The sequence below is a fragment of the Nycticebus coucang genome, chromosome 2 (assembly GCF_027406575.1).
Source record: "Nycticebus coucang isolate mNycCou1 chromosome 2, mNycCou1.pri, whole genome shotgun sequence".
Classification (NCBI taxonomy): Eukaryota; Metazoa; Chordata; class Mammalia; order Primates; family Lorisidae; genus Nycticebus; species Nycticebus coucang.
In genome coordinates, this window is record NC_069781.1 from 41386415 (window position 1) to 41490652 (window position 104238).

A 104238-nucleotide genomic window follows, 5' to 3' on the forward strand; every position below is an offset into this window, starting at 1 on the left:
ACTCTGGCAGATCAAGGTGGGTGGATTGCCTGAGCCACGGGTTCAAGACCAGCCTGAACAAGAGCGAGACACCCACGGGTTCAAGACCAGCCTGAACAAGAGCGAGACCCCCGGTAGGGCACCGGTCCCATATGCCAGAGGTGGTGGGTTCAAACCCAGCCCCGACCAAAAACTGCAAAAAAAAAAAAAAAAAAAAACGAGACCCCCCCATCTCTAAAAAATAGCCGGGTGTTGTGGTGGGCACCTATAGTCCCAGCTACTTGGGAGGCTAAGGCAAGAGGATCACTTGAGCCCAATAGTTTGAGATTGCTGTGAACTGTGATGCCACGGCACTCTACCCAAGGCAACAGCTTGAGGCTCTGTCTCAAAAAAAAAAAAGATATGAGTTTTATATAATTATATTGCTATAAATAAATGAACACAAATAAATTTTAACTTTTAACTTTAACTCTTTGACTTTGCCTATAAGACACTAACATTTAAAATAATTTTTATTTAATCAAACATAATTAAGCTATACAAAAACAGAGAGAAAAGAGGTAACTATATAAAAATATTATGTAGAATTGGGGGTAAATTTCTTTGGGGGCAATTTCCTTTCAACCTAATAAAGCCATCAATTTTTAAATTCTAAACATTAGTAGACATGAAAGTCATTCATTCACTCCGGGGATACTTACTGAGTTTTCACCACATATACACACCTGTCGTCAGTTTTTTTGAGGATTAAAGAAGGAGTGATGACATGTTCATTGTACTTAAGTGCTTCTAGTCCACTTGTCAAGACAGCAAATATTCACGAATCATCCAGACAACAAAGTCCTAAAAATTAGAACAGAGAACAGGGTATTATAGAAAGCGAATGCCAGTGAGGTGAAGATTATCAAAATTCTACCCCTCCTTTAATGTTCTAAAGTCCCTTCTTCCTGAAGATAGCTGTTGCTGGCTAGTAATTTCTAAAACTAAGTTATCCTCTCTGCTAAGTGAGTGGTCTGGTTAGCATCTATCACAGAACAACGTTTATTGAGAGTCCAGTGTCCCTTCTTTGCCCAGAACTTTATTTCATTCATCTTGGGTCCTGAATAGACTTCAAAGTCAAGCTTACTTTAGGAATTCCAGGCCACATTCATCTCCTGAAGGAACGAGGAAGAAGAGGTGTAAAGCTGGATAATAACACAGTCTAGATTAATTACTGGTGATGAGTGTGGAAATGTGGAAAGGACTGCCCTCAGCCTACTGCTGAACCGTAGCCAACCCTTATCCCATCCCTCCCAAATTGAATTTTAACAACATCCTATTCTTCCAATTTCCTTACCTTTGAGAGGAGGATTGTCCATGAGAATATTCACAGTTGAAGTAGCAAAAGCAGCAAGGTATGATGGGGAAAGGTGCTAAACTGGGAGGCCAGGGACTTACCCTGGTCCCAGCTAGCTCTGTACCTAACTAGCTTCCCTCTGGGCCTCAGTTTCCTCATTTGTCAAATGAAGGGGTTGAACAATACTCAAAGCCCATGGCTCCCTATGAATTAGGAATCATAAAATTCCCATGATTTTATGCTGGGTTTATTCCTCAGTCATGAGTCATTAGTCACTTTCTGACCTTGCAATTATAAATTCCTCCCTAGTGATGGAAATTAAAGCACTTAATTCTCTTATGGGTCTGTTGTACTCTCTGAATGATTATGTACAGTACTATCTGGGTATCTGGGAAGTCGAGGCAAAGGAAATGGCTCCTTAATCCCTCTTGGGACCTGAATGGAAAACAAGATAGGCTATGACATCAGCTGCCATTTTCTCTGTGTTCAGACTAAATAATACAAATATCAATATTAAATTATATGTGCATACTTTTTGCCTTTCATGGCAAATCACAGTAAATACATTGCTCTTAGTCTTTAGTTCAAGGTTATATAGGAAAACAGAAAAGATGAACACGGAATCATGACACTTTAGAACTGTAGGCAACTTTAAAGATTAGACCCTGCCTTCTCATCATCCCATTGAGAGGTCCAGGATGTGAAACAGCTCCATCCAGTGTGGACTTCCTGAAGTATGTTCTCTCCATTTGCCTCGGCTAAACTCAGTGTAATTGGACAATACCATCACCTACACACCAAACAAATAAGCATTTGTTAAAGCCCTCCAACAGGAACTTACTTTTAATGAGTTTCCTCTATTATAACTAGAAGAACCATGCAAGGGGATGAGAGAATCTACAGAAATGAACATTCCTGAGACAGGAATGGTTCTCCTTTCTAGACTGTATCCAAAACCAATTCCTCCCCCAAGACATAGCTCCTCACTACCTTCCTCTATCTCCATAGTGAGGCAAGCACCAGACCCTTCTAAGAGAATTGTTATGAGAACAATGAGAATAATGTTGCCATTTAATAGGCCAGCCATTTGCTATGACATCATCTGCCAGGTAAAAAAGGTCCACTTTTAATTTAGCATTGGTCGAATAAAATTCAAAGGCTGAAAATCTGTTCTTTTCACTAAGAAACATGATTTTTAGCTAATTCATCCCCTCTTTGTTTCCTATGAATCCAGGACAGTTACTCAAAAGCATCTCAGTAAAGAAATGAAATTGATAATTCCACATGCACTGTTTAACTTTAGGGGGCCTAAGTTACTAGAATCACATAGTAAGAATTCATTTTTTCCTGGGACAGTGTCTGTGGCTCAAAGGGTAGGGCTCCTGTCCCATATGCCAGAGGTGGCGGGTTCAAACCCAGCCCTGGCCAAAAAAAAAAAAAAATAAGAATTCATTTCTTCCTAATGTGTTTTGCCTCACTATTCAGAAAGATGAGATGTGCCTTATTGTTAGATTCTTCCCATCATGGAAAACACACACACTGGCTGTGTTAATGTCTGACCACATCTGATGATGTGATATTTTGATAGCCATACATTCTAGGACAGAATGTTTTAGGTCAGTGGTTCTCAACCTTCCTAATGCCACGGCCCTTTAATACAGTTCCTGTGGGTTGCGACAGGAACCCTTGAGAACCGCTGTTTTAGATGATACAATTTGAATTAAAAACACACAGACTGTTTTTAAAAACATATTGACTGTGAGAAATGAAAGAGACTTTCAAGAGCATCTAAGCATGCCCTCCCTTTACAACAGAGTAAATCATGTACCCTCCATTTACAGAGAAATGGAGTTGCAGTGAAATCAGAGATTTGTCCTTTAACACATGGCTAGTTATTGGAACTGCCAGATCTAGAGATCATGTCTCCAGTCTTTCTGTTCAGATTCTTTCCACAGCCCCTGCTGCTTTCCAAAATAGGATATGGTTTCTAAATAGTCTAGAAGGATTGGTTGGAGGCTATTTCCTTGGGAATCAGTTCCTCCTATTCCAGAGCTGCCTCTGCTATTCCACTATAGGAATTATAGAAGTAAGAGGTTATTAAAGGTTGACTGAACGTGATTTCCCTTTCTTGCCCTAGTGTCTTACATTTTGTCAATCAGGAAGGTGGGTGACAATGCTTAATATTATTATCAGTTACTACCATAGGAAGTTACTGTTTTAAATTATCCAAGTCTATTGTTGTTATGCAATGTGCAGTCAAGAAAGAACATTCTGATTTCAAATATGTGAGCAAACATGTGATTCATGTGCGAGAATTATATATGGCTTGTTGGCATGTGTAACTTGGGGCAGTGGCCTACTAACCTTGTTTTGATGATTCTGTGATAGGAAATCCGGTTGCATAAAACTGCTATCTTCTGACTGCAGGGATATCTATCCATGCAGGCACTGTTAAAGGCTAACAGAGGAGCAGTAGGGTGCAGGGGAAAGAGAATTCAATTGACATTGTAATTATCTACTAGAACTCTACCCATGCACAGCACTAACAGAATGACTTTAGATTTTAGGGCACTCAGCTTCTGTAAAATGTTGATCAGATTTAAACTCATTTTATACATCTGTATCCCTCGGCCAATATAATAATTTGTAAGGATACGTTAACTCCAGAAATGACAATGCAGCAAAAAGATGGAAAATGTTAAAAAAAAAAAAAAAAAAACAACAACAACAACAAAAAAAACTGTCTCTGGGGTTCCACAGGCCCAACTAGTTACAAAACCCTACTCAACCATTTACCAGTTAACTTGGGCAAGTTTTATCACCTTCGTCTTTTTAATTTATCACATAACATTTCAGATTTACTTTTTCTTTTTTTGATACAAAGTCTTACTTTGTTGCCCTCAGTTGAGTGCTGTAGCATCACAGCTCACAGTAACCTCCAGCTCTTGGGCTTAGCCGATTCTCTTGCCTCCGCCTCCCGACTAGCTGGGACTACAGGCACCTGCCACAACGCCCGGCTATTTTTTGTTTGCAGTTTGGCTGGGGCCGGGTTTGAACCCGCCACCCTAGGTTTATGGGGCTGGCGCCCTACTCTCTGAGCCACAGGCGCCGCCCCATCACGTAAAATTTCAAAATTTCAAGATAGAAAAATGATGTACTCATGACTAGATAAGTTCTTAATATCATTTTATCACTTTTACTCCATACTTTTTTACACCTGAGACGTTTTAAAGCACATTTGGGCAAATTGTGGTTTTAAAAATCTCTGCGCTTCAATTTTCTAAGCTAGGAAATGAAGATTATAATATCTAATTCATGGAGTACAACTGTACGGAGTATTTAATAAATGTTAGTTATCATTATTTACGGTGGTAGCCATGCGTACAGTCCCCTCCAGAGCACTTGGCAGCGTAGCGGTCCTGGCAAGCCAGAGATTACAGAAACTAGGAGGAACGTGAGTCTGCGTCGCTAAGATTGCTGCTGCCCCCTTCAGGCCGCCCTTCTCCAGATCGCCCCGGTCAGGACGCGGATTGTCTCTCGCAGGCTTCCGTTGCAGAGGGTGGAAGCCAGACGTGGGAACAGGAAGTGAGCTTGGGCAGAGTTCCGGGCGCGAGGCGGCCACTGAGAAGAGCTGAGGGCGGCAGCTGAAACCTAAGGAGTTAAAGCTGCGATGTTCCGCATCGAGGGCCTTGCGCCGAAGCTGGATCCGGAGGAGATGAAAAGGAAGATGCGTGAGGATGTGATTTCTTCCATACGGAACTTCCTCATCTATGTGGCCTTGCTGCGAGTTAGTGAGTGTCCTGGGCTGTAACCCTGAGACCAGGAGGGAGCTAGCCAATACCGCCCACCCGACTCTATCCCGTGGGCCCTTGGGGCCTTTGAGGAACTGAGCCGAGCGGTCGCGGGAAAACAAGGGGCGTGCACATCGAAAGCGACCGGCCTATGTGCGATTTGGGGTCTGCGGGTAGGGGTTACCCAGGGCCACGTGGTGGCCTGGCGAGCGTAGTTAATCATTTTAGCTTTCCGCGCAGTAAGTTCGCTTGAATTTAAAGAGCTTCAAGGGATAGCTCCCAAAGCAAGTCCTCGTTTTGCAGTCAATGAAACAATACCAGAGTAGGGAAATGGGTGGCCCAAGGTCATTCACCCCTTCACTGAATGTTGACCTAGAATCCAGAGCTCTTAACTCATTATCCGGTTCCATTTTTTCAGGGCTGACATTTGAAATCCAAAATGTTATGTTTCATTTCTTTTTCTGTGTATAGAAGGTGAAGTAAAAATTGCTTTTTTTTTTTGCAGTTTTTGGCCAGGGCTGGGTTTGAACCCGCCACCTACGGCATATGGGGCCAGCGCCTCACTCAGGGAATGGAAAGTATCAGTCTATAGGATTAATGCAAATGTCTGAGATTTTATTTGATTTTACAGCTAGCAGAAAGTTACTTAGATTACTTGTTCTTGACAGGCAGAGCCTAACATTCTTAATATCTCTTTTGCAAATGAGAACTCACCTTTCGAGGGTACTTACGCAAGGTCTCACAGTTACACGCACACTGAATGTAGGAGCTGGAAGTACCTTTATAAATCACTTTCGTAATTTTACTTATGTGAATCTCAGAAGTGATTTACCCCTGCCTCATTCCCGGTTCAGTATCCTTTTCGTTGTTCTATGCTGTATATTGTTGGTTGGTCTGGAGTTAAAGTAGGGATGATTCAGGTAAATGAAGGCTATACCAACATCATCCTATAGAAGGCTCATGTCGGATGATGAGCCTTCCTACATGAGCCAGAGCCAGAGCCACCCATGCCACACATACTCTTATTCAGTGCCTCTTTCACTGTGGTATTACTCTGTTTCCCCAGGAGAGGGAGCCTTGGAGAACAGAAAAACCCAAATCATCATCATTCCACAGCTTCTTGTAACTTCCACATTTTGGGAAGTTTTTCCACAGAGTCTTACTGTGTCTCCCTCAAGAGAGTGCTGTGCTGTCACAGCTCACAGCAATCTCAAACTCTTGGGCTTAAGCAATTCTCTTGCCTCATCCTCCCAAGTAGCTGGGACTACAGGCACCTGCCAGAAAGCCTGGGTATTTTTTGTTCCTTTGTTTAGCAGGCCTGGCCAGGTTCCAACCAGCCAGCCTCCGTGCATGTGGCCAGTGCCCTAACCACTGAGCTACGAGCACTGAGCCAAGGGTCTCTCTTTCTGTTGCCCAGAATAGAGTGCAGTAGTGTCCTTGTAGCTCACAGCAAACTCAAGCTCTTGGGCTCAAGTGATTCTCCTATCGCAGCCTCCTGAGTAGCTGGGAATACAGGTGTGCACCACCACACTGGCTAATTTTTCTATTTTTTGGTAGAAACTGGGGTCTCGCTCTTGCTCAGGCTGGTCTCAAACTCCTGGCCTCAATCAGTCCTCCCACCTCAGCCTTCCAAAGTGGTAGGGTTATAGGCATGAGCCACTGAACCCAGCTTGATTTGGTTTATTATTGCTTTTGAATTGAGTTATGTATGTTATACAATTGCAAGCCCATTTAAGGTGTACTTGTGGCTTTTAGCATAGTCAGCATTGTGCAGTCATAACCATAGTCAATTCTATATACAACACCATACCCATTAGCTGTCACCCCACTTCCCCCTTTCTCCAGCCCTTGGCAACTATTTATTTATTTTTTCTTCATGGATTTGCCTATTCTGGATGTTTCATTTGAATGGAATTGTAAAACATGTGGCCTTTTGTATCTGGCCTATTTCACTTGGCATAATGTTCTCAACATTCATCTATGTTGTAGCATATGTTAGAATTTCATTCCTTTTTATGGCTAAATAAGATTTAATTGTATGGCTATACTGCATTTTGTTTACCCATTCATAATTTGATGGATGTTATTCTCTTGATTAACAGCTATAAAAGAGTAGATGTACTGCTGACTTTATCAGCTTCTGACAGATCTCAGTATCTTCAGTTTAATATTAAAATATTCTCTTAGCATGACTGTTGAGAAAGAAGGTCATTCTGACAGCTTTTCTGGCCACAGCAATTTTACCCAGGACAATATCATTCTTTAGATCTATATGACAGCACTTCTTAGTTTTCCATACATTTGTATGAATACCATCTTATCAGAATCTCATAATAACTTTATCAGATGTGATCTGGAGTGTATAACTGATACATCGCTAATCAGTGAGAAAACCAAAATAGATGTTCTGTTATTCTGGTTCACTACCCTCTACCTTTCAGATGAGTCTGTAAAGGTAAAAAAAATGCCTATTTGTTTCCTTTAGAATTTCATTCCTTTTACAATTAAAATAAATTACCAGGGTAGAGGGTCGTCATTTGAAAGAAAATCAGATTTATATTTTATGGCACCAAGAGGAGAACTACCTGGAGAAAAGATTTTACACAGTCCATGAATGAAATTTATAACAATCATAGCTGATTGAAAGTGGAATGGAGTGCCTCGGAAGGCAATGTGTCCTTCATGCTGGATTGTACAGTCAGAGAATTGGCTATCGCTTGAATTTGTTTTTAAAAAAATGTGTTGAGCTAAACCTGTTTTCCCCCCAGTCATATAATAGTGTAGCTTGTGGCCCGATAGATCTGAAAACTAATTTTAGGTTTATTTGTTTTTCAGCTCCTTTTATCTTAAAGAAATTGGACAGCATATGAAGATTGGATATCACATGTGAATGTGTGATATGAAGAACCTGGTTACAGTTTCTACTCCTGTTTGCAAATGAATAGGCCCAGAAAGGTGTGAGAGACTTTGATTGAGGGGACATAAAAATTCTGCTTGTTAAGAGCAAGTTTGGCTCTGGTAACTGACCTTCATAGCTAAAATATAAAACTATATGGGAATTATAAAAAGATGTCTTGTGGTCATGGTGTGCCTTTATGCCTGTGATATTTGGCCTCTGTGAATGTTGCTGTGATTGTAAATAATGTCAAACTCCGTTTTCAAGCAAGTACTAATTATAAGGGAACTGTGTCTGAAATGGCACTGTCTTGTCATTTCTGCTGACCTTTTTACTTCTGTTTGGAGTGTATTTGGGAGGAGTCCCTTATAATTAGTTATGTATGTTTTACAGATGTTAACACATAACCACAAGGACATTTAAGCACAGGACCGTTAGTTTTTAATAAACATACAAGTTTTGTAAAATTTGGTTTCTTTCTTTTTTTTTTTCTTCATTTTTTGTAGAGACAGGGTCTGGCTTTGCTGCCCAAGCTGGTCTTGAACTCCTGGCCTCGAGTAGTCCTCTTACCTCACCCTCCCAAAGTGATGGGATTATAAGCATGAGCCACCATGCCTGAACTGGTTTCTATTTTTCTTATCCTGTTTTTTGCTGCAAACCATCAATCACCCATGAGACCCTTAGGATATTATTACAAGCTACAATTAAGTTGAGTTTTAGACTTGAGAATTTGTTATCCTGATAAAGTGGATATGTGTTGTTGTTGGTTTTGTTTGTTTGTTTGTTTTTGAGACAGAATCTCACTTTGTTGCCCTTGGTAGAGTAGCCATGGCATCATAGCTCACAGCAACCTCAAACTCCTGGGCTTAAGCGATTCTCTTGCCTCAGCCTCCCAAGTAGCTGGTACTATAGGTGTCCGCCACAACACCCGGCTATTTTTTGGTTGTAGTTGTCATTGTTGTTGAGCAGGCCCAGGCTGGATTTGAACCCGCCACCTCCCATGTATGTGGCTGGATCCCTAGCTGCTGAGCCACAGGTATGTGTCTAGCCAGGTATGTGTTTTATTGACAAGCAATCTTAGTGAAAGGCAGCATTACCGCTTGATGCTGAGTATATGAAATACTGCCAAAGGAAAAAATGCTGTATTTTAAAAGGAAATAGTTCTCTGAGTTTGGTGGGGGCAAAGGGTAGTCCTTAACCTTCTCAGAGACAGCTACATTCAGTTTTTTACTTGTCATTGCTTCCTTCCAGTGTACAATCCAGTGTAAATTTGACTGGATCAATATCATTAGGATTATAAGTTCAGTTTGTGGTTTTCTTTTCTGGCATATCTTTTTGTTTTTCCTAGGCTTAGTTTTCTGTGAACTTTCTGCTATATCTGTTAAGCTACTATTTATCTAAATCACTCGTAATCACCAGCTTTCTTCCATACTCTGTTTCACCTTGAATAAAATCTTCCCTGGAGCCTTTTGAACTGCCCCAGGCTAGACTGAACATTTGATTGATATCTAGGTTGCAGATCATTTTCCTTCAGAATTTTAAGGCATTGCAGCATGGCCTCTAGTTTTCAGTACTGCTGCTAAGAAATCGGAAACCATTCTGATGTCTGATATTTTTGTGGGACTAAATTTTTTCTTCCTGAGACACAGGAATCTTTTGTTCCTAGTATTCTTATATTCCATGATGACATAATTTGGTATTTGTCTCTTTTTTTTTTTTTTTTGTAGAGACAGAGTCTCACTTTATGGCCCTCGGTAGAGTGCCGTATTCTCACACAGCTCACAGCAACCTCCAACTCCTAGGCTTAGGCGATTCTCTTGCCTCAGCCTCCCGAGTAGTTGGGACTACAGGCGCCCGCCACAACGCCCAGCTATTTTTTTGGTTGCAGTTTGGTCAGGGCCGGGTTTGAACCCGCCACCCTCGGTATATGGGGCCGGCGCCTTACCGACTGAGCCACAGGCGCCGCCCGGTATTTGTCTCTTAAAAAGAAAAAAAGAGTCTTACATTGTTGCTCTCAGTAGAATGCCGTGGCGTCACAGCTCACAACCTCCAACTCCTGGGCTTAAGACAATTCTCTTGCCTCAGCCCCCTGAGTAGCTGGGACTACAGACACTCACCACAATGCCCAGCTATTTTTTTGTTACAGTTTGGCTGGGTCCTGGTGTGAACCCGCCACCCTTGGTATATGGGGCTGGTGCCCTACTCACTGAGCCACAGGTGCAACCCTTGTTGTTTATTTTAATTCAGTGTGCTGGGCACTTGGTGAACCTGTTTGAAGTTGACACTTATGTCCTTTAATTCTCAGAAATTTTGAGGATTTTTATGATTTCTTCTTCTATTGTCTGGCTCCCCTCTTTGCAGAATGATAGTACTTTCGATGTTTTCTTTTTCCTCCAGTCTATTTTCTCTAAAATTGCTTTTGGTTGCTTTTGTTACTTTCATATTAGATGCTTTCCTAGCATATCTGGTAATTGTTGGTTGTCTGCTCGTATTTAATTATAGGAGACAGGCCAGATGCAGTAGTTCATGCCTATTATCCCAGTAATTCCAGAGGCTGAGGTGAGAGAATTGCTTGAGGTTAGGAGCTGCTCAGAGCCATCCTGGAGAATATAGCAAGACCTTATCTCTACAAGAAAAGAAAAATTAGCCAGGTGTGGTGGCATGAACTTTAGTACCAGTTACTCAGGAGGCTGAGGTAGGAGGATCTCGTGAGCCCAGGAGTTTGAGATTGCAGTGAACTGTGATCATGCTGTTGCACTCCAGCCTGGGCAACAGTGAGACCTCATCTCTAAAAAAATAGATTAAAAATGCAGAACTAACGTTGATTACAGGCCCTGAGTGGGTGGAGCATGTTAATTTTAAGCTTTGCTAAGGGGCTGTCTATTGGGCCATGTAGTTAAGAGAACTTTTATGTCAGTATCTCTAGTTTCATTTTGAACTGGTGTTTGCTTAGAGAAGACAGATTTTTTTTTTGGTCTCCCAGGTGAAGAATGAGGCCTTGCCAAGGTTCTGGGAGTTAAGTAAGGAAAGAGGTCTGTGGTAAGGCCCAAGGCAGAAAGATGTATGTACATCATTACCTATAACCAATGTTCATTTACCGAGTCTTTGTGTTGTGAGTACACTATTTCTGCCTAAATTGCCTGGTATCCCACAATCTGGATATCCTTTATTTACCCTTTTCAGAAAATAAACTTCTAATTTAGTGAGTGCATTGAGGAAGAGAGGCTGCTTGACTGTGTAGAATTGCATCTGATTACTTAAACCTTGAACCAATTCAAGTGTCTGCGCCATCAGCACCTGACTAGCTCAGTCAGTAGAGCATGAGACTCTTAATCTCAAGTGTCTACCCCTTCACTTTCTGGTTCCAGAGGCACATGAAAGCACATGTATCTGGCCTTTTTAGAGATTCTATGATGTAAATTTGGTTGTATGGTGATAGGGGAGTTGTTTGTTTTGCTCTTCCCTTTACTGGTTTAGAATTCAGTTTTCTTTAGTCTGCTACATTAGTTTACTTCTGGTCTATTTTCCAGCTTCTAGCTTTTCATGTTGCTTCTTGTTCTCTTCATCTGTACTTTTAGGTTTATACCTTAAAACAGAAACCCTTACATTCATTTAATAGGAGTTCAAAAAGGAGTTAAGTAGATATATGTGCTTATCCACCATTTTCACCTAGACCAGTGGTTCTCAACTGTCCTAATGCCTCCTAATTCTGCGACCCTTTAATACAGTTCCTAATGTTGTGGTGACCCCCAACCATAAAATTATTTTTGTTGCTACTTCATAACTATAATTTTGCTACTGTTATGAATTGTAATGTAAATATCTGATATGCAGGATGTATTTTCATTGTTACAAAGGGGTCAGGATCCATAGGTTGAGAACCGCTGACCTAGACAGAACCTGTGGTTTTGTGTAACATTATCTATTTCTTAATTAAAGAGATGTAATATATAGCACATGAATATTGGTTTTAAAGACAGGCAGACTTGATTTTGAGTCCTGGCTTCAACGCTTACAAGGTGAATGATTTTCACCAAGGGAACCTCTCTAAATCTTGTTTTCAACTGTAAAATTAGAATAATAGAAACATCTGTCTACTTGAAAGTGTTGTAAGGATTAAGTGAGAAAATACAAATAGAGCAGTTGGCACAATTGCTTGACATTTGGTAAATGTTAACTGTTAATGATTAGCCTGGTATTAGGCATTTAGGAGTGATTTGTGCTAGTATTCACTGCATGAATAGGTTTCCTTCATATTTCCAGATGCTATGAGATGGCATGCTCATCCTCTGATTGTAAACAGACTTCAAAATTACCAAACACTTAAATTTGTTATCTAAAAACATTCTCGGGCGGCGCCTGTGGCTCAGTCGGTAGGGCGCCGGCCCCATGTACCGAGGGTGGCGGGTTCAAACCCGGCCCCGGCCAAACTGCAACCAAAAAAAATAGCCAGGCGTTGTGGCAGGCGCCTGTGGTCCCAGCTGCTCGGGAGGCTGAGGCAAGAGAATTGCTTAAGCCCAGGAGTTGGAGGTTGCTGTGAGCTGTGTGAGGCCACGGCACTCTACCGAGGGCCATAAAGTGAGACTCTGTCTCTACAAAAAAAATAAATAAATAAATAAAAAATAAAAACATTCTCAGCCAATCAGTATTAATGCCATTTTACAGATGGAGAGATTGAGACTCTGAAGGTTTCAGTGGCTAATAAATAGCAGCTGGTGTAACAGCTTAGGGGACTTTTTTTTTTTGAGACAGTCTTACTCTGTCACTGCATCTAGAGTTTAGGGGACTTTTAATGTTTCTTTATTATACCCTATCCTTACCCTACCTACTTTTCTTGGAGGGAAATAGTGTAATTGTTACCCCGGATTTCAGTGTATGTTCAGGCTGAAATAATAAAATGTGATGGTTCAGTTTTTATGGCTAATTGTTTAAAATTCTGGCCATTTCACTGGGGGGTTCAGTAAACAATTCTGAAATAGTACATTAGAAAATAGTTGGAGATTGTGTATAAAGAAAAAGTTTGTTTGAATGTATAATGTGCCATCACAAATTTGAGTTTTGTAAACTCTTAACTATTTAAAGAAAGAAATGGGGAAATAGCTCGGCCTCTCCTCTCTCTCCCTCCTCCCCCCTTCCTTTCTCTCTCTTTTCTCCCCTCTCTCTTCTTTTCTCTCCTCCTCAGTGCTGCTCTGCAGCATCCCTCCCTCGCCAATAGAAACCTTTTGTACAAGCAAAAAAAAAAAAAGAAAGAAAAAGAAATGGGGAAATATGAAAGAAGTAGTGAAAAATGAAATCTCTACAAACAGTAGGAATTTTGCTCCTAATTTAATGTTGTTCTTGTTTCCAGAGCAACATTTTTTTAAAAATTGCTTTATCATTGCTCTTCACAGTTCTCCTGTAATGTAAGTTCACATTATAATTAACAGTGTGTTCAGCATTTGGCAGGCAGGCAAACTTGGGGCTGCCTTTGGAATAAAGAACAAGTACAGGAATTGGAACGTTTTTTCCCCCCTTCTTCGTTTGAGCTAAGCATATGTCTTTATCTATATGATCCAGGCATCTGACAGTGTTGTAGATAGTATAGAAAGGAAATCAACTGAACATTTTACTTTATTTTACTGTAACTTGATCACTTTATAAATCCTACATATACCCGAAGTCATCAAAGGAGCCACTAAAGCAGAGCTTGGCAAACTTTCTGTCAGGGGTGAAATAGTAAATATTTTAGGCTTTGCAGGCTCTAGGGACTCTGCCAACTCTGCAGTTGCAGTGTGAAAGCAGCCAGAGGGTAAATGGGTACCTCTGTGTCCCAATTAAACTTTATTTACAGAAAGATGGCTGGCTGAATTTGGCCTACAGGACATCTTAATAAAGCAAAAGGCAGAATTTGGCAAAGTATAAAATGGTCACCACATCATAGGACTATTTTATTATTTTAAAGATGAGGTATTTATAATATCACAGTTTATATAGGGAAAATGATTTATCCTAGAGTCTGGGCTTTAAAAAGCCTGAGAGATTATAAATTCAGTCATTAACATTATTAGGTTCCTACGATGGGAAGCACTGTGCTGAGTTGGGGACACGGACAGGCATGGGACTGCTCTTTTGAGGTCTATAATCCCACTCTTAAGATGCTGGGCGTGTGAATGTCTAAAAGACCTAATCTTGCTGGTGATTCAGAAAGAGAATCCTTGAAGAGATGACATTCAGAGAGACCTAAAGGGTTAGTTGAGATTATCTAGGGCAGTGGTTCTTAGCCTTCTTAATGCCACAAACCTTTAATACAGTCCAAAGGGGTCGTGACCCACAAATTGAGAACTGCTGATCTAGGGGGAAAAGATAGAGAAGGGCGAGTCAGGAAAGGATCATGTTGGTCAAGGTGGGAAGTTCAGAGTTGCCCACTTAAAATAACATTGGCTGCAATGTAGGAACTGGATTTCAACATTGCAATGTTGTCAAAAGGGTAAATAAGCAGACCAATATTGATTTAGGTGTGTATAATGAAGAAAGAACAGCATCAAGGAAGACTCCTTCCTGATCTTTGGCTTAAACCACTGGGTTGATGGTGCCATTTATTGACTTAGCATGTTTCCAGGGGGGAAATAATTGGTATAATTTTGGACCTGCCAAGTAGAAAGTACCTGTGAAATAGAAATGTTTAGTGGGCATTTGGATAGCCAAATACATATGACCAGCATTTCAACTTGAAGTAAACATTGGGAATCTTCTCTAGATAGGTGATAATTAAAACATGATTATGATTGAGAGAAAATAGAGAAAGAAGGTAATTCAGGATCAGAACTATTTCAGGAATGATCATGTAGGTAGTGCATAATAAAGTTCATAAAAGGTGACAGACAGTTAGCTCAAAGGAGTAGGGCACTGGCCCCATATGCTGGAGGTGGTGGGTTCAAGCCCAGCCCTGGCCAAAACCTGCAAATTAAAAAAAAAAAGAAAAAAAAAGATGACAGGCAAAGGATTCACCCTAAATACGAAGAGTAATGGTCCACAGTAATAGGAAAAGAAGGAAGAACTGCTATTATTTTCCTATTGCTACTATAACAAAATTATTAAAAACTTTTTGGCTTAAAACAATAAATTTATTATCTACAGTTCTGAAAGTCAGAAGTTTAAAATTGGTTTTATGGGATTAAAATCAAGGCTTCAGCAGGAGCTACGTTCCTTCTGGAGGTTCTTGCCTTTTTCAGCTTCTAGAGGCTACCCCCTCCAATCTCTGCTTCTGTGGTCACTGAACCTTCTTTCACCCTCTTAGAGGACCCTTGTGATCACACTGGAGTCACCCAGATAATCTAGGAAAATCTTCTACTTCAAAATCCCTGCAAATTCCTTTTGCCATATGAGGTAAAAGTCACGGGTTTGGGGATTAGGATATGGACATCTTGGACATACTTCCCTTGAGGGTGGCAATGGGGATATTCTGCCTACCACATATATGAGAAGTGTTTAGGTTTGCTGGGGAAAGTTGAAAGTGCCCTTCTACCCAAATTTGCTTCTCTGGGAAGTTATTTGCTGACCTCAGCCTGCCTCAGTCATTCAACCCTACAGTCATAACCTAGAGTTAATTTAAGGTAATCTTTTCTCTAGCACTAATATTTCTTTGGTCCTACTAAGCCCTGTAAATCTGTTTACCCTCTACCATCTAGTCTGTGTGTCTCACCTCCTATCCCCATCTCTGCTTAGACTCCATTAGCTGTCACTGTAATAATCATTTCTTATATATACCTTCAGCTCACTTTCCTCCTCCTAGCTTCCTTGTACTTTACCAGCAAGTACTTTCCCAGCCCTGGTTAAGTCCAATCTGTTCCCTGAAAAAGCTGCTGAGAATAACATGCAGGAAGTTTTGGAAAGAGAGCTTTTGGGAAAAACACTAGAGAGCAGATAAAACAAGTTTGGGTGGGATAGAATTGGAACTGTGATGCAGCTGTGACTAGAGCACCTATCCGTCCAGGACTGTCCAGTTTTAGCTCTGAAAGTCTCAAGTCCCAGACAACAGTCCTGGGCACACTGGGATGGCTCGTCAGCTTAGCTGCATCTGTAGTTGGTCCCATGAAGGAGTTCGGCGCGAGGAATGAAGAGACTTCCCACAGAATGTGTGGTAGGGGACTGAGGACCCCTTAAGCTTTTATATATTTTCCTGAGCAAACCTTGGGTCCGTATTTATTTATTTATTTATTATTATTATTTTTTTTTTGTAGAGACAGAGTCTCACTTTATGGCCCTCGGTAGAGTGCCGTGGCCTCACACAGCTCACAGCAACCTCCAACTCCTGGGCTTAAGCGATTCTCTTGCCTCAGCCTCCCGAGTAGCTGGGACTACAGGCACCTGCCACAACGCCCAGCTATTTTGGGTCCGTATTTATTATTATAAAGTAGGAAGAAATGGTTGAAAATTACTTATCAAAAAATTAGCAGTAGGTGCGGTGCCTGTAGCTCAGCAGCTAGGCTGCCGACCACATACACCGGAGCTGGTGGGTTCAAACCTAGCCCGGGCCTGCCAAATAGCAATGACAATTACAACAACAAAAATAGCTGGGTGGTGGGCGCCTGTAGTCCCAGCTACTGGGAGGCTGAGGCAAGAGAATTGCTTAAGCCTAAGAGTTTGAGGTTGCTCACAGCAACCTACAGAGAGGCACTCTACAGAGAGTGACACAGTGAGACTCTGTCTCAAAAAAAAACTTAGCAGTAAAAGGAAGGACGTGGAAAACAGCAGATAATAATGTTTCCAACTTAAAAAACCATTAAGCAAGTCCTTGCCTCTTGTCATTAAGTGACCTTTGGAGTCTAGAGAATCTTTACCATGACCTTTTGGTCTGGTATTGTCCCACATCATGAACTCATTCTCTCCTGGTGACCAGTTTTCTGGCTTCTTGCACGTACACAGCTCATATACCTTTCTCGTGACTCTTCTGGTCCCTTTAGGCAGAAAACAAGTTTATGCTAAAGGTCAGAGGACAAACTTAAGTAACATTTTAGCTACTTGGGAGGCTGAGGCAAGAGAATCGCCTCAGCCCAAGAGTTGGAGGTTTCTGCAAGCTGTGTGACGCCATGGCACTCTACCCAGGGCGATAAGTGAGACTCTGTCTCTACAAAAAAAAAAAAGACACTGAGAAAAAAGTTTTTAGAAATGTGGTAGAAGAATTAAAACAAAGGGAAAATAAATGAATGGTTCGTCTTAACATCATTAGTAAAATTAAGCTTTTATATATTTTCAGTGTACCTTTGGGTCCAGTTTAATTAGCTTACTGTTGTATCATTATCAACTGTAAAACTTTAAGTACTTTTTATAATAACCATAGGTTTCATTGGTTTCAGGAACATGAAGCAAGAAAAAAGATTCATTGAACATAAAAGTAAAATCTTAAACCTATTAAATTAAAAAGAATTATGCGTAATAAAATTATTACCTCAGTGAAGCAGTGCTGTTAATGGTTGGAGGAAAAATGTTTATTGCAACAGTTTTTCCTCTCTAACCCTCACTTTTGTTGGCAGGTACATTACCATTTAGAAGTTGTCACCGTAAAAAAGTTGTATGTATTTTTGCTCGGCACCTGTAGCTCAGCAGCTGTAGGGCGCCAGCCACATACACTGGAGCTAGTGGGTTTGAATCCAGCCCAGGCCTGCCACAATGACAACTACAACCAAAAAATAGCTGGGAGTCGTGGCAGGTGCTGGAGGCCCAGCTACTTGGGAGGCTGAGGCAAGAGAATCGCTTAAGCCCAAGATTTTGAGGTTGTTGTGAGCTGTGATGCCACAGCACTCTACCCAGGGCTACATAGTGAGACTGTCTCAAACAAACAAAAAAGTTGTATGTATTTTTTACTTTATTGTTCCTTAGATATTTATACAGTATATTCCTGCTATGACAGAAAGCATTTAATGTTTTTTTTTTCTGTCTCCCTCTCTCCTTTTCTCTCACAACCTGTTTTCTTTCTTAAGTATATTGGACTTAGATCACTCTTATTTTACTTTTTCTAAGTTTACTGAGTATAACAGAGTAAGAGTTGGAGGCAATGTAGAAACTCATGCTAGGTGATATAGACTCAAATATCCCTTTTATTTGCATCCCAATTTCTATGCATAAATAACATGGTAAAATAGCATATAGTAGAACCTCTGAAAGTTGACTACCCAAGGGACTCTAACAAACTGGTCAACATATGTAGGTGGTCAGCATAAGGAACAAGACCTACTGGACTGTTAAGTACATGTAGTGTACGTCCAGTCTGTGAAAATCAAGTCAACTTAAGGAGGTGGTTAGTGTAGGGAAGTAGTCAACAGTGGACATTCTACTGTTGTGTTTTTGTGGTAGAAAAAGGACTCTTAGATAAATGTATCTCTGTGGGGTTTTTTGGTGGTGGTGGTTTTGTTTTTGAGACAGAGTCTCACTATGTCACCCTCAGTAGAGTACCATGGTGTCATAGCTCACAGTAACCTCAAACTCTTAGGCTTAAGTGATTCTTTTGCCTCAGTCTCCTGAGTCAAAAGGAGGAACTGTAGGCGCCCATCACAACGCCCAGCTATGTTTTGTTGCAGTTGTTGTTTAGCAGGCCCAGGGCGGGTTCAAACCCACCTGCCTCGGTGTATGTGGCTGGCACCCTAACCACTGAGCTACAGGCACCAAGCTGTACCTCTTGTGTTTTATGGTTAACTGATTTTCTGTTCACATATTATTTTTAAGAGTAAATAAGGTTTGGATGAGTAAGTGAGAAGTCTGGAAAAGTGTTAAAGCAGGTATGCTGAGGAAGAAAGACCAGTTTAACTCAATTGTGTTGTGCATAGAAGTATAAGAAATTTTCAGTTCTTTCAGAAACATTCTGACATCTGCTGGCTAATGCCTATACTGCAGTACCAAATTCCACTGCATAAGGACAACCTTTAGTAATCAATTTTTTTGAAAGCTATGGTAATACTTTTGAAATAAAACACAAGGTCTTTCCCTACTCCGTATCATGGACATCACCCAGGAGAGTTTTCCCTGGTTGTTACTTGTGTGCATTTAGTATTACATAAATGCATAGGTGGTGCCAATTGCCTACTTCAGTAAAAGGTTACAAAACCATGGAAATCATATATATACAAGTAACTCTCGTTACTGAGACGTAAAAATAATACAAAATTACTTGTGCACTCGTATTTTTTTCTTTGAGACAAAGTCTCTGTTGTCCAGAGTAAAGTGCTGTTCCTGTTTCTCTATCGATGTTAAGTTGATCTAACTCTCAGCCTCCAACCACCTTGTTAAGTTGACCTAGCTCTCAGCCTCTGACTGCATTGACGTGATCGATGCTTACTGCAGCCTTAATCTGAGTTCAAGCTGTTCTGCTTCGGCCTCCCCAAAGTGCTAGTATTTCTGGTGTGAACCACTGTGTCTGGCTAATTTTTCTGTTTTTTTGTGGTGACCACCTTGTTAAGTTGACCTGGTTTTCATAGGCATGCACCACCTGTACATATTAGTCCAATAGGCCTAGTTCCTCCTAGTACCTCCGTACATTGACCACTTTGTTATAGTCCATTGGGTGGTCCACTTAACAAAGGTTCTACTGCATATAGTTAAGTATTTTTAGAATTATGAAATACTTTTTTTTTTTTTTTTAGAGACAGAGTCTCACTTTATCACCCTTGGTAAAGTGCTATGGCATCTCCGCTCACAGCAACCTCCAGCTCCTGGGTTTAGGTGATTCTCTTGCTTCAGCCTCCCAAGTAGCTGGGACTACAGGCGCCCGCCACAACGCCCGGCTATTTTTTGTTGCAGTTTGGCTGGGGCTGGGTTTGAACCCACCACCCTCGGTATATGGAGCTGGCGCCCTACTCACTGAGCCACAGGCACCGCCCAAAATTGGTTTTTAATTGTTTCTTTCAGAAATAAAATAGCTGCTTTTAGTTCAGCAATAAGTCTACCAAGGCTAAAGATCACTTTAAGCATGTGTAATGCTTACAATCTTTTTCTCAGTCACATTAGTAATTAGTAGAGTTGACTCTTGAACGAGTATTTGAACTATACATATCTACCTATACATGATTTTTTTTTTTTTTTTTTGGCAGTTTTTGGCAGGGGCTGGGTTTGAACCTGCCACCTCTGGCATATGGTGCTGGCGCCCTACCCCTTTGAGCCACAGGCGCCACCCATAAATTTTTTTTAATAAATGTATTGGGAAGTTGCCTGGAGACTTACAACAATTTGAAAAAACCTGCAGATGAACCGAGTAGCCCAGGAATACAAAAAAATTGAGAAAAAAGTATGTCATTAATGTGTAAAATATATGTAGATACTATATTATTTTATATTTACCACCATGAAGTATACATAAATCTTCTATAAAAAGTTGTAATTATCTCAGTACGTTGGCTCATGCCTGTAATCTCAGCTACTTGGGAGACTACTTAAGAAGATCCCTTGAGGCCAGGAGTTGGAGGCTTCAGTGAGCTACAATCATGTCTCTGTACTCCAGCCTAGGTGACAGAGGAAGACCCTGTCTTCATAAGTAAGTAAATAAATAAAAAGTTAAAATTAGCCAGGCACTGGCTTGGCACCTGTGGCTCAAGCGGCTAAGGCGCCAGCCACATACACCTGAGCTGGCAGGTTCGAATCCAGCCCAGGCCCACCAGACAACAATGACGGCTGCAACCAAAAAATAGCCGGGCATTGTGGCGGGTGCCTGTAGTCCCAGCTACTTGGGAGGCTGAGGCAGGAGAATCGCTTGAGCCTAGGAGTTGGAGATTGCTGTGAGCTGTGATGCCACAGCACTCTACCCAGGGTGACAGCTTGAGGCTCTGTCTCAAAAAAAAAATTAGCCAGGCACTGTGATGTATGTCTATAGTACAGCTGCTTATGAAGCTGCAGTGGGAGGATGGCTTAAGCTCAGGAATTCGAGGGCAACATAGCCAGAGGCCTATCTCTTAAAAAAAAATTAAGTTACTAAAACTTATGCACACAAACACAGACTTTATCTACCACTATTGACAGTCAAGAGAAATGCAAATAACCATAAGATGTAGTATTAAATCCTAATTGCATAAAATTCACTGCAGTACATACTGTAATACTGAACTTTCATAGCCACTTTCTCTTGCTATCGCTGTGAGCTCTGGTGTTGCAAGTATCCATCTAAAGTGCCATGTGACACTAATCTCTGAGTGAACAGTTGCTTCCTCCAGTAAATTGGATATGGCAGTAAAAAGTGAGCTCTCAATTCTCAAGTATTTTCATCACATTTAGTGCATTACCATAAACCTTGAAGGACACCACCTTCACTAACGATTCTGGAAGTGCTCCTGAGAAGCAGGGAAAGGTCACATTATAAGAAAAAGTTGAATTGCTTGGTAAGTACCATGGATTGAAGTCTATAACTGCTGGCTGCCTGATGATTCATATAGTACTGTAAATTTATTTTCCTTATGATTTTCTTAAGATTTTCTTTTCTCTAGCTTACTTTAAGAATATAGTATATAAAGGCGAGGTGTGGTGGCTCACTCCTGTAATCCCAGCACTCTGAGGCTGAGGCGGCTAGATCACCTGACCTTATGAGTTTGAGACCAGCCTAAGCTAGAGTGAGACACCATCTCTAAAATTAGCAAAAAAAAAAAAAAAAGAATACAGTATATAATACATATAACACAAAAAATAAATTTTAATCAAGTGTGTTATCCATAAGCCTTCCAGGCAACAATACACTGTTAGTTAAGTTTTGGGGAAGTTAAAGATTATATGCAGACTTTTGACAACACAAAGGTTTGGGCTTCTAACCTCCACCTTGTTAAAGTGTAAATGTATTTCCATTTCCCCCTTCAGTCTATAGAGGCCAAAAATGCAAAAAAAAATTCACTTACACAAACAGATGTGCAAAGATACTGCTACGTTTGAAACAGTGTTCCACTGGCAGCTGCCTCATGTGGTTTCCAGAAAGGTTCATTAATCAGCTAACAAAGTGTAAGTTTGGTGAACAAAAAGCAATTTAGGGACATCAACATGTAATATAAAAACTGTGGGTGGTTGAAAAGGTGGGGGTAGGGGTTGTCTATAGGGAATCAACACTACAATTAGGATTTTAAAGCCCTGGATTACAACTTCAGTTCTGCTATTACGTGACTGTATGAGTCAGATTATTTCTCTCTCTCTCTTTTTTTTATGAATCAGATTGTTTAATCGCACCAAAATACAATTTGGCAGCTTTAAGAAGAGAAGTATTTCATTAATAGGATAATAGGGAATTCAGCCTTACCAGGTGGCCTAGAAACTCAGGTTTGGAAAATAGGCAACTAGAACAGCACCCTTTGTCACTTGCACACACCACAGAACTGGTGCAGTAAGGACACTACCTCTGCCGAACATGAGGTACCTGCCACCACTTAGTTTGCCAAGGCCATTATGTGCAGGATCCTGCCACCGTCATGGCAGCCATAGTTGGTCAAAGAATGTAAATTGCTGCACTTGGAAAGATCACCAAAGACAATTATTCCGGAGATTTCATTGTGTCTCTGGCTCTCAATTGAGAATCTGAGGAGTATTTCATTTGTATCATTGGAGTCACATAGAAAAACAAGGAAAAATACCTGGAATTTCCAGTTATATAGTGAAAGACATGCTCTGTTTCCTAACAGGCTCTTAAATGGGAAATTCCCAAATGTACAAAAGGAGTTCTGATCCTGGGCGGCCAAAAAGGATGACATGTTCACTGTGTTGACCCTAGACAGATCATTCTACCTGAGCTTGGTTTTTCTATAAAGCAAAGTAATCTCACATAGCTGAGAAGTTTGTGCATATTCATTAATTCATTTGACAGGACTATGTGCCAGAGTGCAAAAAGGAGCAAGTCCATTCTCTAGTCTAATGGAAGAAAAAAATCAGCAGACAAGTGGTAGGATACAGGCATAAACAGGAGAGATGAGGGCAGAGAGAGAAGGGAGGGCTCAACTATAGTTTGCAAGTGATGTTTTCATGTTTAAGTGATTATATTTAAAATTTTTCCCACCTGGCATGTGATGCTTGCACTGCTAATAGGGAAGACAGCATGCTGTTGTATAATAGAAGGCTGCTGTTAGACACTCCTTTGAGAGTCAACTATCAATAGAAATGCCAAAACAATAATGTTGGCTGGCACAAATCCAGAAATTCAGGCTTTTGATTGTTTATTGACAATCATATCTAGACTGCCAGTTTCATAAAATAGGACACTTCCCAAAGGATTAAACATATCATAACTTTATAGTCAATAAGATAAATCACCAAGCTCTATGTGGTATAAGACTACCATGTTCTGATCTGACCTAAGTTGGTGGTCTTTCTACATTATCCGGCTATCATGCATACAGCTTTATGTCTTTTCTTACAATAAATAGTTGGCTTTAGGCTCGGCGCCGGTAACTCAGTGGTTAGGGCGCTAGGCACATGCATCAGGGCTGGTAGGTTCAAACCCCGTCCAGGTCTGCTAAACAATGACAACAAGAAAAAAATAGCTGGGCGATGTGGCAGGGGCCTGTAGTCCCAGCTACTTGGGAGGCTGAAGCAAGAGAATTGCTTAAGCCCAAAAGTTTGAGGTTGCTGTGAGCTGTGATGCAATGGCATTCTACCAAGGATGACAAAGTGAAACTGTCCCAAAAAATAGTTGGCTTTAGGTTTAGGTATTTTGTCCATTTATAAAGCAGAGCAACTACATGGTAACACCCAGCATCATACTGTATTCATATGGTAATAGATGGAATACATTTTGTAGAACCAGCAACTGACAGATCATTGAAACCTCAGGGATCAGCTATTTCAAATCTCAAACTTTTTTTCACAGTATTCTTTTTTTTTTTTTTTGGCCAGGGCTGAATTTGAACCCGCCACCTCCAGCATATGAGGCTAGCGCCCTACCCCTTTGAGCCACAGGTGCCGCCCCCACAGTATTCTTGATAAGTTAGATTCCTGATGTTCTTTTCTAAAATCCAGGGTATTAGAGGTGTGAGTTCACCTTCAGTGGACCTAGTTCAGTTCACCCAGCAGAACTAGTAAGTTCAGGTGAGTCAAAGGGAGAGCAAGAAACTGGGGTAAGGGAAAAATGAGGCAGCTGGGACTCTAATATATCAGAACAAAAAAGAAAAAAAGCAGCTTAATTGAGGAAAAAGAGTAAAAGCAGAGATAAGCATAGACTTTTCCAAAGAGTGGTAAGGGTCTCCCTCATGAGTGAGAGGAGAGGCCACACAAAGGCAATAAACCAATATAAGTACTTTGATGCCAATTCCTCCTTCATTTACCTGTAAGAATTCCCACTGACTGAGGCAAGAGAATCACTTGAACCCAAGAGTTGAAGGAGTTGGAGGTTGCTGTGAGTTATGATGATGTCATGGCACTCTACCCAGGGTGACAGCTTGACTCTCAAAAAAAAAAAAATAATTCTCATTGGTTCCCTTTAGGACTTCAGTCCTGCTATCCTGGTTTCATTGGTTGTAGATTACCTACGTTGTCATATAAATGCAATTTTCTTTAGTCTGTTTATTTTTTTATTTTTTATTTTGTAGAGACAGAGTCTCACTTTATGGCCCTCGGTAGAATGCCGTGGCCTCACACAGCTCACCGCAACCTCCAACTCCTGGGCTTAAGCGATTCTCTTGCCTCAGCCTCCCGAGTAGCTTTAGTCTGTTTATTAACTTATTTTACTAGTGATGGTATGGCATCAGTCTCGAGATGTTTGTAGCAATCAAGGTGTGCACTGCTCTATGACAAGAATCCTTATCTTTGTGGAGGGATCATTCATGGGCCAGAGGTCATGGGTCATAGGCTAGAAGTTATATTTCACTAGAATATCACATACTTGGTTAACTAGGTCACACCCACCCAAAATTCTTCATTCCACTTCAGGGCCTTTTTTTTTTTTTTTTTTTTTGAGACAGGATCTCAAGTTGTAGCCCTGGGTTGAGTACCATGGCATCATAGTTCACAGCAACCTCTAACTCAGGCTCAAGAGATCCTCTTGACTCAGTTTTTCTATTTTTAGTAAAGATAGGGTCTTGCTTTTGCTCAGGTTGATCTTGAACTCATGAGCTCAAGCAATCCACCTGCCTTAGACTCCCAGAGTGCTAGGATTACAGGTGTGAGCCACCATGCCTGGCCTCAAGGCCCTTTCTAACTTTCTTGTCTGGAAAGCCATAATTCTCTTTCACCTCCCTGTAGCCCCCTTTAATCTATTTCCATCCCTAAATAAGGGTTATGTATCCATTTGCCTTTTTTTTTTAATCACTCCACTTGGGTGACACATAGGCATGTGAATTTTTAAGTTTTTTTGATACATAAATGTACATATTGATGAGGTACATGTGACATTTTGATATATGCACACAATGTATAATGATCAAATCAGGGTATTTAGGATATCCATCACCTCAAACATTTATCATTTCTTTGTATTGGGAACATTTCAGATCTTCTAGCTATTTGAAAATATACAATTGTTAACTATGGTCATTGTGCTATGCTGTTGAACATTAGAACTTACTCCTTCAATCTGTGTTTGTACCCATTAACCAACTAGTCTTCATCCCCTTCCTTTCCCCTTCTGACCCACTGGTAACTCATTGTATTTGCTACCTCTATGAGGTCAACTGTCTTAGCTCCCACATATCAGTGAGATATTTGTCTTTTTGTACCTGGCTTATTTGATTTAACGTAATGACCTCCAGGTCTATCAATCTTGCTGCTAATGACAGAATTTCATTCTTTTTTGTGGCTGAATAGTATTCCATTGTGTATATATGCCACATAGTCTTTATCCATTCATCCATTGGTGAACACTAAGGTTGATTCCATATCTTAGCTATTGTGAATAGTGCTGCAGTAAACATGGTAGTTCATTTATCTCTAGTTTAGGACTATTAAGAAAAAAACATGATGCAGGTATCCCTTTGATACACTTCCTTTCCTTTGGATAAAATATCCAGTAATGGAGGGCGGCACCTGTGGCTCAGTGAGTAGGGCGCTGGTCCCATATGCCGGAGGTGGCGGCTTCAAACCCAGCCCCGGCCAAAAACCACAAAAAAAAAAAAAAAAAAACAGCCCCGTAAAATATCCAGTAATGGGATTACTGGATCTTATAGTAGTTCTATTTTTAGTTTTTTGAGAAACCTCCATGCTGGTTATCTATAATGGCTATATAATTTATATTCTCACCAAAAGTGTGTAAGAGTTCCTTCTCTTTTTTCCACATTTGTTAGTTTTTGTCTTTGATAAGAGCCATTCTAACTCAGGTGTCAAATTTAACAAGTCCAAAATTGAGTTCTTGATCTCTCCCCACCTTCAAATGTGTTCCCCTTAAAACAGATACCATTCCAATAAATAGCATTTCAGGGGCCCAGTCAATAGTTAATCTAGAAGACTGGAAATCCCTGTAATTCCCCCACATCAAGCCTAGCTTGACTCCACTTCGAAAATGTCTTTCAAATCCATTTCTCTGCATCTTTACTACCATTATTCCAGTCCAAGTCTTACTAACCAATCTTTGCTTCCACTCTTACCTCTCATCTACAACTTCACTGTTTTAAAAGGTATTGAATCTCCCCCCACCCTTCAACATTCCTTTTAGGTACAATTTTAAAAATCTTCATCATGGCCTAAGAGCTACCTGATCTCGCCCCTACCTACCTGACTTCATACATAGTTCTCCCTTTAACTCAAAAAGCCTCATACAAATTGGACATTTCCCATCTGCCCAGCCACTTAGGCCCAGCGGTTTTCACAGGGGCTTTCCCTACCCCTCTTTCATTTGGCTCTTTACCTTCCTCTGTAAAGTCTTCCCTGAGCACCCTCCTATGTAGCCTAATTTTAAATGCACAGTGATTTTAATGATGTTTGATTAATGTCTACTTTCTCCACTAGAGAATTAATTTTTGGAGAACAGGAAGCATATTGGTCTTGTTCACTTTGTGCTTATAATAGCAGCAGCAACAACTAACACAGCATTTACTATGTTCAAGCATGCTAAGCACTATGCATATAACTAATTTATTATTACTCCCAGTATATAGCCAGAGGTCAGTTTGTTAAGTGAATGAACCCAACCCCTAAATATAAGGAACGCGCTCCATCCGGAAACGGCTCATTACGCTCTTAGATAACTCCAGTACTTGCAGAAATGTTCTTTATACTACATTGGCCCTAGCATGCCTCCCTGCAATTTCCACCCACTTGATTCTATTTCTGCCTCTCTGGGGCCACGCATCGCATCGCAAGCCTGAATCGCTCTGCCAAGAGCTCGCCTTTGCAGTACCCGAAGACCTACCCGCCCCCTTTGCGTTTCCCTCCCTGCAGAAATTCCTTTTCCGCGCGGTGGTCTGGAAGCTGAGCCCGAGCCCGCCCGCCGCTCCCGGCATCCCCCGCCTCGCGAGTCACGTGACAGCGGCGGCGCTGCACGAGCCCCCGGCAGCTGTCCGCCCCCGGGCGGGCGCGCCACAATCCTACAGGCTGCGCTGCGGCTCCAGCGGCCGGGGCGGCGGGTGGCTCGCAGGGCGCCGGCGGCCGCGGCCGGGACACCGCGGTGAGCGAGCGTGCCTGAGAGCGTCCTGTGAGGTAAGCGGCCGGTCCGCCGACGCTGCGGCGAACTAATTCGTCCCGGGATGCCCGGGTGCCACAGCTGGGGACGGCCGCGGGATGGGGCACGGAGCCTGGGGCTGCCTCTCCAAGACCCCGGGCGCTTCACTGGGCGACTGACCCGGGCCGCCCTGGCTCCCGGTGGATCAGCCGCACGGAAAAGCTGTGTCTTGGTTTCCCCTGCCGTAAAACCACCGGGCCGGGAGGGCGCATCTTCGCGGTTTTCTCCAGCCCCGAGGTTTTGCGAGTGTGTAAGTAAAGTCGAAGAGGAAGAAGCCGACTTTTGGAGTGGGAAGAGCCTTCCCCTAGGAACGCAGGAGCAAGTCTGGGGCTTTATTTTGTGCAAATCGCAGTCCTCTGGGAGACTGGGTTTCTCCTCTCCATCTTTAACGAAAAATGGTAACCCCTGCCTTGCCTCTGTCTTAGGACTACAGGGGAAAGCCATTTGACGAGGCAGAACCCTGGAGTCGAGCAGCCCTGGGTTCAAGTCCTAGTTCTACCACTTACTCGCTGTGTGACCTTGAGCTAGGTGGATACCTCACCTATACAAAGGAGGTAATAATAGTACTTAGCTCATAGGTTGCTGTCAGAATTAAGTGTAAAAGGCTTAGCAGAGTGTTGGGGCACAGAAGGCTCTACAGCTAGTGCTGTTAATATCAGTATTATTAAGTTAGTAAGCTAAAGTACACCACCCGAGAAGTTTTTATTAGGACAGTCGCATTTCAGTTTTATTTTTAGTCCTAATAATGGCGCTGTTTGGGTTTGTAGACGCTTCCCCTCTTCTCTGGGCCCTCTTTGCCTCCTCTTTTGTAATTGGCATATGAACCTGTTGTTCCTAACAAGTGAGTCAGGCTGGATGGGAACATTAATTTACTTGAGCAGATGGATATCAGATTCCTTCTGAGGGAAAAGAAAAGTGCCAGGCATGTGCTAACACCAAAAAAAATCACAGTAGGGTGATTGATTGCGAGAGCTGGAGGATGCCTGGGAAACCATCTAATCCAGCTGTCTCCTTTTGCAAATAGAGAAACCGGACCCAGAACTGGACTTTGATTTTGATCAGGATCCAACAATGTTGCCACTGGGTACTGGAGAGAATGGACCTTTCACCAAGCACTGTGTATTTTCTAAGTTCTAATTCTTAATTTACTCAGCAAGTGTTTATGAACACCTACTCTGTACTTGTACATCTACAAGGAGCTGGAGATAGGGCTGTGAATAAGACAGACTCCATCTCCAAGGGGCTTTTTCCATTGCTAGCTATGTGAGTTTGAGGTTATATAATACATACATGTAAGTGTGTGTGTGTACACATATATATATCCCTCTACCAGTTCTCAGTACATTTTATAATCACAATAAGTTCCATCTCCCAGTGAACTTGCCTCATAGCAGCTTGCCCCAAGGGACAGAAGCACACAGGCCAGAATTGTTTCATGACCCCTCCCAGCAGTTTTCAGAGCCCTTCTTGAAACCTGGTGGTATTTTGGAGACTGGAGAAAATGCTGCTTTGTCAGGGCTTTTCGGATCCAGAAAGATTTCCTTCTGGCCCAGAGTACTTGGATTTCTTTGTCTTTCTGGTTTCAAGCCTCTTATTGTTTTTAGATTTCTAAAAAAGAACAGCCTTTACCACACAGTGCCTTCATTTTGGTTTCCATGGTTATCAGGGGATTGTATTTTTATGATCAAGTAACTTAAGCAGTATGTAGTCAAGCAGTCATCAGTTCACTGAGGGTTTCTGTTTTCTGGTTTTTTGTTTGTTTGTTTTTCCAGTTGCAGTGCAGTTTACTATCCCCTCCTTTTTCTCTTTTCCTTCAATAAACATGCACTGGCAGCAGGGTCAAGACAAGTGAGAGTAAGTAGAAACAAATAAAAACATATATAGATTCTGGCCTAAGGCACTTCAAAATCTTTGTGGGAATAAAACTAAGGGCTTTCCATATGCAAGGGGAAAATCAGTGGGGGCTCTGCTAAAGGTGTAGGTGGGGAGTCCGCAAGAGCTCATGAAGGTAGGAGGGATAATGTCCTGGGCAAAAAAGACCACATACTTTTTAAAGAAGTGAAAAAAACCAAGTTCCTTTTCTGTGCTTCAGACACATAGTAATAATAGATGGTACAAGAAGCATTTTCTTCTGTAAGTTGTACAGATTTTGTTTGAAATGTCTGCTAATTTTTCATTATCCTCTGTTAGCTTAGTGATAATTAGTTTCCCACTCGTTAAAGTATTTGATATCATATGCATAAGGTATGTACACAGAAAGGCAGTTAAGATTTTATCTATTTCATTTTAACTTGTACATCTCATTTCACAAGTTGGGTTCAAATGCAGTCACATAGTTATTTTTTCCAAGTAAACTCCTGAGCATCCTAATACCATTAGTGAAAGGATTCCAAAGTTTCCCTCTTAAGCCTTCTAGGGGCTTACACAGTACAAAGGGGTTATTTTTTATTATCATTTTCTAGAGCAGAGAGCAGTACAGTGTCTGAGCAGTCCACCCACATTGTTATTTCTGACACAGCTATATGGTATCACTATTGAAGAGCTGTCCTGCATGGTACAAGGATGTGTGGTCACTGCTGCTCAACGCCCTTATTGGACCAGATCCCTGCCAATGTGATCCCATGCTTGGATTCGAAGGTTAGACCTTTTTAGTTTATGCTCATGTGCTTAGCCATTCTCTCCAGAGCACCTCACTCTGGGGCCTTGTGTTGAGCCTGACACCGGGCTGGGTTCCCTTAGTTGCTTGGGGAGTTCCCTTTTAAGGCATATGGGGCCCTTGCCTGCTAGCAACCTTGAGATCTCCATATTTCCAAACCTTTTATCAGGACTTGGGGCTTAGTCCCTTCTCTTCCCAACCCAACTCCCTTTGGCAAGTTGATTCCACATCCTCTCTGGGGTTCTGCCTAACTAGGACTCTCAGGAATGATAGCCATCAATAAGATACTACCCTTTGGACTTTGGGTGTGGACTTGGACTTGGACTTTACTTTTCCATATGTAAGAGGGGACCTTGGGTGACTCTGGGCAAAGCATAGATCTGTTCCCAGCAGACTGTGTCCTAAGAAAAGTAGGTATTCTGTTAGGAATTCGGCAGGGGATAGGGGTGTAGGAGGTGGGACAAGATTATAACTTATAAATGAAGGATTTTAGTTCTCTCAGTTTTTCTAAGAGTCAAACAATCAGTATGTTTATTTCATTGTCTTTGTTTTAAACTTTTTCTAACATGAAATATAACAGATATAGCCATGCAGGGGAAAACCTCACAAATAATAGTTTAACAAATACAGTAGAACCTCTGTAGTTGACTCCTCCCTCCATTGAATACCTCCTTAAATTGATGTAATTTTCAGAGACTGGACATGCACAACATGTACGTTATCAGTATAGTAGTCCTGGTTCCTTATGTTGACCACCTCTGTATGTTGACTAATTTGTTACTATTCCTTGAGTGGTCAACTTACAGAAGTTCTACTGTAATTATAAGGGAAAGACACATGTCATCATTATTCTGTCAAGAAATGGAACATTGGCTGGGCACCTATAATCCTAGTACTCTCGGAGGCCAAGGTGGCTCTGGATCTCCTGAGCTCTGGAGTTTGAGACCAGCCTGAGCAAGAGCAAGACGTGGTCTCAAAAACTAGCCAGGCATTGTGGCAGGCTCCTGTAGTCCCAGCTACTCAGGAGACTGAGGCAGGAGGATTGCTTGAGCCCCCAAGTTTGAGATTGCTCTTGAGCTATGATGAAACCATGGCATTCTACCCAAGGTGACAGAGTGAGAGAGACTCTGTTCTCAAAAAAAAGAAAAGAAAAGAAATAGAACATTGCAGGTGCCAGCTCAGTGGGTGGGGTGCCGGCCACATACACCCAGGCTGGCGGGTTCGAACCCAGCCCAGGACAGCTAAACAACAATGACAACTGCAAGAAAAGAATAGCCAGGTGTTATGGCGGGTGCCTGTAATCCCAGCTACTTGGGAGGCTAAGGCAAGAGAATCGCTTAGGCCCAAGATTTTGAGGTTGCTGTGAGCTGTGATGTCATGGCACTACCAAGGGTGACACAATACTTGATACCTTCTTCCAAATCATAACCTCTTCCTTCAGAAGAAACCACTACTTGATTTTTGTTATAATCATTTATTTGTTTTTCTTTATAGTTATTTCACCTATATTTGCATCCCTAACTTGTTTTAAAAATTCATTATGTAGAGAATATATTTTGCTTCTTTTGCTCAACTTATTTTCATGGCTAACAGTATTTCATGGTACAAATATATCACAGTAGATTTATTCATCCTATAATTGATGGATACATGTTGTTTTAAAGCTTGACTGCCAAACATCCTTAGACATTTTCTGTTGTATATGTGAACAAGTTTCTTTAGGTTATATATGTTGTAGAATTGCTTTGCTAAAATAATTTCTATGTGATTGTACTAATTAACTTTCCTACCAGCAGTATATGAGAGTTCCAGTTGCTTCATATCCCTGCAGATAGTTGATTTTGTCAGTTTTAATTTTTAAACTATTCTTGTGGGTGTATCATGATGTATCTCTTGTGGTTTTATTTGCTTTCCTTGGTTACTGCTGATTCTGAGCATATTTTTATTGATTAATTGGATTGCCTCTTTTGTGAACTGCGTATTGAGGTCTTTTGCCTGTTTCTCAATTTTTCTCTTTTGCCTGTTTCTCAATTTTTCTCTTTTTTTTTTTTTGTAGTTTTTGATATATTTTGGTTAGTGCTCCCTTGGCAGTTAGACATATTAAAGTATTTTCTACTCTGTGGCTTTCTTTTTGCCCTTTTAAATGGTGATGTCTTAGATCCTATTTTGAAATAGGGCCTGAATAATAACAGGGCCCGAAATGAGGGTTCCTATTCAAGTGATATATTGGGAAAAGTGCTCAGGAAAAGGAAGATGAAGGAAGGAGGATGGGGAATGGAAGGGAACAGCCCGGTGAGGTGGCAGTTCTCTGGAGAAAGGGACATCTGTGAGTTGTTATTAGATGACAAATCTGGGGGATGAGTGTGCCAGCCAGTAAAGAGCATCTGGATGAAACACCAGTAGAATTCTCTGCAGTCCATCTCTTGGCATTGTTCAGATACACTTGCTGCTTATGTCAAGTTCACTGTCTCCAGGTATAGCTTCTGCAGGATTCTGGTTAGTCACAATTTCTGGGAAAACTTTCAAGAGGAATGTTAATGAGATGAACTGCAATCCCTGCTGCTACAATTGGTCCAGATGTCTAATTAATACCTGTTTTGTTCATCCTCCACTATCCATTTTTTTTGCCCACAGGAGATAGGGTCTCACTGTGTTGCTGTGTTTCAACAGGCTAGTCTCAAATTCCTGGGCTCCAGAGATCCCCCTGCTTTAGCCTCCCAAGTAGCTGGACCACAGGCATGCCACGCATAGCTCATTCTCCATTTTAGTTTCCCCTCCTTTATCTCTTAAGTGTTTGATAGAACTCAGTGATGAAGCCACTTTGGCTTGGAGGTTTGTTTTCTTTTGCGATGTTATTTGTGGCCACAGATTATATGCCTTTAGGACTATTTATTTTTACATTTCTTTTTAACTTAGTTTTGGTAAGGAATATTTTTCTAAAAATTGTCCTTCTAAAGTTTTCATATTTATATAAAGTTGTTTACAATAGTCTCATTCATTCATTTATTTTTGAGAGTTTCACTCTGTCACCCCAGGTAGTATGCATTGATGCAGTGGCATCATAATAGTTAACTACAACTTCAAACTCCTGGGTTCAAGTGATCCTCATGTCTCAGCCTCCTAAGTAGCTGGGACTATAGACAGCCAGCTGATTTTTCTATTTTGTTAAGGACAGGGTCTTAGTCTTGCTCAAGCAGGTCTTGAACTCCTGACCTCAAGTGATCCTCCCGCCTCAGCCTCTCAAAGTGCTAGGATTACAGGCATGAGCCACCGTGGCTCTCATCATTTTACGATCCACTCTACATCTATAGAGATACCCCGTTTTTATTACGATTTCATTTTCATGCATTCTCCTTTTTTCCCTTTAGTTTCAATAGTCTTTTTCAAAGCACCAGCTTTTATCTTTATTGATATTCTCCATAGTAAATTTTCTATTTTGTTAAGTTCGGCTCTATTATTTTTACCTTCTACTTTCCTTTGTATTATTTTGTTCATTTTTTAACTTCTTGAAATAGATGTCTAGTTCATTAATTTTTCTCTTTTTTATTTTAACTCTATTTAAGGCTATACCTTTTTCTCCAAATACTGTTTCTGCAGGAGCTCACAAGTCTTGATATATAGCATTTTTTTTTTAATTTTTTTTTTTTTAGAGACAGAGTCTTACTCTGTCACCCTGAATAGAGTGCTGTGGCGTCACAGCTCACAGCAACCTCCAGCTCTTGGGCTTACGTGATTCTCTTTGCCTCAGCCTCCCGAGCAGCTGGGACTACAGGCGCCCACCACAACGCCCGGCTATTTTTTGTTACAGTTGGGCCAGGGCTGAGTTCGAACCCGCCACCCTCAGTATATGGGGCCAGTGCCCTACACTGAGCCACAGGCGCTGCCCAATATGTAGCATTTTTAACACCCTTGAGAATAGTTAAAAAATTAAAACTAAGAGGTGGCGCCTGTGGCTCAAAGGAGTAGGGCGCCAGCTCTGGCCAAAAACTGCAAAAAAAAAATTAAAAGTAAGGCTCGGCACCTGTAGCTCAGCGGCTAGGGTCCCAGCCACATACACCGAAGCTAGCAGGTTCAAACCCAGCCTGGGCCTGCCAAACAACAATGACAACTATAACCAAAAAATAGCTGGGCATTGTGGCAGGTGCCTGTAGTCTCAGCTTCTCGGGACACTGAGGGAAGAGAATCACTTAAGCCCAAGAGTTTGAGGTTGCTGTGAACTGTGATGCCACAGCACTCTACCAAGGGTGACATAGTGAGACCCTGTCTTAAAAAAAAACAAAAACTAACAAAATTAAGTATTTACAAGAATATGAAGCAACTAGAACTCCTATATGCTGCTGGTAGGAAACGAAATTGGTGCAATCACTTAGAGTCTAAATATTTTCTAATTTCCATTGCACTTTTTCTTTTGACCAATAGGTGTCTAAGAAATGTATTTCAAAATTTTCAAACATATGAGTATTTTCTAATTATCTTTTATTAGTTGATTGTGGATAATGAGTTTGTTCCATATAATTTTAACCTTTTGGAATTTTTGATACTTCTGTTAGAGTTCTGTTTATGGTCAGTTTTTTGTTTTTTTTTTAAGTAAAGAAAAGGGTAGACTTTAATCTTTATTTACAGGACACTGCAAGATATGAAATTCCACATAGAAATAAGAAACCCTTTCAGAGGATAGGCTCCAGACAGTATGTATGTACAGTTTGGAACTGTTCAAGTATAGTTTTGTTGTAAAAAGTGCTACAATAACAAACCACGTTTAAAAAGAGTTCGTAGTAGAGAAATAGTAAGACAAACTTATACCAAACGCAGTACACGACAACTTTGTGCCTCAGCTATACAATCTAAAAGTTAAAAGTCCCAGGAGCCCCATCCTGAACTTGGAACGTATAGCCTTCAGAGGTAGCTTCTGGTACTACATTTTGATCCTCCTCTTCCTCTACAGAGAAATACTTCTCAATCAAGTTTAATGAAGCCTTGTACACAGACTCATTTTCATGGTTTTGTAGAGCTTCAATTTTGTCGAAACCTCCACATTCTTCAATCATTATACTAAGATTCTCAGTTTCACCTAGTTTTTCAGCAGCCTGAAAGATATTTGAAATGGCGTCCAGAATAACCAGAATAATTTTGGTATCTTTTGCAGTTAAGAGGTTCATCAATGGTTCTATTATGCCACAATGAACAAGGTATACGATCTGTTCAACTGTTCCACCACGTGTATAGTTGGTCACAGCCCATACAGCTTCCTTTTATGTCTTAAAGTCTGCCTTAGAGAGAACCCCAACAAGTAATGGGACTAGTCCATGATTCACAACTTGCTGTATCTGGTCCTGACGGCCAGCTGTGATGTTTGACATTGTCCACGTAGCTTCCTTTTGGATGTTAGTTTCGGGGTTGGTCAGCAGGCAGGGAAAGACAGTAAGTGCTCCTGCATCAATTACAACCTGAGTCTGTTCATCTGTCCCAGTGACAATATTCCCTATGGCTCTTAGTGCAGGAGTCACAATTGGCAATTCAGTAGCTCCCAAAAGCTTCACAAGTTGGGGCACAACTCCTGTTTTCACAACCATTTCAGTCCATTCATTTGGACCATCAGTAAGGTAAGAAATAGCCCAGCAAGTATCTGCTAATACCTCTGGATCATCATGATGCAGGAGACACACTAAAGTAGGAAGAATCTGTTCCACAGCATCTAATGGGGGTATAGGATTCTTGTTGCAACAAAGGTTTGAAAGTGTCCAGGTAAGATTACGTAAGTAACCACATGATAAAGATGACATATCAGGAATAGCTAGAAGAGGCAACAGTGGGTCAACGGCACCATACTTAACTACTAAGTCTCAGAAAACTGAACCATCACCTGCAATTCTTCCTAGAGCCCACATAGCTTGTTCACTGATATGAGCATGGGGAGACGCCAACAGAGAAATGAATGCTGGAGTAGCACCTCCATCTACCACAGCCTTAGTCTGTTCTGATGTCCCAGAAGCATGTTGGTTAGTGCCCAAGCAGATTCAAACTGAATGGGACTACAATCAGTTCTACCCAAGAAGGACACAAATTTTGGGATCAAACCAGCTCGGATTATATTGTCGATGGGAGGCTGTTTTTCTCTAGAAAGTAGTTTCCCGGCAGCCTGAGTAGCTTGGAGCTGGTTTTACATATTGGTGCTGTTTATAACTTTGACAGTGTCATCCACAGACCAATTTACAGTACCCTGGTTGTTTCGGTTTTCCTGCAGTGGAGAAGTAGCATCAGCAGGAAAAGAGCTTACACTTCTCCTTCTCAGCATCTGGTCATCTTTATTAGCTTTCCTCACTCCACATTAACGTCTATTCGGCGTTGCCTCATTTCTGTACTGTCTTTTCCCTTGTTCTTGAACCTGTTAAGTCGGGCAGCTGGTGAATTAGCATTCTCATTGGTGGACATGGTTATGAGACAAAGGGAGAAAGCTGCACAGCTAGCTCAAGCTTCCACAGGAGGTGGTGCAGGACTCAGAATATCTGGGTCGGCTGCCCTGGAAACGTCCACTGTAGCTCAGGCAGAACACGGTGTCTATGGTCAGTTTTTATTCATGTTCCATTTGTGCTCCAAAGTAATGTGTATTCTACAGTTATTGGATTCAATGTTCTACATAATGCCACTAGATTAACTTTATCAATCATGGTCAGATCTTCTTTATACTGATTTTGTTTTGTCTATTCTAGTAATTATAAAAAGTATTAAAATATCCACGTGTGATTATGAATTTGTCCATTTCATCATTTAATTTTTTGCTTTATATCATTGAGCTCATTATCAAGTGCTCATTAACAAATATAAAGTTTTATTTTATTTTTATTTATTTATTTTTATTATTATTATTTTTTTGTGTGTGTGGTTTTTGGCCAGGGCTGGGTTTGAACCCACCACCTCAGGCATATGGGACTGGTGCCCCACTTCTTGAGCCACAGGCGCCACCCCATATAAAGTTGTTATATCTTTTTGGTGACTTAATCATTATGAAGTTGTCCTTTTTATCTCTAGCAAATTGTTTTGTTTGCCTTGCACTATATTTTATTTGATAGTATAGCTATACCATGTTCTTTTTGTTAATCCATTAGTCTATGTAAGGAATTTTTTTTTTTTTTTTTTTGGAGACAGAGTCTCACTTTGTCTCCCTCTGTACAATGCTATGGTATCACACCTCACAGCAACTTCAAACTCTTGGGCTTCAGTGATTCTCTTGCCTCCTCCTCCCAAGTAGCCAGGACTATAGGCACCTGCCACAATGCATGGCTATTTTTAGAGACGGAGATCTCCCTCTGGCTCAAGCTGGTCTCGAACTCATGAGCTCAAGCAAACCACCTGCCTCAGCCTTCCAAAGTCCTAGGATTACAGGCATGTGCCACTGCACCCACCCTTACTCTTCTTAATTGGGCTTCCTCCCCAGATGAACTCTCCGAGTTACCTCCATTGCTGGCAAAAGTGCTGGGATAGTCTGACTGTCCACTTTGGGTCAAGTGTCTGTGCTGTGAGGTAGGGCACTATCAGTGGCAGCTCCACCAGGACTACGTAGAATAGGAGTGGCGTTCTCTAAGGAGCCAGGGAGGAAAGGGGTGCTGGGCAGACAAAAGTATAGCTGTCAGTCAACTACGTTGAGTAATGTCTGGAAAGCGCTGCAAAGAAAGAAGGTTAGAAAGGTTGCATTTGGAATCCACTCAAAGGAGGAGGATTCCTCCTGTTCATGATCTCGCTGACAGGGAAGGAACAGTTTGGTCAAACAATTCCATCACCCACCAACCCCTGAGCCCTTTCTTGTTGTCAGCTGAGGCCATCTTTGTTGTTCATAGCAGCAGAGGTGAGGGAGCTGTCCAGTATGTACTCAGTGTGTCAGCCCCAGTTCTTACTATTCCCGTATACCTTTCCAAGAGAAACTTCTGTATCCACAACTCCTGTTTACGTAGGGGCAGCCCTAGATAGCCATGTTTACCTTCATAAAATGTTGCTCCACTCCTACCCCATAGTCATAACTTACCAGACTGTCAGTGCCACTGTGGCACCCCATCACCATGCAAATAAAACAGCCAGGACACAGAAGTACAGATTCTTGCAAGAGGTGGACTTCCCATATGTGCCGGGAAGCCCTGAGTAACCTGTGCTGTGACTTTTTATTGAAACATTTTACAAGTGTGGGGGGCTATAGGCACTACGAGCTTAATGAGCTTAATGATCGCTAAGTGCTCTTTCCCCGTGGGCTGACTCCCACCCTCTTGCACCACACATGTTCAAGGTATAACACCTGCTTGCTGTTGAGCGACCTATCTTAACTCATTAATGCATGCAGTTGCTTGAGGGCTTGTCTCCAGGCTGCAAAACATCTCTATGCTGGCTAGGAAATTGTGCCACTCCCAGCGCCTCCCTCAAGAACCAGTGACCACTCCTATAAGCCTCGTGCTGAGTCTCCTACACCGGACCAGTAAGAACAGGTTCTGGGAGAACCTGTGATGGGACCTAGAGAAAAAAGATGCATAGTCTTTCAGAAATGTGAACTGAGGACAGCAGAAGGATGTGTAGCTACTGGGATTGAAGCTTCAATGGTTTAGGGAAGCCATGAGGTGATATTAGGCCATGAGATGAGTAGTCCTGACTTGCTGATGTTATCAGGAAGCATAAGCAATGAGGTAGAGCAAAGTTTGTGCAGATTCAGTACATGCAGAAGGAGAAGCCCATGCAGAATGGCCGAGACGTGAGGAGTGAAGACAAACAGACTCCAACTGCAGAAGGCTCAGGGCTGCTGTGGCTCCAGACTTTCTTTGCTACTAGACTCTGGGAGACCAGTCCTAATGTGCTCCTATGCTGAATTTCCTTAAGATATGTGAATCCTAGTAAATGTGGAATGTAAAGGTCTTAGCAAAATAACTAAGAAAATGCCACAAAAGCTATGTTAACTAGTGTGATGAAAATGTGTCAAACGGTCTATGAACTAAGTGTATGGTGCCCCGTGATCATACTAACGTACACAGCTATGATTTAATAAAAAATAAATAAATAAAAGATCCTGCCATCCTTGGTAGCTGGTGTTTACCTTATGATAACCCCTCCCTTGTTTGCACTTGTTATCAAGAGACTCCCTAGCTCTGAGAGGTTTAGAGCTTGGGGCGAGTGCCCACACGGGTGAATTTCTGTTGTGCTGTTCCAGTCATCCTGTTCTGAATAACAAAGCTTACTCTCTTTGCTATTGGAATGTCCGGAGCTGCAAACTGTGCTGGCTCAGTTACAGTAAAGAATCCTCTACAGCCTCTGCTTGGCCTGTAGTGAGTGTCTGCACTGTAGGCTGGAGGTGGAGGCGGGGAGAATCAGCTCTATCTACTCCCTCTCTCACCTCTATTCCCTACCTCACAATAAAAAACCCTTGCTTAGATTATTGGCTACAATCAGTCCTTTTCTAGCACGTGGAGAGGGTTGGTTTAACTGTGACAGAAAGTAAAATAAAAGGCGTTTAGGGAAAGAAAAGAGTCGTAGGAGAGAGGGACTTCATCACCATCTGTTGTGTTTGCTGTGTGCCAGGCAGTGTTAACTGCTTTCCATCCATTCTCTCATTTCGTCCTCAGAACAACTCCCTAAGGTAGTATTATCCCCATCGTTTGCTGAGACTGAGAATGGTCTGACTCCACTGAATGTGTAATTTCTTATGTAAAGTAACAATCACCTCAAGCCCAGAGTGATTAAAGAGGAATGGCTGGGAAGTAGTCTGTGGCTGAGTGGGAGGCAAGAGATAGTGGGGAGGGAGCCCGATCAGATGGTTTCCTCTATAGACCAAGCTGCCGAGGAGGCTGGAGGAGGGGCCGTCGCATCTGAGTTGGCGTGGCTCACTTCAGCTTGGTGTTTATTCCTTGTTACTGCTGCACTGCTTCTTGGTGCCTAAGAGAGGTGCCTAGATTTTCATAGATTCTGGCTTAAGGTTCTAAATCTTTGGGACAGAGTACTGCTTTGTCACATCCAACTCAGACACTTTGTGATACTCATGCATAATAATTGCAGTATTAAATTTATTCTTATTTTATGAGCTCTGCATTTATGTATGTGTGATGGTGAGAGTAGATGGTCCTATACCATCAATTTACCAATCAGGAACCCCAGTACTCTGAGAAGGGAACTAAGAGGCAGGTTGTGATGATGGAGAGACTTTGGACTTAGCCCAGGTTAGGAACCCCTGCTGTGCTGCCTACTAAATAAAAAAAAACAGTGGCTATTTATTCCTGGAGGTTGGGGATGAGAATACTTTGGGGTTGTTGTAAGTGCTCATTGAGATGACATAAAAAGCACCTGGCAAGTAGTAAGTGCTCAAAACACCCTTCCCTTCCCTTCAAAGATACACAGTGATTTTGTGTGAGAATCAGGACTAAAACTCAGGTCTTGAGATCCTTCCCCTACCCCAGTCTCTAAGGTGAACCAAAATGAACAATCAGTGCATTGAAACGGGGAGACAGGGTCTTTATGGCTCCAAACCCGCTCAGAAAGCACCATCAGAACACAGAACTCTGATTGTCATCAAATTTCAATGCTGAAAATAAGAAACAGCTGGTTATTTCTCTCTCTGAAGCAAGCTTAGGTTTGAAGAAATGCTGAAAACCCCACCTGAGATTTTTCATTTTCAAAGTTTTAAGTTTTGTCTTATTTCCAATAGTGTACGTAGATGTAGGTATGCGTATGTACAGGGCTTTTTTGTGGTTTATAGTGTTTTGCTTTCGACTGGGCACAGTGGCTCACCCCTGTAATCCTAGCACTTTGGGAGGCCAAGGATTTGCATTACCTGAGCTCAGGAGTTCGAGACCAGCCTGAACCAGAGCAAGACACACACACATACACACACTAAAAAGAAAAACTAGTCTGGCATGGTGGTGGGTGCCTATAGTCTCAGCTCCTCAGGAGGCTGAAGCAAGAGGATTGCTCAAACCCAGAAGTTTGAAGTTGCTGTGAGCTAGGACTCTACACCACTCTACCCAGGGTGACAGTGAGACAAAAATAAAAATAAATAAATAAATTTTGGGGTTAGGTAAAGTGCTCATGTCTGTAATCCCAGCACTTGGGAGACCGAGGTGGGTAGATTGCCTGAGGTCACAGGTTCGAGACCAGCCTGAGCCAGAGCAAGACCTCATCTCTAAAAAATATCTGGGCCTTGTGGTAGGCACCTGTAGTCCCAGTTACTTGGGACGCTGAGGCAAGAGGATTGCTTAAGCCCAGGAGTTAGAGGTTGCTGTGAACTGTGACACCATGGCACTCTACTGAGGGTGACAAAGTGAGACTCTATCTCAAAAATTAAATAAAATTTTGCTTTCTAGTACTTTAGAATAGTTTCAAACTAAAATCCACAAACTAGGGAAATGTACTTTGAAGAAAGACTTTAAAAAAATTTTTTTTTTCTTTTTTTGCCAGGGCTGGGTTTGAACCCGCCACCTCCGGCATATGGGACCTGCGCCCTACTCCTTGAGCCACAGGTGCCGCCCTTTAAAAATTTTTTTATTTTGAGGCAGAGTCTCGAGCTGTCGCCTGGTTAGAGTGCTGTGGTGTCACAGCTTACAGCAACCTCAAACTCTTGGGCTTAAGCAATTCTCTTGCCTCAGCCTCCCAAGTAGCTGGGACTACAGGCGTCTGCCACAGTACTCAGCTATTTTTTGGTTGCAATTGTCATTGTTGCTTAGCAGGCCGGGGCCAGGTTCGAACCCGCCACCCTAGGTGTATGTGGCTGGTACCCTGCCAACTGAGCTGTAGGTGCTGCCGAAGAAAGATTTTTAAATCATTGCCTATTATAGCTGCTCAGTGAACACAGTTTGTCATTATTGAAAACTGGTGCTTTGGCTCGGTGCCCATAGCACAGTGGTTATGGCGCTGGCCACATACACCGAGGCTGGTGAGTTCGAACCCATCAGGGCCTGCCAGACAACAGTGACAACTACAACAACAACAACAACAAAATAGCAGGGTGTTGGGGCGGGTGCGTGTGGTCCCAGCTACTTGGGAGGCTGAGGCAAGAGAAATCACTTAAGCCTAAGGGTTTGAGGTTGCTGTGACCTGTGACGTCACAACACTCTACCGAGGGCAACATAGTGAGATTCTGTCTCAAAAAACATAAAAATAAAAAAAAATAAAACCGGTGCTTTGTATGCCTCCTAATGTTGGAGAGGAGATCTTTTTTTTCCCCTCTGTCAGTAGTAAGTAGAGTTCTGAGGTGCCTTAGATACCCCCGTTAATTTTTAATTAAAAACTAAATTCCCTTGGGCGGCGCCTGTGGCTCAGTCGGTAAGGCACTGGCCCCATATACCGAGGGTGGCGGGTTCAAACCCGGCCCCGCCAAACTGCAACAAAAAAATGGCTGGGCGTTCTGGCGGACGCCTGTAGTCCCACCTACTCGGGAGGCTGAGGCAAGAGAATTGCTTAAGCTCAGGAGTTGGAGGTTGCTGTGAGCTGTGTGAAGCCACGGCACTCTACCGAGGGCCATAAAGTGAGACTCTGTCTCTACAAAAAAAAAAAAACTAAATTCCCGCCACTTTGAGTCTAATACATCCTCTCATAGGTAGAATGAAAGTGTGTTTTCTTCCTTGTACAAACATGAGACATGAAGGAGGAGTTAAGTCACCTGCCCTTGAGATTAGTCAGTCCAAGAGAGGCAGAGCCCAAACAAGAATGTGAAACCTTTTGATTCCTTTTTGTCTTTAAGTCATTTCAGCAAGGGATAGGGCCTTTAGTGCTGGAACTCTGGCAACTCTCCACTGCCTCCAAAAGAAAGTGGAAGCCTTTACCCTTGGCTAAGAATGTTCCTTGGGAACTAACCTAGGTGGCCTTTCTCAGTGACCCCTTCAGACTCCCAGAGCTGCAGCCAAACTGTATTTCTTACTGTGTCATAAGCCCAGCTGGCCATTTTGACTTTTACTGACTCTGTTTCCTCTTCCTGCAGTCCCCTTTCTTCCATCCTCTGGATGCTACGGCATATGCTTATCTTGACGTCTAGCTCAGATACCACCTCTTAAATGAAGCTTGGCTTAGTGGTTAAAAACACAGTCTTTGGCGTCAAGCTCAACTTAAGTATCTCTGCTCCTCTCCAACAGAGTGAGTTGGAGCAAGTCAGTTGTCCCTAATTCTCTCAGGCTGTAAAATTAAAACTATTACTTCCAATCAGTGCTTCTCAAACTTATGGTACACATAAGTTCCCTAGGGATCTTATTAAAAATGCTGCTTCTGATCCAGTAACTACAGGGTGGTGCTCAAGATTTGGTATTTCTAACAAGCTCTTAGGTCCTACAAACACATTTTGAGTTGCAACAACAACTTAAAAGTCTTTATTAGATATCTCTAGAGTCTCTTTGGAAAACCCTTAATACCAAGGGTTTCCCTTGCTGACTCTTCCTCACCCAGCTCCAAGTGCAGATCCTTGAGGAATATTTGATGAGATCTTGAAAGAATAAAATGAAATAATGCATAAAAAGCTCTTCAAATGGTGGTATTTAGTAAATGGTGGCTCCTGCTCTTTTGTTGCCTTCATATTACTCCTGGCAGATTTCCCTAGCTGGAGATCACTTTTTTTAAACAAAGCCTTTCCCTCTAAGACACTAAGCATTTTTCCCCTTGTATTATGGGTTTTGGTTGGGGGGTGGGAATTGGCAGATATAGCTTTGTCTCCAAACTTGAGATTAGGGTCTGTATCTGATTCCCCACCTACTCCCTCAAGGTACTTACCTACCGCCTGGTTTTTTGTTTTGTTTTGTTTTTTTTTTTTTTTCTTCAAGAGATGGGGTCTCATGGTGTTGCTCAGGCTGGACTCGAACTCTTGGGCTCAAGCAATCCTTCCACCTCAGCCTCCTAAGTAGCTGGGCCATCATGCCCAGTTACCACGTGGTTTTATAGACAGTAAGTGCTGAATACCTACTTGAGTTTTATTTACTTCTGTTTCTATTCCAGAGGGATCTGTGTGGCAGTAGGGAGCCTAGCTACTGATTCGAGTAGTCTCAGCTTTGCAGTTATACCAGGTGATAAGGGTGATTATTCACTTAGCTAGTAAATGTTTATTGAGCACCTACTATGGGCCAAGCATGGTTCTAGACATAATGCAAAGCAGTGATACAAAGTCTCTGCCCTCAGGAACTTACATTTGACTTAGGGACTTACATTTGACTTAGGGAGATGGACAGTAAATAAAGAAAAACATAAATAAAATCATAAGCTCTCCATGGGCAGAGGATTATTTAATTCATCCCAGTGAGTGGGTATTTAGGCTGTCAGCTGGCTCCTCTGGACTTACTTGTCCTGTTTCACTCTTCACGTGGTTCATCCCTGTGGTATAACTTAGTAATTCCTTGTGTTCTCATTTACCCTACAAACCCACACGCACAAAAGCATGAGTAAGCTATGTTGATGTCATTGGAGATTTTACGGGGGAGCCAAAGAAAGGGCTTCACTTTACACACCATGGTAGACAACTTAAAAGTCTTTCTTAGACATCTCCAGAGTCCCTTTTGAACACATTAATATGAAGGGTTTCCCTCGCTGAGCCTTCCTTCCATTCTCAGCTCTCAAGTGCAGATCCTTAGGAATACTTTTATTCCTGACTCCATCCTGCCCACCCTTCTAGATGCTCAGCCAACTAAACGGCCAATGGAACCCACCCCTCTCAGAAGCAATGGGAGTACAGACAGTGAACAAAACAAAGCAGCACTTTCCTTCCAGTGCCTGAGACGTGCAGGGTTCTGTACCGCTTCTATGAGTGTTCACTCCCACGTTCTCCTTTGCAAGTCCTTTTCCATTTCATGCCCTTTAGATGTTAGACTGGTCAAGGACTTATTCATCAAACCTGTTCTCTCTCTCCACTTTGCTGCTAGTGATCTCATCCCATACCATAGCTTTAAATGTCATTTAGATCTGTTCAAATGTCACTTCCTCAGACACCTTCCTTGACAATCCTGTCTAAAATAGCATGTGCGTACACAAACACCCTTATTCTGCTTTATTTATCTTTGTAGTATTTATGTTAATATCTCTTTAATTTACTGTCTGTCTCTGAAGGTAGGGACTTGGCCTTGTTTACTGCTTTTCGGTACTTGGAACAGTATCTGCCATCAATGAGTATTTTTAAAAATTGTGATTTTTTTCCCTTGGAAATTCTCAGAATCCTCATGGATTGCAGGATAGCCTCATTACTGGCCTCAGTTTAGAGGTGAGGAAATAGGCTCAGAGAAGTTGAAAGACTTGCCCAAGTCACAGAGCTAGGAAGCAGTAGAGCCTGCTTGTTTAGAACCCCGTCCTATGGGCCTCACCTCTCTAGAGGGTGGCCTGCACTGAGACCGGAGACACCAGGTGGTCCAGAGACATGGATGCCTCCAGGGTGAGGTTGGGAAGGTGCCCAAGAGAGTTCTCACACTCTTAACACATAAGAAGTGAAGCAGTTTTGAGGCCTACTGCAGGATCTGTTCTCTCCCATCTCTGACAAGTCCCTACCATTGTTTTTCTAGTTCTTTACAGGCATCACACTCCAGGTGCACAGGCCCTGGGGGACATTCGTTACTTTTAATTCCACACTCGGAGGCCCCAGTGGCAAGAAGGATGTGCAAAACTTGAATGCATTTAAAAAAAAAAAAAAGTTGTTACCTGGTTATAGAAATCCCTGTTGCTGCTTGGATCTCCACGGATTAGTGTAAAGGTATAGTAAATAAAACCAAATGGAACAGTAAGGAATGTAACATTTGAATAAAAGCAGATCCTCAGCTGAGCCCAGAGCGGTATGAGGGGAAAATTGTTGGCCTCATTCTAGAGTCAGACTCCCAGAATTGAGGACACAGACATGTTTGGGGGAAGACAAGTCCTAAAGGGTGGAAACCAACCTGCTAGGAAATCCTCCTTTCCCTGAGCCACCAGCTGCTAGACCTTTTTCTTCCTACTGCAGGTGGGCTTCTCAGAACTCCAAGAAAACTGAAGCCTCAGTAGTGTTTCTGTGTCCGGTACCTTTGCCCCAATCTCCTAAATACTCTCACATCAGCCTGAGGGAAAGAAACCAGCATACAATATTTGCAAAATTGTGAGTTTCTGCCCTAACATACACAGTCTGACAATTAAGTTCGCAAACTTGCTACCATATGCTTAGGGTGGCAGCACTGTACAGACAACTCGGTAAGGTTTCATAACCTTGGTGTATCAGTGCCTCACAGCTGTGTTCAGATCAACATGTGGTATCTTGCTGAGTGGCATTCATTGTCATTGTGTGTTTTTGTGTGCCATTGTGAGAATGTCAAAGCTTGAATTAGAGCAACATACATTAAATTTCTCGTTAAACTGGTCAAGAGTGGAAGTGAAATCAGGGACATGTTAGACCAAGTTTATGGGGGTAATGCCATGAAGAAAATTGCAGTCGATTAAACAAATGGAGTAAACAGTTTTCTGAGAGGAAAGAAAGTATCACTGAGAAAAGAAGTTAGGCACCAATAATGAGCAGAGCTGATGAAAACATTGCAAAAATTTGTCAGGTTGTTCATCAGAATCATCAGCTGACTATGAGAAGCATAGCAGACCAAGTAAACATCAATAGAGAAACAGGAAAATGTTAACTGAAAATCTTTGCCAAATAACTCATGGCTCTTGCATCATGACAATGGACCAACTCACAAGGCACTGTCTGTGAGGGAGTTTTTAGCCAGTAAACAAACTTTATTGGAACACCCTCCCTAGTCACCTGATCTGGACCCCTGTGACTTTTTTCTTTACCCAAAGATAAAGTAAATATCAAAAGAAAGACATTTTGGGCGGCGCCTGTGGCTCAGTGAGTAGGGCGCCGGCCCCAAATGCTGAGGGTGGCGGGTTCAAACCCAGCCCCGGCCAAACTGCAACAAAAAAATAGCCGGGCGTTGTGGCGGGCGCCTGTAGTCCCAGCTGCTCGGGAGGCTGAGGCAAGAGAATTGCGTAAGCCCAAGAGTTAGAGGTTGCTGTGAGCTGTGTGACGCCACGGCACTCTACCCGAGGGCGGTACAGTGAGACTCTGTCTCTACAAAAAAAAAAAAAAAGACATTTTGATAACATTCAGCACATCAAAGGTAGTATGACAGCAGCTTTGGCCATTCCAAAGCAAGAATTCCAAAATTGCCTTAAAGGATGGAGTAGGAGGCTCAGTGCCTATGGCTCAAGTGGCTAAGGCGCCAGCCACATACACCTGAGCTGGCGGGCACCGATAGTCCCAGCTATTTGGGAGGTGGAGGCAGGAGAATCACTTGAGCCCAGAAGTTCGAGGTTGCTGTGAGCTGTGATAGCATGGCACTCTACCCGGGTGACAGCTTGAGACTTTGTCTCAAAAAAAAGGATGGAATAGGAGCTGGTGTTAGTGCATAGCTTCCCAAGGGGAGTACTTCAAAGGTGACTGTAGTGATAGTCAGCTGTGAGGTATATAGCACTTTTTCTAGGATGAGTTCATGAATTTAATTGTCATATCTCATGCACAAAGAACCTAATTGGTCACTGTTGTGATTTGAATGTATCCCCCCAAATTTATGTGTTGGAAACTTAATCCCCAATGTAACAATGGTGGGAAGTGTTTAGGTCATGAGGGCTCTACTCTCATGAATGGATTAATTCCATTATAAAAAGGGCTTGTGGGGTGGGTTCTCTGTCTTCAGCTATCTGAAAACACAGAGTTTATCCCTCTTGCCCTACTGCCATTTGAAGACACAGCAACAGGGTCCTTACCAGCTGTCAGCACTTTGCTCTTGCACTTCCCAACCTCCAGAATTGTGAAGTAATACATTTCTGTATAAATTAATCTGCTTCAGGTATCCTGTTACAGCAGCACAAAATGGACTAAGACAGAAAATGGTAATGGAGAAGTGGAGTATCGCTAAGACAAATACCTAAAACTGTGGAAGCAACTGTGGGGAGCTCTGTAATGGGTAGAAGCTGGACAGTTTTGAAGTGAGTGCTAGAAAAAAGCCTATATTGCTGTAAATGGAACATTAAGGACAATTCTAGCAAGTGCTGGGGAAGAGAAGGGCTGTAGGGAATGCCTCATTCTTACAAGATTTGAGTGGTTGCAACAGTAAGATATTCTGAAGAGGTATCAGAAATGAAGAGCAAAGTATTGGAAATTAGAGGAAAAGTCATTCTTGTAAAGTGGCAGAGAACTTTGCTGAATGGTCCATGTCCTGGACTTTATGGAAAGCAGGGTGGCGCCCATCGCTCAGTGGGCAAGGGCAAGGGTGCCAGCCATATACACCCACTGGGTGGAGGGTTTGAACCCAGCCCAGGTCTGGTAAGCAACAATTACAACTGCAACCAAAAAATAGCTGGGTGTTGTGGCAGGCGCTTATAGTCCCAGCTACTTGGGAGGCTGAGGCAAGAGAATCGCTTAAGCCCAGGAGTTGGAGGTTGCTGTGAGCTATGATGCCACGGCAGTCTACCCAGGGCGACAGCTTGAGACTCCGTCTCAAAAAAGAAAAAGAAAAAAATCATGGAAGGTAGCACTTAAGTCTAGGATATTTGACAGACGATATCTTCAAACAGCAAAGCACTGGGTATGCTGTGTGGCTTCTCTTAACTGCTTACAGTAAAATGTGAGAAGAGAAATTATTTAAAGATAATTTATAACTAAAAGAGAAACAGAACATAAAGATTTGGAAATTTTTTGATTTGATCACATAAAAAAAAGAGGTTTGGGGGCGGCGCCTGTGGCTCAGTCGGTAAGGCGCCGGCCCCATATACCAAGGGTGGCGGGTTCAAACCCAGCCCCGGCCAAACTGCAAACAAAAAATAGCCGGGCGTTGTGGCGGGCGCCTGTAGTCCCAGCTGCTCGGGAAGCTGAGGTAGGAGAATCGCGTAAGCCCAACACTTAGAGGTTGCTGTGAGCCGTGTGACGCCACGGCACTCTACCAAGGGCGGTACAGTGAGACTCTGTCTCTACAAAAAAAAGAAGAAAAGAGGTTTTGGGAGAGAAAACTAAGGGTGTGGCTCATTAAGGAGATGAGTGTGGTTAGAAGGAAGCCAGGCACTACTCACTAAAATGATGAGCCAATGATTAATTTCAGAGATTTTTCTTTTTTTTTTTTTTTTTTTGTAGAGACAGAGTCTCACTTTATAGCCCTCAGTAGAGTGCCGTGGCCTCACACAGCTCACGGCAACCTCCAACTCCTGGGCTTAAGCGATTCTCTTGCCTCAGCCTCCCGAGTAGCTGGGACTACAGGCGCCCGCCACAACGCCCGGCTATTTTTTGGTTGCAGTTTGGCCGGGGCCGGGTTTGAACTCGCCACCCTCGATATATGGGGCCGGCGCCTGACCGACTGAGCCACAGGCGCCCCCCAATTTCAGAGATTTTTCAAGGCTATTCTTCCCATCACCAGTTTAGAATGCTAGGGCCACGAGGCCAGACCTGTATAAATGGACATGCCCAGGGCAATTTTGGGACTTTGGGGCTCTGCTTCCAGCTTTCTGCCACAGCACTGCTCGGCCATCCCACCTATGGCTCAGGCAGGCACAGGTGCATGGTGATGTCCATATGGTGCTGACTGTAGGCTCACTGAGTGCACAAAGTGTGGCAGTATAACTGCTTCCATCCAAATTTCAGAGGCACTCCACTTGGGCAGTTCCTAATGGAGCCTTTATGGGCAGGTGGCAGACCGATAAAGCCACCAGTGTGCAGGACTAGCCTGGGAAAACCACAGGTACTGACTACAACCCTTGGGAGCTTTGTGACTGTGCCCAGCAAAGCCATGGGGTCAGGGCTTCCCAGGGACTTGAGAACCCAACCCCACTGTGTCCAAAAGGTGGGCCATGGAGTCAAAGGAGATTATTCTCCAGCCTTAAGATTTAACGTTTCCCTGTTGGGTTTTGGACTTACTTGAAGGCTACTAACCCCTTTCTTCTTGCTTCCTTCTTTGTTCTTGACTATTTCTTCCTTTTGTAATGGGAATATCCACTCTCTCTACCTCTCCCACTGTTATATTTTGAAAGTACATAACTTGTTTGATTTCACATCCTTGCAGCTAGAGGGAAATTTGCCTCAGGATGAATCATACCCATACCTGATTTAGGTGAGACTCTGGACTGAGACTAAATTTAGTGCTCAGACTCTTTGGGCTGTTGGAATGGAATGGATACATTTTATATGTGACATGAATTTGGGGGACCAGTCACCTTCAGAGAATAACCATGAAACCAATTCATCATTTTGAAACTGGGAGATGAAAGCATCAAGCTGACCTTTTCTATGTGTCCTGTGCCACTGAGTAACCAAACAGTAGATGAAGAAAAATATCTTTTTATGCAATTATTTCAGCTAATAAATCAAAGCCAGATGAGTTTTTATTGATTTTTTTTTTTTGAGGGTTTTTTTTTTTTTTTTTTTCCAGTCAATTAGAGTATTACCATTTTGTTACCTCTGGTAAATTAATAGATCTAGAAACTGGGCATCAGCAGCCACTAACGTCAAAAAGGAAACAATCAGAAAGGTGGCTCCTGCTAAAAAAGATACAGTGCCACTGTGTTGCTAAAGAGGTCAAACCTGAGTTTCATCAAACCTCTGGACCCAGCTGCCACGGCAGGAAATACAAATGACAGGAACAAGTTCAACTCTCTATGGGTATGCGTGCAACAAACACAATTCCAATGGTGAGGCATTCTGATCAAATGGGTCAGGGTCTTCAACAAGCAAATTATAAAGAAGAATATAGAACTGGAACCAACAGATGAAATGGGTATCAAGAGACCTACCAGTGGGCCAGGTGCAGAGGCACTGGTAATCCCAGCACTCTGGGAGGCTAAGATGGGTGGATTGTCTGAGCTCACAGGTTCGAGACCAGCCTGAGCCAGAGTGAGACCTCGTCTCCAAAAATAGCCCGGTGTTGTGGTGGGTGTCTATAGTCCCAGCTACTGGGAAGGCTGAGACAAGAGAAATGCTTAAGCCCAAGAGTTTAAGGTTGCTGTGAGCTGTTGACACCACAGCACTCTACCAAGGGCCAGAAAATGAGACTCTGTCTCAAAAAAAAAAAAGAGACCTACCAACCTAAAGACAAAACTAAAACTATGTGCATGCATACTTAAGGCATAGCACAGGTGGTACTGGACCGGGGCTGGCAGGTTCAAACCTAGCCTAGGCCAGCATAAACAACAGTGACAACTGCAACAAAGAAAAATAGCCAGCGTTGTGGTGGGCACCTGTAGTCCCAGCTACTTGGGAGGCTGAGGCAAGAGAATCGCTTAAGCCTAAGAGTTTGAGGTTGCTGTGACGCCAGGGCACTCTACCAAGGGTGACATAATGAAACTCTGTCTCAAAAAAAAAAAAAAAAAAGATACATAGTTAGGTGATAAAACCATAAATAAATGCAAGGAAGTTATGACTACAGAAGTCAGGAATATACTTACTTTTTGAAGGAGAATTAGGATGGGGCTACATAGGTTTCTAGAGTGGCCAACAGTTCTGTTTTTTGGTCTAAGTGGATGTTAACAGGATGTTTGCCTTTTAAAATTATTCACTAACTCTACATTTGTTTTGTGTACTCTCTGTTTTGTTTACACTTTTAAAATGTTATAGAGCTCTACCCAGGGTGCTGTGGAAGCCCAGGGAGGCACTTGATTTCTGACTCCCTTTCTGAGGAGAGGATAAAGAAAGACTTTGAGAGAAAAGTATTTATTTGGAAGGTGGGGGTAGGGTGGGATGAATGTCAGAGATGACAGAGAACAAGATCTGCACTAGGCTTGATCCTGGAAGCCGTGGGGAGCCGCTGAGGGATTTTTAAGCCAACAGGTGGCACAATCAGATTTGTATTTTAGAAAGATCCCTGTGGCAGCTGTTTGTATGATGGGTTGGACCCAAGCATTACATTTCTGGGAAGACGAGTTAATCTGTTGTAGCACTTCAAACTAGAGATGGAAAAGCCAGAAATAATGCAGTGATGGGGTCGGGGGATAGAAAAGACTGAACTAATAGGAGAAATTGCTTAAGGAAGGACTTCAGAGAGTATCTGTAGGAGGAAGAAATCAAGAAGGTTTGTCTGTTACTGTCTTGGGCAGCTATGGTGGGAGATGATGGTGCCATTAGCCCAGGATATGGAATATAGTGCAAGTGGTGGAGCAGGGTGGGGAGAGATGATAATATATACTATTTTTAAAACCAAAATGAAGTTTATATACAATGATATGCACAGAACTGAAGCATACAAACCACTGAGGCTTTTTTTTAAAGCAGTATGTGCCCATGTAACTAACACACCAGTCAAGATGTAAAAAATTTCCTTAACCCTCAAAGTTACCTTGTAACCCCTTAAGTCAACCTTCACTCCATTAATAAGCACTGTTCTGATTTTCATCCCCATAGATCAGTTTTGTCTGTTTTTTGTTCTCAGCATGTTTTTTTCTGCCCACCCCGCGTCTTCCTCAGTATATTATTTTTGAGATCCATCCATGTTATTGTCTTATTAGTAGTTAATTCCTTTTTATTGCTGAAGAGTATTCTGTTGTATGAATACACCACAACTGGTTTATCTATCTTCTGATTCACCAATAAGACTGCTGTAAACATTGCTATGTAAGTTTGTAAACATGTGTTCTCATTTAACTTGTGTAAATATCTAAGAGTGGAGTTCCTGGGGCATAGAATGGATGTACATTTAACTGTAAAAGAAACTGCCAGTTTTCTAAAGTGACTCTAGTATTTTATGCTCCTACCAGCAACATATGAGAGTTCTGGTTGTTTCACATCTTTGTTGCTTTGACGCTTTTAGTGTTTTTAATTTTAGTCACTTTATTGTGTATGAAGTGGTTTCTCATGGTTTTTATTACAAATTGAATAATAAGCTTTGTGAACTTATTGCCCATTCATTTTTCTTCTTTTGTGAAGTTTCTGTCCAAATTTTTTTGCCTTTTTTTTTTTTTTGGCTGGGTGCAATGGCTCACACCTGTAATCCTAGCACTCTGGGGAGGCTGAGGCAGGTGGATTACCTGAGCTCAGGAGCCTGAGACTAGCCTGAGCCAGAGCGAGACCTCGTCTCTTAAAAAATAAATAAATAAAAATAGCCAAGCATTGTGGTGGGCACCTGTAGTCTCAGCTACTTGGGAGACTGAGGCAAGAGAATGGCTGAAGCCCAAGAGTTTGAGGTTGCTATGAGCTGTGTGCCGCGGCACTCTACTGAGGGCAACAAAGTGAGACTCTGTCTCAAAAAAATAAAAAGAGTTTTTGCCTGTTTTGGATTTTTTTTACTGAGTGCCAGAGTTCTCAATATTCTGGGTACAAGGCTTTTGTCCTATATATGCATCACAAACATTATCTCCTGTTCTATTACTTGTCTTTTTCTTTTCTTTTTTTTTTGTAGCTTTTGGCCAGGAGGCTGGGTTTGAACCCGCCACCTCCAGCATATGGGGCTGGCGCCCTACTCCTTTGAGCCACAGATGCCGCCAGTCTTTTTATTTTCTTAGCATTACCATTTGATGAGCAGAAAATTAATTTTTTAGACGAATTTATTGAATTTTTTTCTTTCATTGTTAGTGCTTTTGTGTTCTAAGAAGTCTTTTCCTGCCCCAAGTTTGCAAATATATTTTCCTATGTTTTCTTCCAGATGCTTCATAGATTTAGCTTTTATGTTTGGGTCTACAATCGATCTGGAGTTAATTTTTGTACATAGTGTGCGTTATGGGTCAAGGTTTTTAACATATAGGTATCAAGTTATTCCATGTAGATATGAAGCCTCTTATTGAAAGGCTTTTCTTTACTCAGTGAATTGCATTGACCTTTTGTCAGAAACGAGTACACCGATAACGTGCAAGGTTCTATTTTTGGACTCTATTTTTCTTATGCCAATGCAGTCTTATGGGTGAGGTGTTAAGGGTGCCTGCATCGTGTTGTCTTTTCTTACAGAGTGTTTTACTCTAGCAGGTGGTTAAATCACCGGGAACTTTTTGATCCTGTCAGGCTTGCTTTAATCCTTCCCATTTCAATTGAATACCTTTAATACTTTTCTGAGTTTTTGAACTGAATAGTCTTGAGTCTCAGCATGAACCCTCCATGTTGTTTGGGCCACATTCTAGTGTTTCCCAGCTCTGCGTGGTCTCAACTATCGTTCTGAGCCCATAACAGGTGTTCTTTACCAGGTCTGGTGGAGTCTGGCCCACATCAGCCCAGCCTTCAGCCAAGAAACTGCCCGCCCGCCCCCACTCTGTGCTTCTCTCTGTATTCTGGTGCCCTGCCTCACAAATGGCAGCAGCACAGAACTCGGATCTGCCTGCTCAGCGAGACTGCCACTCTGCTTGGGCTCCATTTCTCCACACCACAGTAAGGAAATGCCCCTGAATGAAAGCTAGAGCATTTGTGGAACTCACCTCCTGCGTTTCCTTTCTTTTGAAAATCGTAGTCCAGAGCGACTTGCTGCTCAGTGCCTGAAGGTGTATATTCAGTTGCCACATACATTTTTGTCCAGCTTTCTAGTTATTTATGACAAGAGGGAAAATCTAGTTCTAGTTATTCTGTCGTGGCCTGATGTGGAAGTCAGGGTTTCATTTTGGACATGATGTCGAGTTTTTTGTATCTATTTAACATCCAGGTAGAAATGCTAGACAATTGAGTGTTCACCTGTGGACCTTGAAGGAGACAATAGGGCTGGGAATTCAGGTTTTATAGTCAAACATTTCCATTGGTAGTTGAAGCCAAAGAAGATGGGATCACTCAGCTACAGCATGCATAGAGAATGGGTAAAAGAACATTTTTCCAGACTGAGAAAGCATAGCTAAAGAAGTGAGGAGCAGGAGACATCGGTGCTACAGAAACCACCATGAATAAAATGGGGTCCGTCTGAGGGAGTGGCAGATGTCAGGACTAAGCCTTTCTCTGTGATGTTTCAGAGCCTAGTTCTTCTCCAATGCTGTGGAGAAGACTCCTTGGGTGAACATTATAGAAGGATCTACACACTCAGGTTCTAGTACTAACTGTAGAATTTAAAGCCACACCAATCTTGGGGCTTAGATAACTGACAGGTATAATCAACATTTTCATAAAATGGAGAGGAAAACCAATGCCTTGGAGAGGTTAACAATTGATTAAGGAATCTACCCTGTTTCTACTTCTACTTTCTAGTTGTCTAGATATAATAGGGTTTCAGACTTGGAAGTTAATCTAACTCAGCTCCCTTGTTTTTTAGGTGGGGAAATTCACACTCATAAATTAGGGGCTTCAGGTAGGTATAAAGAATGGAAATTCAATGAAGTCAGCTTATACCAAAAGGAGAATTTATAATAAGAATGCAGAGGCATCTGATGGCATTCACAGAGCAAGGATGAAGCTGAGCTTTGAGAGTAGACTGGAGCCTTGCCCTACAGTGCTATAGAGAAACCACATGCCCTCTGCTGCCTCCTTTTTCTCTGTTTTTTTCTGTATCTCTGATTAATTCTTCTCTTAATGTAGATCAGCTTCTTCTGTCTTTCCCCTACCCCCAGCCACCTGGGGAAAATGATCACCAGCAACTATTCCTGAGTTTATAGCTTAGGAAAGAATCCATTCATCTCTGCCGTGAAAGAAGCCATCCTGGGTGTAGAATTACAACTCATATTCTCCTGGAGAAAGTCTCAGTGGCCCAGTTGTAATGATCTAGAGTCTAATGAATTGCAGCCCAGTTAGGGGTCCGTTGTTCTATACACATGTCTGCAGGGAGCACTGCCTCTGAAATCACATAGCAGGGGAAGGTTATTTTCCAGAGAAAGCAAGGAGGCAGATGGCTAGACGGCTATCCTCATAGGTGTTCAAGACACTAGGCTTATTTCAATAACTGGTGGCAGAGCCTAGACCAAAACCCACAGTATGTGACCCAGCAGCAGTCTTTGCTGGGGCTGCCTCATATGAGGAAACAGTAGTAATTACTTTATCTTGTAATGAGGATCCTATTGGCATGAAAAGCAGTGGTCTCGAGACCTCCCTGAGAGTGTAGGGGATGCAGAGTTCTAGGACCCTGACAGCCAAAAGTGGATTCCATCTGGATGATTCCAGACTTTGATTTGCTAGTCACAGAATTCCAAATGAAACCTGCTAAAGCAAAAGGAAATTTATAGGAAGGTAATTGGGTACCTCACAAAAATGAAGGAAGATCTATAGGTTCTAGGGCATCTTCAAGAATCTAGAATCAGTGCCACAAGGACACATACGTACATGCTCATCTTTTTACCTTTTTTCTTCTTTTTCAATCTTCACCTTTCATATCTACTTGTTTCTGCTTAGCTGTAATACCACAAGTTCTCCTTCAAAAGGTAGGGAACCTGGCAAGTCCAGGGTCATACATATTCTTTGGTTTCTTTTTTGATGTTGTTGTATTTGAGACAGAGTCTGTCTCTGTTACCCTGGATAGAGTGCTGTGATGTCTTAGCTCACAGCAACCTCAGAACACTTGGGCTCAAGCCATCCTCTTACCTCAGCCTCCTGAGTAGTTGGGACTATCAGTGCCTACCACAATACCTGCCTAATTCTTTTTTCTTTCTATTTTTAGGAGAATCAGGGTCTCACTTTTGCTCAGACTGGTCTTGAATTCCTGAGCTCAGGCAATCCACCTGCCTCAGCCTCCCAGAGTGCTAGGATTACAGGCATGAGCCACCGTGCCCATCTCGTCATACATATTCATTCTTTTACAGTATCTGACCAAAAAGAAAAGAGTCTTCTTTGCTAATTCCAGGTAGAAAGAGCCCATAATGGGGTTCAGATTGAGAGGATGGAACCATCCAATTGGCTGGGGCCTTTTTCGCATGTTCAACTCTTGGGCTCAGTAGATGGCAGGGGGTATTTTTAAGATTTTAAGAAGGGGAATAGTGGGCGGCACCTGTGGCTCAAAGGAATTAGCGCCGGCCCCATATGCCGGAGGTGGCGGGTTCAAACCCAGCCCTGGCCAAAAAAAAAAAACTGCAAAAAAAAAAAGAAGGGGAATAGTAAGCAAGGTAGACCAAAAAACCTTCTGTTTTATGTCTGTCTTCAGGTTACCATGGAGGCTGGTGGCCTCCCCCTGGAGCTGTGGCGCTTGATCTTAGCCTACCTGCACCTTCCTGACCTGTGCCGCTGCAGTCTGGTATGCAGGGCTTGGTATGAATTGATCCTCAGTCTCGACAGTACGCGCTGGCGGCAGCTGTGTCTGGGCTGCACTGAGTGCCGCCACCCCAACTGGCCCAACCAACCTGATGTAGAACCTGAGTCTTGGAGGGAGGCCTTTAAGCAGCATTACCTTGCCTCCAAGACATGGACCAAGAATGCCTTAGACTTGGAGTCCTCTGTCTGCTTTTCTTTATTCCGCCGTAGGAGGGAAAGACGTACCCTGAGTGTTGGACCAGGCCATGAATTTGACAGCCTGAGCAGTGCCTTGGCCATGGCCAGCCTATATGACCGAATTGTACTCTACCCGGGTGTATATGAAGAGCAGGGTGAAATCATCCTGAAGGTGCCCGTGGAGATTATAGGGCATGGGAAGTTGGGCGAAGTGGCCCTTATAGCCAGCATTGATCAGCACTGCTCAACCACACGCCTGTGTAACCTCATCTTCATGCCAGCCTGGTTCTCACCCATCATGTATAAGGTGAGTGTTCACATCGAATAGATGGCCTTTCCAGTCCTGATCCCAGGGGCTTGGCCTCGTCTCAGTGGATTTGTAATCCCTTTTTTGTTGGAATTGAGTAGCTTAGTATACACACTCCTCTGAATTCTGAACCAGTTAAAATTTTAATAGGCACAGGGATTTAAAATACTACTTTATTCATGGCAAAGCTGTATTAAAAATGAGGTTCAGGCTCGGCGCCTGTAGCATAGTGGTTATGGCGACAGCCACATACACATCCCATGCTGGTGGGTTCAAACCCAGCCCCGGTCAGTTAAACAACAATGATAACTGCAACAAAAAAATGGCCAGGCATGGGTGGTGCCTGTGGCTCAGTGAGTAGGGTGCCAGCCCCATATACCGAGGGTGGCAGGTTCAAACCTAGCCCCATCTGAGCTGCAACAACAACAAAAAAATAGCCAGGTGTTGTGGCGGGTGCCTGTAGTCCCAGCTACTTGGGAGGTTGAGACAAGAGAATCGCCTAAGCCCAGGAACTGGAGGTTGCTATGTGGTGTGTGACGACACGGCACTCTACTGAGGGCCATAAAGTGTCTCTACAAAAGAAAAAAAAAAATAGCCAGGCATTGTGGCAGGTGCCTGTGGTACCAGCTACTTGAGAGGCTGAGGCAAGAGAATTGCTTAAGCCCAAGAGTTTGAGGTTGCTGTGAGCTGTGATGCAACAGCACTCTACCAAGGGCACCATAGTGAGATTCTGTCTCAACAACAACAACAACAAAAAATGAGGCTCACCTTTTTACCTTTTTTCTTCCTCTTTTTTAATTTTCATCTTTCATTTCTGCTTGACTCTCATACCACAAGGTCTTCTTAACAAGGTAGGGAACCTGGCAAGTCTGGGGTCATACATACTCTTTTTTTTTTTGCAGTTTTGGCCTGGGCTGGGTTTGAACCCACCACCTCTGGCATATGGAGCCGGTGCCCTACTCCTTTGAGCCACAGGCACTGCACTCTTTTTTTTTTTTTTTTTTTTTTTGAGATAGAGTCTCACTTTGTTGCCCTGGATAGAGTGCTGTGACATCTTAGCTCACAGCAACCTCAGAACACTTGGGCTCAAGTGATCCTCTTGTCTCAGCCTCCTGAGTAGTTGGGACTATAGGCACCCACCACAATGCCTGCCTAATTTTTTTTTCTTTGTTTTTAGTAGAATTGTGGTCTTGCTTTTGCTCAGGCTGGTCTTGAACTCTTAAGCTCAGGCAATGCACCTGCCTCGGCCTCCCAGACGTTGCCTAGAAACTTGGATTGTGTACTTAATCAATAAAAAATTAATATTGCTACAAATTTTTTCTTTTTTTTCCAATACATTGCTATTATTACTACCAATAGTAACTTAATTCTTTTTCTTGAGTCAGAATCTCGCTCTCTTAGCCTAACTAGAGTGCAGTGGCATCATCATAGCTCACTGAAACCTCAAACTCCTGGGCTTAAGCAGTCCTCCAGTCTCAGCCTCCTTTGTAGCTAGGACTATAGATATACACCATGATGACCATCTATTTTTTGTATTTTTAGTACAGCTAGGGGTCTTTTTTTTTTTTTTTTTTTTTTTTGAGACAGTTTCACTATGTCTCCCTCTGTAGAGTCTATGGCATCATGGCTCACAGCAACCTCAAACTCTTGAGCTTAAGCGATTCTTTTGCCTCAGCCTCCCAAGTAGCTGGAACTACAGGTGCCTGCCACAACGCCCAGCTATGTTTTTGTTGTTGTTGTTGTTGTCGTTGTTGTTTAGTAAGCCCCAGGCCAGGTTCCAACCCACCAGTCCTGGTATATGTGGCTGACACCTTAATCACTGAGCTATAGGCACCGAGCCAGAGGTCTTACTTTTTCTTAGTCTGGTCTTGAACTCCTGATCTCAAGCAATCAATCCTTTTATCTCAGCTTCCCAGAGTGCTAGGGTTATAGGTATGTGCCACCGTGCCAGCCAACAACTTAAAATTGTCTCTTAATGTTTGTAATGATCTTTTTTTTTTTTGAGATAGTCTCACTCCGTTGCCCAGGCTAGAGTATTGTGCCATCAGCCTAGCACATAGCAGCCTCAAACTCCTGGGTTCAAGCAATCCTGCTGCCTCAGCCTCCCAAGTAGCTGGGACTATAGGTGCCCACCACAACACCTGGCTAATTTGTCTATTTTTAGTAGAGATGGGGTCTCACTCTTGCTCATGCTGGTCTCAAACTCCTGAGCTCAAGCTATCTTCCTGCCTTGGCCTCCAAAGGAGTACAGGCGAGAGCCAACACACTTGGCCTATACCATTTTTGATGCACTTAGTATATGCCAGGCATATGCTTTATAGCTATCATCTCATTTATTCCTCTTTGCATCCCTGTGGGATGGGTCATGTCATCTGATTTTATAGATGAGGAAACTGAGGCTCAGTAAGACTAAGTGATATACCCAGTGTCTCAGACTTAGTACAGGACAAAGCTGGGATCTAAAGCCTATATTCATAATCAAGGGAACTTCCATCTGTGACCTCGTTTCATCCCCACCACAAACATCTGTGATAGATGTCATGCTGTCCCCATTTTGCAGATGAGGAGTAATGTGGGTCAGAGATGTTGAGTAATTTTCTCAAGTGCGTAAATAGTAAGGTTAGACCTCAAATCCAGTCCTTCTAATCTAAGCATTTATAAAATTATAAGATGCTAGACTCGCTGGGAGCTTAAAAGCCTACCATTTAGCTCCAGAACGTTTCAGAAGAACTGATGAGCTTCTTTTGTGCTGGTCTATAGACCCAGAAGGACCTTTTGTTTCTAAAAAGAAGCAATGTTCCAGATACTTCACCTTTATAATAAATTTATTCTTAGAGCAATATATTAATTTCAGTCCCGATCAGAAGTACAGCCTTAGATCCTCACATGGGGGCGAGGCAGGGGGGGCCTCAGCCTTCTCTGGGGCCTGCCCTCTGGCTTAGTGTTCAGCACATGTTAGTACTCAGACCTAGGGCCTGGGATGACCTTGCCAGAAAAATGCAAAGGCCAAGGTGATTTCATAGCAGTTTTCAGTGACTTTCAAGGAGAACCATCTATAAAGAGCTGACTTTTATCCTTCGAGTGGAAATGGTTTCCTAAGGGGTTAGCAAGAAAAAATAGGTTAGCCATAAGGAAGAAGAACTTAAAGAGGTTAAGGGAGTTATGTTCTGGTACAAGCTATCAAGGGAGGTCACTGCGAGAGAATTTAAAAAATTGTGCAAGGGGTAAATGTGTCTGGATTACCAAATGGGATCATGAGACACTTCCTCGTTTTATGGTTCAGATACATCTGACAGAATTTGTATGAAATCCAGAAACAGTTCTTCTTCAGGAATATAGAGCAAATGGATCTCACCAAGTTTACTTCTCTGTCAGGCCCAGAGAGCTGAGGAGTCAGATGAACCATGGTACAGGGTCAGCACTTCCCCACCCCTACCCCCATCCCAGACTCTTGAGGACATTCTGCTTTTAGTTTTCCTGACTCCAGATGATAATAGCACCATTTTTGTGCCTGGTCCTGCACTTTGTTGATTAGTGAGCTCTGGCCTACAGAGAAGGAAACGGGCTTAAAGAGGTGAAGGCATTTGTCTAAGATAGCACACTGGAAAGAGTCAGCCCCCTCATCCCCCCATGCCCATGCTTTTAAGCAGTATTCAGTATTTTCCTGGTCATGGCAGCATACCTTGTTCCCCCTCTTAGAGACGTGACCTGGTGTCTTTTGCTGTGACCACATGATCCAAGAGCCACACAAACCTCTTTCCCAGTATCTGTGGCTGGGTCTCCCCCACTGCCTGTCCCAGTGCAGGCAGGGTTTAAGATATGAAGTTTTAGGAAAGGTCATGCTGAAGAACTTTTTTGCTATCATTCTCTTGTCCCCCTTCCTTTGAGATTAGAAAGATGGAAGGATAGGCAGCTCCCAAGCCTCCTCCCTCTCTAATGCAAGGCAGTTCTTTAGTTCCTTTTGGGGGCTACCAACACCCCTGCCCTGGTGGGGAAGGAGAGATAATCAGTAGAACAAATGGCTTTTCCATGCTCCACCCTCCTTAAAGAGCAGTTAAAGAGTGCAGATCAGCAAAACAAATTATATTCCTCTAATAGCCATTTTCTCCTTTTCATTCTTCAGACAACATCAGGTCATGTCCAGTTTGACAACTGCAACTTTGAGAATGGACACATCCAGGTCCATGGCCCAGGTACCTGCCAGGTGAAGTTTTGCACCTTCAAAAACACCCATGTCTTCTTGCACAACGTGCCCCTCTGTGTCCTGGAAAACTGTGAATTTGTAGGCAGTGAAAACAACTCTGTGACTGTTGAGGGTCACCCATCTGCAGATAAGAACTGGGCCTACAAGTATCTGCTAGCACTTATCAAGGCCTCTCCCACTTTGCTGCCCCCAGAGGACTCTGATTTTTTAATGTCCCTGGACCTAGAGAGCCGAGACCAGGCCTGGAGCCCAAAGATTTGTGACATTGTTATTGAGGGCAGCCAGAGCCCTACCAGCCCAGCTGCTAGCTCCCCAAAGCCAGGTTCCAAGGCTGGCTCACAGGAGGCAGAGGTGAACAGTGATGGGGAAAGGGTGCCCCAGACCTCAGACAGCAGCGATGGAGGCCTGAGTCCCAGTGGTGAAGATGAAGAGGAGGAACAGCTCACGTACAGACTGTCCTACCAAGTGCAGGGCCCGCGCCCAGTACTGGGGGGCTCCTTCCTGGGCCCACCCCTGCCAGGAGCATCCATTCAGCTGCCCAGCTGCCTAGTGCTGAACTCACTGCAGCAAGAGCTGCAGAAGGACAAGGAGGCCATGGCATTGGCCACCTCTGTGCAGGGCTGCCTCATCCGCAAGTGTCTCTTCCGGGATGGAAAGGGAGGCGTCTTAGTCTGCTCCTATGGCCAAGCCAAGATGGAAGGAAACATCTTCCGGAACCTGACTTATGCAGTGCGGTGTATACACAATAGCAAGGTGCTGTTAGGGCTATAGACACATGAGGCCTCATTAGGTCTCCAGAAACGTGGTTTTTGGTTGATGAGAGGGCTCCTGTGCTGCATGTGGGGAGGGTTTGATGGGACTATTTAGCATTTTTAAAGGGGGAGAGGGCAGGAACTATTTTTCTCATATCATAAGAAAGGAAACAGTCCCAGAGAGGGAAGGTGACTTACACAGGGTCAAAGACTACTGCAGTCCAGTGTGAGAGGTCTTATGGTAGAAGCAAGCCATGGATGGCATAGGAGCCCAGAAAAGGGGGCACCTGACCTAGCCTCAGGAAACCAGGACAGGTTTCCTGGAGGAACAGTGTGAGGCTGAGCTGTAAGGAAGAACAAGACTTGGCAAGGTGAAGATGAGAGGCAAAGCGAGCATGTGTGAAGCCTAGGAGTGAGAGTGGACACAGCGCTTGCAGGGAGTTATAAGTAACTGATGGCCACACTGGGAGGTGAGGGTGGTAGGAGCAGTCACAGGGAGGAGGGAGTCAGCAGCAGCTAGATCAAGGCCACAGAGGTCTAGGGAATAGTTTTCCTTGAGGGAAACAATTTTAAGCAGAGAATTGTGGACAAATCTGGGGCGGGGTGGGGGGAGGTTTTTGTTTTTGTTTTTTGAGAGAGTCTTACCTTGTTTTTGTTTTTTGTTTCTGTAGTTTTTTTGTAGAAAAACAAACCTCCAGCATATGGGACCAGCACCCTACCCCTTTGAGCCACGGGCACCGCCCCAGAGTCTCACTTTGTTACCCTCGGTAGAGTGCTGTGCTGTCACAGCTCACAGCAACCTCAAACTCTTAGGTTTAAGCAATTCTCTTGCCTCAGCCTCACAAGTAGCTGGAACTATAGGTGCCCGCCACAACACCTGGCTATTTTTTTGTTGCAGTTGTTTAGCTGGCGCGGGCTAGGTTCTAACCTGCCACTCTCAGTGTATGTGGCTGGCACCATAACCACTGTGCTACTGGCGCCGAGCTGACAAATCTGGTTTTGAAAGTTCATTCTTCGTAAAGAATGGAATGGAGGGGGGCGGCGCCTGTGGCTCAGTCGGTAGGGCGCCGGCCCCATATGCCCAGGGTGGCGTGTTCAAGCCCGGCCCCGGCCAGACTGCAACAAAAAAAAATAGCCGGGCGTTGTGCCGCGCGCCTGTAGTCCCGGCTTGGGAGGCTGAGGCCAGAGAATCGCTTAAGCCCAAGAATTAGAGGTTGCTGTGAGCCGTGTGACGCCACAGCACTCTACCCGAGGGCGGTAAAGTGAGACTCTGTCTGTACAAAAAAAAAAAAAAGAATGGAATGGAGGAGGGCAAGGCTAGAGGCAAAGAGATCAGTGAAGAACAGTGGATAAATACAGCCCAGGATGGAGAGAAGGAAGAGGGCAGCCTGGCAAGGCAGAACGGAGGACCTGAGGAGGGAATAGTCCAGGGGCTGAGGCTGAGGTTTCTGGCCCAAGATGCAGAGGCAGGAACAGGGGAGGAGTTTAGGGTAGGACTATAAAGAGTAGTCCTGTCTGGGCACATAAAATTTGGAGCATATATGGTGTCTATACTGAACCAGACATCTGGAGCATGTGGCTCCCTGGGTCTGGAGAGAGATGTACCCTGACATGCAGACTTGGGAGCTGTCATGATACAGGTCCTAGTTGGACAGATTGGTTATACAGCTTCAAGAGGCTGGATGCAGTGGCTCATGCCTGTAATCCTGTACTCTGGGAGGCCAACGCAGGTGGATTGCTTGAGCTCAGGAGTTCAACACTAGTCTAAGCAAGAACAACACCCTGTCTCTTACAAAAAAAAATCTCACCAGGCGTTGTAGCAGGTACCTATAATCCCAGTTACTTGGGAGGCTGAGGCCAGAGTATCACTTGAGCCCAACAGCTTGAGGTTGCTGGGAGCTGTGATGCCACAGCACTCTACCAAAGGCAACAAAGTGAGGCTCTGTTTAAATAAATAAATAAGCACCCTCAGCCATAGCCATGTTGAGCAATTGCCCCATGGGACTTTTGGCAGGAGTTGTGCCACCACAAATTCCTAGTGAATCTCTAGCAAGGTACCTGAAAAACTGATATTTAGGGGTTTTAACTATAAAAAGGTCCATGGTGTCTCAGCAGCTCCGCACATCAGGAATGATTACATGTTAAGTGGTATGAGTAGAAGCAGGGAGCTGTATGTGGGAGTGCAGGGCTTACTGAGCTGGTCCTGAGAACAAGGCCTTGACACAGAGGTCACAGGGCCATCACCCTGTCTGTCCTCTAGCACATCCCAGAAGGGCAAAGGCTGTCAGGAAGGGCCTGGTTGCCTTAGGTACCAAGAAGAAAAGGCGGTTGTTTGCGGTTATCCTTAGTCTAGGTGTAGGTGCTATGTCCGTGGTCTTGGGAGTAGGACTTTGCCAGGATCTTGCCTCACTTCAGCTCCAGGGGAGCTCTGATGGTCTGTGCCCAAGATGTTTTCCTCCCACTGCCCCCAGGCTAGAGTTGGGGTTTTTTTGAGGATGACAGCCCATAAGGCTTTATTCTATAGGAACATTGGGGAAAGGAATACAGCAGGGGCTTAGTGCCTCTCTCAAAGTAACTGCTTCACTTTTTACCCAAACCTGCCAGTGCGGAGGAGGGAGGCGTGGGCTGTCTTTGGTCTCTTGCTCTACTCCTGTTCCTTCTCCTTGAGCACCTGGTAAGGTCCATGGAGAAGCAAATCGATGCAGCTTCTCCCAAGTCTATACTTTCACACCGGTTCACAGTTAGCCTTTAACTGCATTAAAAATGTTAGCTGACTGTAAATTTACAGAAACAAAAATTGAAAAGATTTTTGGAAGCACTAGTACCTAAAAAACAATAGCAAAGGCATGTTAGCTGAAGGCACCTTGGTGGCTTGTGTGGCACCTGCACCTTGTTCAGCAAGTGACTGCTCAGGTCTCTCCTGGCGTTCAGGCTGGCTGGTTGTCCGCAGCCTCAGCTTTCCAGAAAGGTTGTATTTTCTTCTTTTCTTTTCTTTTTTTTTTTGAGACAGAGTCTCACTTTGTCACCCTTGGTGGAATGCCGTGGCATCATAGCTCACAGCAACCTCAAACTCTTGGGCTCAGATGATTCTCTTGCTTCAGCCTCCCTAGCAGCTGGGACTACAGGAGCCTGCCACAATGCACAGCTATTTTTTTTTTTTTTTTGCAGTTTTTAGCGGGGGCCGGGTTTGAACCCACCACTTCCGTTATATGGGGTCGGCGCCCTACTCCTTTGAGCCACAGGCACCACCCTATGCCCAGCTATTTTTAGAGACAGGGTCTCTCTCTTGCTCAGGCTGTTCTCCAACTGGTGAGCTCAGGCACCTCACCCACCTTGGCCTCCCAGGGTGCTAGGATTATAAGCATGAGCCCCAGTGCCCGGTATCTTCTCCTTTTCTTGTCATTGTGGAAGCCGGGCCCTTTCCAACTTCCTTCATCCTAAACAGAAGCTAAAAACCTCCTTTAAATTGTACATTCATTCTACTTTCTCCCAGAGTTTTATTCTACTGCAATATAATGTTTATTAGTAGTATACAGTTTGTCATTATGTAATATATTTTTACTGTTAATGTATAATTGTTTAAAACAATGTAAGTATATTCCAGATTTTTTATGTACAATCATCCTTTGATTATCCATGGGGGATTGGTTCCAGGATTCCCCACCTACCCCCAGAATACCAAAGTGCACAAATACTCAAATCCTTTAATATAAAAAGGCATATTGACAGCTAGAATGTGTAAAATAAATAAATAAATAAAATGGCATAGTAGTTGTATATAACCTGTATACAACCTTGTATATACTTTAAGTCATCTCTAGATTACTCATAATACCTAATGTGATGTGCACTATTTTTTATTATTTTTTAATATTATTATATTTTTTATTGTTGGGGATTCATTGAGGGTACAATAAGCTAGGTTATACTGAATGCATTTGTTAGGTAAAGTCTCTCTTGCAATCGTGTCTTGCCCCAAAAAGGTGTGGCACACACCAAGGCCCCACCCCCCCTCCCTCCTTCCCTCTCTCTGCTCTTCCTTTCCCCACCCTTCCCTCCTCCTTTCTCTCTCTGCTCTCCCCTTCCCCCACCCCCACCGTGACCTTAATTGTCATTAATTGTCCTCATATCAAAATTGAGTACATAGGATTCATGCTTCTCCGTTCTTGTGATGCTTTACTAAGAATAATGTCTTCCACTTCCATCCAGGTTAATACGAAGGATGTAAAGTCTCCATTTTTTTTAATGGCTGAATAGTATTCCATGGTATACATATACCACAGCTTGTTAATCCATTCCTGGGTTGGTGGGCATTTAGGCTGTTTCCACATTTTGGCGATTGTAAATTCAGCTGCAATAAACAGTCTAGTACAAGTGTCCTTATGATAAAAGGATTTTTTTCCTTCTGGGTAGATGCCCAGTAATGGGATTGCAGGATCAAATGGGAGGTCTAGCTTGAGTGCTTTGAGGTTTCTCCATACTTCCTTCCAGAAAGGTTGTACTAGTTTGCAGTCCCACCAGCAGTGTAAAAGTGTTCCCTTCTCTCCACATCCACACCAGCATCTGCAGTTTTGAGATTTTGTGATGTGGGCCATTCTTGCTGGGATTAGATGGTATCTCAGGGTGGTTTTGATTTGCATTTCTCTAATAGATAGGGATGATGAACATTTTTTCATATGTTTGTTAGCCATTCGTCTGTCTTCTTTAGAGAAGTTTCTATTCATGTCTCTTGCCCATTGATATATGGGATTGTTGGCTTTTTTCATGTGGATTAATTTCAGTTCTCTATAGATCCTAGTTATCAAGCTTTTGTCTGATTCAAAATATGCAAATATCCTTTCTCATTGTGTAGGTTGTCTCTTTGCTTTGGTTATTATCTCCTTAGCTGTACAGAAGCTTTTCAGTTTAACGAAGTCCCATTTGATTATTTTTGTTGTTGTTGCAATTGCCATGGCAGTCTTCTTCATAAAGTCTTTCCCCAGGCAAGTATCTTCCAGTGTTTTTCCTATGCTTTCTTTGAGGATTTTTATTGTTTCATGCCTTAAATTTAAGTCCTTTATCCATTTTGAATCAATTTTTGTGAGTGGAGAAAGGTGTGGGTCCAGTTTCAGTCTTTTACATGTGGATATCCAGTTCTCCCAACACCATTTATTGAATAGGAAGTCTTTCCCCCAAGGTATGTTCTTGTTTGGTTTATCAAAGATTAGGTGGTTGTAAGATGTTAGTTTCATTTCCTGGTTTTCTATTTGATTCCAAGTGTCTATGTCTATTTTTGTGCCAGTACCATACTGTCTTGACCACTATGGCTTTGTAGTACAGCGTAAAATCTGGTATGGTGATGCCCCCAGCTTTATTTTTATTACTAAGAACTGCCTTAGCTATACGGAGTTTTTTCTGGTTCCGTACAAAACACAGAATCATTTTTCCCAAATCTTGAAAGTACGATGTTGGTATTTTGATAGGAATGGCATTGAATAGGTAGATTGCTTTGGGAAGTATAGACATCTTAACAATGTTGATTCTTCTCATCCATGAGCATGGTATGTTCTTCCATTTGTTAATATCCTCTGCTATTTCCTTTCTGAGGATTTCATAATTTTCTTTATAGAGGTCCTTCACCTGCTTTGTTAGGTATATTCCTAGGTATTTCATGTTCTTTGAAACTATGGTGAAGGGAGTTGTGTCCTTAATTCTCATCTTGACTGTTATTGGCATATACAAAGGCTACTGACTTGTGGACATTGATTTTATATCCTGAAATGTTACTGTATTTTTTGATGACTTCTAGGAGTCTTGTGGTTGAGTCTTTGGAATTCTCTAAGTATAAGATCATGTCATTAGCAAAGAGGGAGAGTTTGACCTCCTCTGTTCCCATCTGGATTCCCTTTATTTCCTTGTCTTGCCTAATTGTATTGGCTAGAACGTCCAGCGCTATGTTGAATAGTAAAGGTGACAGAGGACAACCTTGTCTGGTTCCAGTTCTAAGAGGAAAAGCTTTCAGTTTTACTCCATTGAGTAAAATATTGGCTGTGGGTTTGTCATAGATAGCTTCAATCAGTTTTAGAAATGTGCCACCTGGGCGGCACCTGTGGCTCAAAGGGGTAGGGCACTGGCCCCATATGCCAGAGGTGGCGGATTCAAACCCAACCCTCGCCAAAAAAAAAAAGAAATGTGCCACCTATGCCTATACTCTTCAGTGTTCTAATTGGAAAAGGATGCTGGATTTTATCAAACGCTTTTTCTGTATCTATTGAGAGGATCATATGATCTTTATTTTTGCCTCTGTTAATATGGTGAATAACGTTTATGGACTTGCATATGTTAAACCAGCCTTGCATCCTGGGATGAAACCTACTTGATCATGATGTATGACTTTTTTGATGATAAGCTATAATCCATTGGCTAGGATTTTGTTGAGAATTTTTGCATCTTTATTCATGAGTAGAATTGGTCTGAAATTCTCCTTTTTGGTTGGGTCTTTTCCTGGTTTTGGTATCAAGGTGATATTTGCTTCATAGAACATGTTGGGGAAGATTCCTAACTCCTCAATTTTTTGAAATAATTTCTGCAGTATGGGAATAAGCTCTTCCTTGAAAGTTTGATAGAATTCTGGTGTAAAGCCATCTGGACCAGGGCATTTTTTGGTTGGAAGCTTTTTTAATGTTTCTTTAATCTCAGTGCTTGAAATTGGTCTGTTCAGGAGCTCTATTTCTTCCTGGCTAAGTCTAGGGAGAGGGTGTGATTCCAAATATTGATCCATGTTCTTCACATTGTCAAATTTCTGGGCATAGAGTTTCTGGTAGTATTCAGAGATGATCTCTTGTATCTCTGTGGGATCAGTTGTTATTTCCCCTTTATCATTTCTGATTGAGGTTACTAGAGATTTTACTTTTCTATTTCTAGTTAGTCTGGCCAATGGTTTATCTATTTTATTTATTTTTTCAAAAAACCAACTCCTTGTTTCATTAATTTTCTGAATGATTCTTTTGTTTTCAATTTCATTGATCTCTGATTTGATTTTGGATATTTCTTTTCTTCTACTGGGTTTAGGCTTAGATTGTTCTGGTTTTTCCAATTCCATAAGGTGACTTGTGAGATTGTTGATGCGCTCTCTTTCTGTTTTTTGAATGTAGGCATCTAAAGTGATAAATTTTCCCCCAAAACTGCTTTTGCAGTATCCCACAGGTTTTGGTAGCTTGTGTCTTTATTGTTCTTATGCTCAAGGAAGTTAATGATTTCCTGTTTTATTTCTTCCTCTGTTATTCAACAGAAGGTTGTTTAATTTCCATGCCTTTGTGTGGGTTTGACATTTTTGTTAGAGTTGAGTTCCACCTTTAGTGCCTTATGGTCTGTGAAGATACAAGGTAAAATTTCAATTCTTTTTATTCTGTTGATATTTGTTTTGTGTCCCAGGATATGATCAATTTTGGAGAATGTTGCATGGGGTGATGAGAAGAATGTATATTCTTTATCTTTGGGATGTTGTGTTCTATATGCATCTATCAAGCACAGTTGTTCTAGAGTCTAATTTAAATCTCTTATATCTTTGTTTAATTTCTGTTTAGAGGATCTGTCCAGCTCTGTAAGAGGAGTGTTAAAGTCCCCTGTTATTATGGTATTATCGGATATCATATTGCTCAGACTGAGTAGGGTCCATTTCAAGAATGTGGGAGCATTTAAATTGGGTGCATAAATATTTAGAATTGAAACGTCTTCTTGTTGTATTTTTCCCTTGACCAATGTAAAGTGACCATCTTTGTCTTTTTTTTTTCATCTTTGTCTTTTTTGACTTTAGTTGCTTTAAATCCACATGTATCTGAAAGTAAGATTGCCACTGCTCTTTTCTTCTGTATTCCATTTGCCTGAAAAATTGTCTCCCAACCCTTGACTCGGAGCTTTAATTTGTCTTTTGAAGCCAGGTGTGTTTCTTGCAGACAGCAAATGGATGGCTTGTGTTTTTTAATCCAGTCAGCCAGTCTATATCTCTTCAGTGGGGAATTCAAGCCTTTAACATTTATTGAGATAATTGATAAGTGTGGTAGTATTCTATTCATCTTATTTTGTGAGAGTTCATTGGTTAGTTTTATCTTTTGCATCAATGTGGAAGTTAGGTTCTGTCCTTTAATTTCTGAGTTCTTACTTTGCTGCTGATCCATTGTGATGGTCAGTGTGCAGAACAGGTTGAAGTATTTCCTGTAGAGCTGGTCTTGTTGTGGTGAATTTCCTCAATGTTTGTATGTCTGTAAATGATTTGATTTCTCCATCAGTTTTAAAGCTTAGCTTAGCAGGGTATAGTATTCTGGGCTGGAAGTTGTTCTGTTTAAGTAAGTAGATTAAAGGTAGATGACCATTGTCTTCTTGCTTGGAAAGTTTCATTAGAGAAGTCTGCAGTCACTCTGATGGATTTTCCCCTGTAGGTCAACTGGCGTTTACTCTTGGCAGCTTGGAGAATCTTTTCTTTGGTCTTGACTTTGGACAAGTTCATCACAATGTATCTTGGAGAAGCTCGGTTAGAGTTGAGGCAACCTGGGGTCTGATATCCCTCTGAAAGCAGTGTGTCAGAATCTTTGGTGATATTTGGGAAATTTTCTTTTATAATATTCTCTAGTATGGCTTCCATTCCTCTGGGGCATTCTTCTTTCCCTTCTGGGATTCCTATAACTCGTATGTTGGAACGCTTCATAAAGTCCCATAATTCTGACAATGAATGTTCTGCTTTCTCTCTCTTCTTTTCTGCCTCTTTAACTATCTGAGTTATGTCAAGAACTTCATCCTCTACCTCCGAAATTCTTTCTCCTGCATGGTCTAACCTGTTGCTGATACTTTCCATTGCATCTTTAAGTTCCCTAATTGACTGCTTCAGTTCCTTCAGCTCTGCTATATCCTTTCTATATTCTTCATATTGTTCATCTCTTATTTGATTCTGTTTTTGGATTTCCTTTTGGTTATTTTCCACTTTATTAGCAGTTTCCTTCATTGTTTCCATCATTTCCTACATTGTTTTCATCATGTGTATTCTAAATTCCCTTTCCGTCATTCCTAACATTTCTTTGTGGGTGGAATCCTCTGCAGTAGCTACCTCATGGTTCCTTGGAGGGGTTGCTTTGGACTGGTTCTTCATGTTGCCAGGAGTTTTCTTCCTCATGAGTGATTTCTTTTATCTGTTTCCTTGCCCTAATTTTCCTTTCACTTCCTTTTGGTCTTTAAGTTCCCGTGCCTGTGGACTAAGGTTTTGATGAGTCCTTTTGGTACAGGACCAGAAGGATGAGAAGGTTGAAGAGCAAGAAGGGATAAAAGAAAGAAAAAGGAAGAGAGAGAGAGAGAACGAAAAGAAAATAGAGAAAGGAGAGGGGGTGGGTAAAAGGGAATATTGACAAAAAGAAGAGAGGCACAGAAAGAGGGAGACAGCAATGTTGGTGTACAGTAGAGTACTTTGACACAACCTTAAAAAAACCCCAACCTCTTGGGGTGCCCGGTTGGGTGGTTCCCTTGAGGTCAGCAGCTCTTTGCTAACCTCTTCAGACACAGTACCCCACCTCCACCAAGTAGAGAGGAAAGACAAAAATGCTATAAATCAAACCAAAACAAGCAAACAGAAAACTTTACGGAATAAAATTGGGTGAAAAACCAAATAATAGGGGTAGAAACACTAGCAAAAATGAAGTTCTAATTATTGAAAAAAGGCAGCAATGGGAAATTGTATTTAAACTAGAAAAATGGAGAAAGAAAAAGAAAAAAAGAAAAAATCTGTACGGAAAAGGTTGAAATTAAAAAACAAAACAACGACGACAAAATAAAAAACTAACAACAAGAACAAAAACAAAAACAAAGTGTATATATATATCTTGTTGAATATTGTCTGGGCAACAGGTGGTCTTCTGGGGTGTGAGATATTAGTCACAATGCTGATACAACTGGAGGCCTCCGCTGATTTCTTAAACCCCACAGGGTGGAGACCCTAAATCTCTTCAGCCCTCTTAAAAGGCACTTTATTCTAAGCGTGGCTAAGCAGAAGCTTTCCCAGGAAAGTGCTTGTTGCTGGGATCACTGCTGAAGTGGCTATCCACTAACCCAGTGTGCCAAAACCAGTCTCACTCTGCCCCTGAGGGTTAAAGCTGTAAGGCTGCTCAGTCCCTGCCTTTAGACTGCTCAGTCACTAGGTTACTAGCTCCCGCCCGATCCTTGCTATATGACCCTGAGGGCGGAGCTTGCCTGGGCATGTCTCTCACAATGGCTCCCTGCGGCCCAGAGCCGAACACTATTAGCTCCGTCCAGCTCAGCGGCTCAGTCTGGGGCCCTAGACAACACCCATATTTCTCTGCACTCCTGCTCAAGCTCTCCCCAAGGCAGTTCAACTGAGTACCAAGTCCAAAAACACCAAAATAGTTCACAGGTTTGCAGTCTCACTGCTGCTGTACTTACAGTTCCCAACCGGATTAGACCGATCAAACACACACAACCACTTGCCAGTTTTTCACTGTTTTTGTCCTCCTCTTGGGGTCCAGATGTCTCTCGCTGACTCCCTCTATCCTCAAAGGGATGATTATAAGCAGATCCCACCAGCCAGAGATCCCCGGACTCACGGTGCTCAGTTGCAGGGAAGCTGTTACTAGGCTGCCATCTTGCTCTCACTCTATTATTATTTTTTAATATCTTCAACCTGAAGTTGGTTGAATCCACGGATGTGGAACCCATGGATACAGGAAGCCAACTGTACTTACTCAATATGAAAAGAAAATGTAATTGGAAATACATGCCCTTGATAAGCTGGTTACTGGGTATGGTACCTTGTTTAAAGAAGGCTTTCTTAGAGTATGTTTTTAATTCTCCCTTACTTTGGAGTCTCAGTAGTTTTCCCACCCTAGGATAATAAACCATGAAGGATTCAGGATGGGCGAGAAGAAGCCTTTGTTTACACTGGTGGTTCCTTACTCTCAGTCCTTCCTCAGGCAGGTGGATTTTAGTGAAGTCACATTGGAAGTGGTGGATCTGGACCTTGATTTCATTAAAAGCAGTTGTGCCCTTGACCCCTGGGGAAATCTTTATGTAACCTTAGTGTACATAGAGTTTGAGGACCACTACGTAAGCATTCTTACCCTCCCATCATCCAGCTGTGTTGCTTACAAGTTCTGAATATGCAGCACAGAGCTAAGCTTCCATCCAGGTTTTAGTAAAGAACCAAAGTGATGTTGAGAAAGACCCTTTAAGACCAAGCCAGGCAGAGCCCGGTTGGCTTGGTCTTGGTATCTTAGAAGCAGCAGCGGGAGGGCAGTGCCAGCATTCGGGCCTGTGAGCTGAGCTGCATAGACCAGATGGGGACAAAAGGACTTGGGTGTTCCCCAGGTAGTTCCTAAAAAGTCTTTGTGACAGGAAAATAAGGGGCTTTCTCTTTTCTGCTTAGATTGTTATGCTCAGGAACGACATTTACCGCTGCCGAGCAGCAGGCATCTTTCTTCGCTTGGAGGGCGGAGGCTTGATCGCTGGCAACAACATTTACCACAATGCAGAGGCTGGCGTAGACATCCGGAAAAAGTCCAACCCTCTCATACTGGTACTTTTTTGTCTTCATTCCCCGTTCAGGGTGGTTTGCAGAAACCTTTTCTGAGGCTATTTAAGTCAATGCTGACATCTTGAATTTATATGTTTCCTGTTTGCAAGGGGTTCCTATTCTTTTCTCTGTGTGTCCTTTGGACTGTGGGTCTCTCTTTCTCCATGTATTAGTACAACTTTAGACAAGTCATTTCCCTGTCATCTCCCCATCAATAAGGAAGAGGATGGATAGACAGGGAAATTTCTTTTTCATTCTTTTTTTGAGACAGAGCCTCAAGCTGTCACCCTGGGTAGAGTGCCATGGCATCTTGGCTCACAGAAACCTCCGACTCCTGGGCTTAAGCGATTCTCTTGCCTCAGCCTCCCAAGTAGCTGGGACTACAGGCTCCCGCCACAACACCTGGCTATTTTTTGGTTGTAGTCATCATTGTTGTTTGGCGGGCCCAGGCTGGATTCAAACCCACTAGCTCAGGTGTATGTGGCTGGCACCTTAGCCACTTGAGCCACAGGCGCCGAGCCTAGATATTTATTTAATTATCATTTAATCCTTTTACAACCCTGTGACGAAATATTATTATTCCCATTTTATAGGTGAAAATATTATATTAGTTAGAAAGAAGCAAAGGATCTTAACCAAAGTCAGATACATAGTGACAGAGCTAGTATTTGAATCCAGGTAGTCTGACTCAGGGTTGATGTTCTCAATCCATTGTATCTAGATGGACCTTGAAAATATAGAGGAAGGAAAGTGCCTACCTGCGTTTAAAAATACACGCCAAGACAGTGTCCTCTGCCAACTCCTTTCCCTCACTGTGTTGCTGCCCTGTAGCTGGTGATAGGTGCATGGCCATAGCCTTGGCTTAGGAAATTATTGCCCCTATTGCCAGGGAGATGAAAGGAGTTTGCCTTCCATGGTGAGAGGAGAGGGACAGAGAGGGTAGGCCAATTCAGTAGTACGTGGAGGCCAAAGGGCGTGTGGTACCTCTCTGTCCTGGCTTTGTGAAAGGGGATGGGGATGGAAATGCTGTTGTATACACCTGTCTGTGTTTCTCAACCCTGTGAAGGACTTCTGTTAGGCAGCAGTTGCTCTAGAGAATGCCAAATCCTTCAGGAGAAATCTGGAAACAGAGCTTGCAGCATGAAACGAAGTTCTAGCAAATTAGAACTTTGTTTCTGTGAAATCCTTTTGAAAGAGATACAACTAACTTCCCGGTTTGAGTATGGGATTAGATTTCAGCTGTTAAAAATTAACAATTAGAATGAGACAATTTTATTATATTTATTGTAAATATAATATAAATTTTATTATGATTTATTGTGATATAAAAATATTAAGTCACTGTGCAAAAGCAACAAACTAGAAGAGGAAATAAACATTACATTTCAGATCTGGTTCTGCACAAACGTATTATATAATCCTGGGCCTGTTTCCTCATTTGTACAAAGAAATATTAGAAATGAGTATTTCTGGGTTGGGTGTAGTGGCTTACACCTGTAATCCTAGTACCCTGGGAGGCTGAGGTGGTAGGATCACTTGAGGTCAGGAGTTTGAGACCAGCCTGAACAAGGGTAAGACCCCATCTCTCTTGAAAAAGAAAAAAGTGGGTGGTGCCTGTGGCTCAGTGAGTAGGACGCTGGCCCCATATACCAAGGGTGGTGGGTTGGAACCTGGCCCCGGCCAAACTGAAAGAAAAAATAGAAAAATCAGCTGGGCATAGTGGTGCATGTGTGTAGTCCCAGCTTCTTGTGGTGACTAAGGCAGAAGGATTGCTTGAGCCTAGGAATTTGAGGCTGCAGTGTGTTATGAGGACAATACAGTACTCTAGCTGGGGTGACAGAGTAAGACTGTCTAAAAAAAGAAAAGAAAAGAAATGAGTATCGCTAAGCATCCCGTAGCTCATACACCTTCTGTGACCTTATGCTTTGTGGGCCAACTAACACCCCAGTGTCTGCATCTTTCCATAGGCCTTCTCTTGAAGGAGGAGGGAGGACTAGAAGCCAAATGTCTCTCACTCCTCTCTGGATGTACCCCCTTAGGTCTACACATTCTGTTGTACTGGGATACAGCTCTTCCTGAAGAGGTGGGCTCCCTGGAGTCCACAGAGGTGTTTCCTGGCCAGTTGGAAACACCTGGTTTCCAGTTCCTATGTATTTGGGGAGCTCTAGAGGGTCAGAAACTTTTAGTAGCCTACCTTACAGATGAAAACCAAGAGCCCTCAGCATAACTACAGGCTGGGTGGTGAGACTCCTGTCTTCATATCACTCTTATGGGTCTCACATTCGCAGCAGTACAGGACAGCACGCCCCATTCCCTTTGTCGTGTGCTAGTGATCTTCCAGAGACAGTATGTTCTCCACTGTGTTCATACGGGTCCAATTGTGTGAGCAGCAATCGAACACTCTGCATCTGGCTAACATGTCTGATCTACCTTCTGTGATCTGATTTTCACTTGCAGTGTAACCAGATCCACCACGGCCTGCGCTCTGGCATTGTTGTCCTTGGCAATGGGAAAGGCATCATCCGGAACAATCAAATCTTTTCAAATAAGGAGGCTGGCATTTATATCCTGTACCATGGAAATCCAATCGTGAGGTATCTGCCACAGTACCCACACTGTCCCACTCATCTGTGGTCCCTTTTTCCCTGTTCACCTCTCTGTTTCATTACTCGGTATTTGTCCTCCATCTGTAAACATTGTTCTAAAACAACTGTACAGATGAAAGTAGAGACTTTACCTGTCATCCCATTCTAGTAATACAACTGCTTTTGTATTTTGTGTGCCCTTCTAGTTAACTCCATGTGGGCATTCTATTCATCAGTCATTGAACCCTTCTAACAAGGGATGATAAAGCTAAACGAGGGCCACACTCTGCTCCCTAGGAGCTTCTAGTCTGGAGTAACAGGCACAAAAATACCCTAAGAAGGATGGCATAAGAGATTTCAACTGGCTGGGCCTGGTGGCTCACTCCTGTAATCCCAGCGCTTGGGGAGGCCAAGGCAGGTGGATTGCTTGAGCTCAGGAGTTCAAGACCAGCCTGTTGAGACCCCGTCTCAACTAAAAGTAGAAAAACTAGCTAGGCATAGTGGTGGGCACCTATAGTCTCAGCTGCTTGGGAGACTGAGGCAAGAGGATTGCTCAGACTGAGCCAAGAGTTTGAGGTTGCTGTGAGCTATGTTTCCATGACACTCTATCCAGGGCGACAGAGTGAGGTTCTTCTCTGTCTCAAAAAACAAAAATTCAACTCACCTGAAAATTCTGGTGAATTGACAGTGGTGACCTGTCATGCCATGTTAAGATCCTGGTGGTACTTCTGGCCTCAGCATGAAAGTGTGCAGTGATCAGTGACTGATATGAGTGATAAGTGGGAAGGGGCTATAGCAGGACTAGTATCCTATATCTGCCATCCCAGCCATAGTGTGGAACAGAGAGTGATAAATGTTCTCAGGGTGGTACCAGGAAAAGGAGAGAATCACTCTGACCAGGATGATATGGGAAGGCCTCATTTAGAAGGTAGCATTAGGCTCGGCACCTGTAGCTCCAGTGGCTAAGGCGCCAGCCACATACACCAGAACTGGAGGGTTCAAATCCAGCCTAGGCCTGCCAAAAAACAATGACAGCTACAACCAAAAAATGGCCAGGCGTTGTGGCGGGCGCCTGTAGTCCCAGCTACTTAGGAGGCTGAGGCAAGAGAATCACTCGAGCCCAGGAGTTGGAGGTTGCTGTGAGCTGTGATGCCATGGCACTCTACCCAGGGCTACAGCTTGAGGCTCTGTCTAAAAAAGAAATATATATATATATAGAAATATATATATATATATATATATATATAGTAACATTAGAGATGGACTTTGGAAAATGGGTAGGACTTGAACTCAGGGAGATGAGGGGAGAGGTTGGTGGATTCTCTTAGTACAGGAAATAGCATGAGCAAAGCAGCAGAGCACAGCAGATCACTGGGTTAGCAAACAGTCCACTGTGCCTGAAGGAAAAATCTGACATGAAGTGTAACATTATTGTAAAATATTTTAAACTGGGACTGTCTGGGAAATTGTGGGCCCCATGGTCCCTGGAGCTGACCTATTATCCTTATTGGAGTCCCTCAGTGCCATGCAGCATAGTGGATAGGAATGATGGATGCTCTTTGCTGATGACATGATCTTATACATAGAAAACCCCAGAGACTCAACCACAAAACTCCTGGAAGTGATCAAGAAATACAATAATGAGATGGAGACTTTACCTCTTTCATGTTTACATGGATGGAGCTGGAACATATTCTTCTTAGTAAAGTATCTCAAGAATGGAAGAAAAAGTATCCAATGTACTCAGCCCTACTATGAAGCTAATTTATGGCTTTCACATGAAGGCTATAACCCAGTTATAACCTAAGAATATGAGGAAGAGGGAGAGGCAGGGGAGGGAGAAGGGAGGATGGGCGAAGGGAGGGTGATTGGTGGGATCACACCTACGGTGCATCTTACATGGGTACATGTGAAACTTAGTAAATGTAGAATATAAATGTCTTAACACAATAACTAAGAAAATGCCAGGAAGGCTATGTTAACCAGTGTGATGAAAATATGTCAAACGGTCTATAAAACCAGTGTATGGTGCCCCATGATCACATTAATGTACACAGCTATGATTTAATAATTAAAAAAAGGAAAAAATACAATAATGTCTCAGGGTATAAAATGAATGTCCACAAATCAGTAGCCTTTGTATACACCAATAACAGCCAAGTTGAGAAGCAAATCAAGGACACAATTCCCTTCATAGTAGCATCAAAGAAAATGAAATACTTAGGAATATCCACAACAAAAGAGGTGAAGGATCTTTTTTTTTTTTTTTTTTTGTAGAGACAGGGTCTCACTGTACCGCCCTCGGGTAGAGTGCCGTGGCATCACACGGCTCACAGCAACCTCTAACTCTTGGGCTTACGCGATTCTCTTGCCTCAGCCTCCCAAGCAGCTGGGACTACAGGCACGCGCCACAACGCCCGGCTATTTTTTTGTTGCAGTTTGGCCGGGGCTGGGTTTGAACCCGCCACCCTCGGCATACAGGGCTGGCGCCCTACTCACTGAGCCACAGGCGCCTCCCGAGGTGAAGGATCTTTACAAAAAGAATTATGAAACCATAAGAAAAGAAATAGCAAAAGACTTTAACAAATGGAAGAATATACCATGCTGCTGGCTGGGGAGAATCAACATTATTAAAGTATCTATTCTACCCAAAGCAATCTACTCATTCATTGTGATCCCCATTAAAATACCAACATCATACTTTGAAGAACTAAAAAAAAAAAAAATAGTACTTTGTTTTGTATGGAACCAGAAAAACCATGTAGCCAAGGCTGTTTTTTTTTTTTTTTTTGAGACAGAGCCTCAAGCTATCTCCCTGGGTAGAGTGCTATGGCATCACAGCTCACAGCAACCTCCAACTCCTGGGTCCACGAGAGTCTCCTGCCTCCGCCTCCCAAGTAGCTGGGACTACAGGCACCCACCACAACGCCCAGCTATTTTTTGGTTGAAGCCATCATTGTTGTTCGGCGGGCCTGGGCTGAATTCGAATGCGCCAGCTCAGGTGTATGTGGCTGGCACCTTAGCCGCTTGAGCCACAGGTGCTGAGCCCAAGGCTATTCTTAGTAATAAAAACAAAGCCAGAAACATCAGCTTTCCAGACTTCAGGCTATATTACAAGTCCACAGTGATCAAAACAGCATGGTATTGGCAAAAAAAAAAAAAAAAAAAATAGAGACCTATACATGTGGAACAGAATAGAAAACCAAGCAATGAAACCAGTCTCTTGGTGGCTATCTGATCTTTAATAAACCAAACAAAAGCATACACTGGGGAAAAGAATCCCTAGTCAACAAATGGTGCTGGGAGAACTGGATAACCACGTGTAAAAAACAAACTGGACCCACATGTTTCACCGCTTAGAAAAATTGACTCAAGATGGATAAAAGATAGCTGGGTGTTAGGGTTGAGCGCTTGTAGTCCCAGCTACTTGGGAGGCTGAGGCAAGTGAATTGCTTAAGTCCAGGAGTTTGAGGTTGCTGTGAGCTGTAATGCCATGGCACTCTATCCAGGGTGACATAGAGAGACTCTGTCTTAAAAAAAAAAAGGAATGGATAAAATTGAAATCTAAGACATGAAACGATAAAAATCTTAGAAGAAAGTGTGGGTAATTAAAATCTAAGGCATGAAACGATAAAAATCTTAGAAGAAAGTGTGGGTAATTGAAATCTAAGACATGAAACGATAAAAATCTTAGAAGAAAGTGTGGGAAAAACTCTTAATGATGTCAGACTGGAGGAAGATTTTATGACAAAAACGGCAGCAGAAATCACAACAAAAATAAAGAAATGGGACTTAATTAAACTTAAAATCTTCTGCATACAACAAGTAAAGCAAAAAGATAGCCTTTAAAATGAGGAAAGCTATTTTCAGGTTATGAATCTGACAAAGGTTTGATAACTAGAATCTACAGAGAACTCAAGTTAATCAACAAAAGAGAAGTAAACCTGTCTACCACTGGGCAAGAGATATGAACAGAACCTTCTCTGCTGAAGACAGACAGATGGCTAGGATTTGAAAAAATGCTCATCATCCCTGATCATCAGAGAAATGAAAATCAAAACCACCCTGAGATACCACCTAACCCTAGTGAGAGTAGCCACATCACAAGGTCTCAAAGCTACAGATGCTGGCGTGGATGCTTACACTACAGGTGAGACTACAAACTAATACACCCTTTTTTTGAAGGAAGTTCAGAGAATCTTTAAAGAATTCAAATTAGGCTCGGCACTTGTAGCTCAGTAGTTAGGGTGCCAGCCACATAACACCAGGGCTGGCGGTTCAAACCCGGCCAGGGTCTGGTAAATACAACAATGACAACTACAACAAAAAAATAGCCGGGCATTGTGGCAGGTGCCTGTAGTCCCAGCTACTTGGGAGGCTGAGGCAAGAGAATCCCTTAAGCCCAAGAGTTTGAGGTTTCTGTGAGCTGTGATGTCACGGCACTCTGGCAAGGGTACCATAGTGAGACTCCGTCTCAAAAAAAAAAAGCAAAAAAACTCAGACCTCTCATTTGATCCTGCCATCCCATTACTAGGCATCTATCCAGAAGAAAAAAAACCATTTTATCATAAGGACATTTGCACTAGATTGTTCATTGCAGCTCAACTTACAATTGCCAAAATGTGGAAATAACCTAAATGCCCACCAACCCAGGAATAGCTTAACAAACTGTGGTATATGTATATCGTGGAACACTTTTCAGCCATTAAAAACGATGGAGACTTTGTATTAACCTGGATGGAGTTAAAACACTCTTTCTTCTTAGTGAAGTATCACAGGAATGGAGAGGCAAGAATCCAGTGTACTCGATTATAATATGAAGCCAGTAGATGATCTAATACACGCCCACTCGAGAAAAACTCAAATCAATTCAAGGTAGGGGGTGAGGGAACAAGGGAGCAGGGAGAGAGGGAGAGGGATGGGTGTGCCCCTACCTAATGAGTACAATGTTAGGACAGGACACCATTATAAGAGAGACTCTGCCTAACAAATGCCAACATAGTAACCTAATTCTTTGTACTCTCAAATTAACCCGAAACAATAATTTAAACAAAAAAAAGGAATGATGGAAAGACAGACTTGGGCCAGATGAGGAAGGCCTTATGCACACCAAGCTAAGGAGTGTGGAACTTATTCTGCCTGGTTAAGAGGAAGTCAGTAAAGGTCTTTGAGTGGAAGACTCCCACAGTTCTATCTGTGCTTTAAGACGTAGCCAGTATGGGTAGATGCCTAGTAATGGGATTGATTGCAGGATCAAATCAGAGGTCTAACTTGAGTTCTTTGAAGATTCTCCAAATTAATGCATAGCAAATATACTCTGAGAGGTTTTCCCCCTACATTATTCCATATATACTTTTTCTATTTTGCATGGCCTTTGTATTCATCACTCTGGAAAGTTTGAAACATTCCATTGTTTTGATATTCCATAATTTTTGAACCAGTCCTATTACTGTTAACCAGTTATATATGTTTTGCTGTTATAGACAGCTTACTAAAAACAATTAATGTTCATAGAGTTCTTTCCCTTCTTTTGCATTATTGCCTTAACGTGAGAGTGTGTATGTTTGTATCTATGTGTGTTGTCCTTTTAACACGGGGGATAGGCATATATTACTATAAAGTAAGAACAGTCCCTTCTCCAGGAAGTTTATAGCCCATGTTGGAGATAGACAAATAAGAGAAAGAACCATGATTTCACATGAGTGTGTCAGGGAGTGGACATTTGAGTTGTGTTTGAAAGATACGTAGGATTGTGTGGTCAGGGAAAAGGTATTCTGGGCCCAGAAGCAGTGATATTCAGGTATGTCTGGGGAAATGATGAGAAATATGGTATTTCTGAGTATCAGATACCTGGGGGGTAGTGCTGAGGCAGATTGCTGCACAGGACCTTGAATGTCAAGTGTAGAAGGCAGAATAATGTGTACATCCTGATCCCTGAAACCTGTACATATTTTGCCTCACATCGCAAAAGGGACAGGATTAAATTAGGGACCTTGAAAAAGATAGGAGAGATCATTCTGGATTACCCAGCTAGACCCAGAGTAGCCAGAGAAGTTCTTGTAAGAGGAGAGTACCAGGATCAGAGTGAGAGATGAGGAGATGTGATGGTGCAGAGGCCACAGACTAAGAAATGCAGGCAGTCTTTAGAGGCTGTGAGATGAGGAGCACGTTCTCCCTTGGAGCCTCCAGAAGGAACACTGCTGACACTTTGATTTTAGACTTGTAAGACCCATTTTGGACTTATGACCTCCTGAAATGGAAGGTATAAATTTGTTGTTTTAGGCCACTCAATTGTTATAACTTCTTATAGTAGCAACAGGAAATTAATAGACCAAACTCAGAAGTTTGGAGTTTGCCAAATGAAAATTCGAAACGAAATCTCTCAGTTGCATGGTGGGAAGGACGAAGTCTCCCTCGTGAGAAAGCAGATAGGTACCCTTCCAGTGGAAAGGAGATCATAGCATTCAGATTAGTAAAAATGACGAACAGCAGCTATTTAATTCAGATTAATAAAAATGACAAACAGGGTGGTGCCTGTGGTTCAGTGAGTAGGGTGCCGGCCCCACATACCAAGGGTGGCGGGTTCAAACCTAGCCCCGACTGAACTGCAACCAAAAAATAGCCGGGCGTTGTGGCAGGCGCCTGTAGTCTCAGCTGCTCGGGAGGCTGAGGCAGGAGAATCGCAAAAGCTCAAGGGCTGGAGGTTGCTGAGTCCTGTGACGTCACGGCACTCTACCAAGGGCAGTAAAGTGAGACTCTGTCTTTACAAAAAAAAAAAAAATGACAAACAGCAAATGTGTGTTCTCCAGGGATAACCCAGTTCTGCTAACATTTATGTGATTGGCTTTTTTCTTAAAGACGGTGAAACCAAGGTGCAGTTATTAGAAATAAATGCGTGTCCTTTAACAGGCTTCGTTGTTTGGTTTTGAGGAATTTACTCTTAATGCCATTACATGGTAGAAATGGTTGTATAGATCTCTGAGCAGGACTATATTTTCATATACCTTCCATTTGGGGGTAACCAACCCATAGATGCCACATATGCATTGTCTGGTGTCCTTGAAATTCCCTTTTAAAATCTGGCCTTCTGGCTGGGCACAGTGGCTCATACTTGTAATCCTAGTACTCTCGAAGGCTGAGGTGAAAGGATTCTTTGAGCTCAGGAGTTTGAGACCAGCCTGAGCAAGACCCTGGTTCTACTAAAAATAGAAAAAAATTAGTTGGGCATTGTGGTGGGTGCCTTTAGTCCCAGCTGCTTGGGAGGCTGAGGCAGGATCACTTAAGCCCAGGAGTTTGCTGTGGGCTAGGATGATGCCATGGCACTTTAGCGTGGGGCAATAGAGTGAGACTGTCTCCAAGAGAAAAATATCTGGTTTTCTTCTTTTAAGCATGTCATTATTTTATGTTGTCACTCAATAGGTCGGTGATTAACAACAATAAAAAAAGAGTTTCCTTGGGGAAAATAAAAAAAAAGGAGTAGCTGTTGGATACAAGCAGAAGACTATAGGCTCATCAAAAGCGGAAAGTCTGATTCCAGGCTTTGGATACACATCACTCCTAAGCAAGCTTAATATAGCTCCTTTAGGCCACCAAGACCTTACCTATGACCCATGTACTGTGATGACATTATTTAAAATGTTTGTGTGTAGATGACAGTCAAGTTCAAGTGAGACCACAGTGAGTTGGATGTCACTGTGCTTATGTAGCATAGTTGTAGATTTAGTTTCTGCTCAGGCTGTCCCAGTGACAACTGAAGATTTCTATGTGCCTGGTTTATAAGACTTCAGAAAGTGCTTTGTGTCTCTGTGTATGTGAGGTATAGGGAAGCCCACAAAGAAGCCAGTTGCCTAGAAGCATGACATCAATGCCCTGGTCTCACCTCTTTGTTTTGTCGTTCTTCTACTTTAGTGGGAACCACATCTTCAAGGGCCGTGCTGCGGGCATAGCAGTGAATGAGAATGGCAAAGGCCTCATCACAGGTACCGGCTGGGAACTGCCTGGAGCTGTGGCCAGCCAAGGCACACACCAGCCAGCCAAGACAGCATCCCCGGCGTCATTCCCCCCAGCTTCAGGATCTTTACTCCCAGAGATTTTGGCCACCACCTCTGACTAGCGGGCTGGTACCCAGGGATGCAGGTTCCATGCCAGCCATGTTTCTCATGAGGAGGGTCTAGCATGGCAGGGCAGAGGGAGACAGTTCTTTCCAGGCCCAGAGCTAATAGAACCTACTGGGTGGCTCACAGAAGCAATGATGCCAAACCAGCTGCCAGCATCCCTCCTCTTGGCTTTGTGTGGGCTTCTGCCTTCTCTGGAAATCTCTGCCTGGCTAACTTTTGCTCAACCTTCAGCTCTCAGCTTAAGTGTCAATTTCCTTAAGGAAGCCAGGACCTCCCCCTTGTAATGATACGCTCACTATCTCCAGGATGCCTCCTCCATGGGACTTTTTACCTATAAAGCGGTAAATTCCACAAGACAAGGAGGAAGTCTATCTGGTACCTCAAGGCAGCCTCAACGCAGCAGAGCCAGGCTTAGCATATGAAAGAGGTTAGGCAAATATTGGTCCAGTCCATCCCCCTGGCTAAATCCACCCTTCGTTCATCAAACATTATTGATCACGCACTGTATGTAGGCCATGTTCCAGGAGCCATAGGTACAGCCATGAATGAAAGATCCCAGTTCTGGGCGGCGCCTATGGCTCAGTCGGTAAGGCGCCAGCCCCATATACCGAGGGTGGCGGGTTCAAACCCGGCCCCGGCCAAACTGCAACCAAAAAATAGCCGGGCGATGTGGCAGGTGCCTATAGTCCCAGCTACTCGGGAGGCTGAGGCAAGAGAATCGCCTTAAGCCCACGAGTTGGAGGTTGCTGTGAGCTGTGTGAGGCCACAGCACTCTACCGAGGGCCATAAAGTGAGACTGTCTCTACAAAAAAAAAAAAAAAAAATAGAAAGATCCCAGTTCTCAAGAAACAATAGTTTAGGAGAGAGAAGCAAATAAATAAATAAAAGCATACATATAAAAGCCAAAAAAAAAAAAAAGAAAGAAAAGAAATCATGTCTGAAAGTGGTGTGTGCCCTACCAATAATTAAGGTGGTAAGGGCCAGTGGCTCACGCCTATAATCCTAGCACTCCAAAAGGCTGAGGTGAGTGGATTGCTTGAGCTCATGTGTTCGAGAACAGCCTGAGCAAAAGTGAGACCCCATCTCTACTGAAAATAGAAGAACTGAGGCAAGAGGATTGCTTGAGCCCAAGAATTGGAGGTTGCTGTGAGCTATGACACCACAGCATTCTACCCAGGGTTACAGATTGAGTCTCTATCTTAAAAAAAAAAAGATAAGGTGATAAGAGCCTATGTGGGTCTCTAAGCCTGGGTGGTCAGAGCAATCTTCTGAGGTGACCAGTAAGCCAGAACTGGAGTAGGAGGGAGGAGCCTAGGAAAAGAATCTTCTAGGCAGGGCCACCTGTGGGAACTGACTTGGCCTGCCTGAGCAGAGACCACTGGGGGGCTAGAGTGTGCTAAGTGAGGGGCGAGGGGTGAGAGGCATAAGGTGGGGTCACAAAAGCAGGAAGGGTCCAGTCATGGGATCTCATGAGCCACTGCACCGTAGTCCCAGGAGGCCAACATTTTGCCCAGCTACCGTGCTGAGAGCAGCAGTGTCACAGACAACTCTTCTGACATTTAACTTTTCTGCCCAGTCTTAAGAGGTGGTGGCTCCCAGGGAGAAAGGAACTGAGGCTGAGTGAGGAGGACAGGATAGGTCTTTCTCAGGCTTGTAGGGAAATGGCTGGATTCTGGTTCTGGGGACTCTAAGGCCAATTTATTCTTCATCAGTCCTTAAGGCCATTTGGTGCAGTGGGTGCTGGGGATGTAGGAGAACACAGGACAGGCAAAAGCCTTGGCCTTGGGGAAAGCAGTTGAGTCCTTGCAATATCAAACAGCAGGCAGAGCTCAGGGCACTGACTATGGGCAGGGTAAGGCCTGGGCCTCCTGGCCTAGAGTGGCCTTGATCTTAGCTGTCCATGTCCTCACTGCTGGCACTGGACTGGTCCCTGGCTATTGATGTTCTTTTCTGCCTCTCTCCATAGAAAATGTCATCCGTGAGAATCAGTGGGGAGGTGTGGACATCCGCCGTGGAGGGATCCCCGTCCTCAGGAGTAACCTCATCTGCTTTGGCTATTCAGATGGTGTGGTCGTGGGTGATGAAGGCAAAGGGCTGATAGAAGGAAATACCATTTACGGTAAGGAGCATGTTCCGGGGGAGGGGCTCTGGGGTCCAGCCCATCCTGGGAGGCAACAAGCCCAGGTTCCGTCTCCAGCTGGAGGGTCCTGAGAAAGTAACTGCTTTTCCCAGCACCTTCAAAGACCTCATCCAAAGAACATGCACTCTCAAGGTCCCAGTCACAAGTCCCCTCAGAATGGAGAGCCTCTCTTATAAATCACCTTATAATCCAGACTGACCTGGGGGAGTCAGCAAAGCAAAGAGCTTTCTCCCCACTTAAAATAACAAACAGCAGGGGCTGTGTCATGTCTAAGGACAGGACCACTTAAGCTCTGAAGCATGTGCATCTGATTCCTCTCATCCTTCCTTTTGATCCAGACAGCTGAAAATATAATGAGAAAAACAGGATAATTATAGAAAGAAAACTACTCTCACTCTGGGACTTCAGGCAAAGCCTTAATCTCTCTGAACTGTATCTCTAATAATAAAAATAAAGATAACAGGCCAGGCATAGTGGCTCATGCCTGTAATCCCAGCACTCTGGGAGGACATGGCAGGAGGGTTGCTTGAGCTCATGACTGCAGCCTGAGCATGAGCAAGACCCTGGTCTCTACAAAATAAAAAGAAATAGAAAAATTAGCTGGACATAGTGGTATCTGCCTGTAATCCCAGCTACTCAGAGATGAGGGAGGAGAATCACTCAAGCCCAGGAGTTTGAGGCTGCAGTAAGCTGGGCTGATGCCACTGCACTCTAACCAGGGGGAACAGAGAAGGATTCTGTTTAAAAAATAAATAAAGATAACATTTATTTAGGCCCACCTCTCTGCTAGGCCCTTTATATGCATTGTCATATCTAATCATAACTGCCTTCTGAGGTAGGTACAGTTTTTAATCCCATTTTAAAGATGCAGACACTGAGGCACAGAGAGGTTTGGTCACTTGCACAAGATCACACAGCTGGGATGTCGTAGGGCTGGGATTCAAACTGAGGCTGCCTCCTTTGTAGGGAGAGGTTGGTGCCCCTTTGGCACTGTCACTTGTGCTGCTCATCAGGAAGTGGGGCCTTAACTGTTCTCAGAGCACTTGTATACCTTGTGGAATGATCCTAGTTTATGAGATTGGCCTGCTTGTTATTACCCTCCTCTTGTATGGAGAGGTCTACAGCCAAAGCTGTAAAGTGACTTGTCCAAGGCCATTAATTAGCAAATCAGGGACTTTGTCTCCCAGGCCAGTGCCTTTTTCTTTCCCTTCTTGGTGAGACACCTAACCCATCACTGGGTGTCAGTGACCAGCCCGTTTCACTGTCCCAGCTAATAAGGGCTGTGGTGTGTGGATGATGTCGTCCAGCCTGCCCCATGTCACCAGCAACCACGTCAGCTACAATGGCCTGTACGGAGTAGCAGTGTTCAGCCATAAGGACGGCTCCAATGAGTTTCCTGGAGGCCATGGGGCCCAGGAGAACTTCGGCGAGGACAGGGATGCCATCCTCTGGGAGACAGAGCTGGAGAAGGAGGAAGACCCACTGCGCCGGCCCATCACCATAGCTCTAGTTGAGTCTAACAGTATTAATCACAATGGAGGTAAGCATAACTCCCTCCGCCCCCTGGTCAAGAACACTTCATGGCTCCCCACTGTCGTAAGAGCCCCTGCAGACTGGCCCCAGCTTGCCCTTCCAGTTGATCAACTACTTCTTTCTGACACTCACCTGATATCCAAGCCCTCTAGGCGTGTTCCTTAAATTTGAATCTATTCTTTTCTGTGTCCTGTCTCACCAACTTAATGCTGTTTCTCTTGCCTGAAATTCCCTTTTTTCCATCCACACATCCCAAACCAACTTGAACTTCAAAGTTGAAGTGAATGCACCCCTTCGTCCTATTCTTTGAACTGTGCCTTTCCCACCCCTAGTGGCATTTCTTAGAGGGCCCCCTGGCTATAATTATTTCCGTGATTGTTTCATCAACTCTGATAGGCCAGCAGCTTGAAGCAAAGAACTAAAGCCCACTCTTCTCAGCGCCCTCTGCCCCTACACGGCTGCTAGACACGTTTTTAATCAGTTGTAAGACACTGATTTTTGACATTTTAACATCTCTGATGAGATATGCCTTGCAGCTAATGGCATATCATAGTTTAATTGGCAATGTTTTTTTTTCTTTGAGAAGTAGAAAAGTGTGTTTTAAATCCATACTATGTTAAACCTAATAAAAAATGGCAGTATTTGATATTTCTTGAATAGAAAAAAATATACGGCTGGGTGTGGTGGTTCACATTTGTAAACCTAGCAGTCTGGGAGGCCAAGGCAGGCAGATTGCCTGAGCTCAGGAGTTTGAGAACAGCCTGAGCAAAATGAGACCCCATCTCTACTAAAAAAACAAAAACAAACAAAAAAAACTAGCTGGGCATCGTGGTGGGCACCTGTAATCCCAGCTACTGGGGAGGCTAAGACAAGAGGATCGCTTGAGCCCAAGAGTTTGAGGTTGCTGTGAGCTAGGATGGCACGGCACTCTACCCAGGGTGACAGAGTAAGACTGTCTCAAAAATAAATAAATAAATACATAAAAAGGAAAAACTTTAGAGTTGATCTAACTGTGGGGCTCCTAAACCTGACTGCCTATCACAATCACTGTAGGGTGGAGGCTGATGGAAAGGCTTTAATAAGAATAGATTCCTCAGCCCTGGTAAGCTCTTTCCTTTGGCAATGGCAGAGGGCAGGGAGATCAATAGCCAGCAGCCCCAACCCACTTGTTCAGAAAAGGCATTCAGGGTTTCCTCCATGTGACCATGTACTGTCCCAGTAGGACAGGCAAAGCACATACATTCACAGATTCTTATTTTTGCTGTTCTAAGCAAGAGGCAAGTGCTACCAAGAGGTTCAGACTCCAGCCCAGGCTGCTCTCCTGCATGATCCCAGTGTCCTCCATGAGGCTCCTCCTAGTGCTGCCCTGTCCCTCTTGCTCTCATGGCGGGTGGGTATACCCACCGCAGAGTCTTCTTACTCCCCACTGCTTGGCCTGGCCGCCATGCTTTCTCTTCTGGACAAGTCATAAGGTCCTAATCTTGCTGATTTTGTGTATATACTTAGTGTCTCTACGTATATACAACCCCCAAACACTATTTTTCCTTTCCCAAATTTCTAACACATTTTAGCAGATTCTGGCTTACTATGGGACAGAAATCAAAGCCAAACAACCTTCTAGTAGATGTATCTGTCTGTCTAGAGGTGGACTAGGCACCCTTGAGGAGGTAAGATAGTGAGCGCCCCATCACAAAAGATGCAAGTAGTGGTAGGATGCTGATGGTGTAGGAGTTGACAAGTACAGGAATTCATGCCAGAGGGCCGTAATTTCCTTTTTTTTTTTTTTTGTTGCATTTTTGGCCGGGGCCAGGTTCGAACCCGCCACCGTCAGTATGTGGGGCCGGCGCCCTACTCACTGAGCCACAGGTGCTGCTCCATAATTTCTAAGCCATAGTAGTCTTCACACATCATGTTTCCCTGACTACATTTGATATTGACTTAGTTGAGAAGGCACAGAGTTTATTTGATGCTCCTAGGTTTCGTCCTCCTACTTGTCATCAGGTTGGAAGATGTAAACCCAAGGTCTGGCACTGAGTGTTACTGCCTCTTTTTCTCCACAACTCTCCTGGGGTGCACAATTCAGGGAAGGCTTTTCCTGACTAGTGCTATCAGGGCTGACCTTGGGAACACCCTTTGCTTTCCCCAAACCTTCTGTCCATAGCCTCGGGACTCTATGTCCAGAGCAGTGAGGCACTGCATGTCATCACCAATGTGATCCACGCTAATGGGGACAGAGGCATCACTGTGGCCCAGAGCAGCCAGCCCACCCGTGTGACCAACAACAGCATCTCCTGCAACCGGCAGAGCGGAGTCAAGGTCGAGGCCCAGTGCAAGGTGGAGCTCCGGGGCAATGGTATCTATGACAACAGAGGCCATGGCATTATCACCAAGGGCGATAGCACTGTTGTCATTGAAAATGACATCATTGGCAACCGGGGCAGTGGGCTGCAGCTACTGCCCAGGTCTGACACTAAGGTGAGTATGTATGCATGTGTGTGACATGTGGTACCAACACAAGTCACAGCTGTGGAACAGTCCTTTGGTCCTCTGCTGAGAAGCAGAAGCACAAGCACTCTGGTGCTGCAGGCGATCATCCCTCCTGCCAAAACTCACCTGGGAAATGCAAGTGGGATTTCTCACAGGAAGGGACATATGAACTGGGCCCTGAAGGATGAACAAGAGTTGAGGGGTGGGGGTGTCCCTTCCTAGATTTGTAGTGTTGGGAGCTTCCTGAGGCAGCTTTATGGTCTCCAGGTCCCAGTCAAGGTCAGGGCTATTTCAACTCTTTCTCCCTAACAAAATAATCCTTAATGAGGAGAGAAATCCTGCCTTAGGGCCTGTGCACACACTGTTCCCTCTATAGGCAGAACACCCCTTGTCCCCTTTGTACCTCAGTACTACAGCTTAGCTGTCTCTTTCTTCAAGAAGACTCCCTGACCACCACCACCCAGATTGTCTGAGCCCCTCTTTTGGATTTGTATGATGCTTAAGCCCACTCCTACCTCATAGAGCATTTTCCACAGTACTTGGGATCTGTTCCTTTACCTGTTTGTCTTTACCAGAGGACTGTGAGCTCTGAGCACTTATATGCAAAGCACTGTGCTGAGTGCTAGCATTTCAGTGTTGAGCCCAACAGAGTTGGTTCCTGCCCTGTGGAATTATAATCCCAAACGCTTCAGCTCCATGGTTTCATGAGTCATTGACTTTGACAGGCCTTACCTCAGAGGAAGGGGAGAGAGGAACATAACTTTTGCCCCAGTTGGCTTGTCAGTGGCCCTGGCTTCTGGCACCTGCTCCCCTCTCTGCCAGACCTTTGTACGTTGCTTCTTCTTCCTGAAACAACTCTCCATGCTCTGCATCTGATAAACTCCTACAGCTTACCTGTCACCTCTTTTAGGAAGCCTTCCTTGGTCTCCTAGGCTGTTCCCCATACGCTTGTTTGTTCTCTTATGGCTATATGTTGACTTACCTAGCATGTTCTTACACCTCAGTTTTATAACTAATAATTGACTTGCCTGGCTCCTCTAACAGTCTGTGACAACCTCTGGCTGCCTCTCCTAGGTAATAAAGAACCGGATCCACTCATTCCGAGCTTATGGCATTGCAGTTCGAGGTCGTGCTAAGGCCCTGGTGCAGGAAAACATCATCTTCCAGGGCAAAACCAACAAGACCATCTTTCAGCAGATCTCAAACAACCAAGAATGCATCATGCAAAACAACAAATTCTTGGTCTTCAAGAAAAAGTAAGTTCCTAGGTTGCCTGAACCAGTCTTCTGGAACTATGATCCCCAATCCCCAGGCCTCAGATGAGTACTTGTCTGTGCCCTGTTAGGAACTGGGCCACACAGCAAGAGGTGAGCAATAGGTGAGTAGGTGAAGCTTCATCTGTATTTACAACCCTTCTCTCCATTGCTTACATCACCACCTGAGCTCCACCTCCTATCAGATAAGCGGGGTCATTAGTTTCTCATAGGAGCTCAAACCTCACTGTAAAGTGTGCATGTGAGGGATTTAGGTTGTGCAGCCGTTATGAGAATCTAATGCCTGATGATCTGAAGTACATAATTGTGATACAATTGTATCATCCTGAAACAATCCCCCACCCCCATCCATGGAAAAGTTGTCTTCCATGAAACCGGTCCCAGGTGCCAAAAATGTTGGGACCACTGTTCTAGAACCACAGTAAGATCACTGGAGAAGCCAGGCCTAGGCCCATTAATTATTGTTACCCTTGCGCCTTGCAATTCTACTTTTGGCTCTGGTCAGAAAAAGGCCTATGCTTTAGCTTTGTGTCAAGTGTGGGCTGAGGACCAACTACTAGGGAGGCTGAGGCAAGAGAATGGCTTGAGCCCAGGAGTTTGGAGCTGCATTGAGCTATGATCATACCACTGTACTCCAGTGTGAATAACAGAGCAAGACTCTATCTCTGGAAAAAAAAAAAAATCCTGATCTTATCCAGATCTTTATTTAAAGATGGAGAAATTGAGGCCCATAGAGGAAACTTTGCCTTGAAGAGTTGAACTTGGAAAGTGGGACTTATGCCCTTTAGTTTCACACATTCCACCTATTTGGTTAACACCAATCAGAGAGACAAAACCTACACCTACATTTAAACACCTGGATCCATTATCTGGTATCAAAAGCTAAGATTGTGCAGGGCACTCGGGAAATGCTGTAGAGCAAAGATTTCATTGATTTTTGTTTTGTACCTCCAGATCTGATACATGGCGCCTGGTGAACCCACCAGCACGCCCTCACCTTGAAAACTCTCTCCGAGGGCCCTCTGCAGCCCACAGTGGACAGAAGATGACAGCCATGGCGACCAGAATCACAGCCCATGTAGAAGGTGGTTACCACAGCAACCGCAGCATTTTCTGCACCATCCTATGAGGACAAAGACCTGCCTCAGGCCCAGGCCCTGAAAGGGGCTCAGAGGAGCCGATACAGATAGTGCCTGAGAAACCTGCCCTTGGAGGCTGGAGAAAATGAGTTTGTTTTACTCATGGATACAATTCTCTTAGATTTGGACATGGACCTGCAAGGGAGGAAGGGGCTTGGGAATGGGAGCCCTTCTTGAAAGCCTACCCAGGGATGATGGGGCAGGGGGAGTGTATGACAGAAGGCTCCTCTCAGGCAGCCAGGGATTGCAGTCAGGTGCTGGGCCAGGATGGGCAGGCACATACTGAGCTCTACTCCGTCTTCAAATAGCTCCCAAACTCAGGAGGACATTAGCTTACTGCCTTCTGAGGAGGGTTCAAATCCCACGTGAACACACACCAGCCACCCCTCCTGGGCACAATCCTGTGGAGGTGGGAGTGCCAGGGCCCCTGGTATGTATCCATGTTCTCATGGATGGGCACTGGCCTTTACTGACCCTGCTGTGTGTCCCCACTCTGTGCCTTGGCTCATGTTCTCTCCTTCTCCTCTTCCTCCTGGCATGCCTTTTCCACCATCTCCATGTGTCCAGGCTACACTGGTTCCTCAAGGTTTAGCTCAGACACTGCTGTCCCACATAGCTCTGCCACCCCCTGCCCACCTTCTGAGCCCCAGTAGCCCTTTCTCTGTTCCCTCTCAGGGTACTGAGCACTTTCTGCCTTGTTTTGGAGCTATCCAGGTCCATTACTTGTCCTGCCCACTTGCCTGTGAGCTCCTTAAAGGTAAGACCACATCTGTCCAGATCCTAGCCCTGGGCTAGAGGAGGGACAGTGGTCTGAGTGTGGGAAGCAAGGCCAGCTCCCAAAGGGCTTTATTGAACTGTACTGTGAATGTGTCAGGGTTCCAGAGCCAGCGGCTAGTACCCATTGCTCAAGGAAGGGGGCTGGATGCAGGGCTGGCTCAGCCCGAACAGTCCCCCTTCCACTCAGCCTTTCATGTGGGGCCTTCACCAGCACATTGGGGTTGCTATCTTACACTTGGCTGATGGCTTCCTGGCTGGGCTGGTTCTGTCAGGCCCTCGGTGCTGCTCTATTGGGTGGGATGGAAATGGGGAGGGAACCAGGGGCACTGGCCTCTCCCTAAGGACCGTGGGCATGAGAGTACTGCTCCTATCCCTGACACTGTCCTTTGCACTCTGTTTGGTGGCCCCAATGTTGCTGTACAAAATGCTGCCTTTATTATTTTTTAAGAAATGACTTTTCTGAACTAAGTATTGATGAAAATCTCAGTAACTAAAATAAAGTTCTATATTTTAAAAGAGACACTTTTGGCAGGCCTTTCCTTACTGGGTATACACTGGAGTCCCTGGTGGCTCCATGCAGGCCCAGCACTGCTACCTCTAAAGGACACAGGAGAATCAAGGGGACAACCTTGTCAGTTCAGTTTGTTCCCATGATGGTTCTGGATCTGAATCTGGAAGAACTGCACCTCTCAGTGTCTCAGGCTGGTAATTCAGTCCCGCCTGCCCCACACATCTTTGTGAGGATCAACAGGTACAAGCTGCCTGTGATCACCAGACAGGCAAAGGGTCATCCTCAGGTCCATGGACACATTTTCCCAACTTCAGTTACTCGGTATCTTAAAATTTATGCCATATCAAAATGTCACTTAAGAAGTTAGTACTTGGCTCAACACCTGTAGCACAGTGGTTACGGTGCTAGCCACATACACCAAGGCTGGTGGGTTCAAACCCAGCCCAGGCCAGCTAAACAATGACAACTGCAACAAAAAATAGCTGGGCATTGTGGCAGGCACCTGTAGTCCCAGCTACTTGGGAGCCTGAGGCAAAAGAATCCCTTAAGCCCAAGAGTTCGAGGTTGCTGTGAGCTATGAGACCATAGTACTCTACAGAGGGCAACATAGACTCTGTCTCAAAAAAAAAAGTTAGTACTTGATATTTTTCTATAAGTCGTATCTTTTTTAATTAATAATCTTTTTTTTTTTTTAAGATAGTCTTACTCTGTTACCCAAGCTCTAGAGTGCAGTGGCATCACCATAGCTCACAGCAAACTCTTAACTCCTGGGCTGAAGTGATCCTCCTGTCTCAGCCTCCTAAGTAGCTCAGACTACAGGTATGTGACACCACACCAGCTAATTTTTCTCTATTTTGTGAAGATGGAGTCTCACTCTTTGTTATGCTGGTCTTGAATTCCCAACCTCAAGCAATCCTCTTACCTCTGCTTCCCAAAGTGCTAAGATTATAGGTATGAGCCACCATGCCCACCCAATTTACTAGATTTTTTTCTTTTTGACGAAAGTTACATTTAATTTACAATGTCATAAAGGTTACAGGTAAAAAGCTACACATGAAGCGTGAAAAGGCCTATTACACAAAGGTACAAATCTCTGTACAAGCCTATTACATAAATGTACAAATCTCTGTACAAACCATAGGGGGGCGGTGCCTGTGGCTCAGTGAGTAGGGCGCCGGCCCCATATGCCAAGGGTGGCGGGTTCAAACCCAGCCCCGGCCAAACTGCAACAAAAAAATAGCGGGGTGTTGTGGCGCGCGCCTGTAGTCCCAGCTGCTTGGGAGGCTGAGGCAAGAGAATCGCGTAAGCCCAAGAGTTAGAGGTTGCTGTGAGCTGTGTGACGCCACGGTACTCTACCCGAGGGTGGTACAGTGAGACTGTCTCTACAAAAAAAAACAAAAAACTTCTTATCAATGTTTCCTACCTTCGTCTCCTGTGTCAGCAGGTCTAGACCTGGAGCTCTGGATAACAGGGTCTCAATCCAGGGGGGAAAAGCCTCCAAGTCAACATCTAAAAATTCTTCTTAGAGACATCAGCTACTTGCAAAGTAAAACCTTTTCCTTTTTAATTCAAATTGCCCTAATTGGTCATATCCTTTAAAAATTGCCTTCGTAACACACTTAAAAAGGAAAGTAATGCCATAGAATAGAGGATAGTACTCTGGAATTAAATAAGAAAGTTCAGCAAATGGAGTGCTCAAGTTTGACAAGAAAAACAGGTAAAGTTCAAACAATACTGTCAGTTAAAAACTACAAACCTGTGTCTATGGCACTGGTCACAGATGAAGAAAAACCAAAACGTTCTCATTCCAACAGAAAGGACAAAAGAGAAAACCCTAACTACTGGACCTCAAAACCACTGACCCAAGAAAACATTTTTAATTTAAACCTTGGCTTAACTACAGAATTCTAAGCCTTCTAAGCAAAATGGCAACCCTTTTGCTACCTGGGACTTGGAAGGATAGTAGATATAAATCAGGCAGCTGGACCCCCCAAGGCTAGTGACACTATTATAACCTCCACAGCTCTGGAGTCAACCTAAAGGGCTGGGATACGGGATATCTGATTTTTCCATAAAAATATCCTAGAAAGGAGGAGGTAGCCGAAGGCTGGGGAAAGAGCCTGGGCAGTCTATTTAAGAGGTTATACGAAAACTTTCTCTACACTGAAAGTGTTCTGAAGACAGGTCTTTATGGGACACTTTAACCCCACCCCAGTTTTAACGTTACATGGTTAGGACCCCAGGAGACACTCCGAAAGACGAAACTGCACACACGGCAAGTTTTTCTCCCTAGTTCATTAACTCCCCATCACCCTTCTACCCCATTCCCACCCAATCCCACCCTTCTCCATGACCAAAAATACCAAATCAGTAAGGAAGGTGTGGGCTTCTTGCCTGCCCAACCCTCTTATGCATATTTCTTCTTCTTGGGTTCATTTACAGTGTCAGGCTTATAAACTGCAGGGTTTGGTGCTGGGTTCGTGTTCACTGCTGACGGTACAACAGGAGTCAAGTCCACATCAGGCGCGAGGGTCGGGTATGGCATGGGCAAGCCACCGATGAGTGCTGTCCCGTGGATGCCATGCGGCTGGGAGCCGGCCTCACTGTGTGTCAGGGGCAGGCCCCCGTAGAGTCCTCCACTGAAGGCAAAGTTCTGCATGTACCTGTTTCTGGATACCTCCAGGCCCAGCGAGCCAGGGCCATCCACTCGCTTCTTCTTGACTGGGACCACTACAGTTTGTACCATGTTCCTAAAGGGACCAACTGAGGGATCCGCATCCTCTGGGTTGATGATCTCATCATCCTCACTGAATGTCACCCGTGAGTTCTTCCTCTTCCTCTTTGGTCTCTGAATGTCCAGATTTCCCTCCTCAATGGTGAGGGTAGAAATCCGCTTATTGTGGGCAGTGTTGAACTCTGTCAGGTTATCAAGCTCGGTTTCTTCCTCTAGAAGTCCCAGTATGCCTTTGAGTTCATCATCCTCTCTACTCTTCTTCTCATCTCCTTTCACAGCTGATGGCAATGTCTGAGGCTTCTCATGCAGCGTGTATGCCCTGTGGATGCACCTAAAGAGACTGTGGAATTGATGGGAATTTGCTGAGGCTTGTATGGTTCCAACTGAATATGACCTAAGAAAGTGCCACCTGTACTATTGAGATCTATCAGGAAAACTCTTCAGATGCTGTGGTAGACCAGTGCGTGTACCCGATAGCAAGACTGGTGGTCAATGGGAAAGTCACACAAATCAGGGTTTCTCCCAGATAAGTAATACGTCTTCTCATCAATAATCAGTTTCTCATTTAGTTTGTCTCCTTTCACTACATCCAGATGTAAACCAGGAGGAGGCTTACCCGCCCAGGTCGGGCAGTCCAACAGCAGGAGGCTAGAGCCTGAGTTCGCGGCTGCCGCCATCTTGCGTCTCCCCCTCCCATTTGGCGGGCCCAAAGCACCGACTTTTTTTTTTTTACAAGAGTTTTAAAAATACAGAAAAATTGAGCAGCTAGATAATACAGAGTTCCCACACTACCCTCTGCACCTCAGGGTTCCCCTACTGTGAACATCTTAGTCATGTACATTTGTGAAAAATGAATGAACCAACACTGGTATGTTACTGTTAACTATCCTGTTACAGCTATCCTGTAATCCCAGTACTCTAGGAGGCCAAGGCAGGTGGATTGCTTCAGCTCAGGAGTTTGAGACCAGCCTGAGCAAGAACAAGACCCCATCTCTAAAAAGTAGCCAGGCATAGTGGCAGACACCTATAGTCCCAACTATTTGGGAGGCTGTGGCAAGAGGATCACTTGAGCCTAAGAGTTTGGGGTTGCAGTGAACTATGATGCCATGGCACTCTACCAAGGGAAACAAAGTGAAACTGTCTCAAAAATTAAATAAAAAATAAACCTATAGGGCTCAGCCCCTGTAGCACTGTAGTTAAGGTGCTGGCCACATGCACCGAGGCTGGCAGGTTCCAACCCGGGCTGGGCCAGCTAAGCAACAATGACAACTGCAACAAAAAAATAGCCAGGCATTATAGCGGGCACCTGTAGTCCCAGCAACTTGGGAGGCTGAGGCAAGAGAATTGCTTAAGCCCAAGAGTTGAGGTTGCTGTGAGCTGTGACGCCCCGGCACTCTCCCAAGGGCAACCTAGTGAGACTCTGTCTCAAAAAAATTTTTAAATAAAAAAAAAATAAATGTTTTTGTTGTTGTTGCAGTTGTCATTGTTGGTTAGCTGGCCCAGGCCGAACCCGCCAGCCTTGGAGCATGTGGCCAATGCCATAACCACTGTGCTACCAGGGCCGAGCCAGATTTCTTTAGTTTATTATCTAATGTCTTTTCTATTTCAGCATCCCATACAGGAACACATCTTTGTTTCTAGACTGAAAAGATTTTTATTGCCACTACATAAATGAACAACTAGTGTTTTCTAATTAACAGTAAAATAAACTATCACAGTGAAAATATTTGACAACTGCAGTAAGTACTTAAAATATTGGCTGTCCCTCCCAGGGAGAATTACACATCCCATTTCATTAATGTCAAGAGTGGCCATGTGGTTGGACACAGTGGCTCATGCCTATAATCCTAGCACTTGGGAGACTGAGCAGGTGGATTGCCTGAGCTCACAGGTTTGAGACCAGCCTGAGCCAGACTGAGACCTGGTCTCTAAAAATAGCTGAGTCTTGTGGTGGGCGCCTGTAGTCCCAGATACTTAGGAAGCTGAGGCAAGAGAATGGCTTGAGCCCAAGACTTTGAGGTTGCTGTGAGCTATGACACCACAGCACTCTACTGAGGGTGACAAAGTAAGACTCTGTCTCAAAAAAAAAAAAAAAAAAATAGTGGCCATGTGTCCCCATTAGGCCAATGAAGGAGTATAAGGGGTTAATAATCACTTCTGGGCAGCAGCTTCAAAAGTCAACATGACTTGCCCTGATCACTTGACCCTCTACCAATAGGCATCACTGGTCAGGTGGGGCTGCCTGCACTGGCCCAGGTCCCAGCTATTGGTAGCTGACAGATGTGTACCACAAGCAAAGGAACCTTTGCTGAAGGTTGACATTTGAGGGTCATTTGTTACTGCAGTTTAGCCTAACCATTGTAATTGTTTTATGTCACCTAAAATCATCTGAAGTTCCATCAGTAAGGAACACCATCTTGGTGAGGTCACTGTCCCTATTTTATACAAAAGGAATAGAGGTTCTGAGTTATGTTTTTTAAGACCAGTGTGTAAAAATTCACTGTCAAATGTTAAGAGCTGGTAGGCAGGAGAGATGTGGAGGGCTGTTCCCTGGGGCCCAGGTAACAGGAAAAGGACACATAACAGCTGGACATGGGAGGATAGGACACCCGCTCTCACTTTTGTGATTGGGGGAAAATGAGACACTTTGCAGAAGGTGGCACTGCTGGAGGGGACAGGGCTTGCTCTCCCACAACACACCAGACCTGCCCAAGAAAGCCTGTTGCATCTGATTTTTCCTTAGTCAACACCACTGGGGAACACCCTCCCTGATCTCTTCAAGTATTAAGTACTCCAACATGCTCTGTACCTACCCACCCATCACCCCCATGGTGGTACCAAATCCTCTCTGTATTTTGAGGACATCCCTTCCCTCTTTTCTATGACAACTCTGCAGAGAACTGCAGAAAGCATCCTCACCCACCTGGGGTCTGCCCTGCTTCTGCGTTCTCTGCATGCCACTCTGCACTGTCTCCTCGCCATCCTGGTCTTTTCTCTAAACCCATTCCAGTAACCTAGGTAAGTACAGGAGGGCCTAAAGAAGCCATTTAGAGTCCTGTCCTGCATCTCAGGAGGAACATCCCATCTCTATAGGTAGCACTTTACAGAACTGAATATAAGAATCCTCTATTTCTATTTGCTTGGGGTTATCTGATTTCAGGAGCTAAGGCTCCCCACCAGAGTAACTTGCCACAGGTAAAGGCTTAACCAATATGCAGAGCTCACAAAGGTCCCAGGTGACCCCTACCCAAGCGGCTTACACTGTGTTCTCCTTGGCCTTCTTGCTGACCAGTCAGGCCCAAACACTGATGTCTGCTGATAGTGTGCAGGCACAACAAACTAACACGATGTCATCATCTTTGCCCCCAGGTCCTGTGAAGCCACTGTCCTGGTATCCAGAGGAGTTCCTAAGTACTACATACCGGAAATGGTGGACGTGGTGTAGCCAGACAAGAGTTGGGGCTTGTAATAGCACGTGTGCCTACACTGTCCTCAGCAGCAGCCCTGGGTCCTTCTTTCCCCTTCTTCCTTCTGACAGCAGAGAGGGCCTTCTCACTGAACAGTCCCCATGCTGGGCTCCCATGGGGCCTGCTGGGCTTATTCCACCCCTGAGCAGCCCCTCAGCACAAGCATGTTCACCCACTGGTACCTTCTCACTACACTCCTGAACTCTGCATGGTACCACTTGGACACAGCATCACATCACTTCTGTGTTGTTCCTGCCAAAATGTAAATTCTGAGTCTGCTCACAGGGAAGCATCAGACAAACCCAAATTGAGGGACACACCACAAAATAACTGACATCATTCTTCAAAATGTCAAGGTCAAGAAAGACAAATGGGGGCTGCACCGGTAGCTCAGTGAGTAAGGCGCCAGCCCCATATACCAAGGGTGGCGGGTTCAAACCCGGCCCTGACCACACTGCAAAACAAAAAAATAGCTGGGCATTCTGGCAGGTAGTAGTCCCAGCTACTCAGGAGGCTGAGGCAAAAGAATCACCTAAGCCCAGGAGCTGGAGGTTGCTGTGAGGTATAACGCCACAGTACTCTACCGAGGGCAATAAAGTGAGACTCTGTCTCTAAAAAATAAATAAATCAGGGCAGCGCCTGTGGCCCAACAGAGTAGGGCACCAGCCCCATATGGCAGAGGTGGCGGGTTCAAACTCAGCCCCGGCCAAAAACTGCAAAAAAAAAAAAATAATAATATTAATAAAAATAAAATCAATCAATCAATAAATAAAATAAAGACAAATGGCCAAAGAACTTATTTCAAGTTAAACAAGACTAAAGAGGCATGCTGATCAGCAAAGTTTGAACACAAACTGTGGGCTCGACAACAGTACTGTTATCATTGTTATTTTTCCTATGTTAGAAACAAGTAGACTGCAGAAAGTCTTATTCTTAGGATATACACATTGAAGTACTTGTGGATAAAGGTAGGATGTTTTTCTCAAATGGTTCGAAGAGAAATCTAATACTGTGTAAAGCAAATAATAAATTGGCCAAGGTATTAACAGTTAGAGAATCTGGATAAAAAATAAACAGTTCTTGGCTCGGTGCCTGTGGCTCAAGTAGCTAAGGCTCCAGCCACATACACCTGAGCTGGTAGGTTCAAATCCAGCCCAGGCCCGCCAAACAATAATGACGGCTGCAACCAAAAAATAGCCGGGCATTGTGGCAGGCGCCTGTAGTCCCAGCTACTTGGGAAGTGGAGGCAGGAGAATCGCTTGAGCCCAGGAGTTGGAGGTTGCTGTGAGCTGTGATGTCACAGCACTCTACCCAGGGGAACAGCTTGAGGCTCTGTCTCAAAAAAAAAAAAACACATATATATATATACACTATTCTTACAAGTTTCCTCTAAGTGTGAAAGACTTAACCAAAATAAAGTTATTTTAAAGAGGAGACATTTGAAAGAATTTTATCTAATTAGCTATTTCCAGGTCAAGGTCTTCTGCACATAGGTTAAATATACCTTCTTTACCTCATCCTTCTTAACAGTGTCCAAAAGGTCAGGCCACAAAGACTTCCCTGCAGGGAACAGACTTCAATCTGTTAGTCAACACCCACAAGTTATCTCACAAACTACGAACCTTCTGAGGCACCAGCAGCTATCCCCTGGACCCACTTCTTCAATGAGGACATTGGGAAACATCCTGGCCAGTAAGGTGGTCAGATCAAGGTACTCTCTGTCAATGTGTGAAAAGTAAATGAATTGGTATCTAGACCTAGAAGAAACATAGTATAACTTCATTATTCTACAAGCATTTACTCCTAATAACAAATAGACATATGTCTAGGCATATAGACTTGCTGCTCACAGCTGTGCTGCAGGGAGACCACGAAAGCTGCAAGCATCCTCTACCCAGGCTCAGAGAGAAGTGGAGAATCTGAAGCAGCATGGTGAAAAGTGCATTTTAGGTGGTGGCCTTACCACAGAAGTGGCTCTGGTGACAGCATCCCAGAGCTCAAAGACAATAAGGACCACCTGTCCCAAAGCTCATCCACTGTGATCCCCCAACATAGATGGCCCAGCTGTGGGTAAACTTCTGCCTCACAGTTTTCAGACAGTGGAGCTAAGTCCCTCTCTTCACTGATCCTGCCTCCCAGCGCAGAGCACCACAGATCTCCACTCTGCCCACTATCTCAGAAGAGTCTTGGCGATCAGAGACAGACCCTGGGCCATGTCCCTAAGCCTTCCTGTGTCACATTCTGGTCCCCAGTGACAACCCCAGCAGTGTGCTACTGAATTTGGCAGTTTCAGAGGGAAGCTCCTAATTCTCAGTTCTCCAGCTTTTTTAACAATTTGATGCCACCTTATCTGTGTATTAAACTTTTTTTTTTTTTTGAGAGAGAGAGAGTCTCACTTATTAACCCTCAGTAGAGTGCCGTAGCATCACAGCTCACAGCAACGTCCAAATCCTTGGGCTTAGGCAATTCTCTTGCCTCAGCCTCCTGAGTAGCTGGGACTACAGGCGCCCGCCATTGCACCCACCACAACGCCCAGGTATTTTTTTGTTGCAGTTTAGCCGGGGCTGGGTTTGAACCTACCACCCTCGGTATATGGGGCCAGTGCCCTATCCACTGAGCCACAGGCACCCTACCCTAAACTCTTTTTAGCTCACAGCTACCTCAGTCTTGGGCTCAAGCGATGCTCTTGCCTCAGCCTCCCAAGTAGCTGGGACTGTAAGCGCCTACCACAATGCCCAGCTATTTTTAGAAACCGGGTCTGGCTCTGGCTCAGGCTGCTCTCGAACCTGTGAGCTATGGCAATCCACCCAGAGTCACCTGGCCATTAAACTCCATGTTTTTTTCTTTTTTGCAGTTTTGGCCGGGGCCAGATTTGACCCCACCACCCCCGGTATATGGGGCCAGTGCCCTATCCACTGAGCCACAGGTGCTGCCCAAACTCCTTTCTTAAGCTAGCTTAAAAGCAATTGGTTTTCTGTACTAAAACCCAACTAATTCCTCCTCTTCAAAGTATGGCTTTCCCAGCTGACCTCTGCCCTCTATGTGGCCTCCGCCAGGCACAGACAGTGGGGTCAGCACTTCCTCTGACATGGCTCTACCTATCAGAGTGGGATTAAGTCAGCCTATTTTGCCAAGCCCATCCCTGGTGGCCCACAGTCAGCTACTGATAAAGCCTGAAGCTCTCCTCTGAATCC

General features: G+C 43.7%; 2 protein-coding genes and 2 pseudogenes across 7 annotated transcripts; 2 read left to right on the forward strand and 2 right to left on the reverse strand.

The window, feature by feature from the left end:
* Positions 1–4890: 4890 nt before the first annotated feature.
* Positions 4891–8302, forward strand: TOMM5 (translocase of outer mitochondrial membrane 5). The gene is made up of 2 exons (XM_053568506.1): positions 4891–5106; positions 7942–8302. The coding sequence occupies exons 1-2, from the start codon at positions 4986–4988 to the stop codon at positions 7974–7976; spliced, it is 156 nt and encodes a 51-aa protein (XP_053424481.1). The 5' UTR covers positions 4891–4985; the 3' UTR covers positions 7977–8302.
* A 19127-nt stretch (positions 8303–27429) lies between these two features.
* FBXO10 (F-box protein 10) lies at positions 27430–94840 on the forward strand. Of its 5 annotated transcripts, none has more exons than XM_053568529.1 (12): positions 27430–27559; positions 30100–30218; positions 57186–57776; positions 61900–62733; positions 74134–74283; positions 76738–76874; positions 84774–84844; positions 86949–87101; positions 88393–88662; positions 90817–91130; positions 92217–92398; positions 93371–94840. In XM_053568529.1, exons 2-12 carry the CDS (start codon positions 30144–30146, stop codon positions 93543–93545), a joined length of 2952 nt encoding a protein of 983 aa, XP_053424504.1. In that variant the 5' UTR covers positions 27430–27559; positions 30100–30143; the 3' UTR covers positions 93546–94840. The 5 variants fall into 5 exon arrangements, with proteins under 5 accessions (XP_053424504.1, XP_053424531.1, XP_053424494.1 ...); XM_053568537.1 differs by lacking the exon at positions 27430–27559 and adding an exon at positions 29358–29435; XM_053568556.1 differs by lacking the exon at positions 30100–30218 and having other exon boundaries at positions 27436–27559.
* On the reverse strand, positions 34806–36680 carry LOC128569891 (importin subunit alpha-1-like; annotated as a pseudogene). The gene has a single exon (XR_008375477.1). The product of XR_008375477.1 is annotated as an importin subunit alpha-1-like (transcript).
* A 2304-nt stretch (positions 94841–97144) lies between the features above and the next one.
* Positions 97145–99059, reverse strand: LOC128569901 (nuclear inhibitor of protein phosphatase 1-like; annotated as a pseudogene).
* Between the last annotated feature and the right edge of the window lie 5179 nt (positions 99060–104238).

What these genes read in the sequence shown, in the direction of transcription:
- TOMM5 (XM_053568506.1), top strand. Translation starts at nt 4,986, where the DNA reads ATGTTCCGCATCGAGGGCCTTGCGCCGAAGCTGGATCCGGAGGAGATG. An exon ending in TGTGGCCTTGCTGCGAGTTA is followed by an intron (nt 5,107 to 7,941) that starts GTGAGTGTCCTG and finishes TTTGTTTTTCAG; the next exon opens with CTCCTTTTATCTTAAAGAAA.
- FBXO10 (XM_053568529.1), top strand. Translation starts at nt 30,144, where the DNA reads ATGTGTGGTCACTGCTGCTCAACGCCCTTATTGGACCAGATCCCTGCC. An exon ending in TCCCATGCTTGGATTCGAAG is followed by an intron (nt 30,219 to 57,185) that starts GTTAGACCTTTT and finishes GTCTGTCTTCAG; the next exon opens with GTTACCATGGAGGCTGGTGG. An exon ending in CAGTATTAATCACAATGGAG is followed by an intron (nt 88,663 to 90,816) that starts GTAAGCATAACT and finishes TTCTGTCCATAG; the next exon opens with CCTCGGGACTCTATGTCCAG.